Source organism: Cyprinodon tularosa, unplaced genomic scaffold (genome assembly GCF_016077235.1).
Source record: "Cyprinodon tularosa strain WSP-4 unplaced genomic scaffold, ASM1607723v1 ctg527, whole genome shotgun sequence".
In the NCBI taxonomy this organism is placed as follows: domain Eukaryota; kingdom Metazoa; phylum Chordata; class Actinopteri; order Cyprinodontiformes; family Cyprinodontidae; genus Cyprinodon; species Cyprinodon tularosa.
The window spans coordinates 251,708-395,886 of record NW_024039260.1 but is presented as its reverse complement, the minus strand read 5'-3'; the positions used below and the strand labels follow the sequence as shown (position 1 = coordinate 395,886).

The 144,179-nt window shown below is 38.4% G+C and overlaps 3 protein-coding genes and 1 long non-coding RNA gene across 8 annotated transcripts; 2 read left to right on the top strand and 2 right to left on the bottom strand.

Annotated features, from left to right (window-relative positions):
* Nucleotides 1-15,636: 15,636 nt before the first annotated feature.
* Nucleotides 15,637-43,531, top strand: LOC119795930 (interleukin-1 receptor-like 2). The gene is made up of 11 exons (XM_038304182.1): nucleotides 15,637-15,783; nucleotides 17,379-17,631; nucleotides 22,225-22,417; nucleotides 25,486-25,657; nucleotides 26,374-26,436; nucleotides 29,066-29,198; nucleotides 29,294-29,445; nucleotides 37,553-37,696; nucleotides 41,693-41,860; nucleotides 42,737-43,008; nucleotides 43,147-43,531. Exons 1-11 carry the CDS (start codon nucleotides 15,693-15,695, stop codon nucleotides 43,447-43,449), a joined length of 1,944 nt encoding a protein of 647 aa, XP_038160110.1. The 5' UTR covers nucleotides 15,637-15,692; the 3' UTR covers nucleotides 43,450-43,531.
* A 19,221-nt stretch (nucleotides 43,532-62,752) lies between these two features.
* Nucleotides 62,753-85,675, bottom strand: LOC119795929 (interleukin-1 receptor-like 2). Its single transcript, XM_038304181.1, has 12 exons — nucleotides 85,581-85,675; nucleotides 85,080-85,158; nucleotides 73,929-74,142; nucleotides 73,670-73,838; nucleotides 71,773-71,947; nucleotides 70,217-70,285; nucleotides 69,970-70,096; nucleotides 69,058-69,197; nucleotides 68,826-68,951; nucleotides 66,751-66,915; nucleotides 64,182-64,370; nucleotides 62,753-63,209 (listed from the first exon to the last, which is right to left on the bottom strand). Exons 2-12 carry the CDS (start codon nucleotides 85,147-85,149, stop codon nucleotides 63,016-63,018), a joined length of 1,638 nt encoding a protein of 545 aa, XP_038160109.1. The 5' UTR covers nucleotides 85,150-85,158; nucleotides 85,581-85,675; the 3' UTR covers nucleotides 62,753-63,015.
* A 5,767-nt stretch (nucleotides 85,676-91,442) lies between these two features.
* Nucleotides 91,443-91,866, top strand: LOC119795931. Its single transcript, XR_005282395.1, has 3 exons — nucleotides 91,443-91,538; nucleotides 91,613-91,759; nucleotides 91,830-91,866. It is a non-coding gene; the product is annotated as an uncharacterized LOC119795931 (long non-coding RNA).
* A 5,087-nt stretch (nucleotides 91,867-96,953) lies between these two features.
* Nucleotides 96,954-143,955, bottom strand: LOC119795928 (interleukin-1 receptor-like 2). Of its 5 annotated transcripts, XM_038304178.1 has the most exons (13): nucleotides 143,712-143,952; nucleotides 138,188-138,258; nucleotides 121,204-121,278; nucleotides 118,841-119,093; nucleotides 117,300-117,492; nucleotides 106,689-106,860; nucleotides 105,691-105,753; nucleotides 104,188-104,320; nucleotides 103,930-104,081; nucleotides 101,368-101,511; nucleotides 99,269-99,436; nucleotides 97,894-98,165; nucleotides 96,954-97,748 (listed from the first exon to the last, which is right to left on the bottom strand). In XM_038304178.1, exons 3-13 carry the CDS (start codon nucleotides 121,274-121,276, stop codon nucleotides 97,452-97,454), a joined length of 1,920 nt encoding a protein of 639 aa, XP_038160106.1. In that variant the 5' UTR covers nucleotides 121,277-121,278; nucleotides 138,188-138,258; nucleotides 143,712-143,952; the 3' UTR covers nucleotides 96,954-97,451. The 5 variants fall into 5 exon arrangements, with proteins under 5 accessions (XP_038160106.1, XP_038160103.1, XP_038160104.1 ...); XM_038304175.1 differs by lacking the exon at nucleotides 138,188-138,258 and having other exon boundaries at nucleotides 143,819-143,955; XM_038304176.1 differs by lacking the exon at nucleotides 138,188-138,258 and having other exon boundaries at nucleotides 143,712-143,950.
* Between the last annotated feature and the right edge of the window lie 224 nt (nucleotides 143,956-144,179).

The window sequence follows — 144,179 nt, the reverse complement described above, 5'->3', positions numbered from 1 at the left end:
AGGCTAGGCTTAAAACGTTCCTTTTTGATAAAGCTTATAGTTAGAGTGGCTCAGGTCATCCTGAGCTATCTCTATAGTTATGCTGCTATAGGCTTAGACTGCTGGAGGACATAGGGACCACTATTTCATCATTCTGCTTCATTCTATCTCTATTCTCCCACTCTGCAGAATCTGTTAGTTTAATCTCTAACGTTATGCTCTCTCTGATTTTTCTCAAAGTAGCTTCACCTCGTCTGTTCCTGTTTGGCTGTGACCCCGTCCTGGAGACAAATATCAGCTGTGCTGATGCCATCAACACCCTTTTTTTTTTTTTTTACAGATGTTCGTGATCGGCCTGTTTTTCAGTGTAGTCCTGTTTCTCTGACTGTGACTGTCTGGATGTGCTTTCTTCATCCTTTGATATGGGAGCTGGCTAGGAGCTCGTCTGCCTGTCTGTGTATTTCCAGGATGGGGCCGCCTTTTACAGTTGCTTTTTGTATCTCTGTTTCTGTCTCCTTGAACTGTCTCCTTGAACCCCAGTCGAATTTGAACCAATTTGACTGTATGATCTGGTGAACTGATGACATGTGTTGTGAATTGGCGCTATATGAATAAACTGAATTGAATTAAAATGATCCCAGATGGCTGAAACTTTTCTTTTGCCTTGAGGCTGCTCCATTATTTCTGATCATTTTGATGATGAACTGAAAAAGATCACTATTCTGTTGACAGGTACGTTTCTAAACACCGTTTTGTCAGTCAGTTAGAAACAGCTTTTGTTTCCAACACATGACTTGCTTGAAACAATATGTGCACCAACAATGTGTTTTGCTCTATGAGGTCAACGCATACCCTGTCAAGGAGTAGATTTACCGTTCAGAGTATGTTACCATGGTGACTAGCCTCAGTAAGAATGAATCCAGCTTAGTGGTACCAGAAAGTCAGGGTTAAACTGGAAGTTGTCCTGCCAACACGGTTCTGCTTAGTGGTACAAGCCTCAGGGGAGATGCTGTGGGCCTGAGATGCTAACCTTTTGATTTCCAAATAGAAATCTGCAGAAGTTACAGGTATGGTGGAGTTAAGGAAGGAGTTTCCAGCTTGTTTGTGTGTGTGTGTGTGTGTGTGTGTGTGTGTGTGTGTGTGTGTGTGTGTGTGTGTGTGTGTGTGCGTGCGTGTGTGTGTGTGTGTGTGTGTGTGTGTTTGTGCATGCACGTCTTTGTCTTTGATTAGCTACTGGTTTCAGGAAGCTTATAAAGTGGTTTTAGAATGTGGTGTATTGTGGGGATGGGGTGTTATATTGCTATGTACAAACGCTTGTTTTGTATACTGGTCTTTCTTTCACATCTAAAAAAATGTTTTAGTCTTTCAACATCAACCTGTCCAGGGACTATGGGTAGTTGGATGTCGGATTGTCTCTGTGAAACTGAGAGTATATTTTTCCATAGCCTGTTTGTGAGATAAAATGTTTTGAGTGTGCCTTTTCTCTGCCTAAATAGGGGTGATAACCCTAACCTTCTCTACTCTAGACAAGGATAAACATGTCCTTATTGTGTTTAAAGGTTCTCACATCCTCCTTCTGTTGTGATCGGAAGACAGTTGATGTCATGAAGGGAAAACAGTTGTTCTGAAATGTTTTCCTGGCTAAATTTATGTCTTTGATGAATTGAGTTGTTTTCTTCCTCTTGTTCAATAATGTGAGAAAGCTTTTTCATGCAGGGAGTGGGTTTAGTTTCATTGGAGAGAGAGAGTGTTGGAGTGTATTGAGTACAAATGTATGTGCTTAGGATGATTCAGTCAGAGTATTTATAGGCTCTCCGTCTCACTAAGGACCTTAAATAAAATTGAATAGTTTCTTGCAAGAAATGCTTCCGACTAAGTTTTCCTAACTTCACACTGGGGAAGAAAAACACACCATACCAAAATCCTATAAAATAATTGTACAACAGTGACCCAACAGCACCCACAATCCTTAGCTGTTGTTCTCTGTGACTCAAGATTCATCATACTTACCAGCCATTCAGAAATTCACAGAATAAGTATTGTGCTGGAAGTGGAGTCGATTGACTAACTCACACACCGCGCCTCTTAGGATGTGATTTATTGACGTAGACACTGATTTAAGATGACCAAATCTACTAATCACACAGGGAACTGCTGATAATGAGTGATTCGAAGAGATATGGGCTCTGACCTGATGCAAGATAACTGACTGATAACTTTACTTGAACTGTGTCATAGTATTAGATCTGTGTCATAGAACTGTTGACTTGCATTTATGTATACAATCGTAGCATTATCTTCAAGATGGATTTTGTAGATACCGGCATCCGGCTCAACTCAGACACTATTGGCATCTTAAAATAAGATGAAGACAGTAAAAAAAATGATTTTCAAGTACAAACACACACTACGAAAACAAGCAGAAGAGTACTGCAGTTCTCTTTTTGCCGCAGTTGACTGTATCATTAAAAAACTCCATCATGCCTTTAAACTTAAAGCTATGGTTGGTGATGTTGGAGAGTTAGCAAGATTTGAAAGTTGCACTCCTGCTTACCCTCCACAACTTCATGCAGAGCTTTGCCCACCCCAGCAAACTTGAACGCTCATCTCATCTCATCTCCCGGGTAACTGAACTCCTCACCCGATCTCGGAGGGTGTGCCCAGCCACCCAGTGAGGAAACTCAATTCTGCCGCTTGTATTCTCGATCTTGTTCTTTGGGTCATTACCCAGATCTAACGATCATAGGTCAGGGTAGGAACGTAGATCGATCGGTAAATCGAGAGCTTTGCCCAATGACTCAGCTCCCTCTTCACCACAGTCTGATACAGCGACCGCATCACTGCCGACTCTGCACCGAGCCGTTTATCGATCTCTGTCATCGCTCCGTTTATCGCTCCGTCAGTCCCTCATTTGTGATCATGACCCCGAGATACTTGAACTCCACTTGAGACAAAGACTCTCCACCAACCTGAAGAGGAGAGTCCACTTTTCTCCAGTGGAGGACCATGGCCTTGGATTTAGAGGTGCTGTTCCTTATAACCTGTAAGTAAACTATCCTATTATTGTACCATTCAAGGTAGCATGGTAAGTTTAATAATACTAACCACACCAGTTTTAGAATGTTATTTTTAATAATACTAACCTCAAAAGTTTTGCGAAAGCGTGTTTTGAATATTTCCAGAAATGGCAAAACCTGATGAGTGTGTATGTGGAAGAGGAGGGACAGAGATGAAGGCATCTAATTTTTTTTTTTTTTTTTTCAACTCAGACTGAATGACAGAGATTGGTCAGAGGTTTTAGAGGCTTTCATTCTGGGGCTTTTAGCCAGGCTTGCATTAGGGCAAATATGGCATTTTCAGCCCAACCAATGTTACACACCCTATTCAGGGACCTTAAAGGGGAACATAGCTTTTTTTACATTGGCCTCTTCATTTTACGTTATCACATCATGTTCCACTCACCCATATGAGTTTTGTGTCATTTGGAGCTATTCCAATATTCGGTTTTGTAATCCAAGAAATGTCTTCCTATGGACGTTACTTGGATTACGTCCATAGGACGCGGATGATGTCATACACACTCCGCTTTTTAAAAAACAAAATGCAAATATAAATAAATATAACTGCGAATGTCTGGGGGACAGTGATTCGCCTACTGTACATGTTATGAATGCTGGCGTACCATAAATGCTAAAGTTATTAACAGTTTAATTTGTGCCTTCAACTCGTTGCCCATAGGAAGACGTTAATTGGATATAACCTAACCGAATATCTTCGGAACAAAAAAAAGGGTGTTCCCCTTTAAGAACCAGCACCAAATACCCTATATAATCATTCTATAACCCCTTTAAATGCAAAATGTTTATCTATTTTTTTTTTGCTATGTTGGTATAATTACTGCTCTAAGTGAATTGCTCTGTGGCAAGTTTTAGTCTTTATATTCCAGTTAACGGTTAATTGATTACTAAATAGCTCACGATTATTTTAATAATAGATTATACAGATTAATCTGATACATTTTTTCAGCCCCACTTGCGACTTGATTTGAAACATGACAATAAAGATTTAAGTAATGACTTTGTCCCCGCTCTGGGCCATCTATTCTTATACTGGAAGTGATCCTTACAGTCTGCATTCATTCAAACTGTCACTGAGTTAAAATTTGTGAACCAACTGGACACACAGAGAAGTGCTGCTCAGGAAGCTAGAGACCAACCTATTTGATAGCAGCAGAATATATGTATTTATTGTTTTTGGTGATGTGATCTTCCAGTAGATTACCGGTATTTGTCATTCAGAAATTGGAGTCAAATATGTTTCTTCTTCAATCTGAGCTACCTGAGTTCCACTTACCAGAGCTTGATAATAACATAAAGAGTCTATTTAAATAGAATAGAACATCCCTTTATCATCCCACAATGGGGATATTTAAGGAACCTTAAAGGGCAGTTTAAGTTATAAGAATACCAAACTTACTCCAGGATTAACTGGATGTGAAAGCAATGTGTTTGCACTTTAATGATGCACATTCTGCCCCATAACCTATTCTATCAGGAACGACCTTGTGCTACTGGACTTAAATTTTTCCAGCACTGCGTCAGCGGGTAGTGAACATGTAAATTAACCAGTGGTAGAGTAGCAGGTACCAACCGTATCTTGCATGCCTGCTCTCTATTGAATCACTTTAACTTGTCTTTTTTTAATATATCATGGGTTGGTGAGTTTAACTATTTAGGTGTTTCAGTTATTTTTAATTCAATGCTCATATTTACTATGTCTCTTGATTACCTATATGAACAGAATTTATTACATTGAAGCCTAAACTTGACTGGACCTGATTTGCTTTTTAATAACTGACACCTCCTGACTCCTCTTGGTCTGTACCTGATTTGATACAGACCAACAAACAAACAAATATTTAAGGGAAATTGCAAGTGCTGGGTGCTTTAGAAACTCACTGTGACGCACTCATTGAAACCGCTCTAACTGACTAGTACTACACTGTGGTGCTTACTCACAGCTTTCACATCCAGTGGTTAATACGAAACCACACTAATAATAAGTTTTTACTTAAGATAAGCGGAAAATGCAGATGCATGAGCTAAACGACAGACATTTTTTTTTTTATTTAGTGAACTCAGTAGGTATTCAGTACACAGAGAATAGCTGCTTTTTCCATCACTAAAATGCCAATAAGAGACTTAGCGGTTTCTGATAAAGGACTAGTTCTCTATTCTTGCTGATGGAATTTAGAACAAGTCCAACAGGCAATGTTTGCAAGCTAATAAAGGAAGACAGCCGATCTTTATTGAAAGTTGCTCTGGACTTACATTGCAACCAGGTGCCTTGTCACAGCTTTACATGTATACAGCATTTATGGCTTGAGATTGAGGTCATGAATAAGACACAGCTGTAGTAGAACCTCAAATGCCCCAGAAAGTTTGACCCATGATATTTGGAACTTAAATTTAAGTAAGTCAAGCAAACCAATCTCAAATGACTTGGACAGCAGCATGTATGGAGACCAAAAAAGCCTAAGATTTTGCTATTTGTATATCCATCCATCCATCCATCCATCCATCCATCCATCCATCCATCCATCCATCCATCCATCCATCCATCCATCCATCCATCCATCCATCATGCTTTATCCCTGTTGGGGTCGCGAGGGATGCTGGTGCCTATCTGCAGCCATCTACAGGTGAGACGCAGGGTACACCCTAACCTAATCCTAAGACAAACCTAAAGCTGGGTGTACACTGTGCGTTTTTTCGTGACACGCAGCTACTGCTCACATTGTATAATTAACCGTAGGGTTTAGTCGCACAGTGTGAGCTCATAGCTCATGATTTATGTTCGGCCCGACGCTCTGTTGCGATATACCTGCTCACACTGTACGACTAATAAGCACGTCGGACTCAGCTCCGCAGTGAGATGGGGCTGCGCTGACCTGTCTATCCAGAAGCCAAACAAATAGAAGGGGAATATTAAGCTCACTGGAGTGAAATGCGCTGCCTTGGCAATTTGTGCAATTTTGTGCCGAAAGCCCTGAAAAGAAAAGGCGGCAACGTATTTGGACGAAGACATGGCTGAGCAAACGTTGCTACTACGGTCTGTCAATTTTACAGACAAAACTCTATTTCACTCATTGTTTACATTTGAGAGGAGGAAAAAAAAGAAAAATCCTTGTTTGCATATGCGCACTGAGCCATTTGCCTATGACAAAGAAACAAACATGTTTGATTTTCTCCCAACCTCAGAATTCCTGATCGGGAGGTGGTCGTGAGAGGCTGTTTGCCCCTCGTAACCTCCTGTAAACTACACGACTCACGATGCACGATCAGGCTGAAAGTCGGGCCGATCAACTGGAAAATCGCCCTGAAAATCGCACAGTGTACGCCCGGCTTTAGGAAAACAAGCCTGTTAACCTAACAGTCATGTTTTTGGACTGTGGGAGGGAGCCAGGGTACCCAGAGAGAACCCATACATGCTCAGGGAGAACATACAAACTCCATGCAAAAAGAATGAAGAAAAACCCCAGGCTGGGAATCGAACCCAGAAAATTCTTGCTGCAAGGCAGCTGTGCTACCCACTGCTCCACTGAGCATTAGATCTATTATATTGAAGAATAGAAATAATTTATTGATGTATCTTTAATTATACTTTTTTATTTATATAGAAGATAAAACATTTCATTTTGGATATATATAAAAATAATGTTCATTTTGATATCATACAGTAAAAATGTAGGTATTTTATTATTATTTTTATATTTGTGTCAGTGTTAGATTTTGAAAAGAAGGGATAGGTAGAGTGCGTTTAAATATTTCATCATTGCTTTTGCAAAAATTAAAACCACTTTTTTTTTCAGCATAGAAGATTTGTGGTAAAGGAAGAAGTTCCCTCTGTTGTTTCTAGTTTCTAGTTTTTCATCAGTCTGACAGAAAGTGACTGCATGCAGGTTTTTTTTTTTTTTTTTGCTCTGGCTCCCCACATAAACTGCCATCCTTCCTGTGTCTCTCCCTGCCTTATGTCTTGCTAGTTCTGAGGTAAGTCAATGCAATTTTCATATTCCTCATCAACTGCTACTACAGATTTGTATTTTTTTATAAGACATGTTGAATTCTATAGCTTATGTTTTATTTGTAGAAATATAAGGTCAAATGAATACAATGTTCAGGACTACATGTGAATTCTTACATAGATGTACCGTCAGTGAGAAAAGAGGCTCCCTCCTTTCTCTGGTCATTAATGGAGGAAGTATAATCAGAGAAACCTGCTCCCAAGCAATGTGGAGGGTATATATAGCCTTTAAAAGCATGAGAAGTAAGATATTATACAACACTTTAAAATAAACCTAAGATGACTGTCTGTTGAATTAGTTTGTTATTCTGTGATATCAGATTTTTTGTGCCTGTTTTTTTTTTGTCATTTATTTCTCTTGTCAATGCTAGTAAATGACTAGTGGTCTCTACCTATTTAGTGTGTTTGTAAGTTAGGGTATTCTAAAACAATTTAAACTAAGTTTAATCATACACGCATTTATATACACACCAATAAAGGTGTTTGCTTAATTACCAGTACTTTGTGTACTTTTGTACTTTCCAATTTTTATTTTGTTATAAATTGAGTTTGCTTTTCAGTCAAGGGGGTAATTTCTTAAATTGTGCTGCAGTTTTTTAAAGTGGTGTAATAAATCAAGCAGCCAAAAATATCACAGAGCATCTCATAAACCAAACCGGATAAATATCTTTACCACTTTCTGCACTAATACCTGCTTTCACTTCACACGAAAAAAACTATATTCTAAGGACAGCCAACTGTTGCATAATATTTTATCATGGCATTTACTCTTAGAGAAAGCTTTCCAGGTCTTACATTTTCTTTTTTTGTTAGAAACATTTACATTGAAAATGTACCATCTTATCATATCCCCAAGTTATCAACAGCTCACCAATCACTGCTTTGAATCTGCACCAACACTATGATGTCGGACTTTTGTAAACAGGAAGCCAAACCAAATGTGAAAACGATCGTTGGGTGTCAAGCAGGTCACCACAAAAAAACCCACAGGTGTCTAAATGAAAGGGGGACATTTGAAACAACCATGCATGTTTTCAAGCTGAAACTAAACTGTGACCCCTCCAGAAATTGTGAAATTCAACAAGTTAATTGTAATACTAAATATTGGAAATATTATCATACATCGCCCCCCACTCATGTACACACATAGACATACACCTTTAAATATATATGTATACACACACACACACACACACACACACACACACACACACACACACACACACACACACACACACACACACACACACACATATATATATATATATATATATATATATATATATATATATATATATATATATATATATATATATATATATATATATATATATATATATACACTATATTGCCAAAAGTATTTGCTCACCTGCCTTGACTCACATATGAGCTTAAGTGACATCACGTTCCTAATCCATAGGGTTCAATATGACGTCGGTCCACCCTTTGCAGCTAGAACAGCTTCAACTCTTCTGGGAAGGCTGTCCACAAGGTTTAGGAGTGTGTTTATGGGAATTTTTGACCATTCTTCCAGAAGCGCATTTGTGAGGTCGCACACTGATGTTGGACGAGAAGGCCTGGCTCTCAGTCTCCGCTCTAATTCATCCCAAAGGTGTTCTATCGGGTTGAGGTCAGGACTCTGTGCAGGCCAGTCAAGTTCATCCACACCAGACTCTGTCATCCATGTCTTTATGGACCTTGCTTTGTGCACTGGTGCACAGTCATGTTGGAAGAGGAAGGGGCCAGCTCCAAACTGTTCCCACAAAGTTGGGAGCATGGAATTGTCCAAAATGTCTTGGTATGCTGAAGCATTCAGAGTTCCTTTCACTGGAACTAAGGGGCCAAGCCCAGCTCCTGAAAAACAACCCCACACCATAATCCCCCCTCCAACAAACTTTACACTTGGCACAATGCAGTCAGACAAGTACCGTTCTCCTGGCAACCGCCAAACCCAGACCCGTCCATCAGATTGCCAGATGGAGAAGCGCGATTCGTCACTCCAGAGAACGCGTCTCCACTGCTCTAGAGTCCAGTGGCGGCGTGCTTTACACCACCGCATCCGACGCTTTGCATTGCACTTGGTGATGTATGGCTTGGATGCAGCTGCTCGACCATGGAAACCCATTCCATGAAGCTCTCTGCGCACTGTTCTTGAGCTAATCTGAAGGCCACATGAAGTTTGGAGGTCTGTAGTGATTGACTCTGCAGAAAGTTGGCGACCTCTTCGCACTATGCGCGTCAGCATCCGCTGACCCCGCTCCGTCAGTTTACGTGGCCTACCACTTCGTGGCTGAGTTGCTGTCGTTCCCAAACACTTCCATTTTCTTATAATACAGCTGACAGTTGACTGTGGAATATTTAGGAGCGAGGAAATTTCACGACTGGATTTGTTGCACAGGTGGCATCCTATCACAGTTCCACGCTGGAATTCACTGAGCTCCTGAGAGCGACCCATTCTTTCACAAATGTTTGTAAAAACAGTCTGCATGCCTAGGTGCTTGAATTTATACACCTGTGGCCATGGAAGTGATTGGAACACCTGATTCCAATAATTTGGATGGGTGAGCAAATACTTTTGGCAATATAGTGTATATATGGCTATGCTAGCCTATTGTTTGATAGAAGCCAAACTTAAAGTAAGCCTTGGACAATTTCAAGTCTATTAAAACCTTTACTTTGAAATGTTTTTGCACCACTATGGACTTTTTAACCATTGCATTGAAATAAAATTTACTGATAATTTGTTTTTGTTTTTTTAAATTATTAAGTTTCACTGGAGATAAGAGAATTAGAGAAATCGATGATACTTTGCTTTTACAATGGAGGGAAGACAAAGCACATTACTGGTGTTGATATATAAACCTTTCTAAGCTAAACATTTACTAAATTTAATAGCTTTTTAAAACAGTTTTGAAAAAAAAAAAATTAAAAAGATGTTACTTAAACTTCAAACCTCAAATGGATTATGTTTTTTTATGATTTGGGCTCAGAATGTGTTTCATGCAGATGCATCATTGGTGGGATCACCTTTCTTTACAATCTAAAATCTACTGGGTTAGGTTTAGTCCCTGGTCTTGGCACCTCTTATACTAGCCATCAGCCTCAACCTCCAGGACCAACTAATCTTTATTAATCCTAAATAAAGACAACAAAAGACTTACTTATTAATAACATTTAAGCAGAAGTTCCTTTATGCACAGAGGCTTTGGTCCTTTCATCACAATTCTCACAGGTTTGATTTCAAGCCTTTGTTCTGTCTCTCCCCCTGCCTGCCCATTTTCAAAAAGAACAAAAATACAGGCCACTGGAGTTTGATGAAGAAAAAAATGTATAATATAATTAATTAATTTCCACACTTCAGACACTTATAGCCTGAACTGTGAGCTTATGTCTTTCTTACCCTCACTCTGTCCATCAGCTTCGCAATGGCAATGCTAAGCTTGTATGTCTGTTAAAATAAAGAGGCCCTCAACTGGATGCAGCTTTGATTTGTATGGAAGAACATGATATCTAGTTAAAAAATATTGTCATCATAATTCTTTAAACTCAAAATCCTTTACGAACCGAACTACTGACACCTCTCTGTCTTCTAGCAACATGAACAATTCAATTCAGTTTATTTATATAGCGCCAATTCACTGCACATGTCATCTCAGGGCACTTTACAGTTCACCAGATCATACAATCAAATTGTTTCAAGGGTTTCTATCTAAGGAAAGCCAGTTGATTGCATCGACTCATTGACTCTTCAGCAAACCCTCACGCTATGCACGCGTGTAGCGACAGTAGAGAGGAAAAACTCCCTTTTAACAGGAAGAAACCTCCAGCAAAACACTGTGTTAACTGTTAGGATATCCAAGAACAGATTAGAACGGGTCTCTTTTTTTCTGGTGAAATGCTATCTCATTGACTCGATCACCAACAATTAGAGCTAAAAACAAGCATTTAGAATATTACCTGAAAATATTGTTTTCCTGTAATTTCATAAAGCAGCTCATGTGCTGCAGCTGGTAACCTGCTGTTGCCTTGCAGCAATGAAGTCGTGAGCTGGAATCCTGACCTGCTGTCTTTTTACTTAAAGCTGACATGTCTTTGTGTTCTCTCCATCTTCAGCTCCCCCCAGAGTCTGAAAACATGACTATCATGCTAACTCTAATACTGCCTTATTTAATTCAAACCGGTTCATTTGTATAGCCAGTTAACAGCAAATGTCATCCCAAGGCACTTCACAGAGACAATTTCATCAACTCATACAGTCAGATCAGTTAAGTTTTCTATCTAAGGAAAAGCAGCTGATTCCATCAACTTGTTGACCTTGCAAAATTTTTTCCTCCTGGATGAGCTTGTAGAGACAGTAAGCATTAGTTGCATTGTGTTGTTGATTCTGCAGCAATCCCTCACACAGAGCAGGCCTACTATGCAAGTGGAAAAGAAAAACTCCCTTTTAACAGGAAAAACCCTCCTCCAGAAACCGCCTCAGTGAAAGCTGCCTCCTGCCGAACAGAATATAGAAGCACGTGATCCATTATCACTTTTCATCTTAGAAAAAGGTCATGTAAACTAGCTCTTCTTTTTGGGTCTGTGAAGGAAACCAATCGTTAAGCAGATTAGCTTTGAGAACATTTTCATTTCAAAAGAAATGAAAGACAGCAAATACAGTTAATCACAGAAAAGGTTATTTTTTTCCCCCAGCTTTTATTGTCATTACACTGTCACAAGTACAGAGCAACAACATGAACCCATTTAACCCATCCCTTTGAGGAGCAGTGGGCTGCCACTGAGTAGTGCCAAGGGAGCAGTGTGGGATTAAGGGTCTTTGCTCAGGGAGCGAGAGTGGCTATCTGTGGGGCTCGAACTCAGAACCTTGGGATTCTAAGCTCTATGACCTAGCCACTAGGCCGCCCCTCCCCTTAAGATTTAGAAACGTGAAGACACCTTTCCAGGGTGTCCCCTCTCTCCTCTCCAATGAATGCTTGAAATGGGCTCCAGCTCCCCCCAAAGACACTGCATGGAAAAGCTGGATGGGTGGAAAAGTACATATCACTAAGCTGACATTTAATCAGAAAAATATATAGCAGCAGCTCATCTTTTTAGCCTCTAGATGACTACCTGCTGAAGTCTAAACCAATACTTATTAATTCCAGATTGGCTGATCTGAGTATTTTACAAACTGTTTCCCGGTATTGATCAAGCTCAATCAATAGAGAAGGAGAAGCCATAAAAGCTCTGGGCTTGAAATAAAATGTTGTCAGTGCTGGGCTGCACGGAGGATGGACAGTAGGAAAAAGCAGGAAAAACAGTGGTTAAGTCCACTTTTTGAAGAAGGAATTTTAGAGATGAGGGATAGACTGGGCCCCTAAATCAGGAGTGTCAGACTGGTTCCAGAAACGGCCGTTTGGCTGCAGATTTTCTTTCCAACCAAACAACAGCAGACCAGACTCCATTCATCTCATCAAGTGAGTCCAATCTGAGCATCATGACTTGATGAGATGAATGGAGTCTGGTCTGCTGTTGTTTGGTTGGAAGGAGAACCTGCAGCCACACGGCCTTTCTAGAACCAGTTTGACACCCCTGCCCTAAATGTTTCAATATTATCTGATTATCTAACGTATAAAAAAATGTGCATCAGCCAGACAGTTATATTAGGTCAAAGCAAACCAAGTGCCCCATTTAGCCTCCCACTGCTCGACTGGATCTGGTGCAGCTGAAAGCGATATATTATACCAATGCTTTGGCCACAAATAAGTATGCCGTGGAAATTGATTAGCATTTCATCATCAAATGTATTTTGTGGGCACAATTTAATGTTTCTTGCACAGATATTAGTGTTTCTCAGCCATAGAAAGGTATTTTGTTGCTGGAAATTAAGGTTTTGTGGGAACAAATTGAAATTTTGTGCACACACCATATATCTTTTTTTTTTTCCGGTTGTGTTAATAATCCGGGTCTGTACCCAAACCCCGTTCCCCTTTTTTCAGTTTTCCTGAGACCTCTCAAAGTCTGGTATTTGAAATGACCGCCGTAAATTATCGAAATCTGACCACCTAAAGGGCTGTTGCACAGATGTCAATTAACAATGCTTTTATTTATACATTGATTAGGTAAATTACTGATTCAATATCCCTAAATGAAAATAAATTATTTCATTTAAACTTTGAAAACAGTATGACAGCTCTTAATGAGCAAAAATATGTGCATTGGACGCTGGTATATATATATATATATATATATATATATATATATATATATATATATATATATATATATATATATATATATATATATATATATATATGTATATATATATTGCCCTTTTTGCAGTTTATTTCAAGTAAACTGTTCCAAATGTAGCTTCTTTTACATTCATCGTTGATTCTCAAAATGTTTCTTTTATATTCCTTATACACACAACTATGTGCTCAGAACAAAGAAGAAACCAAAGACCAACACCTGAGATTTGCATATTTTCTTGGTACATGCTAGGATTTTCCTGTTACCTCAAAAAAAAAAAAAAAAAAGACCCATCCAGTAAACCGGTGGTGGTGAATTAGCATAATATGTCAGAAATATTATACAAGTTTTTTCTGCTTTTTTAAAATTTTTATTTTTATTATTATTATTTTTTAAACTTTTTTAATGCTTAATCCCGCCTCCAGGGTGAACTTCGCCTCTGACTTTTTATGGATGAGATGGACCCCAGCTTCCACTTTTAAATCTCTTTTACTTTCAAGAGTCATTGTCACTATCTTTTTTTGGTAGGAGAAATTGTAATACAATCTCATGTCATCTCTAGAATATGAACAGGTCCCTTTCTGCAAAATACATGTATTAAATGACTGTTGCCTGGAATTTCCATGTGGTTACATCCATTTGATGAGAAAAAAAAAACAATGAGTGTAAAACAACAAAAAACTACTGCTGTCGCATTACAAGCAGAACAGCTTAGCCACAAATCCACCCACGTCTGCACACAAGGTGTTTCCATCTGTGTTACTTGATCTGTTGGCTCTTCTGAAGTTAGAGACATCAAGGGACTGTGGTTTCATTTTTTTTTTTTTTTTGCCTCTGTGTTGTAGAAGCCTTTGTTTGGATGTTTCATGACCTAATTTTGGTATTATCCTTTTAACTGCTGTTACCTTTCAATTATATCCCAACCCATAGTTATTGTAGTTAAAACATTTAATGTATATGTATCCTGTGCTATCTCTATAGTTATATAGGCTTAGACTTCTGGAGGACATAGGGCCCCCCATTTAATCATTTTGCCTCATTCTATCTCTATTCTCCCTCTCTATAGCATCTATTAGTTCAATCTCTTCTTTTTTCTCATATTAGCTTCACCTCATCTGCTCCTGTTTGGCTGTGACACCATCCTGGAGAGAAATATCAGCTGTGCTGCTGGCATTAACACCTTTTTTTTAATAGAAGTTCGAGATCGGCCTGTTTTCCAGTGTAGTCCTGTTTCTCTGACTGTGACTGGCTGGATTTGCTCTCTTCATCCTCTGACATGGGAGCTGCTTGGAGCTCGTCTGCCTGGCTGTGTATTTCATGGACGGGGCCGCCCTTTACAGCTGCTTTTTGTATCTCTGCTTCTGTCTCCTTGAACCCCAGTTGACCTCAGCAGATGGCCGCTCACACTGAGCCTGGTTCTGCTGGAGGTTTCTTCCTGTTAAAAGGGAGTTTTTCCTCTCCACTGTTGCTACAAGCATGCTTAATGTGAGGGATTGCATTTGAGTCCACGAGTCAATGCAATCAACTGGTTTTCCTTAGATAGAAAACTTTGAATCAATTTGACTGTATGATCTGGTTGAACTGTAAAGTGCCTTGAGATGACATGTGTTGTGAATTGGCGCTATAGAAATAAACTGAATTGAATTATTTTGCAATTAAATCAAGTTAATTTTTTGAGGAGATATTGAAAGAGCTACCTATTTTACTGTATCTCCCTAAAAGTGATAACATCAATTCACAAGCACTAACCAGGCTGCAAAAACTGCTCAACAAATGAAAAAGGATGTAAATAAATGACATTTTTATCCTGAGGTACTTATAGCTACCCTCATCTGGAGTTTATAAACCAATAAACAAGTTGTCTTTTGGGAAAATCGAATCTCAACATCGGAACACCACCTCTGGTAAATTTTTATTAAACTGGGTTAATAAAAAAAACCAACAGATTAATAGACATTTTTGCCTAAAGATCAATCATGCCGTATTATCTGACGGTGAAGAAGCAATGTGAAGCAAAAGGACCAAGGACCTTATAAGGGGATTACAATCATCAAGCAAAGATTATGTTTTTGTTTTTATTTATGGTGAGACAATTCTCTGTTAGACAGTTTGCTACAAAGCTCAGGGTAACCTAAATCACTCACAACCTCTTTCAAAAAGATTATATTTTATATAAATTTGAAAATGCCTTTAAAGAATTATGGGTTATGACGTGTTTGAAAGCATTACACAACATATTGTCAGGAGTCTTCTGCTTGTTTCTGCTTTCTTGCACCCTCCAGTACAAGAACACTAAGGAAAGGGGAACAGACGGCAGCAGAGAAAGGAAGTTGTCCCTACATTGCTGTTTCAATCTATCAGATTAATTCTTTTACTTATGTTTGCATCTATTTTCAGAAATGGACCTGAGTTCATTATGCAAAATCCTTCCGTTGCTCCTCTGGATTTTAGGGATCTGTGCAGGACCTGCAAAGGCTGAATTTATAAAAGGTTTGTTTTGTTTTTTAATTGTTTTGTTTTTGTTTACATATCGACCCAAAACTGAGATACTTGTGTTAGGATTATTTTCATTGATGATGTGTGAGTGTTAAACCCTAATAACACACCTGCCTGTTTTGTCAGAGCTAAAGTTTTCCCAAGGAATTGATCTAATTAAGACAGTTTTTCTTTCAGGATAAAAAAATCCTCTTCATTATGTATGTGGCAAAGATTTGGGAATGGAATGAGAGCGGTGTCTTGATCTAAGAACAAAGTGTAATATTTTGATAAGGTTGGAGCCTTACAAGCGTGTATGATGTAATGTGATAATGTGGCATACTGGAGTATTATAAAATGCTTCTTTAACTGTGATTCGAGGCCACTTGGAACCCAGTTGGTAAGCGCTACATTCTGTAACCCTAAGCAACTTCTCTGGTCTAAATAAGATTACAATTTATGTCAAAATCTGCTGTCATATCTCATGGTTGTTTAATACATTTACATTATGAAGTATTATGTAAAGGGTTTTCCCCAAATGATCTCTTCTCAGGAAATGAACTGGAGAGAGAAAGTGTAAACTTCAAGGTGTAAACGCAGAACTTTCCTTTACACCGGTGTTTACGAATAAACTTACAAGTGTAATATTTCTAAGGTTTTTGAAATGTTACTTTTTTTTTTTCTGCAGCCACTAGTCCTGTGCTAGAATTTTGCTGCCACCTTGGGGACAAAATGCAACACTAAAAACAAAAACAAGTAAATTACTGTACTAATATTTTTTTATAGTAACAATCTATGATACATTTTATTAAAACAGGGTATGTTAAAAACAACGTATGCCCTTCTCAGTAACATACAGAGAAATTTGTATAGTCTTTTGCGTATACGCTGTCCAGTATGCATGTTTCCCCTAGTATTTTGGTTATTTACGTTGATGACTGATCTTTGCGGTTGGAAGGCCTCCTTTACATGACATAATCTTTTGCTCCTTCCAAAGATTCTCATTCTCAGATTTCATTTCAGATTCTTAAATCCCTTTCTTAAAGCCATACCCGAATATATTATTATTATTTCTCTTTAATCTTCATTTTTATTTGCTGTACCTTACAATAAAATTTGCCCCTGCACTTTACCCAGCCGCTTGGGGAGCAGTGGGCTACTATTGTGCAGCACAGATGAAGCATTTTTGTTCTAAGGGTTTTGATTGAGGGCCCCAAATGGTCTCTATTGGATAAGGACCAAGGGACTTGCAGCCTTGTGAAGATGCAAGCACCCTGCTATTGGCCGACAACATCCGCAGTCAAGGCAACTGCAGCACTGCTTTCAATTGAAGGTGACAAAGGATGAATGTGGTCCCTTGCACACTAAAAATGACAAGTGTTTTTTTTTTTAGGTTTAAAATATTATTTGATGAAGTGATGAGGGACTTGTTTGAATCATCCATGAGAACTCTTTCAGGCTATTTGTTCACTTTTTACGAAGGACATTGTCCCATTTAGTTTGCAGCAGAAGAGATATATTGTTTAAATGCATCAAAATGTTTTAAATAAGAGAGACGAAAGCGGAGTAACTGAAGATATTTTCTTTTTTTAATGATTTTTTTGTTGCAGAGAACTGCACCAACTACAAGCTCCAGTTTGAAAGAGTGTTCTCTGTTCCCGGGGACGTGGCCATGCTGAACAGCACCCTGTTGTCTCCAGATGTCTTTAACTTCACCACCACCCCATTCAACATCACCTGGTTCAGCACAAAGAGCGGACAAGAAATGAGAAATGTGACCGGTCAAGTTCTGGTTCTCAGGGAAACTCTATGGTTCCTTAACACAACTATGGATGATGATGGAGAATACTTAACTGTACTGAGGTAAGATGCTAAAAGGAAAATAACTTTCGAACTTAAAAAAAAAAAAAAAAAAAACTTTAAAAAGATAACTTTTTTGCCTTTTATTCAAAAAATATATTGAAAACTGATATTCAATTCAAGGTAATTTAAAAGTAACACGGATATTAAGATATTAAAACAACTGGATCGGGTCACAATTTAAAGCTTAGAAATTCAAATGAGCTTATATGGATTTGTTGCTCCGCCCAGTGTTTCTACTTTAAAAATTGCAAACCCAAAGAAAGTGTGTTTTTAAAAAGTCCATACCTTACACACATACTGCAGTTCATTGGTACATAATGTGGTTGTTACTTTACTTGTTATCTACCGTATTTTCACGACCATAAGGTGCACCGTACTAAAAGGCGCAGTCTCAGTTATGTGTGCCATTTCTGTATTTAACACACACATAAGGCGCACCGGACTATAGGGCGCGTTTTTTATATACCGGTACATGTCCTCTTCTACCTTTAAATACCTCTACTGCATATTTAAAAATACAGCGGGAGCAAAACTGAGTATGACTGTGCTTTATTCATGTATTTATTACAAAGTATTAATCAAACCTGGCAGCTGGCCATGAGACAGACACATCGCAGATGACAGGGCGCTGTGGTCACTCCTAAATTAACTTAAAATACTGAAACCTGCCGACGGAATATGTTCGCTTTTATTACCGGTATCCTGGTGCCTGCAGTTTAAATTATTTAGATGAAAACACCTGCCAGCCGCCGCGGTGAACCCGGAGGCGACCAGGCCCAGAGGCTGCGGATGAAGGGATTTCTGCTGTCGGCGCACCGCTGGTATGTGGGGGTCTGAGCGCCTCTGACAGAAATAGATAATCTGGATGAACTGACTGCAATTATTACGTTTTCAGGTGGACTTTCTCACTTAAAAACATATTAAAACTACTTTATTCCCACTGATCACAGCAAATATAGCTGCAAGATTTAGATTATTTAGATGAAAAAACACCTGCCAGCAGCCGAGGTGAAACTGGAGGAGACCCGCCCAGAGGCTGCTGTTGAATTAAGTTTTCAGGTAGAAAAATAGAGCGGGAGCAAAACTGAGCATGATTGTGCTTTATTCAAGTATTTATTACAAAGTATTAATCAAACCCATCAAAGTCATCATCCTCTGTTTCTGAATTAAACAGCTGCGCTAAATCAGAAATGCCAATTTCCCCTTCTTCGCTGTCAGAGTCACTTTCCGTGCAGCGCGGCTCCTCAGAAATAATGCCGGCTTTTGCGAAAGCTTGAACAACAGAGCCAGCAGACACTTTAGTCCAAGCATCTACAATCCATCCGCAAACGGTGGCGTAACTTGCCCGGCGCTGCCTTCCACTTATCGTGAAACTGTGCTCTCCGTCTGTCATCCATCGCTCCCACGCCGCTCGCAGCCTTACTTTGAACGGCCGGTTCACAGCGATGTCGAGCGGTGGAAGTTCCTTTGTCAGACCCCCGAGATAACGGCAAGCACAGCGTTTATTTTTTTTCACCATGTTTTTCACATCAGCTGTGAGATGGGCACGCATGGAGTCACATATTAAAAGCGATGGTGATGCGTGGAAAAAACCACCTGGTCTCCTCACATACACCTGCCTCAGCCATGCTTTCATCATCTCCTCATCCATCCAGCCCTTTCATTTGCTTTAAAATCATATGTCATCAGAGCGATGTGTCTGTCTCGCTGTCAGCTCCCAGATCAGCTTCTCTGATTCGTTGATGCGGCGCGTCCAGCAGCAAAACTTCAATTTTTCCATCTCGAGCAGCAGCAGCGCGTTGGTGGCGCGCTCCCGACGCGCTGCGCCTGCTGCTCAAAACGCGCTGCGGGACCTTTTGCTGCGTCTATACGCTCGTCAACCGTTGACTTTGCATGTAAACTCGCTGCTTCTGCTGCACCTGCTGCGTCCGGTTCACAGCGAGCACAGCATTAATATGTTTCACCATGTTTTTCACATCAGCTGTGAGATGGGCACGCATGGAGTCAGATTAACAGCGATGGTGATGAGTGGAAAAAAACCCACCTGGTCTCCTTACATTCACCTCCCTCAGCCACTCTTTCATCATCTCCTCAATGAGGTGGTCTCAAAAGTCGCAGTTACAACACACATAGGGCGCACCGCACCAAAGGGCGCACCGCACATTTTGAGGGAAAAAAAGACGTTTATGTGCGCCTTATAGTCGTGAAAATACGGTACATGTCTTAACTAATTAATCAAGCTCTGGATTGTAATGTTCCTCATAATGTCAGATATTTTGCCCAGATTAAGTTTTTCCAGGTCGGTGGCATTACCCTGGTGTACTAATGTACCAATCTGCAGACATCTCTGTTAGAATCAGTCACAAAGCCAAAACGTTTTCCAAGGGGTGGCCAGGCAGGGACCAATATGCACTGGGGGGACACAAACTGATTAGTGCCAAACCAGTTCAGGGGGCTCCAAAATAAAGAAGTCAAACAGTAATATTTTTTTAAATAAATCACTGAGGATCAGATTTCCATGAAGTCTCATAGCATAGACAAGTAGGTCTGCAAGCTGTTGCACTGGACTTACTAATGGTTTTTAAGGTCCTTTACAACAGTTCTTAATGTTTGTCAAAATGTTGTATTGTATTTAAATTACTGGTGAGCAGAGATACATTTTTTATTCTGGATTAATCTCATTGTGACTTTAGAATTATTCTCAATTAATCTAGATTAAAATCACTCATTTGAATTCTGCCCAAGGCATTTATGATATGTGTGCTACCTCCAGAATTTAAAAGAAAAGGTTTACTTTTTTATGTTTGCAAAATCATATCATTTTGCCTTCTTACATAAGATTTTGACAAAGTTATAAATACTTTTTTTGCTCATTTTTTTTTACCGTGTTTTTGCTGAAAAAAATAGTGTCCCACTTCCAATATACTGTATGAGTATCCTACTTTAACGATATAGTGTCTCCAAAAATCTGACTTAAGAGACAACAGCGTTTGAAGATAATCTAAAATCTGTGTTTAGAATGTCTGTTGTGATGTGAAGATTCTGAGGTTTTTATGTATATATCATGACTCTAGCTCTAGAAATTAAATAGGCTAAATAAATACCACAGAAGCTACATTTCAAGTATCACACTTTACCCACATTCACCAAAGCTATCATCAAGAAGCAAACATACACCGCTCTTTTTTCTCCTCTTTCTTTCATCTTTTCTCTTTTTTCCTGTTTTTCTTTTCCTGTTCTACTTACATTGAAGTGTCCATACAATCTGCAATACTCCCCTTTTTTGGCACCAAGACAATTATTCTTATTGCCACATTGCCAGACAGGACACTGTTAAAAACTGGAGTGACCCCCTCTTGCATATTTTTTTACTCAGACACCATCCTTTCACTGATTTACATGGTCTGACCAGGAGATGATGCTTCTCTTTAGATCTTAATGTCCACAAATCATGATAGAAAGAATATTTTAGGAATAGTAGGGGACCAGTCTACTACTGTGTTGTTGTGGTAGTCATTCGTGGTGTCGTGGTAAAATAACATTTGAAATTACATAACATAGCATACCTAAAGCAGAGGAAGCTGGTTTTGACAAGGTGTACAGAAATGGAGAGGTGGTTATCATTATTGACAGATGTCCAGTTGTCCATCGTCAGTGGTGCACACGTTGCCTCAATTAACTTCTCATCTTTCACGGCTTTCTCCACGGCGTGCTGGTCATGTATTCTCCTCATGATAGTTCTCCTCGCAGGTAGTTTGTAAGATAGGTTCATCTCTTAACGCTGATAATGGCCCACCACTAATTTAAATCTACTTAAAATCTCCACAACAGAAAGAATGTTTAGAGAAACTATCAATTCAGTATGTAGTTCATTATTAAGAATTAAAAAAATGTATTCTATACAATTTTTTTTTTTTTTTTGCAACCTGAAAAAAATTGAGAAAAAAAGTGATTCAAGTGATGCAAGTGATGCATAAAAAATTATGCATCACTTTTTTTATTAGATTATTTCACAAAAAAGGTCTTTGAAGAAAAATAATATTTTTTGACCCCTTCTATGAACATAAATGATAAGATATAATAAATGATAAGATATAATGCTAGATAGAATGCTATAGAAGATAACATCACAGTTATGAAGTTTACCTCGACAAGAGTAAGGTCACACTTAAAAATACTTTCTGCTTTTGACAAAAGTTGAAAATTATAAATCTGATTAGTTTTCAAAAGACATTAATACTCTTCGGACTGGTTTAAATTATTAAGACTATTTTTCCCCACAAAATCTGTGGGGAAAAAATCAATAAAAAGTCAATAGAGAAGATCAGGTCACTTCTTCTGTGAGGATATTTTATTCTGACTGCATGCAAAAGTAAGCTAAAGAAAGAGCTGTGTTTTCTACAATGTAACACTGTGGTGTCTCACCTTTTCCAACCATTTCTCAGAAAAGGGTTGAATAGCATTAAAGAAAAAAAATGCAATGCTTCCCGAAGCATCTTTCTAACACCAGCTACTAGACTGATTGACTTTTAAAATAAGCATGTTAAAATTTTTACATGTGCTAATTACATACTGTATTGTTTTTCCTTGCAGGACTCCTTCTCAGTGCTTCATGCAGTCCACTAAACTGGTGGTAAATATGCCAGTTGCTGGAGAGTGTGGAAGGCCACAAAAAGTCGAACAAGTGCTCAACAAAGGTGTGGCAGACATCGTGAAATGCAATCTATGGGACTATCTGTATAAACTGGACAATTACGGCATCATCTACTCTGTCACTTGGTATAAGGTATGTCACCTTTTATTTTTCTTGTTGTCAAACTCAATTTGAGTTTAGAAAAGGCTTGTTTTCTCACATTTTTAAATAGTAACTAAAAAAAAACATTCTTTGCGTTAGTCAGAAAAACTTCCAGAGAATTTTAAATGTTTTTAACTTAGATGATACTGTATGATAAATCAGTCTACTGTAAATGATTTCACTACCAAAGTATACTATAAGTACAGCGTTAATCCATTTTAGTACAATGTTTAACAAAATGTGCATTACGGAACAAAAAATAACAATACAGAGAGGTTTCACAATATTACGGAAGCTGAGAGTGGTTATACTCGACTGTTTTTTTCCCTTACCTTCTCAAGATAACAACATAACTATCTCGCTATCACGAGAAAACAGTCACTGATTTCTTGAGGTAAGGAGATTATTACCTTGTATGAGTAATGAATGAGGCTGCCCAACAGTTGGATTCCCAGTCCATCCATTACTGCTGTACCAGTAGTTGTGCATTTGTGATACCGTGTGTGCACAAATAATAATTTTTTTGTTTCCTATTTCTTTTCACTCATTTTTAGGCCATGGTGGATGGTTGGATTGCATGGAATACAGTAGAAACAAATCTGACTGTTTTTTTAATGAAAATATTTAATCTGGACTCAACTTGGGCGTTAATGCATCTTATACCTGTCACAAACGTAACAGGAAAACAGGAAAACACGGACGCTAAAGGCACCCGAGGCATGGGTCTAATTGCTTATGAATCAGAAGTGGAACAGAATTACACATAGGATGCAATGAATTATACTTATAAATCCTCTCCCGCTGTTGTGGTTTTGAAGGATGTAATCAGTTTTAACACACACCAATCATCTCGTTAGGATGAGAAAGTGGCTTTCGTTTTCTTTAGATAATGAGAAAATTAACTGGTTTTCTCAAGAAAAGCACCCTGAAAAACTATCGGAGGGATATGGCCACTCTTGGCTTCCATATTATATTAGTGATTCTGAACAAAACATCTGGACATTGGTGTCGTTTCCCGCATTGTTTTATCAATGCTACCAATTGGAAGCTACGTTTTCTCCTCTCAGGAGAAAATGGCTAATATTCCAGAAAACAGTGGTGAGTAGTTTGTGGCAGGGTATCTAAAATTTTATGGGTTTTTTTATATATTGAAAATATTCCCAAAACTATTTAGTTTTCCCCAATAGATTAAGCATGATGTGATTCAGAATCACGGTGGGGAAAATTCATTTCCTGTTATGCATTGTGTGTAAACGTCTGTTTTCCATTGTGCATGAGAGATGTCTTCAACAGTCAGTTAACCTACAGGTGCTGGTCATAAAATTAGAATATCATGAAAAAGTAGATTGATTTCAGTAATTCCATTTAAAAAGTGAAACTTGTATATTATATTCATACATTACATACAAACTCATATATTTCAGATGTTTATTTTGTTTAATTTTGATGATTACAAATGACAACAAATGAAAATCTCAAATTCATCATATCAGAAAATTAGAATATTACTGAAGACCAATAAAAACAAAGGATTTATAGAAATGTTGGCCAACTGAAAAGTATGAACATGAAAAGTATGAGCATGTACAGCACTCAGTATTTAGTTGGGCCTCCTTTGGCCTGTATTACTGCAGCAATGCGGCGTGGCATGGAGTCGATCAGTCTGTGGCACTGCTCAGGTGTTATGATAGCCCAGGTTGCTCTAATAGTGGCTTTTAGCTCTTCTGAATTGTTGGGTCTGGTGTATTGCATCTTCTTCTTCACAATACCCCATAGATTTTCTATGGGGTTAAGGTCAGGAGAGTTTGCTGGCCAATTAAGAACAGGGATACCATGGTCCTTCAACCAGGTACTGGTAGCTTTGGCACTGTGTGCAGGTGCCAAGTCCTGTTGGAAAATGAACTCTGCATCTCCAAAAAGTTGGTCAGCTGCAGGAAGCATGAAGTGCTCTAAAACTTCCTGGTATGTGGCTGCGTTGACCCTGGACCTCAGAAAACACAATGGACCAACACCAGCAGATGACATGGCACCCCAAACCATCACTGACTGTGGAAACTTTACACTGGACTTCAAGCAACGTGGATGAAGTGCCTCTCTTCTTTTCCTCCAGACTCTGGGACCTTGATTTCCAAAGGAAATGCAAAATTTACTTTCATCAGAGAACATGACTTTGGACCACTCACCAGCAGTCCAGTCCTGTTTCTCTTTAGACGCTTCTGACGCTGTCTGTGGTTCAAGAGTGGCTTGACACAAGGAATGCGACAGCAGAAACCCATGTCTTTCATACGTCTGTGTGTGGTGGTTCTTGAAGCACTCACTCCAGCTGCAGTCCACTCTTTGTGAATCTCCCCCACATTTTTGAAGGGGTTTTGTTTCACAATCCTCTCCAGGGTGCGGTTATCTCTCTTGCTTGTACACTTTTTTCGACCACATCTTTTCCTTCCCTTCGCCTCTCTATTAATGTGCTTGGACACTGAGCTCTGTGAACAGCCAGCCTTTTTAGCGATGACCTTTTGTGTCTTGCCCTCCTTGTGCAAGGTGTCGATGGTCGTCTTTTGGACAACTGTCAAGTCAGCAGTCTTCCCCATGATTGTGTAGCCTATAGAACTAGACTGAAAGACCATTTAAAGGCTTTTGCAGGTGGTTTGAGTTAATTAGCTGATTAGAGTGTGGCACCAGGGGCCATCAATTTTGAACCTTTTCACAATATTCTAATTTTCTGATATGATGAATTTGAGATTTTCATTTGTTGTCATTTGTAATCATCAAAATTAAACAAAATAAACATCTGAAATATATGAGTTTGTATGTAATGTATGAATATAATATACAAGTTTCACTTTTTAAATGGAATTACTGAAATCAATCTACTTTTTCATGATATTCTAATTTTATGACCAGCACCTGTATTTGTCAGGGTCTCCGCCAAGTAAAGCTATTGCTTTAGAAATAAAATATACAAATGAGTCAAGAAAAAGGCATGAAGAATGTTGTCAGCTCTCAATGTTGAGGATCTTCTAAGTGAATGCTGAAGACTAAACTATTCTTTATCCCAACAGGGCTGTGACCCCATACTGGATGAACCCGGAAAGTACACCTCCCGGGGCAGGAATATGCTAAACATTAACAGAGTGGAAAATGAAAACAGTGGAACATATACCTGTACCCTGATGTTTACCCTTGATGGCGTAAACGTATCTGTATCAGAAACCCGTGATGTAACAGTCAAAGGTCAGATGGGATCGAAATTGTATTATTTTTTACACATAAAGGCATAAAGGATTTTCACAGCAACTTTTAAAATATCCATTGGGGTTTTCTGAATACATAAGGGAAATATGTAAAATTACAGCAGAGGTGTCAAGTAACGAAGTACAAATACAAATACTAGTTTCTACATGTAATTGAAACTAAAGAAGATTTTTAAGAAAATAATTTCCAATTTGGTTGCAATCAAGTCTTTTTTTATCTTATTGTGACAAATAGACCTCTGAGGTACTGTAAGTAATAGGTTCATAGGAATCCAAGCCAGAAGAGGTACCATAGGGAAACCCAGCAGGAGTCCAAGGACAGGTCAGGCAAACAGATCAGAATAGGAACAGGCAGGCTATGCGGTCCAAAGGCAAAAATGGGTCAGGATCAAGCAATCAGAACACAAACAGGTACACTATAGAACTCTCACCAGAGGCTTGAGTAATCTGGCACTGATGAATGGGGGCAAGCAGCTTAAATAGGCAGGTAACACGGATGAATGGTGATGAGACACTGGGTGGAGCTGGACAGGTGCATCGAATAGTAAATTAAGCCAGTCATCGGTGCCAAGACAATCAATCTCAACAGCTGAAACAACATGAAAAGATTCATTGTCTTTTGATCAAACTGAAAAAAGACCAAATAACAGAACAAAATCAATATTCCTTATACTTTGTTTTTTTTTCTACTTTTAGATGACTACTTCCTGTTTCCCCAAGTTCATGAACCAGCAAATGAAGCTATCAAGGCAGTGAAAGGTAAAACTTAAAAAAAAAAAGTAACGCTTTTTTTATTTTTCTGTAAAAAAACATTGTTGGTCTGTTTGACTTATTTATACTTACAGTATAACAGATGGAAGGTAGGTTTCTACTTCACGGATTTCACCAATTGCGGGTTCTTTTTGGAACGTAACCCCCGCGATAAACGAGGGTTCACTGTATTTAAAATGGGAATGCTCCGGATTAGCTAACTGACTTTTAGGTCGATCAAAGCCATCCCTGACAACAGCTTAGAAACGCCACTATTCATCGCGGCAGCAAGCAGCATTGTTGCATAATGTTCCAAAAAAGCCTGGGGGGTTGGGTCAAACAAAGCGGAGTAAGCTAAAACATCATTGCCTTTCATGCTTGTTGTATCAGGCATCATAGCGTCTTTTTCCAGATCAAACTGAGAATTTTACCAGCTAGATAATAATAATAATAATAATGATAATAATAATGATAATAATAAAAATAACAAAAATAGTATAACAATACGCCTAGTATTATCAGAGTAAGATATTGAGGCTGTAGAATGATAATCCCTATGGTCTAATGTAATTCCTTGGAAAGGTGGAGCGCACATCAGCTGATCTAAATAAAAGAAAGACGCCATAAAGTCAAACAGCATAATAGGCTAGTATCCATAAAATATATAAATAAGTTAAATATGTTATTGTACAATTTTTGATATCATAGGCCATCAAGTGATTAAAAAAATAGAAAAACATTTAAGGCAACAATAATAAACTCAGCCACAGCTGGGACCGATCCCTCAACCTTTTGAACTGTTGACCATTCACCCTACCCTCTACGCTAAAGCTGGGGAACAATAGTCTGCTCAGCTTGCAACACATAAAAACCCCTCCCAGTCTGCTCATTGAGCTATCTAATCCTGACCCATGGGACGCCGAAATGGACTCAGACTGCCACCTAGTGGCTATAGTAGTCACATGTTTTTCACGCAATTCGTGAAACACGAGGAGCGTGAGTAAATTGTCCATTTCCAACCAGCACCCACTGTAGGTCACAACACACATTGTCAAACCTGTAATACCAAATAGCTCATCATAAAGCGGATTCTCAGATTTATGTTACTAATGCAGCTCTTTTATCAGAGTGATGATTTTATTTTACTTATAAATATACTTTATGGTATTTTAACGTCAAATTTGTAACTTTGCTCTTTTCAAGCATTTCTCCTGAAAAAGAACTAAATAATTTTTCTCTCAAATCAATCCTGATTGAAATAGCCTGCCTTTATAACATTATTTTCCTCCATAAAATCCCAAACTTAAATAACTGCAAAGACAGCTAATGTGTGACAATATTTTGCACAAAAGACATTCTCCATTTCCAAAATCCACTAAAATTAAGCTTAAGCTGACACTATCCAAATGTAGTCTTATAGAGTATGTTGCTCAAATATTTCTAGAGCATCTCTTATAAATGCGTAAGTAAATTATGATTATTTATTTTAATATACATGAGGTAATCTCGTTAGGTTGAATACATTTTCCCCTGCTTTTAAGCACTTTGAATTTGTTATGTTGGGGTCGAGTCTCCTAACCCACATGAAGAAAGTTCTCCAGAGAGAGAAAATTCAATAGTGAGATTTATTGACAATTAATTCAAACAAAGAGTAATGGAATCCTTGGTGCGTCTTATTGATCTCAGGAGGTAACTAGGGGAGGACAGAAATGATTAGTCAGGATCCAGGAAAGTTGCTGTTTGGTGGAAATTTGGGATTAATACCTGTTCGGGGGTGTTTCAGACCGGGGGGGGGGGGGGGGGGGGGCTTGAGGGTCTAGAGGCCGGTTGGCAGGTTGAGGGCTGAGGTCAGAGGCGGCGGCGGAGGGTGGACAGGTAAGACTCCAGACAGCGAGGGTTCCATCTTGAGGGTTGGTTGATCTCCAGATAATTCAGGATCTGAGTAGCTGAAAACACAGAGACAAGGGGATTCAGAATCAGGGAACTGATCCAGGTTAAAGCAGCTCAAAGTTAGCCGGTACCGTTACTGGCAACACTCTGGCAGAGAAGTGTCAGCATCCTCCTCCATTTATACGCCTCCAAATGAGAAGATAGAGAACAGGTGTGCAGACGTCGACTCATGCCCTCAGGAGGAAGGTCTCAGGCTCCCTCTGGTGGAGAAAAGTTACCAAACCTCTGGATCCCAACAGAATTTCCTATACAGAGTAATACATATTCATAGTTACTAAACAAAAGAAACAACTACGTCAAGTGAACCCTCCGAGGCGATTAGGTAAAACTTTACCTAACACTTCCCAAAGTTTGGTTTAAGCCAATCAAAGTAATAAAAGAAATTGTCAGTAGCAACATAGTAGTACTAACATTCAGATAATCTACATCTGTGTCCTCCTATGCTGTGCTGTTTATTTTGGTTTCGGTTCTGGGCTTAGCAACTTTGTCAGAGCTATATGTCCTGCCTTAAACCTTAATACCGCATTATTGGGTGACCTGTTTTGGGATGGTCTAAAACTGTTTAAGCTGAAACGGTACAAAAACTGATTATGGTGTTTTTGCGAACGCAAAAACAATTCAGTTTGAATGCAATGTCACACCAAATATATTAAGGCTTAAATGTTCTTTATTTGTTTTCTGCTTTTAGGGTTGAACTTCAACCAGAGGTGTTTAGTATTTATACCAGGAGTTGGAATACCATTCGTTGATGTCTATTGGGTTGTCAACAATACACCCTTTTCCTACAAGTCATCTGAACGAATCTACATGTCGGAGACGCGGTTTGTAATTTTAAATTCTCTTTTGCTCTTTCAAACTACCACATTTAAAATTGTGAAACAACATTACGGAACCTCTACTTGGTTTGATTTTACAGTTTGTGGACTCAAGATGAACCAGAGGGTGTGTGGTTAGAAAGTCTGCTACTGTTCTCTGAAGTGAGGGAGGAGGATTTCTACCTCAATTATACCTGTCGAGCCCAAAGTTCCCGAGGCTCTCCTGAAGGATACTTCACTTTGTTACCAACAGGTAAAGCTATTGAGCATGAATCGTTACGCTATTACTTATATGTCCAAATGTTAGTACTATAGAGTTAGAATGTAGTACAACAAACTCACACATGTGATCCACACATGCTCAGCACAATCCAAACATGCACAGGACAAGATCCACACATGCACACAGTGATTCACAAAAATGCACACAATTTACATTTTCACAACACAAAATTTAAAAAAGTATTTTTTGATGCATACACAATTATATCTTAATTTATAAACTACCAGTAGTCTTAGAACTTTACAGCATTTGTGCGTGGATTTTTGAGACTCTTCCTGGTGTTACTAATGCGCAAATGCATATGGTTCTTATGCTGTGCTTGTGTGGATCTTGTCCTGTGCATGCATGGATCTTGTTTTGTGCACATGTGGCTCACATATATGTGTTTTTTCTATATTAGTACTCCTAAAAATTTGTTAAATGTTTTGTTCATTTATCTTTTTTGTAGACACAGTGTTTAATAACCTTCTGTCTAAATCGTTGACTTTTAAAACCCTTTTTTTATCTGAGAATGTTCTCCAAATAACAAACAAAAAACCAAAAAAATCTTTATATATTAAAAGAATTTATTCAAATTACGTAAAACTAAATTATTGATAATAAGCCCACAATACAGAGAAAGGGTCAGCTCTGGACCACAGCTCAGCGTTAGTCCTTTTAGAGTGCAGACAAAAGTGTTGCCCTTAGAAAAAGACTTCCCCCCTATTTATCCTCAAGTAACACCATGTTATGGTGTTTTCTGTATGCATCAGCCTTATCTGTGTGCAACAGAAAGCTGAACTTCAGAATCTCTAACTAGTTTCCCTACACATCTAAAAGTGCCGCTGTCAGCAGACACAACCACCAACGTTTCTAAATAAGGAAACAACAGCAGCTGTGTCAGTCATTGTATATTAACATAGAGCAAAAAGTGTTCAAAGTGGAAACGTGCTCTGGTTTAGTTTTTTAATCTACATAGAGAATTCTATACTGGAAGCCAGTTAAAGTAATGTGATTTATTTAAAGATTAACTTGCACTGTGAATTATTCTTCTGATCAATCTTGGGGGTGAATGTAATTGGAATGGTTTCATTTAGAATGAGAGATGCATTAATAACTGCAAATGATTGGGTAGAAAAGGGGGAGTTAGTTTGAATAATTCTGCATACTTCAGAATGGATCGAAGTGGGCTGTAAGGAGGGAATAACGAGGATCTGGATGGGTGAGTGGATGACGGGAATTCTAGAGGTATGAGTAACATAGAGTGAAGCAGAGTAACTTAAATTGGAGGAGCAAGAGCACCAGAAAAACAATCTAGAAATAAGTAAAAAGTTCCTTAAATTAAGTATATTTACTCTTAATTTGAGGAGGTAAATGAGATAGCTTGCCAATGGAATGAGTTTTTTTTTTCTTAAAATAAGATACTTAGATAATATGAACTTTAAATAAGACAATGCAATTGTGTTTTCTAATTTTAAGTGTAAATTGTCTTGTTCCATTGGCAAAATGTCACTTTATCCCCTCTATCAAGGAACAAATGCACTTAATTTAAGAAATAATTACTCATCTAGATTTCGATTTTTTTCCAGTGAGGGGAGGTGAGTTTGTCAACAAAACAAACACAACTTTCACATTCTTTTATTATAAATCTGATAGATAGGCTGTCTATTTGAAGTTCTGGACAGAGGCCTCTACCACAAAGCAGGATTACTGGGTTAGTGAGACAATTTCAGCCTCAAACCTGACATTTCAGTACTTTGATGCACCGTTTGTGAAGTTCAGCAGTCAAAAATTAGGAACAACTTTTATAGTTATTTAGCGTATTTTAAGAGAAGAATTAGAGGTTTATTTTTTTCCGAGTCATTTTTTCACTATTCTTTCATTTAAAGAAATCTTACTTTGTTTAATAGATATTTAGTCTGTTGAATAAATATTTAGCTAAAAACTAAATATTTAGGTTGAAAATTAAATATTAAGTTTGTTAAATAAATATTTTGCTCCAAACTAAATATAAAGCTCCAAATAAATTTATTTTTTTAACAAAGTAAATATTTAGCCAGCTTGGTGCTGGCTCTGTCATGATGGGATTCAGATTTCTAACCCACATGCAGAACACAACGGAGGCAGATGAAAAGTTTGACTGTTTATCAAAACAAACACAATGTTATTAGAGATGCTGGGAAACAGATCCGGGACTGGTCAGAAGGGGTTCTCTGTAGAGAGGGACAGTTAGGTTAGCCAGGATGCGGTAGATCTTTGTCAGAGGAATTGTGCAAGTTTGTACCTGTGACGTGATTCAGGTTTAGCACCAGAGGGATGTAACCAGGTTGGTCCAGAGGCTTGAAGTTGGCAGAGGGCTAAGCAACGGCAGGACTCGACTTCAGACTATCAGTGTTCAGGTCCAGCGTTTCTTCCGATCCTCTTCTTGAGGGCGGGCAGGCAGGTTCAGACAGTTAGATTCTTCAGATGAGCTCCTGAGAGCCGGCAGGCAGATTTCAGCAGAGAAACTCTTCCAGAGTTCCAGGGTTCAGTCAGGTTTCTTCCTAAGAAGCAGAGAAGACAAAAACTGATTAGGTTCAGGTTCTGGTTTCAGGGGATTCAGAGAATCAGACAGGCTGGTTGGCTCAGGCTTCGCTAACCATAACTGGCTTAACACTCTGGCGCTGGGGTGTAGTCCTGCCATTGCTTATATCCTGGTCTCCTGATGAGCAGATGAGAAACAGCTGGTGAAGTCAGTTCCAACTTCCGGAGACCCAGAACGCCCTCTGGAGGAGAAAGGCAGACAGAACCCAGAAACCAACAGTAGGTGGCCGCCGACTGCGCCTCAGGAACAAGCTCTGAGGTGGCCGCCGACTGCGGCTCAGGAACAATCTCAGAGGTAACCGCCGACAGCGGTTCAGGAACAATGTCAGGGGTAACCGCCGACTGCGGTTCAGGAACAATCTCAGGGGTAACCGCCGACTGCGGTTCAGGAACTGTCTCAGAGGTAACCGCCGACTGCTGTTCAGGAACAGACTCTGAGAAGGCCGCCGACTGCGGCTCAGGTACAGTCTCAGAGGTAACCTCCGACTGCGGTTCAGGAACAGGAACAGATGAGACCGCCGACTGCCGCTCCTGGACAGGAACAGAGGAGACCGCCGACCGCAGCTCCTGGACAGGAACAGAGGAGACCGCCAACCGCGGCTCCTGGACAGGAACAGAGGAGACCGCCAACCGCGGCTCCTGGACAGGAACAGAGGAGACCGCCAACCGCGGCTCCGGATCAGGAACAGAGACCACCGACTGTGGCTCCGAATCAGGAACAGAGGAGACCGCCGACTGTGGCTCCGAATCAGCAACAGAGGAGACCGACTGTGGTTCCAGAACAGGAACAGAGGAGATTGGGGGTTGGGTGGATCTCATCCCATGCATATGTCCGTTGCATGCACTCATTTAACATAGCCCTACGTAATCCTACAATAACATGATATTTACAGTTGGTTTATTGAAAATGCTTTTCAGTAAAAGTCAACAGTAATAACTCCAATAACAAATTATAATTTTTCAAAATTTATTTATTAAAAAATGCTTAACAATTCCTGTAATGAATGAATAGCACAATTAAAGAAATAATCTCTCATCTAAACATCCCTCACTTAACAATAAAAGTTAACAATAACTCTCAACTCCCAATAACAGATGATACTCAGCCTCAGTAATGAACGAAATAATGTCTGTTCTGTAGGCTATTGGAAAAAATTTATTAACAAATGAGCTAATTTGTTAGTTCCCTGTTTTGACAAAGTACTGTGTGATCGAGCTAGGACTACTTTAACCTCGTACAGCTGTTTTGTGTTTCTCGGTGTCCTGGTGGCTTTTCAGATCCCTTGCACCTCCATTGGACACAGCAGACAAATGTGCCTGCTATGCACACTGTGCACAAGGCCTCCCATTTGTCTCAACCCGGTCTGAAAGCGGGGAAACTCTTTCATAAATCGTCGGTAAACATACATTTGCGCTTTTACATGTTGTTGGCTTACTGACAGCCACGCTATCTATCTCCAGATTAAGAACAGGGCTGCCCGTACTGACGCGGTTCAGGGATTACGGCACACACAGCGTCGTGCGCAGTGCCCTAGTGCCTGTAAATTGAATGGTCCAATGAAGGTAAGTGACACTCGATAGTTAAGGAGTTAGTGCTTAGGGGGCGGTTTGGGATTCACAAAGTGACTAAACAGAAATCAGTGTCCCGTCTTAAACCGTAGGAGTTGTATAGAAATCCCCAGGCTTTTGCTCTGGTAGTTCACTTCAGCCATTCGGCAACTGAATTTGCACATTCGCTAAATATTGAGCTACCACCAAGCTAGCTAAATATTCATTTTGTTAAATACATACTTGATTTGGAGCTATATATTTTTTTAGCAAAATAAATATTTAGTTTATTTTAGCTAAATATAGATATATATATATATTTATATATATATATATATATATATATATATATATATATATATATATATATATATATACAGGTGCTGGTCATAAAATTAGAATATCATGAAAAAGTAGATTGATTTCAGTAATTCCATTTAAAAAGTGAAACTTGTATATTATATTCATACATTACATACAAACTCATATATTTCAGATGTTTATTTTGTTTAATTTTGATGATTACAAATGACAACAAATGAAAATCTCAAATTCATCATATCAGAAAATTAGAATATTGTGAAAAGGTTCAAAATTGATGGCCCCTGGTGCCACACTCTAATCAGCTAATTAACTCAAACCACCTGCAAAAGCCTTTAAATGGTCTTTCAGTCTAGTTCTATAGGCTACACAATCATGGGGAAGACTGCTGACTTGACAGTTGTCCAAAAGACGACCATCGACACCTTGCACAAGGAGGGCAAGACACAAAAGGTCATCGCTAAAGAGGCTGGCTGTTCACAGAGCTCAGTGTCCAAGCACATTAATAGAGAGGCGAAGGGAAGGAAAAGATGTGGTCGAAAAAAGTGTACAAGCAAGAGAGATAACCGCACCCTGGAGAGGATTGTGAAACAAAACCCACTCAAAAATGTGGGGGAGATTCACAAAGAGTGGACTGCAGCTGGAGTGAGTGCTTCAAGAACCACCACACACAGACGTATGAAAGACATGGGTTTCTGCTGTCGCATTCCTTGTGTCAAGCCACTCTTGAACCACAGACAGCGTCAGAAGCGTCTTGCCTGGGCTAAAGAGAAACAGGACTGGACTGCTGGTGAGTGGTCCAAAGTCATGTTCTCTGATGAAAGTAAATTTTGCATTTCCTTTGGAAATCAAGGTCCCAGAGTCTGGAGGAAAAGAAGAGAGGCACTTCATCCACGTTGCTTGAAGTCCAGTGTAAAGTTTCCACAGTCAGTGATGGTTTGGGGTGCCATGTCATCTGCTGGTGTTGGTCCATTGTGTTTTCTGAGGTCCAGGGTCAACGCAGCCACATACCAGGAAGTTTTAGAGCACTTCATGCTTCCTGCAGCTGACCAACTTTTTGGAGATGCAGATTTCATTTTCCAACAGGACTTGGCACCTGCACACAGTGCCAAAGCTACCAGTACCTGGTTGAAGGACCATGGTATCCCTGTTCTTAATTGGCCAGCAAACTCTCCTGACCTTAACCCCATAGAAAATCTATGGGGTATTGTGAAGAAGAAGATGCAATACACCAGACCCAACAATTCAGAAGAGCTAAAAGCCACTATTAGAGCAACCTGGGCTATCATAACACCTGAGCAGTGCCACAGACTGATCGACTCCATGCCACGCCGCATTGCTGCAGTAATACAGGCCAAAGGAGGCCCAACTAAATTCTGAGTGCTGTACATGCTCATACTTTTCATGTTCATACTTTTCAGTTGGCCAACATTTCTATAAATTGTAATCATCAAAATTAAACAAAATAAACATCTGAAATATATGAGTTTGTATGTAATGTATGAATATAATATACAAGTTTCACTTTTTAAATGGAATTACTGAAATCAATCTACTTTTTCATGATATTCTAATTTTATGACCAGCACCTGTATATATATAAAAAACTAAATATTCCATTTGCAAAGTAAATATTTAGCTCCAAACAAAATAACTAGTCGAAGAAGTATGATTTTTAGAAATAAGTGAATGACATAGTGAAAAAATGACTTGGAAAAAAATTAAGCCCTTATTTTTCACTTAAAATATGCTAAATAACACATTTTTGACTGCGCCCTATACGGTACCACCAAGCTTGATTCATCCTTAGTGGGGCTAATCACCATGGTAACACACTGTGAACAGCAACCCTGCTCCGGGGCGTGCTAGGTTTCAAGATTTATCTGAATCCTAGAAATCACTCCACCCAGAAGCTAATAAGCTGTTCGGGAAACAATTACGTTTCCTTTCATTGAAGAAACAATTTAATTCAGATGGGAAACTATAACTTCAAGAAAACGACATCACAATAATGGAACTTTTAAACCAAAAAGCAGTTCAAACGAAATACTGTCTCGAAAAATTTAACAGTTCAAACTTTATTCATTTATTTTTTTCCTCCTTTTTGACATCACAAGCGTTTACTATTCAGTATTTGTTCTCTCCTGTATAATGTCTGCATACACCACTGGCATTCTCTTGTTTCAACTATAATTGTTATATAAAACTATATATATATATATATATATATATATATATATATATATATATATATATATATATATATATATATATATATATATATAAGTAAATAAAAATCAGAGGTCAGGATCACTATAACAATATGAGCAATACCGGTTTTGTGGACTGGTATATATAGTACCAGATTCTACAAGAGTGTGTTGGCAGTGCGACCCGCAGCTGAACACTGCATAAAAGAGGGATTCATGCCACCACAGGTGAGATATTTACTGTATTTCTGTGAGAATTAATCTAAAATGCATTCTAAAAATCTTGCTGTTAAATACACAAGTTGGCAAATATATATATATATATATATATGCATACTTTATTGTTTGCTGTAATGTTACTATGAAAAGGAGAATTGATCGTTTTAAGCAAAGACTTTCTATGAGACTAAAACAGAAATGCTATGAAGTGTAATTTAAGAAGAAATTCTATTAACATATTTCTGTATATTTAGGGCTTTTCCCCATTTTAAAAGCAGAGAAGATTTTTACCTTTTGTCCCGCTGAGTTGTGACACAGAAATCAGGATGATTTCACTCAGACTGATCACTTCTTTTATTTAATATAATGCAGTTATGGCATCAGCTTCCAGCTTTATTGTTACCCATATCTTATTGAATTAAAAAGTCCGACTAACAAGTGAAATTAAGTTTTAGTACAGATGCAGTCTGTGTTAAATGACCCTGATGTGTAACTAACCTGCTTATTTACACAGTCAGCAATCCTTTCCCATGTCATTTGTTATCCCTTTGAATCAGCCACCTTGTTCGGCTTTTCATTGAGAATGTTTTTCCTCTTCACATTTCTGTAAGATGAGTTTTTGTTCCTCACAGAAGTAATATGGCGCTCTCCCTTCTGCACTTATGATTGTGATTAGTCTGCGACCTTGAACGCCGCCCTTTATACGCATGCTTTCACAGGTTCATGATTTGTCAAAGCTGAATGAATTTGTGTGATGATTACAAGCTTCGTGGTACCACCGATCCTGATCGCCATTGTTGTGGACTGGCTAAACTGGATAGGATGGAAGTAGTCCTGCAAGGTTGAGTTTGCTTTGTGGTACAAGCCTCTGGTATCCAATCTGTCACAGGGCAACACAGAGACTAAAAAAAAACATAAAATCATAAAAAAAGATGCACTCACACTAAGGACAATTTGGAGATGCCCATTAACCTAACAGTCATGGTTTTGGACTGTGGGAGAATAAGTACCCACAAATGCATGGGAGAACATGCCAACTCCATACAGAAAAAACCCAGGCAGGGAATCGATCACAGAACCTTTTAAGGCAACGGGGCTACAAAGTGCACCACTGTTCACCCCTCAACTAAGAACGTAAAAACTTTAATCATACCCAAAAGTTTCCTTGTTGTAAATCAAATTTAAATTGATATATGTGTTATGTCTTTTCTGCACAGAACCGAACATCATACTTCCTATTGGATTAGTTGCTGGTGGGGTGACTGTTCTCTTTATCATCACGGTCACTATCTACTACATCTTCAAAAAAGACCTTGTGCTCTTGGCCAGAAGGACGTTTTCATCCCTCTATACAAATCAAGGTAACATTTCTCATAATTACAGTTTGATCATTATGTTATGACTCAGTGTAAACTAGACATATTCAGCTTTTTTTCCCTCTAAACATTAGTTTTCGGGTGGGTACACTCAAAAAAAAAACTTGTTCCCAGAACGTAATAAAATTATGGAAATAATTTCCACCTAAATAAAATGCATTAATTTAGCGAGAAGAAATTTTGTTAAGTGAACAAAGGGTAAATATGTTGGGTCAACGTGTTGTATTTGCATTACTATTACTTAATTACCAGGGTTCAGTCCAACTAGATAAATATAGGTAAATGTAACATACTAACATAATTTTCTTAAGCCATTTAAACTTGTATGATAGGATTATTAGGTACATAATTTAATAGGGTAGTTACAACTACTTTTCAAAATAGTACAGTACATGAATTTATTGTGCTGAGCCCACAAAACAAAGTTAGGTAAGAGATTAACTTTATCATATGAAAATGAACATAAGTAATTATTCACAAAATAAATCATTTTTAACGTATACATATTCAGCTATTTAAAATGTACATGTCAGCCTATATACCCCCAGCTGGTGTCAAGTTTGGAAAAGAAAAACGAACTAAATTGGATTTGTTGAAATCACTTTACTTTAAAAATGACTACGTTGTGAAAATACAACAAACAATACAGCCTGAAACAGTGTCCAACATCATGTCTGTAGACAAACAAAAGTTGTAACTCCTGAGTTAGGAAATTGGAGCCCCCTGTCATTAGGTGTCTATATTTAGAGCTTTCAGCAAAGCCCTTTACAAAGTTATACGCAGAAAGTGGTCCTGTCAACTGAGTGCAAAGACCAATATTTGAGAACAACCAAAATACAGCATAATGCATCCATATCAAAATAGTTTTCTTTAGAAAATAACAATTTGTTTTAAAACCTTACCTTTGCATAAAGAAACATTTCAAAACATTCTATTTTGTAAACCCAAAATAGCAACAGGATGTATTAAAACACAAACACAGCTTTCAGTTCAGTAACTACTCAAATGGCTTCAAATGCCTTCCCATTAGAGTAACTCCAAACCTGTAGTTTACTCTATTGAGGGTGACTAACACGCAAGTAGAGTTTTCAGTGTTTGAGTTTTTTTTGAGAGTATGTTTCCATCAAGCTCCACGATGATCTTCTGCAAAGCTTCAAAGGTGTATCTGAGCTCTGGCGGGTAGCTGAGGTTAAGCGCATATACAAGCGCAAACAACATGACCACAGCAAGTGGCACGTTTCCGAGCCCATCCAGAACTATACCTACATCTTCCGGTCCATCACCTGGCTCTGCACCTTCCTTGCGAATGACAAATATTCCAAATGTCGTCTCCATCACTGCAGCTTCACTGCTCCCACAATCTGTGTTCTTCACAGAAAAAAGGGGGAAATAGAGGATATACATGTAAAGATATGTTATACTGGTCCCATTTTTAAACACACTAAATTACATACCATGTATTCTTTCACAAGGTTCTTGGGCTCTTCATTCAGGTACACACACAGGGCTTTGATGATTCACTCTCTTTTGACATCAATGGCGTCAGTCTGAGTATGTAGGACAATAAATTAAAGATAAAACATTTTAATCAACTGGTAGAAGATTTTACAAACAAAACTTTAAATAATACATTCTTCAAAATGTAAAAATCATTGACAATTTTTATGATATATGAACTTACAATATCCATGGGTGCATTGGTTTTATGTACCAGCAAGACATTTTATCATAGAAATATGTCAAATGTAAGCATGTGGTCCCAGGAAACAGAGCCTACCATTGCAACATCAGTGGACATTGTCACATCTGCCCAAGGTTAAAATTTTATCAGATCCTTCTTCATAAAAGTACATTACACCCCTCTCCATCTAGTTTTATTTCTCTCCATCCCTCTGAAACTTTCGCTTTAAATTTCAAGCATTAAGTTTAGAATATTGAATCGGTACAGGTTTGACAATTTCTATTTTATTCTATTATCATACCTTGGTGATGGGTATCATGATGCTCCTTATCTTTCTTCCTTGAACGTCGCCTTTCTTGCCAAACACCCTCATCAAGTTTGAAGAATGAGCATCCAGCTGGGAGAAGAACTTTGACAGCAAACTGATGGTTGTAATCCTCTTAAATTCAGCAGTTAGCTTAAACAGAAAGGGTACACAAAAGTAAATTTAACTATCATAGCATTGAAATGACCGACTAGTTTAACAATTGTCATCTACCACCAAATCCTAAATCAGCTTACAAGTTATTTCCAAGGCTAGCCCACATTTTGTTGGCTGATATAAATCACACTGTACATATTTCAATCAAAGTTAATGAGTGCTGTGCATTTATTCAAGATGGAAATAGGATGATTAATTACTAATTTAATTTATGAGGCAAACAATGCAATCACATTCCTAAAATGAAAAAGCATTTCTGAAAATACTTTTTCATTTTCAAAATTTACATTTCAAATTTATTTTTGGTATGTATTTTCTGGGGTACATTTTCAAAAAATAAATCTCAAATGTATTTTTCTTTTTTATTTTAATTAAGTAAAATGATGAGAAGCATTAAAGAAGAAATTTAAAATGCAAACAGGATGATTGATTACTAATTTCATTTATGAGTCAAACAATGCAGCCACATTCTTAAAATGAAAAAGCATTTCTGAAAATGCTTTTTCATTTGAAATATGGTAACGATTTGCTTTCCTAGCTGGGCTACAGCACAACAGTACATTTATGGTAGCACACATTTGTTCCCTCGTCAACAAAGTGAATAAAATCTGACTGTGGAAAGCTCCATAGTGCGAAGAACTACTGTGTTGATGTTAGTAGCTGGATGAGCTAATGCTACGTGGAGTTGACATAGAAACCCCGCCAAGGTGCCGAGATGCCGTGGTAGTTTCCAAACTTAGAGCTAATGACTGTTAAGTGCCGAGCTTTCTGCGGACTCCACGTGAAGCCAAGATTCGGATTGGGGGGAAATTCATCACCACTATTATTATTAATGTAGCCTATGTGACTGGAGCCTTTTAGCTGCAGCTACATTCACCAAACGCAGGCAATTATCCCCCACCAGCCATGCCTGCATCAGCTCTTAGCTCATTTTGTAAATGAATCCGCACGCGTTGTCAACCATGCCGTCGACCTCAGGATGCTAGCTTGTAAGCTTAGTTAGCTATGAGCATGGCGACAGTGTGATATATTAATGCACTCTAATAAAACGCCCAGTAACAAATAAATAATCCAAAATGCAAAAGAGGACAATAACTAACTGTCTATAACATGTCTGCTGCCGTATTGTTTTCTGTTCGATGGATGATAAAAGATTAAACTTACCTTCTTCCACACTTGAAATTTCTTTTCAAAATGTCTACTCCTTCTGCCAGCCAGAGTCGGGGACTCACTCACCTTTGACCGTGGCCTTCAAGAGAGGGGAATGTGCTCATTACTGCCACCTACTGCTTTGGAGTGTTATTGATTTGCAATCTTAACCCATTAGAATTAGGTTGTTTTAACATAAATTATTCAAGTAAATTTTAAGTTGTTGCATTTTATGCTAAATCTACATGATTTAAAACTGTTCAACCACAAAACATGATTTTATATAGTAGAAGCTACATGTTAGACATAAGATAAGGTAACAGACACCCAGTTTGCTTTTTTTGAGTGTATGAGTTTGGCTCTAGCTTCCCCCTCACCAATGTTGAATTATTTTTGGGGAAGAACACTAGGGGACTTGATTCAGAGTTGAGCTACCTTATTGATACAACCTATTCTGTAAGTCATCATCCTAAATATTGCAAAGCCAAATAGGATATTGAGGATATCTTCTTTTTAGTTAAGTCACTTTCTCAAATGGGGCCAAGTTGGGGTTGTGTGCACATATGTTTACTTTTTCCCATTTTCGGATATTTTTGTACAATTATGTTTTGATGTTTAAAGATAGCAAGATTGTTACAGTAAACATCTAACGAGAACTTTTTACCACCAGGTTTAGATGGTAAGCTGTATGATGCCTATGTGATTGGCCCCAATCTCGGTGTCTCTGGATTCAATGAAGAAGGGGAGAAGTTCGCCCTGCAAACATTGCCTGAAGTCTTGGAACAGGCCTGCGGCTACAAACTCTTCATAGCAGGCCGTGACTGCCTGCCGGGGCAGGGTATGTCTAAAGTTTTTGCTCTTTCCCTTACATGAGGGTTAACCCTAGTTCTTACATTGGTGAATGAGAAACCTAAACCTAAGGTCAGCAGATTTAATATGTCTTGACTTAACTTGCTCCAGGACCGACGTTCATTGTGTACTTCTAGTACTACGTAATAAAAAATGGCGGCAATCTGTCCCTGTATAATGGTATTGCTTTGTCCAGGTCCTCATCTGGCTGAACTGCTTAGGTTCACTTGGTTTCCATTTCACTCATTACTTCTCTGTCAGCCTTGGTTTGTTAGTTCCTGTTTTCTTGGTTTTCCATTTGTTGTCCTTTGCTGCCCTCTTGTGTCCTCTTTCCCTAGCTCTGTTTTCTGCTCTGCCCTCACCTGTTTTCAATCCCCTCGTTAGCCCTCTCTTTGTTTCTGTCCCCTTTAAAAGCCTCCCTCTTCAGTTCCTGTTTGCTGAATCCTCGTCTAAGGTCTGTCTGCGTACCTCGTCTCTCCCTGGCTCCTAGCGTTTGGTTTTCCCCTGATGTCTCCCTGGTTCTGGTTTGTCTGTTATTTCTGTTGGATTTTTGATTCCTGCCTCAGTTCCTGTAAACATTAAACCCACCTAAATTCACCTCTGCCTACTTGCCTCTGCATTTGGGTCCTTAAACCAACACCACATCCTGACATTCTCTTACTGGTTTGCGTTGTGCTTGTCTTGATTCCTTTTCACAGTTAGTTACTTCCTGCAGATTTAGCATTAAATCGTCTTACAGCTTACCTTGTAGCATGAAAAATACAGTTAGTAGGCTACTACGTGGTAAAGGTTCGTGTGAAGCATATAATTCTGTACACACTCCTTTACCCCTGGGCCATTATTTTCTATCATTTGTTTTCTACAGCCATCATGGACTCTGTGAACGAGAACCTTCAGGCCAGTCGCAGAGTTCTCCTGCTATACACTGCCACCACTTTCATGGGCAAAGGAAACACAAACAGCAGCAGTAATATTATTACAAAGATCAGTGAGGGAGGCGATGAAATCGAAAGCATGAACAATGAGAGCAGCTGCACTGTTGATGTTGATGATGGCGATAAAGACTTTTTGGACACGAGGCAGCAGCTGGAATGTGTGGCAGCCATGTACAAGGCACTTCTAGAGGGATCCATAAAGGTAAGCAGGAGACTCGTTAATGTGAAAATCAAAAGGAAATTCCAAACTAGAGCTGAATAAAAGTTAAACAGAGAGATAATTCAGAAAAGTAATTTTGTTATAATTTAGTTACTGTCTAATAAAGGTCTGTCCTTACAGGTGGTTCTGGTGGAGTTGGAGGAAATCACCCCGGATCAGTTGGCCCTCTTCCCAGAGTCAGTGCGCCATCTGAGAAAGAAGCAGGGTGCTGTGTGCTGGTGGAAGGCTCTGCAAACAAGGCAAAGATGGAGGATGTGTTCAAATTTGAGAAAGGATGAGGAAAGTGGTGAAAAGGTCTCAAAAGTCTCACCATCCCTCTCTCCTTCCTCCAGATTTTGGAAAGAAATTAGGTACCATATGCCAGTTAGAGGCAAAGGGGCTTTTTTCAAAGAGAAATCTGCCTTGTTGAACTTAGACAGGTAGATGTGAAAGATCGAGTGAAATGTTTAAAGAGCTAAAGACTTAGAAAACAGTTACAATGATAACATAAATACATTTACAACTATGCAAATTATACAATAAATTCAATTCAATTTAGTTTATTTATATAGCGCCAAATTCACAACAAATGTCATCTCAAGGCACTTTACAGTTCAACCAGATCATACAGTCAAATTGATACAAAGTTTTCTATCTAAGGAAAACCAGTTGATTGCATTGACTCATTGACTCATTGACTCAAATACAATCCCTCACACTAAGCATGCTTGTAGTGACAGTGGAGAGGAAAAACTCCCTTTTAACAGGAAGAAACCTCCAGCAGAACCAGGCTCAGTGTGAGCGGCCATCTGCCGAGGCCGACTGGGGTTCAATGAGACAGAAGCAGCGATACAAAAAGCAGCTGTAAAAGGCGGCCCCGTCCAGGAAACACACAGCCAGGCAGACGAGCTCCAAGGCAGCTCCCATGCCAGAAATAAAATAAATAAATTGGCACGTGACATTTTGCTTGTACCTGTTATACTAGAACTTAACTTTTTAATTAGTTAAGGGTTCAAAACTGTACTAAAAACAAACAAAAAAATCAGTGTAAAATAAGCAGAAGATATTATTTTCAGTTAGCAGTTTATGTGTGATGTGTGATGATCGGTGGACTATCCAAAGTTTTTCTTTAAACGTGTCCTAATGATTTTTAAATGTTGGTGTAAATTAGAAAAATGGGAAATATTATGCCAGATCACCACAAAACAAGCTGTAATCACCGCTCTCACCATAAAAACAGCACTGTCGCTATGGTAACTGCCAGACACAGCCTACAGATGCTGTTAGTGAGTCTTTCAATCATGACAGTCATTGTAAGAAGAGCATATCGAGCTACAGATGTAGGTGGAGAGCAGCTTATGGTGTTGACGAAGGTGAGAAAAACGGCATTTTCATGAGGAAATATTTCACCACAGTAAGCTACTAAGATAACAAAGGAACATCAAACCAAAGTTTATTTAACTATGCTGGTGAAGATTATCAGTCATACAGGTCATAGTAATTCCAAAAAATTAAAATTAAAAACAATGCACTGGACTCTGTTTGCAATTTGAAGACAATTCGCTTCCCATCCACGAAGCTTTTCAGTTCAAAATGTCAAGAATAGAGTTGAGTTCAAGGTTTTATACAGTAGCCCAACTTAGCCTTGTTTTTGTTTTGAAAACATACAAATTGAAACGGATGAAGGGAAGGGACTAACTCAACTGCTGGATTGTAGGTTTTTGAAAGCTGGAACCTGAATCCACCCCCTCTGTTTAAGGTTAGTTTTTCTTTCTTAACATAGATGGCTTCCTTCAGGCCCCTCTCAAACCACCTACTTTCTTTTTTCAAAATGTGAACATTCTTGTCCTCAAATGAGCGTCCTTTGTCCATGAGGTGTGGATGTACCGCACAGTCTTGTCCAGGCGAGGTAGCTCTTCTGTGTTGGGCAATGTGTCTGCAGAGAGGATGTTTGGATTCTCCAATATAAGGATCAGAGCATTCCTCATTGCAATGAACTGTATATACCACTCTGTTCATATACGGTATGGTCTGGGGGTTTTGTCCTTAGGATGCACTAGCCTCTGTCAAAGGATCTTGTTAGGTTTGAAATGTACTGGGATTTTGTGTTTGGAGAAAATCCTTTTGAGTTTTTTAGAGACTCCAGCGACATATGGTATGGCAATGTTTTTGAGTACAATCGGTATTTAACGGTGTACTGGTTGTCAGTCAATTTTCAGCAGTTGAATCAACATTCATTATGCAACTGATATGTTAACGACGTCTTTAAATGAAAATGAAAAGTATTCAGCGTTGATTTCTCAGTGTTGGCTGTTGAACCTGTTTTATATTTTGTGCCATATGCTGAAGTTCAACGCAACAAGATGGTACGGAGCAGATCGCACCGGAAACTAAGTACTGCTATGAAACAAAATAAAACATCCGGTTAATTTTTAAACTAATAAATAATTTTCTTTGATAACATGTCCCGACTTCAATAGTCACCATAATGGTCCATCAAAAAGCTTCAGAATGCCCTATTTTTTTTTCTACAACTGTTGTAATGTATATTTATTTATATTATATAATTGCTAAAATGTGCATATTTTATCTTTTTTATTTAATATTTATACTTCAACTTAATTATAGCTATTTTTACAATTTCTCACCTTTACATTGGGCTGCAAAACTAATTTAATTTCATGTTAGCGTGTTGAAAACTCCTTGAAATCTTGAAATGCATATTGCTTTCATTTCTATCATTTTAATATTTGACTGTGTTGATATTCTTAACTAAAGGGAAAACAGAATAGGGAGGAAAAGGCAGTAAAACCAAGCTCCTCTTTGGGCCAAGCAGCAAGAGAAAAAGTGAGGAGAGAGATTGAGAGAGAACAGGTTCTACAAAAGGAATATGTTTTAAAAGTAAATTGTTTATTGCATGTTATTTGACTTATGGTGTAAGATTATAATAGAAAAATGTTTAAGCACTATCATTAACATAATTATGTAATAGGGCTTGAGTGGCTATTTTAAATACTAAAGTAAATATTAATGTTGCGCCGATGCCATTTTTTGGCCCCGATACCTGGCTGTGAAGTATCGGCCGATAGCAATACCATACCGGTAACATCTGTTTGAAATTGATGAGTGTGTGTGTGTATGTATAGATTGGCCCCAATCTATATATACACAATATATAAAGAACTAAATACTACTTGGATGTAAAATAATTGCCATCATGGCTAGCTAATCAAAAGTCATAATGTTGTTGCTTTTGCTCATTAAGACTTGGAAAATTGCCAGATTTAAATAATGGAATTAAAAACATCTTTTAATCTTTGGGGTATTTTTTGGTGTCTGGGTACGGCACTGCTTGTGTCACTATATTTTGGTTGTCGAAAGCTGATGACAATTCTTAATGCGTTTTAATCTTTTTTTCGCCCTGCAAGATGTTTTCTTTTGCTGTCTTCTTCATATTATACTGTTGATTTAACTGTGCAGTAGCATGCTGCTAATTGTCAGTCTTTCTTAACAGCTGCAGAACCAAATTACCAATCTATAATTCCATGTTCTATTCTGCTCTCCTCTCTCTTTCTCTCTCTTCCTTTGTTTATATATATATATATATATATATATATATATATATATATATATATATTAGTGCTGTCAAAATTATCGCGTTATTATCGCATTAACGCGAGGCCATTTTAATGGCGATAATTTTTTTAACATGAGATTAACGCTATGTGGTTTTATGGTACAATTTTCCAAGTACATCCCGCTGCAGCCTGCGGGAAGGCGGGGCTATTTTCCCCCAGTCTATGCATTTTCCATAGGCTTCGAGAGCAGAGGTCCTCAAGGAAAAAAGACGCTCATACACTGGGTGACGCTAGTGCCTTTTCTTTAAGCCCCACCACCAACAAACAAGTTGAGTGTCTGGTAACTAGTAGCAACCTGAAATAACTGAGAAAACAGATTACTGAGGTGAAATGGAATCTGCTACGGCACTCTTGCTGTCTGTGTACGCCACAGGTCAGTATCGTGTGTGTGGGTGGCTGTGTGTGTGTTCTCATTTTGGTTAAGAGGCTGAAAAGTAACTTTCTAGAGCATAGACTACCTCCATGATGTCGGTCTATTGATTTTGATGTATTGATTGAAAAGTGTTCATTATTACCTTGGTTAATTGACATCTAATGTTAACTCTACTACATTTTATAGCAGTAGGGTAAAATGCTTGTCTTTGTTCAAAAGACTGTATTAACTGTAAAGACTGTCTTTTACATCAGCCTGTTTTCAGGGCCTTTTTTTTGGCTACATATTTGTTATTTTTTGCTACATGCCTCCCCATCTTCTTGCCATATGTTTCTATGGCATAAATCAGTGTCTGTGACCTGTTTTCATTTAAAAAAAAAAACATTGGCACAAACCTTGCCTGTATGTATTTTTTGTATGTCATCGAGAGTATTTAAAGGAATAGTACACCCAAAACATGATTAGCCTTCATTTTCTACTCACCCCCATGCTGAACAACACTCTGGAGTACTTTTTTGGTATCTCAAATGCATCTGGAGATCTGGGAGGCTTCTTGCTGTCTGCTGACATTCAAATAATGGAGGTCTATTGTGCCCGAGACAGAAAGGTCCATAAAAGTCCACAAAAAACGTGTCAATATTCCTCCATACTGCTCGTCCAATGTATTCCAAGTGTCCTGAGTGGGTAGCATCCAGAATTTACTCGAAACGAAGTCATTTAGAATGTTTTTAGAGCATAAACAGTAGTGTATAGGATTTCCTAAAAGCGCGTTCACGAGTCTACAGAAACCGCGGCAGACCAAACCAGACGAAAGTGCGCATTCAGCTCGGCAAAGAACTCATGCTCTTCCTCAACACTGAAGTCCTCAGACATTTTTCTTTCGTTGTTTCTTTCTTTGCACAGGTAAACAGCACATTTCTTCTTCTACGCTTGCATTATCGGCAGAGCAGACGCTGAATGCGCACTTTCATCTGGTTTGGTCTGCCGGCTTCCGTAGCGTCATGAACGCGCCGGCGCGCGCTTTCAGGAAATCCTATACACTACTGTTTATGCTCTAAAAACATTCTAAATGACTTCGTTTCGAGTAAATTCTGGATGCTACCCACTCAGGACACTTGGAATACATTGGACAAGCAGTATGGAGGAATATTGACACGTTTTTTGTGGACTTTTATGGACCTTTCTGTCTCGGGTACCATAGACCTCCATTATTTGAATGTCAGCAGACAGCAAGAAGCCTCCCCGATCTCCAGATGCATTTGAGATATCAATAAAGTACTCCAGAGTGTTGTTCAGCATGGGGGTGAGTAGAAAATGAAGGCTAATCATGTTTTGGGTGTACTATTCCTTTAAATGATTTTCAATCAGAAAAAAAATGTGTGATTAAAATGCGATTAATCGCGAGTTAACTTAGGCATTGATGCGATTAATCACGATTAAAAAAATGTAATCGATTGACAGCACTAATATATATATATACACATATATATATATATATATATATATATATATATATATATATATATATATATATATATATATATATATATATATATATATAGAGAGAGAGAGAGAGAGAGAGAGAGAGAGTTATATATGTATATATTTATATTATTTTTTGTGGTTATATACATATATATAAAAATGTTTGTATATCTGGAGCGTGTAACAAGTAATTTCCCTCTGGGATTATTAAAGTACTTCTGATTCTGATCTTCCCCTATTTTTTCCTATTTTTTGACTCAGCTGTTGCTGGCGTTGTTAGCTTATTGTTCAGAGTTCCTTCATTTTGGTCTTGGCAGAGTGCAAAGAGTAGGCACCTTGATACTATGGTGCTCCATTTGTGCCAAATGACCTCAATGATCTTTTCTTCACATTTGTTGCTGGTTTGAAAAATAATTATTCAAGGCTGAACTAAGCAAGGCTTGATAAATTGTTTAAAGTGGAAATGAAACGGTCAATAAAACTAACTTAATTCACAAGATTGTGTCTCACTATTATCAATAATTATATTGAATGCGCAAAACAAACTGGAAAGAAAAACCAACCATTGTTTTAGAATTTTTTAGTAAGGGTGCCACCATGCCCCAGTACTCCGAACAGGGATGTGACAGAGTTGGTCAGTGCTTTAGCTAGAAATTGAACACATTGTATATACAGGAGTATCGATACATCACAACCATAAAACACTTGAAACATGTGGTTTGCTGGAAGAGGAAGCTGAAAGGACATTGAAGCGTCTAAATCACATTGCTTATGTTTTTGAACCCATTTGCTGTGTGACTCGAGCCGTAGTAGGGAGGTTATCAAGTATTAAGTCATCAACTATGCCCCTAACTCAAAAACAAACGTCCATCACTAGAGCTTAGTTCTCCGACTTTATCCCTATTACACATCCCCATAACACACATTTTTATAACTCAAGGAGCAGCTATCAGGATGAACATATCTATGCACCACAGCAGGTCCAAACCTCCAGACAAATGACCCGTTTCTTACTGTGATACCCCGTTTCTGTATTTATATATATATATATATATATATATATATATATATATATATATATATATATATATATTTTTTTTTTTTTTTTTTTTTTTTCATTGTATGTGTGTAGAATTTACAAATTGATATGTTATTGTTTGAAGATTTTTTTATTATTAAAATAAAGTCAATTATCATATTTTTTATGTTCTTTTATTTGATGAAAATATTAAAGCATATGGCAGATATCGGTACAGATACCAAAATATTGGCATCTTGACAACCCTTTAACCGTTAAAGCCTGTTAGCTGTTAGTCACAATTATCACAAACACATTTTGGTATGAATAAACAAGATAAGAGTAATACTTAAATTCTTATTTTATCTTATTAAATCTTATTTCTAATATCCTATTTCTTTTAGAATGTGCATAATCAAAAACTAGCACTGTATAAGCAGAATCAACTGTAAAAAATATCGATAAATATTTGGGCATGTTTTTACTTGTGTAAAAAAAGTATAAAACCTGTGATTTGATGCTATTTATATATTTTGGTAGTGAGTATTTATGGTTATTGAGTTTTTATTCATGGAAATGTTTTAAAGAGGTATAGAATGCTCATATAGGATATTTGGTGCTGGTCCCTAAGGTCTCTGTATAGAGTTTGTATCATTGGTTGGGCTGAAAATGGCATATTTGCTGTTCTATGAGCCCTAATGCAAGCCTTATTAAAAGCCCTTAGAATGAAATGACAGGTTTTCTTCCTGTTAGAGTGATAATTATAAAATTATTGTGTGGACATATGAAACATTGAAAGAAAGAAGATCCTACATTTCTATCCTGTGATTCAACCAGAAGGGTCATAAACTTTTATGACCTCCTGTAGGTCATGAGGCAGAATCACACGGTTGTGTGACTTCCATCCAGCCAGTTGGTCAATTCACACTCTTATTACCTGCATCCTCCCAGATAATCATTACTGGGTCTTCTGTTTTAGGCCCGCCTTATGATGTTGTAAACTCTTAATAAAAGGCTTTGCCATGAAGGGATCTGTGTGAGAAGGTGCTGGTTTTCCGAGCCAGCAGCTTCTCTCCGCTCTGCAGACACTGACGTCACAAAACCCTGTCTCTGTGTTGATCATTTCCTTTTAATCTTTTAAACTCACATTTCTCTGGATTAAAACCCAACATTTTTGGTGCCGAAACCCGGGAGTCAAGATCCAATTGTCCAGGAACGTGCGGGACCAAGGCCAAGAAACTGTCGACAGCCGTCCACCCTTTGCCGGACGCCAATAGGTTGGTCCAGCCCTGCCCTGGACATCCTGGTGACGACTCAAGCTGAGGACTGATCTGCACAGAAAGGGTACGCCTAAAGCTTTTGATCAAAAGTTGGTCTGGGACCATGTGAAAGCTATAACTAGTTGTAGTCGCTAGAATATTTGACAAACAGGGTTTGTTGTGAGAGATCTGGGATCAGTATTCTGTGCATTTGAGTCTGAGACTCTGTGTTGTTCTCGAGATAGTAAGGTTTGCAGCTGCAGCAGGGATATTTGACGAAGCCAAGTTTTGTTTACAGATCTGGGATCTGGGTATCCGGTGCGTGCAAGGGCCTGAAGCTGGAGACTCCAAAGTGTACACGATCAATGTTTTTTTTTGTCTATTTTGGTTAAAATAAAAAAAATATCCTAGGCCTTAGAATAGGTGTGTGTGACTGTGTCAGAAAACAATCAAACCTTTCAGGTTCTGTTGTTTCATATTAAAACAGCAGGGGTTAATACAGTACAACTCTTGTGGATGCAGAGGCAAGAATTTCTCACCTGAAAAGGTAGAAGCAGAAATTACCACAACCGTGTTTGGGTGCTGTCCTGCTGAATAAACATCCAGTGCGTAGAATACCCTAGGTGTTTGTACTGGACTAAATTCTTTCAAATGGGAAAAGGTCTAAATAAATTAGAGATAATTTAGAATCTACGATTAGAAGTTGTAGAAGTGCAGGATCCAACAAAAAAATAAATAATAATTACAATAATAATCACTTGAATATATAGTTTGGAAAAAATATGGGTTTGAGGGACGCCTCTATTCCAAGATAAAATAAGAGTATAGAGAAGATCATAAAGGGGATGTAAAATTTGTGTCAGATTGATCCAAGTAATTTAAAATACTTGTAGGAGTGGAAGTTAGAGTATGATACATGCACAAAGCAGATACGATGGAGAAATGTTATGTGCCGGTTAAAAACAAGCACTAGTGAAAAAATAGATAAATAAAGAATAAATAAATAAATAAATAGATAGTTAAATAAATAGATAAGCTCAAAATGGCGAGGTGTAGGTATGATACATGCACAAAATAAATGATGAAAACCTAAATAAATAGATCTAATGTTGTGTTTGTCCGGTTTTAATATTATGTGTTTCTATGTTTGTGGGTCTTTTAAGTTGTTTGTGTGTCCAAAAAATAATGAAACACAGTTTAGAGGAAGACAACTTAAATCTGCATAAGCGCACAGGGGGGATGTCACTGGGGCGATGACTGCAGCATTGTTCTAATTGACAGCCTTCCTAATACATCTGCAGGGTCTCCAAAACTATAATTTCGGAACCAAAATTAAAAAATTAATAACCCACAAGAAAATAATTTTAGTCATTCAAGCTACATACAGGGAATAAAAAAAAAAAAAAAAAAAAAAAAAAATTTAGAGGGATTAAATAAGTGGATTGTGCAAGCTAAAACATAGAAACAGCTATGAAGCAAAGTTTGGACCATAATTGGGCTTAAGGGAGGGGCCGGTGGTCACAAGGGAAAAACAAGGGGTCACGTAGAAAACACAATAGGTGCTACATCTGTGATAAGGAGGGCCACTTTGCTCGAGAATGTCCAGACCCCCACAGAGTGACCCTCCCTGTCACCAATATTGTGACCAGCACTAACGCCAGGAGTCATGTGCACCAGCAGAAATTGCAGTTAATTGTGGGCAAAGTGGAGGTCTTGGACCTACAGCAAATTTTCCTTTCTTTTCTAAAAACACATCAGAAAAACCATACTGGCATTTAAACATTCAAGGGGAAGTTCTTCATCTGAGTGTGAATAGGTGTTTGAGCAAATGGGGGAGCCATTAAAATAGTAGATGTGTATGAAGCATGGGGGATATCAATGCATTCAAGGCAAAAACATTAATGGTTTTAACAATTATTAGACAAGTAGTTAGACTTATATGCAATATAAGTAAAATTTGCATTCAAGATAATGTAGGACTAAAACCATTGCAAGGTTCTATGTTTTTTAATATCACCAACTCACCACATTAATTTCTTAGGATGGGAATTGATGGGAAAATTAAGCAATTTTTCCCAAACAGGAGGGCATGAAGGCCGAATGTGTGGAACATGTAAATAGTGTTTCAACAAAATCTACTTGTGTCTATATTCACTATGCTAGAAGCACATTGTCAGATCCGCTGGATGAAAGTCTGTTAGTTGAACAGTAGAAAACTTTGAATTTGTGCAAAACAGTTTCTGAAACAAGACATTACTATAATGGCTACACAAATTATGTACATAGATGGGGGTTCTTAGACGCAGTTACTGCACCACACAAACAAGGCTGGTTTTATAGCCCTAACACAGAACTATGGAAACAGCCTTATAAAATTCTGTTCAATACAGAAGCTTGGGTCCAAGATTTAGCATCAGATAAAAGTACTCAGCATTCTTTGCTATCACAATTTGATGAAAATGATTTCAAAGATATTCCAAATGCATTGTGGTATACAAGAAGAATTGATGCAAGACTGTTGACAACTATAGATTTAGCTGAAATAGTTCCTAATACAGGCCAAGGATAAAACAATATCTGCTAGAATGTGAAGCAAAGGTAAGTATAAACTAGTTATACAAATTTTAGTAGGTGCAGAAATAAGTTTGTTGTTTGGGCCATGTTATTTCGGAGGAGGGTGAAAAGCTAGAAGGGTATCTTTTTGGAGGTGTGCAATGACTGCAGGGATTAGATTCCACATTACGAAAAAAAAGAAAAAAAAAGAAACTCAGCTTTTCTTACGTTTTTTTTTATTTTTATGAGACACTAATAGCTATGTCAGAGAAGCAGACAGTGGTTCACAGTGCAGAATGTGGAACTTTTCTCAGCAACTGTCTTAGCATTGTATACTTATCAAAAGCCGTGCATCCAAACAGCTGGTGGTTAAGCAAGTTATATGACCTTTGTTACATTCTCATGGTGATACGCTCATACCTGTAGTGTCTTACTTTTAAGGGTTAAAGAGGACCCGTGTAAACAACAGTTCCCCCATATTCTTATTCTTTAGTTGGATATATTTATATATATATATATATATATATATATATATATATATATATATATATATATATATATATATATATATATATATATATATATATATATATATATTTATATATATATATATATAACTGTAATTTGAGCATCTAGCAAAAGCAATTTCCCTCTGGAATTATTCTGATTCTGACAAAAACCAGCAGCTATTTTGATCCATGAAATTATCATGTCTCAAACAGGGGGGAGTTATGATGAATTGTCAGGGGGCTCTAAACCTTGGATCCAATATTCAGACAGACAGAGCTGGAAGAGTTTAACAGACTTTATTTAGTAAGCAGCGTGAAAACGGCGCGTCAGCAGGGGCGGACTTCACGGATCCTCTGTGGAAACAGAAACTCAGGTCAGTGACTAAGAATGGATGGCTGGTGGCAGTTAAGAGCTAAAGTCACTGACCTGGTTCAAAGTTCAGTCCGATCACAGAAGGAGAGGAGGAATCCGTGAAGGGGAAAGGTCCTCCGCCGCAGGCGGGAGCGGCCCCCGAAGCGCAGTGAGGAGAGCGGCGCTGAAGCCAAACGGCGCCGAGGAGCAGGTGTTGCCAGAAAGGGAGATCCAAGCCGAAGTCGAAACAGAACTAAGTTCGTTTACCAGGAGATCTGAGAGCCGATGAGGTACCGATGAGGGAGTCCAAGCCGTGGTCAGGAAAACAGTCCAGGTTCGGTAAGCCAGTAGCATCCAATACACAGTCCAGAGCCGATCAGACTAAATGAGCAGACAGGGGCGAAGCAAAACTCGGGATCCACAAGACAGAAACAGGTCACCAAACAGAATAATCAGAAAAGTAGTTCGAACACTAGAGTTACTCTCACTAGAACAGCTAGAATAATCTGGCACTGGAAGCTTGAAACCAAACCGTATATATAGGGGCTGGAACCAGTTGGAAGGGATAAGAAATGATGAGAACAGGCAGAGCTAAACAGGTGGGTGGAATAAGCAATCAAGCCACCAGTGCCAGGACCATGACATGAATATGGTATAGTTACACACACAAGTGTGTAACTACTACTGCTTTTAAAATTTTTGCATGTCTCACATGTTGTGAATACAATTCACAAGCAAATCAGAAAACTAAGTGAATTCTGAAACTGTTCAAATACAGAACTGTTCAAAGAACATGTAATCTGCCTAGAGCTCCTTTTTGTTTCCCCACAGGAAGGCCTGAAGCCTGGAGACCGAGAGCTGATTAAAATCATCAAAGGGAAGAGTTGGGAAGCTCCGAGGTGGGAAGGACCCTACATAGAGCAACTAACAACCCCCACCACTGTGAAGATCCAGGAGAGAAACACTTGGATCCACCAGAGTCATTGTAAACTGATTAAAAAATTTTCCTCAGCAAAAAAGCCCAGTTACTTTCACAGGGACCCCACGACTAAGGTATAGATCTGTGGTGAAGTCCAGCTTCAAAGGGGTTTGGTTTTTTTAGGACCAATCGTCTCAACGCTGGTGAAGAAACCAACCTAACCCAGTCTTTTAGAGTCCGGTTATTGGGTGTTTCCTTGGACGGACTGGCGAAGATCTGAAAAACCAAAGTGGTTTTGCTCCCCGGTGATGACTTTTTGACCGGTATTCCTAGGAACTCAAACTGACTGTCTGAAACAAAGGAAGAGCAGGATGATTTTTGATGGATCCACAGCAAATCATCCTACAGTTCCAAAATGTGGTGGCAGCATTCCAAGCGCGTTGCTGAAGATTTAAACAAAACAGACTGTTATGTTTGTACTCATATTCCTACTCCTATGAATACAATATGAATTGAAAGATGCTGATGTTTTTATGTATAAGAGGAGGGAAATGTTAGAGTGATAATTATAAAATTATTGTGTGGAAATATGAAACATTGAAAGAAAGAAGATCCTACATTTCTATCCTGTGTTTCAACCAGAAGGGTCATAAACTTTTATGACCTCCTGTAGGTCATGAGGCAGAATCACACGGTTGTGTGACTTCCATCCAGCTAGTTGGTCAATTCACACTATCTTATTACCTGCATCCTCCCAGATAATCATTACTGGGTCTTCTGTTTTAGGCCCGCCTTATGATGTTGTAAACTCTTAATAAAAGGCTTTGCCATGAAGGGATCTGTGTGAGAAGGTGCTGGTTTTCCGAGCCAGCAGCTTCTCTCCGCTCTGCAGACGCTGACGTCACAAAACCCTGTCTCTGTGTTGATTATTTCCTTTTAATCTTTTAAACTCACATTTCTCTGGATTAAAACCCAACACTTCCTTTTTTGGTATGATCATGAATATTTAGATAAGCTGTGCGCCGTTCGGAAGCACGGGGCGATGGCCTACGTCGCGACGACAGGGCGACAGTGGCGTTGGATGTAGGAATTTGCCCTGATATTGAAGGGTTGACGGTTTAAGCCCTGACTCTGACTTTCAGTGTCGTTGTGTCCTTGGGCAAGACACTTCACCTGGATTGTCTACTGATGGTGGTCAGAGGGCCCGGTGGCGCCAGTGTACGGCAGCCCCGCTTCTGTCAGTGAGCCCCAGGGCAGCTGTGGCTACAATGTAGCTTGCCACCATCAGTGTGTGAGTGTGTGCATGAATGGGTGAATGTAGTGTAAAGTGCTTTGGTCAAGTCTCCTGACTTAAATAAAAGGCGCTATATAAGTACATGCCATTTACCATTTTTACCATCTGATTGGTTGGTTTACAACGAGCGAAGCTGCTGAGCAAAGATGCATCATAGCAACAAGCACTCACTCACTGAAACATTGAAATTGTTAATATGGTAGGGTGACCAGATGATCTCTTTTTCCTGGACATGTCCTGCTTTTCATACCCAAAAATTCTTGGGGGGAATTTCAAAATCTTCCGGGTTTTTGGTCGATTACAGTGCAGTATAATTGAGCAGTGTTGGGCAAGCTACTTGTCCAGTGTAGTGAGCTAAGCTATCAGCTACTCAACAATAAATTAAGCTTCACTACACAAAAGCTACCACCTAAAGAATTATAGCAAGCTAAGTTACACTAATGTGTTAAAAGTAGCTTAACTACATCAGAAGCTACTTAACGTTTTACCAACCTAATGTCAATTCAAAATGAGTCTGACACACTAGTTAAAATATTTATTAAAGATCAGCCAATGACATATCACAGTGTAAACATTGCTTTATGATCAGCATATTAAAATAAAAACTAAAGTAATTACTAGTAGACAAACTAGTAAACAATCTGCTGTTATTAGAACCAAATTAAAGGTACTGTGTAGTGTTCTACACACCGAGACATGGCTATGAGTTTGCATTCAATGGACATCTCTAGGGAAAAAAAAAACCTACAAAAGACCTCAATTAAACAGTTGATTCAAGTAACAAACAAAACTGTTTACAAAAGCAGGTGAAAAAATAAAGAAGCTATTTAAGAGATACATATATATATATGTCTCACCATTTAATTTAATTTCTACTTACATATTTATTCATTGTATTTTTGGAGGCAATTAATTGAATGCTTATTTATTTATTTATTGAGCATTTATTTATTTATGTATTTATTTTATATACGGTATAGCTGTTCCTCCATAAAAAATCTTATCTGGGCAAAGCCTAAAAACAGATTTATGTAAACATCCTGTCAGGTAAACTAGGCCATGAAAACACAATATGGAAGTTTCACTACTGCTCTCTAATTAGAGTATCTTAGTGGCACATAGATATGGGAGAATTATCCTGCCATAATGCAAGAGCACATCATTTCAATTTGAGAAAAGAATTTCATCTTCTTGCTCTCAAAACTTATAATGCTCACACTCAAAACATGCGCTCTCTCTCAAATATTTTCTCTTCTCTCTTTGTTTCTTCTCTCAGATTTAATCCTTCTTGCACAGATATTTTCTCCTCTCACTTGCCTCCTTCTCTTCGCGCACAAACCGCGCTCTGTTACGCTCGCAAACCCGTAGGCTCTGCTTGCGGATTTGTTTTGCTCTCTCAGACTGCAGTTGGATCGTTGCCTAGCAACCTTTCCAGCCAATAGAACGACAGCCTCGGAAAGGGTGCGCTTGTTTAACCCTACTGAGTGTGCCTGTGCTACTACGCCACTTATAAGAGCGTCAGCTGAAACTGCTATTTACAGTAGCTTGTGGCTGATTGTTGTTTCAAAATAGAAAACCTGGTTTCATTTCTTAGTTTTGCCCTGGATTTTGTGGCGTTTGTGGACGCTACGTCGCTACTTGATCAAAACAATAACGTCGCTACAGGAAAGTTACTTGATAAATAAAGCAGCGACGCTACGGTCAAGCTACTGGAAAATGTAGTTAAACTAATAGCTTCGCTAGATGTAGCGGCGCTACTGCCCATCACTGTAATTGAGCTGTGAGCTCCGGGACTGGTCCTGGAACCCCGGTGGACAGGGGCAGAAGCCAGCGGGGGAAGCAGCAACCAAACCTGACCCAGTGATGGTAGCCTGTGCACAAGCCCCCACCTCCTCCTCCGGCGGAAGACGGGCTACTCATGGCTCTCTGCTGAGGTCCGGTCCAGTCAGCGACCCAGCAGTCGACACTTCATGCCCGCCCCCCTGGGCATGACAAAAGTCCAGGCCAATACCAAATAAGGCAACATTCCCGAGTTTACGTCAACTCTGTGTTTCGTCTGATTTCGCCTGTTTTATGGTGGAAGTATAGAATTGTGAGATTTGCAGATAAAGGAGGTGTCGATGGGATTTGAACTTCTCTGTACGTCCATGTCACCCACTGAACTATCGTTATTCATCTATGACAATGGAAACTCTGTTTTGCATTCTATGACCCCTTTTAAATGTAGATATAGTAGTTCTGTAAAAGTATAAACATGCTTCCACAAAAGTTCATTAAACCCCTTGATGTCTGAATTTATATACAAGTATATATGATTTTAAAATGCGTTTTACTCTTTTTCAAGTAGTTGCCAAAATAAAGTGTTGTGTTGTGTTAAGATTTGTATTACTTATCCATCCATCCATATCCATTTCTGTCACGCTTTATCCCTGCTGGGGTGCCTATCTCCAGCTGTCTACGTGTGAGAGGCGGGGTACACCCTGGACAGGTCGCCAGTCTGTCCAAGGGCAACACAGAGACAAACAATACAAACAATCTTTCATGCACACACTCACACCTGAGGAGAATTCATACAAACCAATTAAACTAACAGTCATGTTTTTGGACTGTGGGAGGAAGCCGGGGTACCAGGAGAGAACCCAAGCATGCACAGGGAGAACATGCAAACTCCATGCAGAAAGACTATATCATTATATTTTTGTGATTCAGCTATTTATGAAAAAAATAGTGCACACCCTATTTTGTAATGCCTTGTCCTAACTGGCGAAAGTAACTAAAAAGTAATCAGTAACTCATTATTTTACAAAGATAGTCATATTGTAAAGAAACTTTTACTTTCTAAAAAAGGTAACATGAAATATATTACATTTAGGAAGAAACTTTCCTAACACTGTTATAGACTGTCATACAGCTTTTAAATTACAGAGATGTGTGTCAGAAATGTGTCCTTCAGATTTTCTTTAGTTGTAAAGTTGTTTATGGAAAAAATTACTTTATTTCAGCAGAAAGATATTATCCACATGTCCAGAAAAAAAGTCCTGATCTGGAGGTAGGAGTTTCCGATTATCCCTGGGATTGTTGAGGTGTTAGGTTTTATGCTGTCTAATTCGGAATGACTACCAAACCAGGTATGGAGCGACTGAACTGGCAAATGGGTTTTTCTGACATTTTAAGCACAGATTCCAATATATCTATGCAGTGTGGGGACTACAATGAAACTAATATCTATTGCGACAGTATGCTGCTGAGGCTGCTCAAAGATGTCATTAGCATACAGAACAGTAGTAAGTTCTTCAGCATCCAGCCTTTGTGCATCAACTGTCATGGCTGCTAGGCTACAGAGCGTAAACTGAGTGAGGGGCGGTGATAGTAGAATAAGGCTAGACTCTATAGCCAAACTCTTCCAACCTCCTTATTTTCATGGCCTTCGAAGGACCAAACACAACCCAAGTCTCTCAGCATGTTCTTGGCCATGCCTTGGGTCTCTGCCTTGTTGGACATTAATGGTCAGATACACTGAAAAGAATTGGAGCACTATTTACTCAGCAAACTAGGTAACCTTTTCCACATAGAAATTCTTTGTAAATGTTAATAAAATAGAAGTTTGCTTAGTAAGAAGAAATTATTTCACAAACTAAATTAGATTTTACCAATAATTTCTCCAAACAAATAAAGATGTAACATATCTGTGAAGTTTCTCAGTCATCCAGGTCATGGTCAAGCTTGACAAGTTCAGTTTAGGCAACTGGACGTTAAGTTTTTTAGAAGACAGAAGAGGCTTCTTCAGTTATAACTAGCGGTGGGGTGCACTGAGATTAATCAACTGTAGGTTTAACAATCTGTAACTGTGGTTATCCCATATGGGCTTTTTTAAAAACCAACAAGAAGAGTTCTGCTGAAAGGGAAGAAAAAAGAAGAAGGTACATCATCATTCCATATGTTGCTGGAGTCTCTGAAAAAGGAAGATTTCAACCAGCACTGGATCCATGTGCACTTCAAACCTGGCAACACCCTGAGACAAACACTGGTTCACCCCAAAGATAAGACACCCAGAAACAAGGCCAACGACCTGGTTTATGCCTTTCAGTGTAGTGAGGAGTGCAAAGACCTGAACATTGAAGATACCAAGCAACCGCTACAAAAGTGCATGGCTCAACACAGGAGGGCCAACTCCTCAGGACAGGACTCAGCTGTTCTCTAACACCTGAAGGATGAAGGACACTTGTTTGAGGACAACAATGTCCACATTCTTGGCAAGGAAGAAAGATGGTTTGAGAGAGGGATTAAGGAAGCCATCTTTGTTAACCTGGAAAAAACATCTCTCAACAGAGGAAGTGGTCTTAGACATAACCTTTCACCTACAGTACTTAAAAAGCACTTTTAGGAAATAAACCCAGAAGATTCACCACTGACTCACACTTTAATGAGGCATGAGGCTGAAACCACTCTGACGAAGGTGTTAACGACCCAGCAGCCCATCACCCCACAGCTGACCTCCATGGCCAATCCAGTAGGAGGGATCAGTGCCATCTTTTGTTCACCCTGGTTCTTTGTTATACCTACAGTATATTAATCTCAGTGCTCCCAACCACTAATTAGAACTGAGGAACCTCTTGGATGAGAGGCAAAATTTCCTCTAGAAAATTTCAAGTACAGTTGCCTAAACTGAACTTGTCAAGCTTAACTAAAGATGTGCTTTTCTTTTGTTAGTAAATTTTACACCACTAATGTTTTATTCAATTCTAAAACTTAAGGCGAAAGTAATGATTTGTCTTTGCTTTATTTTTAATTAATAATTAAGTCAATTTCTAATTACTAATTTCGTTATTTTTCATTTTCATTATATACAATTCATTCAATAGAACTCATTGAAATAAAAAAAAAATTCTGGTCAGATTCAGTCAGTAACTGCATATTTGCTGATTAAGACAAAGAAGTAAAAATTTGTCCATCCATCTTCTCACGCTTCTCGGAGTCATGGTGGGGCAAAAGCCTAACAACAGCAGTCTATTGTTTATTCTAGAGAAGCCAATTAAAGTATCAGTAATTTTTTAGACTCTGAGAGGAAGCCAGAGTACTCCATGCAGAAAGATCCTGAACTAAAGACACTTAAGAGCACTTTGCAGTAAAGTTTACATAAACAACTTGGTAATATTTACAGGACCAAAAGGTCCCTTTTTCAGTGTATCTCCAGACTGTTATACACATTCTATGGTTATATTGCAAAATGAATGAAGCAGAGTCTAATACAATTCTGTTTATGTATTTTGTCAGATTTAATGCATAAGTATGATAACCTGATAATGGGTTATATTTTAATGATATGGTAATCATTTGGAAAATCATTGAGGTAAATAACCTTTAGTGCCGTGCATAAGAAAGGTTACCCTGAATACATGAAATTATTAAGGAAAAAACTGAGAAAAATATGTTCTTAATAAGACAGGAGGTACCACAACAATCATGACTCATGGACATTTGTAGACATAACCCAACTTAAATCAAGTAGGTTTTTTTTATTGCATATTAAAAAATAAGCAGGCTAAAAATAAAACAAAAAAAGTAAGCTAAAAAACAAACAAGATTTACTCCTTGCGCTTTCGACTCAGTACTCCCCTGTCCTTCACAGGCAGTCCTTTGACGAAAAAAAACAAACAGTTTTGTGCTTACTGTAAAACTGTAAAACCACTTTTATTTTATTTTATTTTTATTTTTTTTTCACTGTCCTGTCTGGAAATGTGGCAATAAGAATAATTGTCTTGATTTTTACTTTTCAACACATTTTACTTTCACAAGTGGAGCAGTACGGCTATCGCCATGGTGTTCCGCTTAATTTATGCATATAAATAGCTTTATTATAATTCGTGCAGGTAGTATTTCAGATAATATGGACACTGCAATGTAAGTAGAACAGGAAAGGAAAAACAGGAAAATTAAGGTTTTTTCGCATATATACAACTTAAATCAAAGTTATGTGGCCAGAGTTGGCGATCAGCTTAAGTCTCACAAATTAGCGGTACTGTATAGCTTTTTTACATAACTGAAGCATCCCAAATGTCTTGCTGTTTTTCCTTTGTCTGCTATAAAATCCTTACCAAAGACAAAGTAACAGCACATCTTTATCTATCTTTAGCAAAAACACATTTTACATCATGCTACGTACCCTTAAAAGGCTAAAAGAAATTTGTTAAATTTATTTATTTTTTGCTCTGTAATTATATTTTCCGCTAAGAGAAAACTAATGAAATATAATCAAAGCAAAAAGTTGACAATTAAGATAGTGTAACTGCTTTTGGTTTGTAAATAAACCTAAACATTCACTAAAAAAAAAAAAAATAAATACCATTGATAAAAAAAATAATCTTAAATAAAATACACTTGGTAAAATAATTAATTTGCCTTATCATCCCCCCATCTGTAAACTGCAAATTTCATTCAAGTAGGTCTGACTTTATAAAAGTATATTTTTAAAGAAATCATCCAGCTTCTGATGAATGACAGTTCAAACATCCATTCTCCATGTGAGGACAACAAAATCATCCCAGAGTAAAAATGGATGGATGCCATCCGTAAACTTCCTGGATAAACTCCGTACTGTATTTTCACCACATTAAGCAGTACTCTGAAGTCTTCTTCCAGGCACAGCTGGCATGTGATACCTTAGGTTCTTCCAGAAGTTGCTTCTCAAGTATAATTGAGCTATTTTGTTTGTTTTGACGAATGCATTTTTCCATTCCAGAGCTCCTTGTTTCCTTTTAATATAGCGTAGTGACTCTGGTAGTTGACTGTAGTCCACAGGACCATCTGGTAAAGAGAACAGAAGGGAGACTGTCTGGTGAACTATACATTAAAATATAGACTTTAAAACACATTTGAAAACTTATTTTTTTCCTACTGATGTAGATTTTATCTGCAAATAGAAGGCTGGGAAAAGCTCATTTAATTATACTTGCTATTCTATGGTTAAAAAAGACACCTTGTCATCTAGAACAGGAGTCTTCAACATTTTCCAGTCCAAAGATCCCCAAACTGATGGCGAGATGGAGCGGGGACCCCCTAATTATGTATATTGTATGAAATTGTGTTATATGAAACTGGTCCTATAGTTACTCTATTACACATTGAGTAATTTATTGAAAGTAATTCCTCCCTGGGAAAATCAAAGTATTACTGATTCTCATTCCTGGTTGATGGGACAGGTGTTTTGAATGAAACTGTGTCCAGCTTGAAAGAGCTCCTGCGTGTCGCTGAATGTGTGCATTGATGACTGAAAGACATCTTCTGCCTCCATTTGGGCCTTTTGGGCATTAAAAAAAAAAAAGTCTAATAAACCAAAACTTTTGCAAACCCCCATGCAGTACCTCCGTGGACCCCCTAAGGTTCGCTGACCCCCTGTTAAAGACCTTGTGAACCCATTTGGGCATCTTGTCTTACCCTGAGTTCTCGTCTCAGTCAAAAGTGTTGATGACTGTCCAAAAGTGGAACGTATAAAAACTATTTTACTTAATCTTTTATTTGTGCGTTTAATTCTGAGGCATTTTATGTTTTCTTTCACAAATAAAAAAAAAACACATAAATATTTTGCCTGGAAGTTAGTAATGGATCAAAATAAAATCATATTATAAACCTGTATTTATAAAACTGGAGCTTTAACAGGCCGTTTTTTACTTGATCTAATTCAAATGTTGAGCATGTATAAATTGCAAGTATATATTGCAGAAAAAATGTAAATTAATGAGAATATATGCACTTAGTTTTAGAAAAACCAGTACTTACCCACTTCCACCAGAATTATTTTGGGACCGTTTTCCATCAGAGCATCGTGTAGGCCAACTTTCTGCTCATACAAGATATGCTTTTGGTTGTTGCCAAAGTGAACCGGTTCCTGCGATTTGCCACAAGATGACAAGATGATAATCATTCTGCGACACTGATGCACAGCAGCTGTTATAACACCATGGACCGCTGTAAGACATTCAAGATGAGAAACCGGGAAGTCACAACAATTGATAAACTTATGCTTATTATGGTTGTCAGTTGTTTTTAAGTCTGTTATATGATTGCAAAAAGTTTGAAAGTCTTGTGACTAGGAATCCCAAGCAAACATCCAGGTATATCCTACATTTTTAACTCCTATTTGTCCCAGCTATTTATACCCTTCGTGTGACTCAAGCCACATTGATGTACAGTACTTTGCAAAAAAACATTCATCCAACTTTAATAATTTCACCTGTTTTCATTTAAAAACAACAAACTTCAATATATTTTATTGGGATTGTATCTGATGGAAAAAAAACAAAGTAGCACAGTGTTGTTACGGTTCATGAAAATGTATCTTTGGTAATGTCTCTTCCAGCTTCCAACACCTACTGATAACAACTTAGCAAATTCGTTAAACAGAGTTAGGTCAGTCGACAGGATTGAGAACTTCTGTGAGCAGCAAACTGCCATATATGCCTTAATTATTCTTTTTCTGGACTTTGATAGGAGCCTCCTAACACCTGAATGTGCTTTTCCTGGCTTGACTTTTTTAGTTTATTTCCTGCTGGCAGCTGAACCTCTGCCCAGGCCTCAAGTCATTTACTGCTTTAATCAGTTTTTATTTCCAGCAACATCTAGCATTAAGTTTCCTCCAGCTTTAGATAAACTCTCACCATTTGTTTTTCATCTACAAGGCTTTTTGACAAGGGTAATGCCATCTGCTTGTTTTGAGTCCCCCGTTTCTTATGAATTGTTGACAATGGCTTATTTCAGGTCTGTCTTCTATAAAGGCTATACTTTTTGCAGTGATTGATAATAGCAAACGTAGAATGTGGCTGTGTTTTGACATAATATTTAAATGTTCAAAGGGTATGAGCAAAGTTTTTTAGGAGACCATATTTTACAAATAAGTTCAAACAATTTTATTTATCCCCTCTCAAAAAAGGGCTATTCAATTTGCTGGTCAACAGGGCATGTGAACGGAGCGCCGCGCCGCACAATTCCTGCTCCTCACTCAGGAGGATGTTCACTCATTCGCTCTGCCGCTCAAAGTTGCGCCAGGACGCTCAGGTCAAACTCCGCTCCGCGCTCACCTTAATTTTTCCTGCCACTCCAGCGAAATCGCTCCACGCTCGCTCAAATTTTCAGAAGGCATTTTCTGACATTTTTCCTTCATGTGATTATGCCAGGGCACCAGGAAACAGGGTGTTTGAATTAATGATATGATGGATACATGTGTAATGGAGCCTAGGTGGAAGTTCAACTAAAGAAACTTATTGCTCACCTATATCCACCTGCGTTACAGCCAATCAGCTTTGAACCACACCTCCACGAAAGCAAATCGGCATCCAAAGTTCATCTTAAAAGGCCTCCAATCGCACTGGTCTGCTCCTGTGCGCAAGCGATGGATGCGTTGTGTGACTTCATTCAGATGACCCCGTGTCAACCCACCTGCAGCCCCTCCTCCACCTTCGTAGCTAAAGCTTCATCAGAGTGTCATTCCTCTCGGACTCTTAGTACATTCCATGTCTCTTTTTAACCAGAAGACCGCCATGTTGAGCCTGGTTCTGCCAGAGGTTTCTTCCCAACGGGGAGTTTTTCCTCTCCACTGTCACTTCATGCTTGCTCATCATGGGCAGGTTCTCTCAACCTGTGTTATCCAAACTGGACTTCCATCTTCCAGGTCCCTGAGTGGAGCTCTAGTATCAGCTCACGTAGTCCACCGGATCTCCCCATAAAGCTCAGCAGACCGTCTCGCTAAACAGCCCTATTCTTTGCTCCTGTTCATGCATATCTATCAAAATTAAGCGCTATGTTTCCAGTCAGGTCTGAGCGCCAAAGACAAAGTAATTAATCATTACATTTCTCCTAATTGTCTTTTCTTTTCGTGTGAGTTTTTCAGATTGAATTGTCTTATCTAACTGGCTGTTAAATTATCGAACTGTTTCCCAGCTGTAAACATAACACCTCGATCCATTCATGTTGCCCCGCGTTTCCTATTTAATTATTAATATAAAAAAAATCACACATAAATCAAATAAATGTTATTTGCAGATTTTATAACCCAAACTTTATTTGACGTTGTGTGCGCATGGCAGCGAACTGGGGCGGAGCGAAATCCTCTCTTCGGCCTTTGAATTGCAAACCGCTCTGCGCTCCACCATATTTCTTTTGCTCCGCTCCACGCTCTGCTCACATGCTCTGCTGGTCAACAATGTTCTTAATGTTCTTCCTGTATTTATATTATTATATTTGAATTCCAGGAAAAATATAACATAAGTATTTTTATATTACCTGTTTCCATATTTGTTTGTGCTCAGTGGTCTTATAACGTAATGTAATGGAATGTTTTTGTGTTCCTGACCTTCTCCAGGGCAATCGTCTCGTCCTCTGATGTACAGGTTGTAGCCATGTTTTTGCTCCAGCTCTTCTGGCAGGATCTGCAGGGCAAAGCAAGCTGCACTGTCTAAACTCAGCATGGCGGGTTGGCTAACGCTTACGTAGGCATCGTAAAGTTTCCCATCTGGAACTGTTAGAAAACAGAGTGAGAGTAATTGAAGATCATACTTGCAATTCTCGATCAATTTCGAACCAGATACTTGCACAAAATGTATGAAAAGACACAAAAATCACCTTACTGTTTCACACAAATACAGACTAAATATTTCCTTTTTTTTTTTATAAAGAAGTTTACATTCATACATTTTTGGTGTTGGCAGAATTTCTCTGTGAACTTTAATCTGATTTGGATTAGAGGCTTTGGTTTTTAGTCTAATCAACTTCCCAAAATAGTTTGCTGAAATAAAGGCCCATTGCTCCGGACAAAAATGCTGTGACCAAGTCATATTTGTTGTTCTACCCACAAATGTTCAACAGTACTCTACACATAGCTCATAGATGGCTGATTTGGCTTTATTGTGAAACAACTTTGTATTAATTAGGCTGTATAGTCATTGTCTTTGTCCATTTCAAAAATCTATTTGTGTCCAACATTTGTGCCAAACCCATTTGGGCAAACATGGGTGATCTCTTGGTATATTGGTTAAATAATTTTTCACAATGCTCTTTCCTTATTATGCAGTGTATTTTTGTATATAAGGCTATGATTCAAAGAACACCTTAAGTGTTTAATTCCTCCTGCCACCGGTGAGCAGTCACGGATTTCTGTTTTTGTTTTTTCATGTGTTGCTGGATATTCTGGAGTGTAAAGAGTAATGCAGAGTTACTGTTCTGTTTTTTGGGGTCTCTTATTTTTGTCTCGTCCCGTGGCATCTCTTCAGTTGATCCAGCATCACATCCGTGTTTGTCTGGGGGTGAATTATTGTGATACTCCCAGTATTAAAGTGAATGACAAGAAACTGTTCCAACACGGACTTCATAATAAAGTGCACAGCTAGTGAAGCCTGTTGCAAGAAAGATCACCTCTTACTCTTCATTTCTGTGTCCTGACCAACACCCATCTTGTTTGTTGCATATTCCATATGGATTAGCACCCAACTTAATTCTCCCTAATAATTTTGCTGATGTAATCACAGCAATACATCCCCACAACATGAATTATTCACTGTACTTTGTGAACACATAACTACAAGCTTTAAAAGCAGATTGCAGGTTAGAGTCTTAATTAAGCAGGGTTTAGAAAAATTTGTTGTAAAATCTTTGTAAACACTTTAATCCTAAATAAACTTCTCAAAAATGATCCATTACAAAACACTTAATTTATATTCTGTCAAAAATCTAACCTAAAATTTGGTCTCTAATTTTTTATTTTTTTTTATCAACCACAAATCATGCATCTGAGAAATGCACTTTTTGTTACTCAGGATTTTTATGTTGCTTTCTGTTAGTGTTGCGCCAATGCCATTTTTTGGCCCCGATACCGATACCCGATACTTGGCTGTGCAGTATTGGCCGATATCGATACCATCTGTTTGAAATTGATGTGTGTGTATACATGAAGAACTGCATACTACTTGGATGTAAAATAATTGCCATCATGGCTTTGTCAAGCTGCTGCCTACCTTTGTGAAGCAGGAAAAAGACTAATACAAAGAGAATCCAGTAGAACTTTTTATTGTCTACCTGGAATGAATGACAATAGTTGAATAAACTTTTGACTATCAAAATGGTATCGGTGCCCTATTTGTTGGTACTTGGCGAAACCGATACCACCATTTTAGTGCAGTATCGGGCCCCGCCCGATACTGGTATCGTTGCAACACTACTTTCTGTGTAATTACTTATTGTGCTTGAGATGTATTTAGTGTGTTTTGTTCATATTTATAAGTGTGTGTGTGTGTGTGTGTGTGTGTGTGTGTGTGTGTGTGTGTGTGTGTGTGTGTGTGTGTGTGTGTGTGTGTGTGTGTGTGTGTGTGTGTGTGTGTGTGTGTGTGTGTGTGTGTGTGTAGATCCTGATGATGTGTCTAAGAATTTGCTCACCTTTTTTGCAAAAGTGTGTATTAAGTTTCCTGTAGGCCAAAATCAGATCGACTTTACAGATGAAAAAGAAAACAGTCAAAAGCAGGAGGGTAATAGGAGCAGCAAGCCATCTCTCAGCGGAGGAAGCTAGACAGACAAATAGAAACAGTAACTCAAGAGGCTTTAGAAGGGTTTACTTTAGACATTTTACCAAGAAATTGCATTCAGTATAGCAGATATTTTAAGCAATTACCTTCTTGTAGGCAGACCTCACCAAGTTTCTCTTCAGCCGGGCTTACAATGTGGCAAATAATGGGGACATTTAGCAACTCATGTTGGACTGTAGAGATGGACAGGATGGACTGCCTATACACCTTGCCTCTCTCATGAATACTGTTAAACAAAAATTAAAATCAATCGATCATTCATTCAAAACATTTTTTTTTACTTTTGTTTTTCCATTCATTTTATACTGGTGAGTCAAAATGGGAAAGAGTTTGTCTAAATATAAAGAAATTAAGCATGCTTTGCAAGACAAGTCTTTTGTTTTTTTTTATCCTTGTGTGGTGGCTTTGATCCACCTCTATTGTGTACATGGCAATTAATCCTCTGAGGAGAAAACTCAACGAAGAGGATCCCGAGGTGGGGAATATAAAAACTATTAGTTAAATTGATAAGAAATTAGGTCAGACTGTGAGCACTCGGAACTCTTCTAAGAATTTGTCTAAGAAAGGTAAATAAATCTTCATCAGTGTAGACAAAGAGTCTGCATAGCCTTGTATGAGACGTTATTTGGCCATTATTGTATCATTGGAGTTACACTTGTGAAAATGCCTACATGCCTACAAAATGCCTTTAGTATCTATAAACGGTGACACTAATTATGTAGAATTTTTTGACATGTCTCACAAATTAGTTAAAATTATATTTAAATTGAGATTAAATCCACAGGCCAATATGTTGCACAGCCATGCAGGAGTGTTGTTTACTTAAAATGTCTTATATTTCTTTGCCTTTGATCCAAAAGATATGCAGCAGTTTGGTAAGGATATGACCACAAAGACACTGTAAAACAATGATTAATGTAGTGTCACCTGCTTTTACATCAGAATACATTGCTGCCAAAAGACTCACAACAACGACAGGATAAAATGCAGAGACTCACAATTTCCCTGTTTCGTTTATCCCACTGTAGTCAGTAGCGTAAGCATCATTAATGGTCCAGAACATAACAATCTCTTGATCCTCAATGAAGCCGACATAGGCTAAACACTGCAGCTCTGCCCTATCACCTGGGTGTCAAGTAAATTGGAAACCAAGCAGGAGTTGAATGACAAAGTTTAAATTTAATCGTTATACATCAGTATTCATTATCGTTGTTGTACAGATATTCACTCATATTATTTACTTACCAACTTGTACTATGACCACATCTTTTTGGGGCTTCACAACATAGAGTTCTGGAAAGACCTCTGGAGTACCTAAACAAAACATGATAAATTTAATACAGTAGATAACCAACTTCATAACTATTCCCCCTTTAGTGTCACTTATATTTTATATACAATTTTATGTAAAACTCCACTAAAGAAATCAATCTGTTGGAGATAAAAAAAAAAAAAATAGTTTAAAGCATCTTTCGAGTTAGGTTTAAAAGTGAAATCATCTATGGTCATCTAACTAACATAAAAATAACATTTTATCAAAGAATGAAAAGGATCTCATGATTTAGAAAAGGTTATCATTCCTAAAAAAAAAAGGAAACTGGGTTCCTGAAGGAAAAAAAGTAAACTGGTAAAGGTGCATGAAGGAGCTGTTGCAAAGTCTCTCTTGTGTGTTCTACAAGGAATAATGTCTGTCACTTGTATCTTATTAACCATTTTTCCGCACTAAGGAATAATGTTTAATGACAGCATATAATGTATGCTGGAGAAGATTCTCAGTCATCCAATTCAAAGACATTCCGAAAAAAGTAAAAAAAAAAAAAAAAAGCAATCCACTGGACTTTGTTTCCACATTTAAAGACGTTTCGCTTCCCAGGAAGCTTTTTCACTTCAAAATGTCAGAAATAGTGTTGAGTTCGAGCTAAAGTTCAGTGGATCGTTTTCTTAACTTATTAGGAATGACAGAATGTAACCACAACAGCAAACCTTTTAGGTTATCCTTTCATTGGAAGTGAAGGTTTGGTCAGATTGGAACGAATAAATGAAATTCTAAAAATCTGTTAATTTAGACAAGAAAGACTATAAATCAAAATGTTAAGGTGCTAGTCATGAGTAAAAAAAAAAGAGGGTTTTCCTTTATCAGCACCACTTTGATGCAAATTAAACACCTAAATCAATTAAGAATTCTTTCTGCTTAAGTTGATCTAAGGTTTGAAAACATTTACAATTAAAGCTGAAAGTAAATCTCAAAGGTAAATGGAGAAGAGCTTGGAGCAAAAATCACTTCTTATGGTCTAAATACATGGGAGGTAAGGAAGAATGGACCATGGAGTATATTGCCCATCTCCACTTATTCCTGAACTTCAGCCAACTCCTTTTTTTCCTGGCTTACATTACTGGACAAACTGATTAATCCAGGTGTATCTGGCTAATGTTGTCATGGTTACTGAGGCCTGGATTAATCAGTTTGTCCAGTAATGAAAGACAGGAAACCAAGCAGTTTAAGTGCCTACATGCATGTACGTACTTCAACTCTTACTTTATTTAACTAATTTTAACCTTCAGTCTCAGGTAAAGTTTTTCCTCTTCCCCTCCCCAAAAGTTGGAGTAACTTTAATGTTACTCCAACTTTTCTATTTTTACATTCTCTTAAAATATTTTGTTGCTCTTGAGTATAGACTGATAAAAGTATGTCACATTATGTCAAATTGAAGGCAAAAGAGGCTTGTTAAGATTATAATTTTTTAAAAGACAAGAAATATCAACTCTAACTGCTGTTGGTACACATTTAAGATTTGCCTTACCATTTGTGACAGTTAGCTGGATGCTGCGTGCTGAAGTGTAGTTCCAACCATCTACTGTAATGTCAATGAGACAGGTGTATTTTCCTGCATCTTTTTCTGAAACCGCTGGCAGCCTCATAAAAACTTTAACTCTCTGATAGATATAATCCTCACCCAGATCCAATGGGTGACAGTCCTGTATGCATGCAAACATATTACGGTCACTTTTTGCAGTATAATACAAATATAAATGTATAAAAGCAGTGTAATGACAAAGTCAAAATTTGCTTTTGTATTTTGTGTCACAATTTACAATGAAAATTAGTTTAAATGCAACAATGGTAGAAATGCTTTCTTATAAATTACCTTCTTTGAAAAGCAGTAATCTGTTGCATAATGCAGGTAAATTCCTGACATACCAACACACTTAAACTAAAAATAAAAACTACTTCTGATGATAAAGGAAAAATATCCCAAACAAATGCTTAGTGAGTAAAAAAAAAGTATTTGGAAATGTGATATTTTTTGTGAGGCAAAACCTTAACATGGTGTAATTATACATATTAGGCTATAGCTAAATCTATAATCATTGTATATTGTGGGGGGGGGACATTTTTGATTTTAATATCCTAGCCACAACAAGACTGTATTGCCAACCCAGCAGAATCAATAATTTCTTGCAAATGAAGGTAGGCTTAAACATTTCAACAGACAAAATATCATGGTCTGTTTTAAAGAACTTCCTAAATAGTAGAACATTTTCTAAGGAAAACCCCTGGATGCTCTTAATGCAAAAATGACATCCGCAGTGGATGGTGTGGCGGTGGAACTGTGTGAGGCATGGGATAACTTTGCTGCGAGTAAGATAATAACAAAAAAGAGCTGAATACAGATCAAGAAAGAAAGAAAACCTGAAAGTCGCACCAAAAGTCTTGAGATTTGGGTGCAGGTTCCCTTCTGCAGGGCACCAAAACCCATCATACAGCCTGAGCTTTGCTACCAGCCATTGGTCACACCCTCGGGCTCCTTTAGAATTGATTTAGATTGTTTTTTTTTGTGTGTGAATATATTTAATATTATGATGGAAACAAAATTTAAATAATCTGTTATATTTGTTGCACACATTTGTCACTCTACTGTATGGGCCTGATCGTCAGAAGGTGTGCACATATAAAAAACAAGAGCAGAATGCATAATGAAGGCGCAAAGGGATTTGCGTTTGCAAATTCAGCACACAGGATGTGCAAAGCTTTTCTTCCATGAGGGCCTTCATTGATATGCAGCTCATTTTCTGGTGTGGGGGACTGAACATGTGAATTATGCCAAGTTCTCCAAATGAAGCAGTTATGTTTTATCAAATAATAATGATCCCCATTGACTAAGAGCATGTTGGGTAAATCAGTTGTTAAGAGTAAAAAATTCCAGCTCTTTAGATCTTAATCTGCTGTAATATCCGCAACTGCTTGTAAAACAAGCAATCTGCTGATTTGAATGTGGTGAAACCAAACTGTTTTGAATATCTTAACATTTGCAGCAATCTTTGTAGATCCCTGTAACATGCCAACTTATTACACATGCTAAAAAAGAAGTTGCGTGTACAATTTAATTTCTTAATTGGAATCTATGAAGAGCATACCCTGTTTGCTTTGGCAGATGCTTTCAATTAGATCCCAACAATAGGGGGCAGTGTTGCACCATAGAAGACAAAAACTATAGAGCAAAGTTCTGGCTTTAACTACTGTATATTTAGTCTGAAGTTCTGCTGACACCCTAATGATCTGTTTAATTCCAAATCCATTTTTTTTTTACCATTGATAACTGCATCGCATTGCTAGACCTATTATCAATATTGAAAAGATGCAAAGTTGGGTTAGTTGATTACAATAATTTTTTTCTAAGTATGAATGCAGCAGAATACCTTCATCCAACGTATTTTCCTTTTCAGATTCATTGTGAAGATCTCGTCCTGTTTGCACTCAAGACGTTCAGCTTTTCCAATGGTTACCGAAATGTCCTCATTTGGATCAGGGCAACCTTCTCTAGACACTAAAACTTTAAATATTCTTTTTGATGATCTTGTTTCATTCCTACAGAAAAGGAAATTAACAGTGAAAAGACTGCATTGTAGAAGTATTATTTATAAAAGTGTAGAATAAAAGAAAAAATTTGTTTTATACCTTTTCTCACAGATGTAGCTTCCAGTATGATTCATCTCCACAGGTCGAAACCACAGCAATCCATCTCTGACCTCTACTCCAGTTGGAAGCCCCTCATTGCCGCTATCTCCTCTGCTCCATATTATCTGTGATGGCGGAGCATCAGCAGACTGGCATCTCAGCAGAAACAAGTGACCAGCACTCACATGGTAGGTGTCTGCTCCTCCTTGGTGGTCTAAAACAACAGTATGTTTTTTATTTTTGCTGTAAGTACAAATGTCATAAATTATATGCCAATTTGGACACAAACAGCTTTCCACATGCTATATGAGTAGAAAAAAAAAATCTAAAAAGAAAAGAATTGCAAGTTATTGCTTGTTTTCTGCTTTTTTTCCATTTACTTTTAGAACAAAAATTACTTGTTTTTCAATTTTTCATTTTGGCTAAAAAAGAAAATAAAGATTTCTCATTTCAAGCTTTGGCATTGGTAGAGAGGTTTTGTTTTTAATCAGTAAAAACCGCATATTTAACTCCGCCTTCCAAACTACAAAGGTATGACCCTGGCAATTAGCTTTCCAAAGGCTATTTAGGAAAGATATTCCATTTATTGCAAAGATCTATTACATATAATAGAAGAAATTTTAAAAAAAAAAGTGTGTAAAGTGTATGTAATTTTGAAAGTGATTCAAAATCACAGCCTTAGAAATAAATAGTTCCCATCAGTAACTGAATTTTATTACAAATAGATTGATATTTAATGAGGTAAAGGCAAATACAATTTGCTTAATTATATTTATTTACAGTCCCAGTCAAGTCAGTTCAATTCCTTTTAATTTTATATATTTTATATTAGTCATTTATTTATTAACATAAGATGTTACACCATCCTGCAGAGAAAAATATCTTCCCATCAACACCTTTGATCACAGATTTTAGAATTGGGGCTGTTTTTTAGTGTGTAGTCCTGTTTCTCTCCTAGACATATTGGCCTTATACTTTGGCTAACTGTATCTGCTCTTTTCCATCCCCTTGACATGAAAACTGACTCAGAGCTCATCTGCTTAACTATTTCTTTCCTAGACAGAGCCAGATATGAAGCTAGTTTACATGTACTTTTTCTAGTATAGAAAGCATTAATAGATCAGTGCCCCTTTATTACTCTTGTATGTAACCTTAAGTCTGGTTACTTCCTGCTTAAATGGAGTTTTTCCTCTCTAACGTTGCTGAATATCTTTGTTGCCACATGCTTATGCGTGAGGGCTGTGTCTTGTACAGTCAATGACTCAATGCAATCAACTGGTTTTACTTTCATAGAAAACTTTTTACCAATCTGATTGTATTGTCTCTGTAAAGTGTATTGAGATGATGTGTGTTGTAAATTTGGTCTATATATAAAAAAAAAGTCTGGAGTTGAATTGAATTGAATTGTGTTCTCTTGGCCACAAGGTGGCATTATTGCATTGTCACTGTGAGATGGGCATTCAGTCACAGCACTCTCTATATAATTGGATGGCTGAATTTGTTTGAATAAAAAAAAAATACAGATTCATGGGTTAAACAAACTATTCATTATCTTAATAATTTAACATTTTTGTAGACGTCATCGCCCGTGCAGTAATTTGTTCCTACATTTTCCTTTCACGTTTTTTTAGGAGCAGCATTCTTTTGGTGGCAATTTCAGAAGGTGCCTTTTATTCATTTTTTTCTTATTATTTATTTATGCTTTATTATTAATTAGTATTATTTCTAAATACATAATCAATATAATTACAAATTTTTTTGGTGCCTTTTAAGCAACACTCCAGAAGACTCTCCACGTACTTCAGTAAATGTAGAGCTGTTTGTCCAAGACTTTCCACAACTCAGCAATGTGGAATGTTTCTTTCTAAACAGTACAATCGTGTATTTTCTTGTTACAGTCAGAACAGAATACTACCCCTTCACATGACACTGACACAAATAACTACTCTTGTACTCATTCCTAAGAATATTTTTATGAGAGGTCTGTTTTGGACCATCAGAGTATGTTTGAGTATGCAGAGAGAAACTATGCATGCACAAGGGGGAACTAGCTAATTCTATTCTGAAAAACGCCTGGCCTCAATTTAAACCCAGGGCCTTCTTTCTTTCTGCAAGGCAGCTTTGCTGCCAACTGTGCCAGTGTGCACCCTAAAAAATAACCGCTGACATAAAACCACTTCAGACTTGCTCAAACAAAGAAAGTATGCAAAGACATGATCGGAAACTCAGAAGAACACCATCAAACAAGTAAAACCTTACCATGACAGAAAAAAAACCCTTAACAACCAACCCACAATGTGCAAACATATCAAATAACAAACACAACAGAAAAAATGTCTTATTAATCAGTGAATACTGTAGAATTGTGACAATAAGGAACAGTAAATCGAGAGCTTTGCCTTTTCGCTCAGCAAAGTCTTCAACACAATAGAAAGGTGCAGCGTCTGCATTAAAGTTGCAGCTGCAATGATCAGTCTCCCCCTCCATGAACAGGATCTCCCCTTTGCTCATAAACAGGACCTCCACTTCAGGCAGCAACTCTCCTATAACTTAACAGAGACCAACCTCCTTATTCCAGTTGAGAACCATTGCATTGGACTCGGAGGAGCTGATCTTTATCAGTAACAGGATAGTCACATCTAACTGGAGATCACTATGAACACAGTACAATAGGCTTTTATCTGCAATGTACGGTACTGTACTAAAGTAACTGTTCCTTTTGTCTGATGCAGGAAAGATAAAACCTCTATATATCCTTGTTGAATGGCCAAGCTTTTGTGATGTTAAAAAAAGAGATGCCTTAAAGTCCTTCCACTATAATAATTAATTTAACATGTACTGTATCGGGTACAAAACCGACTGAAAAGAAATTGCATGAAAAAAATCTGAAGAATAAATATGCTGCAACGAGCCACTCATAAACTACTTCCTTTAGGATCACTTTTTAATTAAAGTTTAACACTCTTTTTGAGCCATCATCACAAACCCTTCAGGTCTCCATGTAAATACTTGAATTGAGATAACACTTTAGACTTAGCCTTAGACAGATTTATTTTGTCTAAGTCTAAGAAAATTTTCTAAGAAATTTTGTTTCAAACAGCTCTAGAAAATTTCATTTTTTAAAGGGCAGCCTTGAAAACAGTAATAAATATATAAAAAAATAGTAATATAAACATTTAAGCATTTGACACCTGTCTTACTGATATAAAGAGCTTATATTTGACCCATTCACACTTATACACACATTGATATATAATGTCCAGATCGCTACACAACTTTGTGCCTGACCAGGTGGTTTAGCTGTTCTGGGAAGAAGCATTGGGAAGCATAAACAGCCTTTATTAGATAATATGATAGGAGTTACTGTCATTATAATTTTGTCATTTATATTTAAAAGGGGCCCAAATTACACACAATACGAAAAAAAGGGTTTTCTGCAAGGCAAACCAAAATTATAGCCGATTTAAGACTGAAAAAAGTGAACATAGTGGTGATAGATGGGAAATTCTAAGAAATAAAACAAGACTTGGAAAACAGCAAATATCTGTTGTTTTTGCCCTAAATTTAGAACTGAATAGACTTTGCTGCACAATATTGAATTATTGTTAGATCCTATGCTAACCGAGGTGTGAGTGCATCAAGACAAATCCTAGTGTCATTGGCATTTAAACAGAAGTTAGTGTCTCTATAGGTCTTGATCAAAGTTATTAATAAGTTTATTAAATAATAAAAGCTCCAGAATCGATCCCTGGGAAACACCAAAACAATATGCTTCAGCTTGGACAGAATTCTCTTGTCTAAGAAGATCAAAACAGACAGTTCTGAAACTGTAATATATTCGTTTAGGTTTTGTGCACACTCATATAGCGTTTTAATTACAGTTTGTTTTTTTTTTTCCACTTTACACTTTCACTTTCAGTGGCTGTTTGAGTCGTTGTTTTTCAGTTATACTGTACAGTGTTATCCACCAACTCTAACCACCTAAAAATTACTTATCTAGGTCAACTTTTTTTTTCCTGTCTTTTATCTTATTCTGAAAATCTTATATTTCAACAGCAGTGTTTTGAGTTTCATATCATTTTATCTGTATTAATCTACAGTGAATATCGGAAGCAAATTGTACCAGAGCTTATTCACGAGGAGAACTCTGTGGTTTTTATCTCCAGGATGTCAGATGTGTGCGTGCTTCCTTATAGCAAACCGTTTCCTAAGTATGTATCAACAGTTTACAGGTCTATTCAACAAGTTAGAGTCCTGTCGAGTAGTTTATTCATTTCAGTTTTTAAATTCAGCGGGAGAATCACATTATGTACTTTAAATACACCCAAACAGTGTTTACAGGTCTTTCATTCTGTTGATCATGATGGCTTTTGGCTTAAAGCGAATCAAAACATAAAATATATATTATTACATTTTCTTTATTATCACATTTAACCAATAAAAACATAAATGTAGCCTTAAATTTTCTTACATACCAGTATCATCAGAATATATATTCTAATTTATTAACTATAATTTTATGGGCATAACAGCTAGGGATGGGAATCGAAAACCGGTTCCTGTTCAGAACCGGTTCCGTATTTTTCGATTCCATGGCATCGTTTGGCAGCTCGCTGAATGATTCTTTTTTCGATTCCCGCAGCACCAGAGCCGAGAGCGCCGGCTCTGGGGAGCACGACTTACGTCACGTTTTTTACGTAAGTTACGCAACTTACGCAAGTTACGCAAGTTGGAAGAACTATTCGAGGAGGAAGACAACGTGCTGCGGTCACTTTGTGAATCAAAGCCCCGTCTTTCCTTAGCCCAGAGGGTAGATCAGGAAATCCAGCTCTATAAAAGCTTGCCCTCCATCCCCTGCAGGGATAGCGCCACACTGTGGTGGTGGAACAAGCAAGATACGCTGCCCTTGCTATCTGGACTGGCTGAAAACTACCTCTGTGTGCAGGCTTCCTCCACCCCATCTGAGAGGGTGTTCTCCACGGCTGGAGACACCATAAGCGCTGAAAGATCCCGTATCCTTCCAGAAAAAGCAGATATGCTCATCTTTCTGCAAAAGAACTGTTAATTTTCCCTACTACTGTTTTATAATTAGTATTTTTTGTTATTTAAAATAGGTTATTATCCCATCATTTGTTATTAGACATTGTTGGTTATTAAGTTTGTTCTTGTATTCATTTTTCATTTAAACACAGATGTTACTCCAGTTTCACATTTCCTGTGGACATCTTGATCTTTTTGAGTTTGTAAGATTGTGCAATAGTTAAGTAAACAAAGTTGATTCTGATAATCAAACTGTTTGTTCTCCTTTTTCCCCCAAATTGGAATCGAAAAAAGAATCGATTAAGAATCGAATCGTTTCATAGAATCGAAAAGGGAATCGGAATCGTGAAAATCTTTTCAATTCCCAACCCTAATAACAGCTCAGCTTAAACTTGTATCTAATGATGTAATCTACTGTGTGATTTATTTTTTATTATCGAAACAGATAACATTTTTTCAGTCTTAAATCTGCTATAATTTTGGTTTGCCTTGCAGAATTTTTTTTTTTTTGTATAGTGTGTAATTTGGGGTCTATTAAATTTAACTGACCAATTCATAATGACAGTAACTCCTATCATATTATCTAATAAAGGCTGTTTATGCTTCCTAGTGCTTCTTCCCAGAAGAGCACACCTCAGGCCTACAGATATGTCTATTGTCTGTATTTGTAGAATAAGTAAGATAAAGTATTTACAAACAAATAAGTTTGTAAATTCTTTGTGTTTGTTTGCATATACCAATAAAAATAACTTTATTTCTATACAGTATTCTTTGTTTTTTCCTCCCGCCCCTGTCTTTGTAAACTCACACAAATAGGAAATTTACAAGAAAAGGGAATGATGGTATTGCTGATAGATCCTCAGGTTGTGAGAAGTGATTTTCAGAAAAATGTATTTGATATAAATGTTAATTATGTATATAAACAGTAGTAGTAATGTATATAATATTAGTACAACATTCTTATTTTTATGAATATTATTGAAATAATATTTTTGCTGGTAGTGAGAATTGATTGTTTCTGCTCTGAAGCAGTCATTTAGAACCAGTTACGTGGCACTTCAGGTCCAAATAGATCTGCTAGCAATAGGTAGTCTTAAACACAACTTAATCTGTTAAGAAATAGGATTAGTTTTCCTGATTCCAAATTGTTTCAAAATGGTTCAGACTTATGCTAGGCCTCACAGCTCTATGGGTGTATAAAAAGATGTTTTCTAACTACAGGGAAAAAACCTTTCAGTCTCCCTGGGAAAGCCTATGCTGGGTTGATGGCAAAGAGCCTCTGGATGATTGTCAAACCTCAGCTTCAAGAGGAGCAGTGTGGTTTTTGTTCCGGCAACTCTGGAACAGCTCTACAAACTCATCAGTGTGCTCGAGAGTTCATGGGACCTTTATAAACCAGTCCACATTTGATATTTGTACCAGATACATTCAACTGTGTCCCAAATGGTGTCCTCACAGGGGCGCCTTAGGAATAAAGCGACACAGTCCCTTTATTAGCTGTCGTTCGGCACAAGCCAAGTAGGAGTCAGAATAATCTGGTTTAAAACCTTTATGGACATGATTTCTAGTTGCAGCCAAGAGCCAGAGGAGGTCCAGTTTGGGGACCAGCATGTTTCTGCAGCTTTTATTGATTTTGTGGTTGTACAATTTACGCTTGGGCAACTTGCAACTAAGTGACAAGCAAATGGAATTAAGAACAGATTCTTCCAAGTCTGAAGTCTCGACTGGAAAAGGTGACTCGTCCTCTTGAGGTTAGAGTGTTCTTTCCTAAAGTAGAGGAGTTCAAATATATTGGGATTTTGCTTATTGATAAAGAGAAAATGAAGCAGCAGATGGAAAGATGGGTCACTGTCATTTCCACTGCAATGCTGAAGCTACACCCATCTGTTATGGTGAAGAGAAAACTGAGTCAAAAGGCAAAGCTCTCTATTTACCCGTAGGTCTATGTTCCTACCTTCACCTGTGGTCATGAAATCTAGATTGTTAGTCATCAAATCTGCCACAGCCCTACATGTTCTAGATTCGATTCTGACACTTTAATCGGCAGGCTGATTATATGCCCTTAGAGTACCAGCGAGAATGTAGAACTTTCACCCCTGACTAAGCATACATGAAGTGTGTCAGAAAAGAGACTTGTAGCAAAGGTCAGTACTTGAACCCTTGTTCACTGTGTTAAGGAAAAGCCTCGATACATGACTGCATCCTCTACCTCTCCACCGCACACCACAACCAACTACAGATACTATCAGTGTATTGCTTTTCTCAGCACAGACCTCAGATACTGATCAGGTGTTAGGTAGCATGAGAATGTAAAGCATGTGCACTGACTAGATAAACTCATAATATTATTAGCTACTGATCTCTTAAAGCTACAGCGTGTAACTTTTAGCGACATCTAGCGGTCAGACTGCAGCAACATGAACATATCCCCCCCACCGCTTCTCCCCCCCCAACAGTACGGCGAGCATTACGGGACAAAATGTCTTCCACGACGTCCGCATCACCTACCTTCTCAAGTGATGAGGTTTGTTTACATAGATAATTTTACAGATAGTATTTCATTAGTCTGTGTAGGGTATAGATTTCATGTAGACTTAAGATAATAAATATACCCGTTATTTTTTCTACATTGTTGTGACGTTTTGGCGATCTCGCAATCGCTACTTTGTTGGCTCTGCGCTGCCGTAGCGCAAAGATGTCTGCCTCCATGGCTGCGAGACCTGCTCCTTTGTAATTATAAATAACGGATTCTAAGGCAACGCAAATATTAAGGTTAAGAGGCTGAGCTCGTAGATGATGATAAATAACATAGTTATGTATAATATATTACATTTCTGACTGTATATCCCTGTAATTATTACACACTGTAGCTTTAAAATCAAAGGCTACTCCCTGGATTTTTATAAATTGTCTGATTACGCTGCTTCAATAAAGGATAAACGAATTAGCTTTTTACATATTTCTTCTAGAGCTGCAAAGAAACTTTTACCCGACTAATATTTTTCTTTAATTAAGTTTACATTTTAATTATTTTCATGTTTCCTATTTCATACACCTTTATCTGTTACTAAATTTGAATATTTATAGTCTTTTAATATGCTGGATCATGTTTTGTTATCTTTTCTTTGATTGAGCTGGACATCTTACTTTTTTAATTCTAACTTTGCTATATTGAGACCATTTTTAAAAAAAGGACTTGTTTCAAGAAAATTCTTTTTGAGGAGAAGAACGGTTTGAAGTCACGCCATGCGTTCCTGTGTAATGATTTTTCATGCTGTGCTGACGTCTTTCGGGCTTCCTGTAGTACACAAAAGGGAAAGTTTTCAAGCCTGCATCCTTTTTACCCACTAGAGGAGGCAGAATGAGATAACTTTTTGATGCAGCCAATATTCTTTTGTGTAAAGAATGAGATAGATGAGAAAGAAATCAATGTAAACCAGATACGATAATCATATCAAGATTCAGCTCTGATACTGTATGTTTATACATGGACAGGAAGGCTTCATTTCCTGCAGAGTAAAAGATCTGCTATAGCTGCAGCAAGTGTGTGGGTGGATGGGGGGCAACTGATGTTAGAATGTAAGAAATTACTTGACACCTGTGGAAATAACACATCGAAACTGACATGGTTTTAAATACGTGCAGGCTGCCATAGTTGACACAAAACGAAATAAATTATTTGCAAGCGTAAGAAGCCTTCTCTGTGACTCCACATTAGGAGTGCTCCAATTTGACACCATTTTGTGAATCATCATTATTACACCACAAAAACTACAGAAAACAGTAAATTGATGTCAACGTTGCTCCGGTAACCTTTGATGTAATTCAATGGATTAATGGATCGATTCATTGTACCAGCATTTTCAAAGGTTTTTGATATAGAAATTATCAATTTAAATTATCTCAATAACATATAGAATAATTCAGTTGTATTACTGCTTTTTTTTATCCTATCCTTAAAATACTATCATCATAAGTTCCACACAAGAAAAAAGAGCTATAGTGAGTTTTCAGTAAGTGCTGTGCTGCATTGTATGATTTTGAAGAAGAGAAGATCAAATGTAGACAAAGCATTTAAAAAGTACTATAATACAGTAGCCTTTAAAGTTAAGCCACATTATGGGCTGCATATCTGTCACCAACCTCAGTGTCAACCACTGTGTTACAGGCACCTTGTACCATTGACAGAAAATGAAAGAAAGCAGAATGAAAAAAAACGGTCTCTTTGGTTGCTGCTCACAGATGTCACAGTGTCACTTTGGGCAAAATACCACATAAACCAGACCAAAAAGCCAACATATTCTCACTCTTAACTCGTCACATATTGACGTTTGGTCAAAGTCCCCTGTATGTAACATACTGACGCGCAGGTGGTACTGCTCACGTCAACATATTTTCACTCTCAACTATTCACATATCAATGCTTTGTCAATTGTATAAACAATAGTGGATAATACATTTTAATTATGTGTACACTTGCGCATTCTGTAATGATGATAGATAGGTGCTGAAAGAATATCTGCAATGTAATTCCCCCATTGCCTTTTGTTTGTTTCTGTTTTCAGAAAAAGATTTAAAATTTGGGAACTTCCATATTGTTGCAAAGAAGAGTTACGGTGATTTTGAAAAGTTTACACACCCCAGTTAAAAAGCTCAAGGTAAAATCCTTTCCCACTCTTTCACATTTAATGTGGGATTAATCCCATTCCATCTAAATATAATAAAAAATAGCCTGATTGCATTAATGTGCGCACCGTTAAAATAAACACCTGATGAAGCAAATAGTGATTAATTTTCAGCATGTGAATCCACTTCTCATATGACAGTATTTACTCTCTCTGTATTGCAGAACCTATGAAAAAATATTATGAATTCAACCTGAATGACTCCAGAAAGCTTATTATTTTAGACTTTAAATATGCTATTCATTCTCCTCTTATACCTGTGAGCCTTTGACCTTTTGGGTGATTTTTACTGACTTCATAGTAATTCTTAACATCAAATCCCTTTTCTTCGGCATTCTAGATACTTAATGTTTTTGTGGTAAAATTTCACTTCATTTATAACTTTTAAACTTGTATAACTTTATAAAAAAGTTAAATCAAGGAAACTAAAACCCAGAGCATGATGCTGCGACCACTGTGTTTCAATGTGATATTATATGTGTCACACCTCTTTAAACGGTGACCCAAATGTTGCTTTTTGTTACATTAGAGCATAAGTACTTCACCAACAAGGATTTCAAAGTTTTTTACCAGGTCTAGATCTATTTCATAATAAATTATTTGGTTTTTATTGTTTTGTTTTTGTTTTTTTCTCCAGCCATTGTCTTTATTCCAGACTTGTAGAAAATACATGGACTGTTGCCAGATCAGAACACAACCAGTTCTTAGTAGATATTTTCACTGTTTTTCTTTTTAGCATTGCCGTCACCTTCTTTACAGCCCTATTCACTAGTTTGTGAGTATACATTACTTACATCTACTTTGTCAGTTAACCATGCAGGTCAATGTTCTTAGTTTTACTGATTCACTTTGAACCCAAATTGTTAAGAATTACTTTTAGGATTTCACTGTTTGTATGATTGTAAAATCATTATCTCTGCATTCCTCAGATTGTGTAAACATGATAAAGATTTATTTGCGATCATGCTTCTCAGCTATTTATATTTTTTAAAAGCCTTTTAATTTATCATGTCAAAAAACGAATGTCAATATGCCAATACAGTAGATTTCTAAACTACCCATTTGATATATTTTTTTGTCTTAATTAAAGCCTCTGCTGGGAGATTAGCATTGCAAGTCCTTGTAATTTGATGTTAATATTGTCTTATTAGCACTTGTAGTTTCAGGTTATTATTTAAAAAATACTTTCCTATTAAAGTCTCTATAATCTAATTTAAAAACAACAAGAACTTTAAAAAAAAAAGTTTTTTTAACCACCAGTGAAACCGAAATTGGGCAAATTTTAAAGAGTCAGCACATCCTTGGATCTAACAACTGTGTGACTTGTCGTTACTCTTTGGTAGAAATATAGACACAGTCTGGCTCCACAACTCACTCCTATTGTCAGTGTGGATAATCTTCTAACAATGTGGTGATTAGTACTCACTGTGATCCACAGCCGATCCCAGGTACAGGAGTCCAGATAGGAGGCAGAACCACAAGCCTCCCGCTGCCATTGCACTTGCCTGTGAGATGTTAGCAGGTTAGATTCATTAAAGTCCTTCGTGTCTCGTTTGACATGGCTCATTTTCTAAAAAAAAAAACTCCAACTCTGAACTTGGATATAGTGCATCTTAACACATTTCCTGACGAGGTAATCTAAACAGCCACAGTTTCTGTAGGGAAGTAAGAGATTTTGTCTGTGCAGGTCACAAAAGGAAGTCAGGCTGTAGCACTCCCTGTAAAGTCCAAGGAAGTTCCACATACCGACTTTGATTTGGAAAAACATATTTAAAAAACCCACTTTAGATCATTCAAAATAAGAAATAGTGACAAAATAAGTTCTATGGAAACATAAAAAGCAGATGTGACAAAAGATATGTCGAAGGTTCTGTTATCCTATTGTGGTATTCTGAGCTGAGTAGCAAACAAGGAAAGAGTTTCTCACCTTTTAAGTTCAGACTTACAAATCTGAGTGAAGACACTTTGAGGTCTTCCCGGACACTTCCTTTCACTTGAACTGTTTCTCAAACCACGGGCTGCTGGGTTTTCTAAGCTGCTGCATTTGGTGCTTGTTTGAAACACCCCACATGAAATTTCCACTCAGCATAAAAAGTACCACTTACTCTTTCGTACAGGTAAAGCAGGATGATTCACTGCCAGTTAACCAGGTTTTGGTTGTATGCATATGTAAATGTAGGTCACCTGACCTCAAAAGCTTCTGACATGAATTTAAAATCTATATGTTGTAACAACTCAAACCTGAAAACCAAGGCCAGAAGAGCTATTCTCTATCAAGAATAGTCTTACTTAAAAAGTTAAAAGTAGATGAAAGCAAAAAGTTAGGTTTTTAAAGGACTATCTGGGACTATCCTAAAAATAATCATCTTTTTGATTGGCAGGTCTCCTCAACATTAGATTCCCCCCATGCTAATTTGATCATTTCTCACTTACCTATTTTGTTTTTGCTCTTTATAAATATATATATATATATATATATATATATATATATATATATATATATATATATATATATATATATATATATATATATATATATATATATATATATATATATATATATATATATATATATATATATATATATATATATATATGCAATACTTTTAATCCAGCTTTAATATCAGAATTAGCTTTTTCTGTGGAAATTGCTTAGACTTTTTTTCATAACCTTCTGTCCCCTTCTCACCCTCTCAAGTACTTTCGGAACAACCTTCGGCTTCCTTTTTTCATTTTCATAACCGTCTTTTTTATCTTCTATCTCCCCATCACTACAAGGTGGAAAGACCAAAAACAAGTACAATAGATACAGGGTAATATTAACCTGCCCTTTGCCCAATATGCAAATACAGAAACTACCTGATGTTAGTTGGGTTATATCCATGATGGTTCAGGAGGACATATGCATTGTGAGGTACCAGCTGTCTTACTGTAAATCAGGTCTAATCTGTTGGTTTTTCACTGTACAATCCCATGCATGCAGAGCAACTCTTTTTTTTGCAAGGCACTCATAAGATTTCTACTTCCTTTATTGTAATAAATCAGATAATAAAAAAATCGTTATGCTTCTGTCCCAATCCGATACTGATACACAGACTGAGCTTATTGGCTGATATCTGATACAATCCAATACTACTGTTGAATTAATTAACCATGTACTTTTTCATATGAGTAAAGGCATTATGCTTGACATAAACAGTGTTAAAAAGGTAACAGATTTACACAGATATGAGTTGCTGTGTGTTCTGTACACAATTAGGTATTGACAGGATCGAATGGCTGGACAGGCCTCATTCATCTGACATCGGATTCAGCTAATTAGCCAATATAATGTACAGTAGGAGCCGATATCCAATTCGCATATCGGATCAGTGCAGCTCTTTCATTTATACTAGGAATGAAAATGATAACATTACAATCCACTTTTATATTTGAACTTTTCGAGCCCTCTGGAATTTTATGATTGAATGTTTATTTCACAGGACAGCCTTTTTTTTTCTTGATTAGTGTCAGGAACTCAGAGGTTTGGACCCAGAATTCAGACAAGGCAGACAGTGAGACTTTAAAGGAGTTTATTGAACAAGCTGTGTGCGGCTGCTCATCAGCTGGCGCGGGTTCACTGGATACGCTGGCAAAGTTCAGTCTGAGTTCAGAAGGAGGAGTGAAGTCCGGAGGAGCTGAGTTCGGCAGCGGGAAACTGAGCCTGAACCAGAGATCCAGAAGGGAAGAGGAGCAGTGACCAGCAGCAGCCAGAGCACACAGAGAAAGCGAGGGATCCAGGAGGGATAAGCCAAGCCGTGGTCAGAAGGTCGGCAACAGGTAGAATCCAGAGAAACAGAACAGGCAAAACAGAGCAGAGTAGAAATCTCAGAAGTCCGGGGGGAGGAAACAGGTCAATATCAGGCAGAACAAACACTTACAGAGAAACGCTACAACTAGACACGCTGGAAGCTTGAATAATCTGGCAACATGGGCTGGGAACTGGTGGCATAAATAGGAGAAGAAACAGGTGGATCTGATAAGAGATAAATAGGATGGGGAGGAGCAAAGCAGATAAAAAGAAAAAGAGTAAAACCCAGCCTATGATGCCAAGATCATGACAGTTAGCTTTTTCTTGCCTTTTTTATATCCCAAGAAGTGAATAAAATCATCTACAGTAAACACTCAGCACTGCCAAAAACATTTCCTCAACTTTCAAAATTATTTAATTTACAGATGTTTTAGGTTCTAGGTACCATTAAGTACAATGCAAATGGTCGGACAGAGTGGTGTTATGCTACATCACAGCCCAGTTCTAAATCAGGCCTTTGTCTGCTATGTCGATGAAAAAAAAAACTTTTGGACAATTTAATCTCCAGAGTTTAAAGTAAAGGTTTTGGGTTATATCCTGTACACTTGTCAAAACAACGTTTACAAACACATTGATGATTAAAGTTTGTATGAAAAAAATTTCTGGCCTGCAAGAAATCCGGACCTCAACTCCCGGTTGTTGTTTTTTCTTTAACCCAGTTTACACGAATTGCTGGTAACTTGTGTGTCTTCTGTTTTCATCACTCTGAAAGACCAAAGACACGTAGGGGAATTATGTAGGAAACTGCACTACACCACAAGTCCAGTGGGTGGCAGTAATAAGAAACCAGATACATCACAGCTGTTCCTTCCTTTTCTTCAACATAATGGCCGTTTCTAAATGCACAAGAACGTGAGTATGGACTCATGTCCTCACCAAGTATGTTCTTGAGAAGAACACAGGAAAGTGTGGACTTGGGGAGAACGGGAGCATGCAGCATAAATATGGGTAAATTGAAAAAAGCTCACAAGCTCGGCTTGTCTGGAGCTGCATTTCATCTCCTATTATTAATAGTCTCCAGATAATAATAAATTCTTACCTTTTTCATTACTGGGGGAATAATAATTAACGCAGTCAGATAAACACAAATCAAATTAACATTTTGCCAAATAAAACAAAAATTTGATATCACAGCCACAATGGCTATGCCAAGAAAGGGCTGCTGCTGACGGGGAGCTGCTGCTGCCGCAGTGCATGCTGGGACATACTTGTCCGAGAACGGACAAGTCTACCCTAATGCATACTCGGTAAAGAGGGAGGGGCGAGAACAACATCCGGGGACTTTGTCCATTCTGTCTTGTGTTCTTTGAATTGGAACAGGAGTAGGGCTGAGGCTGATGATATTTCACAGGCACCAGAATGCACAAGTACACATATTGACAAACAGTCCATGTCTTTCAGCAAGCATCCATGACTGTGTGAGAGTGTGTCTATGCAGTTGTAAAAATGGGGACTGAACTATTGGTCCACTTTTTTATTTAATTAAATTATTAAGGACTTTCAATCTCTGGAGCCATAGTCCATTTTGCTAGCAACAGAACTGCATGGGTCAGGTTTAGCAAATTTGGGGCCCTAGGCGAAGACAGGCATGGGGCCCTCTGAATTGAGAGGACAACGTATAAAACAGACGCATAATACAGATACAGATGATACATGGCTATTTATCTAAATTACCTAATAATTTCTGATCATTTGTATCAAATACAAACGGAATTTTAATCTTAATTTTAAAATGTCTCCTCTTCAATAACAAGTGAAGTTAGACACTGTCGTCAAACAGTGTCTAACTTCACTTGTTAATATGATAAAGCAGTCCGGAGCGTCCAAGACTAGGCTACACATAATACAAATTAGCCAGTGAGCTTTCTCAGTCTGGGTCACTGCGGCGAGCCACTTTTAGATACAGCAGGCAAACCTGTGGCAAGCCGGGTGATGGGAAAGAAGGAGAAGACGATGAGAGAAAGAGAGCAGAGAAAGTGTGGACTGTTGGAAGAACTGCGGTGAACTGGTGAAAGAAAAGTTAAACAGTGTTCTCAAAAATGAGCCTGCACATTTTTGAGTATGTTTGGGTCAACCTACTGCTATGAAGCAGGATTCTCCACCATGAACAGAATCAAAAATAAATATGGATCCAGGCTCAAAATGAGTATCTTAATATGTGCTTGAGAATGGCTTTGTCTCCATTCAAACCCAGTTTAAAGCCTTGCAGGGCAGCCTAAAACCCACTGCTCTCATTTAGCCATAAAAAAGGAAGTTCCACACATTTAAAAAGTCAATGCACTAGATGTTTATCTCCACCCATCCGATGGACACTCCCAACAGGTGTCAAAGTTATACCTGCGTACCACTAGGGTAGCTACTTTTCAACTTTCTTGCCCCTTTTTTGATCTTCTCGTCGCTTTGCACCGTCTGTTTTCAAATGGTTTGCTGCCTTCATGTGTGTAGCACCTTTCTACACACATGCAGCAAATGGATTGATCCAATGTAGTGGACACTAAAGGGGGGGCCTTGACACACACTTAATATTATAAGCATTCTGATGGAATTTTAGCAAAAGGAATTTTATCAAAAACATAATAAATGTGCACAAATAAGTAATAGCTGTATTAACCATACATGTAAAAGGAGGTTTATGAGCACCCACTACCTGGGGCCATAGGCAACTTCCAAGTTTTGCCGAATGGTAAATCAGCCTTTGCTGGTAAGCTTCTAATAACACCTGGTAACTGAGCAAATTGTCAGTTCTAATAATTTAACTTAAGACCAATACCTGGTTTTATCCTTTATTAGAAGGACATCTTCCAGTTCCAGTTAATAATACAGGTATATAAACTAAGTGCTGGTCAATTGCAAAACAAATATTTCAAACGGCCTGTTTTGAAGCAATTTGGTCCTGAAGGTAGTGATTGCAGCACTTTCATGTGGGCGGGTCTAAGAATACCCGCAAAAGAGAAAGAAGCAGGGATGGGACAGTTACTTGGTCTACAATGCACCATGGAGGGCAGGATGACATGCCACTGTAGGAATGTCTTGGAAAGTTTGTAAGATGGGTAGAGTTGTAGTCTTTGGAGAGTCCTCAGCAAAAGCCAAACTGTGCACTCCAGTGATTATGCTAAATATTAGCGTTGCATCGATGTCATTTTTTAGCTCCGATACTGAAACCTGGCTGTGCAGTATCGGCCGATACCGATACCATCTGTTTGAAATGGATGTGTGTGTGTGTATATATGAGGAACTGCATACTACTTGGATGTAAAATAATTGCCATCATGGCTTTGTCAAGCTACTGCCTACCTTTGTGAAGCAGGAAAAAGTCTAATACCAAGTGAGCCCAGTAGAACTTTTTATGGCCTACCTGGAATGGGTGACAAGGGTTGAATAAACTTTTGGCTCTCAAAATGGTATCGGTGCCCTTTTTGTTGGTACTCACCGATACCGATACCACCATTTTAGTGCTGGATCGAGGCCCCGCCCGATACTGGTATCGGTGCAATACTACTAAATACCAGCAAGGACAAGGTTTTCAATGTCCATAATTAATATCATGGTTTTTGGCAAATCACCAAAAACACACACCGTTAAATGTAGCCTGCCTGAATTATATCCCAGTTTAATTTCTTGCTGGGGGTCAAGGTTTGTCAGGATTCAGCCATTCTTTCTGGGCAAAGTGAGACAGTTCTGAGCTTGGAAAGAACAGACATCTCTGATAACACTGAAGGCTATTGGCAATAAAGCAATATCCTGATAAATCAAACATATTTAAGTTAGCAGTTTTCTCATTAAAAAATAATTTACATTTTTTTTGTCACAAGAAGTGTATTATATTAAACTTTCACACTTTTGGCCGTTATACTTTGCCTTTAATTTGACAATCCACCTCATAGATACACTGTTATGCTGCAGGTCTGGTGTCTGTGTCTCTCTCTTCTCTGCAGGGTGTGATGGGCAGGTGCAGCTCATCTCGGTTAATTTTGGAGCCTACTTAAGGAGCTGGGACCAGGAGGAGGGCGTCAGTTCTTTCTCGCTACCAGCGTGGTATATGACCGACCAGCTTCCTAGATTTGTGTTCAAACCTGATCTAATCCTGTGTCTCTGTTTTTCCCTCCTAGCCACCAACCCAGCCAGTTTGCCGCAGCCCTCCTCCAGGAGCCCACCTGCCTGTCCACCCTCCTACAAACCATCACCTGAGGAGTGCAGAGTCAGTTGCCCCTGGACCCTGGACACATCCTTCCTAGCTCAAGACAACCTCAAGCCCCGTGAGTTCAGCATCCTCCGCCTTCCCTCCACCTCAGACCAGTTGTTCACCATCACCCATCTTTTTCCTAGGCTGTACCAGGAAGATCCTGCCAGACTCCATTTTCTGTTCCCTGTTTCAATAAACATTTTCTTAAACTGATCTAACTGTCTCCGTGGTTGCCCTGATTCAGAGTCGTTCTTCTCACATCATGACAGAAAGAACTGACCATTCTGACTCTGGGGAGCAACTACGGAGCGCGGTTTCACACCAAGGTCTATTGTTAGGACAGCATGAGATCCTTTTACAATCCATGAATCAGCAACAGACGCAATTAATCCAGGCGATGAGTGTACTAACCCATGAGTTCCAAGATCTTAGAGGCCAACTAAATATGGTTCAGCCTACCTCCGCTCCCCCGCCTGTAGTCCAGCCGCCCGCTGATCCTGTTGCTCCCGTGTCGCTGACAGTTCCCTGCGTCGGGGTGTCCGCTCCCACTCCTGAGCCTTTTTCGGGTGATTTAAATAAATCCAGGGGTTTCTTGTTGCAGTGCTCCTTGGTTTTCTGTCGCTCTCCTCAGTCGTTTCCTGATGACGCGGGGAGGATTTCATATATTGTGGGTCTCCTTCGCGATAGAGCCCTGAGTTGGGCGGAATCATTTATCGATGAGACCAGCATACTTGACCTTAGTTACGCTGACTTCCTCACCCAGTTCAAAAGAACCTTTTCCTCCTCGTTAAGTGAGGAGGAGGCAGCGAAGAGGCTGTGGGCGTTGAAACAGGGAAGTCGATCGGTGGCCGATTACGCGGTTGATTTCCGAACCCTGGCTGCGCCGTCGGGTTGGAATGCTCTCGCTCTTAAAGCGGCGTTTCTAAATGGTCTTTCTGAGAGACTTAAAGACGAACTCGCAAGTCGGGACAAGCCCCAAAGCCTGGAGGATGTAATCGAACTAGCGGTACGGGTAGACGATCGGCTCCGGGAGAGAGCTCGAGAGAGGCGGAGTCAGGCTCCACCTCAGGTGCTGCAGCTCGCAGCTCCTGCTGAGATTACGTCATCTAGACCTCGTCCAGTTCCCTCAGCATGCCAATCAGCAGAAGAACCGATGCAACTAGGAAACACCAAACTAACTCCTGAGGAGAGGGACAGACGTATGAGAGCTAAACAGTGCCTTTACTGCGGTGCTTACGGGCACTTCCGGTTAACCTGCCCTGTTCGCCCAAAAGATTTTGCCCGCCAGTAGTCCAGGGGATCCTGGCGGGCGCCTGTTCAGAAAACCCCCCTCTTCAGTTAACTTTACAATCTGTGATTTGCTTCCAGGAATCAGAACATCCAGTTGCTGCCCTTGTTGATTCAGGTTCTGAGCAGAGCCTAATTGACCCAGCTTTAGTTAAGAAATTGCACATTCCAGTTCGTTTACTAACCTCCCCTATCTCAGTTGCAGCACTGGATGGCAGCCCCTTAGCCACTATTACTCATCAGACTATTCCCCTAAAATTTATTGTTTCTGGCAATCATCATGAAAACATTTCTTTTTTTATTTTTCCCACCAGATTTTCACCTGTAGTTTTAGGTTACCCTTGGCTGACCGCTCATGATCCGCACATAAATTGGAAGGAGTCTCGGGTTGAGACATGGAGTTCCAGTTGCCTGGCTTCATGCCTCCACTCTGCTCTTCCTCGTTCCTCTGTTGATCCTGTCTCCTCCGAGGTTCCCCCTGATCTGTCTCTTGTTCCTTCCGAGTACCTAGACCTCCAGCGTGTTTTTAGCAAAGACTTAGCCTTGAGTCTCCCGCCTCATCGTCCCTACGATTGCCCCATTGACCTCCTTCCTGGGGCTCCCCTGCCGTCTGCTCGTCTTTATAAGTTGTCCCGTTCTGAACAGGATGCCATGGAAAAATACGTTGCAGAATCACTCAAAGCGGGTATAATACGCCCTTCATCCTCCCCGGTTGGGGCAGGATCTTTCTTTGTTGCTAAAAAGGATAAGTCACTACGTCCCTGTATAGATTATCGGGGCCTCAACCAGATAACAGTTAAGAACAAATATTCGTTACCCCTGTTGGCCTCAGCTTTTGAGACAGTTAGGGGCGCCACTGTCTTCACCAAACTCGACCTTCGCAATGCCTACCATCTGGTCCGTATCCGTGAGGGGGATGAGTGGAAGACAGCCTTTAAGACTCCACTCGGCCACTTTGAGTACCTGGTCATGCCGTTCGGCCTTACCAATGCCCCAGCCATATTCCAAGCCCTTATTAATGATGTTCTCAGAGACTTCATCAACCACTTTGTTTTTGTTTATCTTGATGACATCCTTATTTTCTCTAAAGAACTCAGCCAACACCAGCAGCATGTTCGCCAGGTCCTCCAAAGACTCATGGAGAACCGCCTGTTTGTCAAGGCTGAGAAATGCGAGTTCCACCGAAAGTCCATCAGTTTCCTTGGTTTCATCTTCGAGGGTGGACAGGTGAAGACCGACCCAGCTAAGATCAAGGCTGTGGAGGACTGGCCTACACCTAGGTCCCGGAAGGACATCCAACGCTTCCTGGGGTTTGCTAACTTTTACCGTGTCTTTATTAAGAACTTCAGTGTTATTGCCTCACCCCTTTCTGCACTCACCTCCACCAAACAGACTTTTTCCTGGACACCTGCTGCAGAAAAGGCCTTCCAATTCCTCAAGGGGAGGTTCTCTCAGGCCCCTATCCTCACATATCCCGACCCAAAGGCTCAGTTCACTCTGGAGGTTGACGCCTCGGACTCCGGAGCTGGGGCCGTTTTGTCACAAATGTCTACCTCTGATGGAAAGCTTCACCCTTGTGCCTTTTTTTCTAGGCGTTTTTCCCCTGCTGAGAGAAACTATGATGTGGGAGACCGTGAACTTCTAGCTATAAAGCTGGCTCTGGAGGAGTGGCGTCACTGGCTGGAGGGAACAGAGTTACCCATCATAATCTGGACAGATCATAAGAATCTTTCATACATCCAATCCGCAAAACGACTCAACCCCCGCCAAAGCCGCTGGGCATTGTTCTTCTCACGCTTCCATTTCACTATTACCTACCGCCCAGGTTCCAAGAACGTCAAGCCTGACGCACTATCCCGACAGTTCTCCACCACCTCAAAGTCCATGGATCCTGAACCCATCATTCCCACGTCCTGTGTCGTTGGTGCCCTCACCTGGGAACTGGAGAGAAGGGTCAGACGGGCACAGGAGATCGAGCCAGACCCTGGAGGTGGTCCTCCCCGACGATTGTATGTACCATCTGCTGTACGCTCCCTAGTGCTCCGCTGGGGACACTCCTCCAAGTTCTCTGGCCACCCGGGCTCCAGCCGCACCATCGCTCTTCTCAGACGATACTTCTGGTGGCCGTCTCTAAACAAGGACGTGTCAGAGTTTGTCTCGGCATGCTCCATCTGCGCCCGCAACAAGGGGTCCTGCAGACCGCCTGCTGGTCTCCTCCAACCTCTGCCAACACCCAGTCGTCCTTGGTCTCACATCGCTCTGGATTTCATCACCGGGCTCCCCCCGTCCAGCCACAAAACTGTCATCCTCTCCATCATCGATAGGTTCTCCAAGGCTTGCCACCTGGTTGCTCTCACCAAACTTCCCTCTGCTCTCCAGACTGCCGGGTTATTGGTCAACCATGTGTTCAAACTCAATGGTCTCCCAGTTGAAATCATCTCTGACCGTGGCCCACAATTCATTTCCCAGGTCTGGCGTGACTTCTGCCAATGCTTAGGGTCTAAGGTTTCTCTCTCTTCTGGTTTTCATCCCCAGTCCAATGGGCAGTGTGAGAGACTCAACCAGGAGGTTGAGAACACCCTTCGCTGCCTCTGCTCCCACAATCCCACCACCTGGAGTCGGCATCTCCCCTGGGTTGAATACTGCCACAATTCGCATATATCAGCTGCCACTGGATTGTCCCCTTTCGAGGCATCCCTAGGATACCATCCCTCTCTTCTCCCCTCTTCATTCCCAGATTCAGCTCTTCCATCCGTCAGGTCACACCTCAATCGATGCCGTAAAGTTTGGGATCAGACTAAGGCCGCCCTGGAGCGCACGTCTGCCCAAAACAAGAGGTACGCTGATCGCAAGCGCCTATCGGCACCTACTTACACCCCTGGGCAGGAGGTGTGGCTATCTTCCAAAGACTTCCCTTTAAAGGCTTTGTCGAAGAAGCTGGGTCCTAAGTTTCTTGGCCCTTTCAAGATCGACCGCATTATCAGTCCCATAGCAGTCAGACTCAAGCTCCCAACTCATCTCCGTGTTCACCCTACCTTCCATGTTTCCCAGATTAAACCTGTATTTTCCAGTCCATTGTCCCCTCCTTCCAGGCCCCCTCCACCCGCCCGGATTATTGATGGTCATCCCGCCTTCACAGTGGACCGTATTGTGGCGTCCAGGCCGCGTGGTCGCGGTCTCCAGTACCTGGTGGACTGGGCTGGTTACGGGCCGGAAGAACGTTCCTGGGTTCCGCGCTCCTTCATTTTGGACCCGGACCTCATCTCTGCCTTTGAGGCATCATCTTCCGGACGGCCGCCAGGGGGCGTCCGTTAGAGGGGGGGTGCTGTCATGCTGCAGGTCTGGTGTCTGTGTCTCTCTCTTCTCTGCAGGGTGTGATGGGCAGGTGCAGCTCATCTCGGTTAATTTTGGAGCCTACTTAAGGAGCTGGGACCAGGAGGAGGGCGTCAGTTCTTTCTCGCTACCAGCGTGGTATATGACCGACCAGCTTCCTAGATTTGTGTTCAAACCTGATCTAATCCTGTGTCTCTGTTTTTCCCTCCTAGCCACCAACCCAGCCAGTTTGCCGCAGCCCTCCTCCAGGAGCCCACCTGCCTGTCCACCCTCCTACAAACCATCACCTGAGGAGTGCAGAGTCAGTTGCCCCTGGACACATCCTTCCTAGCTCAAGACAACCTCAAGCCCCGTGAGTTCAGCATCCTCCGCCTTCCCTCCACCTCAGACCAGTTGTTCACCATCACCCATCTTTTTCCTAGGCTGTACCAGGAAGATCCTGCCAGACTCCATTTTCTGTTCCCTGTTTCAATAAACATTTTCTTAAACTGATCTAACTGTCTCCGTGGTTGCCCTGATTCAGAGTCGTTCTTCTCACATCATGACATACACTGCATTTTGCGGGAGCTTGGAAGAAATATCATATTGCAGAATCGAACTTTGCGCACTTTATTCACAAACAACCACAGAAATGAAAATCCAAGGCATACATTTTTGATGAAGCTCTCTTTTTATTTATAAGCTTTATAACAGTGTATAACACTGATAAATATACAATGTTCAGTGGAGTTTTTAGCCAATAATTTTACCATTACAGAAATATCTTTGATATCACCTGAAACCAAAAGAGCGTAAAATCACAGCGTTCATAATCTTTTTACAACCGTAAAAACACAACCAAATATTTACAAATACTTTAAACCTTTTTGCATTTCTATTTACATTTCTAATATACACCAGCGCTTGGAGAATCCATAGAGCACCCGTTTTCAGCAAACTTTGGACAGATAAACTGCTTCACTGAAGAAAGCAGCCTCTGATTTTTCTTCACAGCTTTTTTGTTTTGTTAAAGCACAAGTTACACAGCAAAAAATCCTTAACTGATCAGAAATGTTCAAGTTGCAAAATAAGAGCGCAAATAGGACACTACATTACTTTTTCATTGTACCTGTTCATTACCTGTTTCACTCATTCAAATCTAACTGTCATAAGTTTAACAAGGCAGTTTTTTCTGGATAAACAACCCTTTTGCCTCTAACTGGCATGTGATACCTAATTTCTTTCCAAAATCTAGAGGTAGGAGAGAGGGATGGTGAGACTTTTGAGACCTTTTCACCACTTTCCTCATCCTTTCTCAAATTTGAACACATCCTCCATCTTTGCCTTGTCTGCAGAGCCTTCCACCAGCACACAGCACCCTGCTTCTTCCTCAGATGGCGCACTGACTCTGGGAAGAGGGCCAACTGAGCCGGGGTGATTTCCTCCAACTCCACCAGAACCACCTGTAAGGACAGACCTTTATTAGACAGTAACTAAATCATAACAAAATTACTTTTCTCAATTATCTCTCTTTTTAACTTTTATTCAGCTCTAGTTTTTAATTTCTATGACCCTTGTGTTTTTTGCATTAACAAGTCTCCTGCTTACCTTTATGGATCCCTCTAGAAGTGCCTTGTACATGGCTACCACACATTCCAGCTGCTGCCTCGAATCCAAAAAGACTTTATCTCCATCATCAACATCCACATCGCAGCTGCTCTCATTGGTCGTGCTTTCGATCTCATCGCCTCCCTCACTGATCTTTGTAATGTTATTGTTGTTGCTGCTGCTGCTTGTGTTTCTTTTGAAAGTGGAGGCAGTGTATAGCAGGAGAACTCGGCGACTGGCCTGAAGGTTCTCGTCCACAGAGTCCATGATGGCTGCAGGAAGACGGAAATGTGTGTTAAAAAAAAAAAAAACGCCTCATTTGAACCACACCCCTTGTACATTAGCTGTATTTTTGTCTGCTGTAAGCTGAACCTATTTCCATCCTAATGCCTTCTACAACCTAATTCCAATAAAACAATCCACTGGACTTTGTTTCGAAGTTTGAAGACGTTTTGCTTGGAAGCATTTTCAACTCAGAATGTCTAGAAATAGTGTTGAGTTCGAGCCTTTTTGTTGTTTTCTTTTGGAATGACTATAACCTTGATGACTGAGAACCTTCACCAGCTCCTGCAACCTCAAATGTATTTATATTTACTTCATCTCTGCCTGTTATTTAGCTCCATCTATGTTCAATACACTCTGATCCGCTTCCGTGTCACTGCTATACATTATCACTTTATCAACACCAAAAAAAATGTTTTGCTTGTAGACCACAAAGTTTAATTGTGGTCCCATATTTACCCTCTTTCCTTATATTTGCCATATCATGTAAAAGTTATGATTGCATGTTTTCTGAAGACAAAAATATAAACAGTAAAGAAGTATGTGCATGGTGAAAAGGGGAGTTAATGCTTAGTTTACATAAAGTAACAAACCTAGATAAAAATTCAGACAGCAAAAGTGCGGATATTGTATAAGAATTAAACCTTAATCCTGCCTTAAGACTGCTGTCTTCCTTTTTGTCTGTCTGATGTCTGTTTGAAACAAAACCTTTACAGAGAAGAACTACATTCCTACAGAGGTAATACACTGGAAAAAAATCAAAATCTAGACGAGTCATTTTTTTCTTAAAATAGGTGCATTTGCTCTTGGATTAAAGTAGTAAAAGAGACATCTTGCCAATGGAACAAGGCAATTTACACTTAGAATAAGAAAACAGAATAGCATTGTTTAATTTCAAGTGCATATTATCTAATTATCTTATTTATCAGAGTAAAAATACTCATTCCGTTGGCAAACTATCTCATTTACCTACTCAAATTAAGGAGAAGTACACTTAATTTAAGACATTTTTACTTATTTCTAGATCGTTTTTCCAGTGGACACATGTGGTAAATTAGCAAACAAAGGTAACTTAAGCAGATGGGTGGCTTACCCTGCCCAGGCAGGCAGTCACGGCCTGCTATGAAGAGTTTGTAGCCGCAGGCCTGTTCCAACACCTCAGGCAGTATTTGCAGGGCAAACTTTTCCACTTCCTCATTGAATCCGAGGGCACCAGGATTGGGGCATGCCACATAGGCGTCATACAGCTTGCCATCTAGATCTGAGAGAGAAAAGTTCTTATTAAAGTAACTATATACTACACACAAGCTTGCTTATTTCCAACCTAAAACAAAAGCATAGAAAACAATGGTTTGAGAAAGTAAAAGTAAAAAATAAACCCAACATGCATACATACAAACACACCTGAGGGCAATTTACAAAGACTGCCTAACCTACTATAGCACACACAGATCCTCCCAATAGAATCTATGCATGCATGAGAAGGACGTAAATTCTCCATATGGAAAAAGCCTAAGATGGCAAATAAACCCATTACTACTAAGCAACAGCGTCTGCAGCGGTTCCATTAAGTAGTCCACAGCGATATCACAGTTAGTTTATTTATGTTAAAATTGCAAATTCAATAAGGTGAAACAGATATTGAGCAAAATAATAAAAAAGGTGAAAAGTTTGCTATTTATTACTTTACTGACCATTCAAATGCTAATGATCCTCAAAATATAGCTATAATAATAATGATAGAATAATAGTGTGAGTGGAAATACTAAAACTTTGTATGTAAATCAAATTAATATAAAGAAATGACCCAACCTTGTGCTACTCAGATTATGATCCCCCAATTTGTAGGAATATATCTACTTTATCTTAATTTAGCCATTTTTGGATTAGTGCCCAGTGAGCCACATGTAAGAAACCTCACCAACCTGCTGTTCATGTATTCAATGCCACCATTTGTACATTTTTAAATGCAATGCTATATGTTTTTGTTGGGGGTATTTTTGCTTCGCTAGGGATATGTTAATAGAAGATATTTCACTTTTGTTCAACAGATTTACTGCTTGTTATAATGTGTACCTTGTTGTCCAAAGTAAAGTAGAGTTAATGAAGCTTCATCCTTACTCACATATCTATTCAAGTGGAGGAAAAACCTACCAGTATCTCCAGAACTAGAGGTGCTGGGGGATCTGAAGCACCCACTGCATAAATACATCAATTGTGTTGATGTAAATTGTTCACATGTTTTATTTTTGTGCTGCATTTTCTTTTTATAAAGTTGCTTTGGTTGTAATAAACCGTTTAAGACCAAAATCTCTACTTTTCCATTATGTCTGAGAGACTTTCTCTATATACAAAAAAAAGAAACTAACCTTTACTTAGAGTAAAATTTCACTGAGGTGCTCTTTAATTGTAAAACCATTTTACACCAGTAACCTTACTTGTATTGAAGTAAAGCTTTTTATCAAAATAACTGTATTTTTACTTGAGTATATTATTTTTATACTCTACCCCATCATTAGCTATTTTTTGTCCTTTTCATTAAAGGTAAGCATTCTAGAAAATTTGTGCCAGCAATTCCTCATTACAGACACCCAATACATTTACACTTTGGTTATGAATCACTAATGTACATGCTATTGAATTTGCATGTTTTTATGCATGGAAACCTTTCGAAGTTAAGGTTACCAGAGTTTTTCCTGAAGCTAACTCATAACCATGACAATTAACTGTCAGTAAAAAAAAAAAAAAAAAAGTTTGTTTTGTATTGAGTCATTTTTGCATCCAGTAGATATGCACGTTGGAAGGAATCTGTGGTTTACTGACATTCTGCAGGCGGTTAAATACCCGCTTAACTCCCCCCCCCCCCCCCCCCCCCACACACACACACACACACCCTCCCATATTGAATGAGAGGGTGATGACATTTCAACTGAAAAAGCGCAGCGCCCTGTGGTTAGGTTGCTTCCTCTGTTTTGTGTCCTACTGTATAAATGTGATGATTTGTGACATACAATTGAAGATTCTATGGCTGTACTAATGTGTGGGAATATACTGTAGCTACTGCATGTCTTTCCTTCAATATGGAAGCTGTCAATCCTTTGTTTCAATTTTTTCCCAACGCTTTTTCTGTTTCCCAGTTTCATAATATTCACAATATATATTTTTAGTTATACAACTAATGCAAAATTTTACCTTTATTTGCATAGACGACAGGACACGCCCTCCTGAACCAAAGTACAATGTCTATTTTGAAGGCGTAGTAGACAGCGACAGTGATGATAAAGAGAACAGTCACACCACCAGCAACTAATCCAATGGGAAGTATGATGTTTGGATCTGGGCAAATGAAACATAGCACAAATCAAGTTTAAAATGATTTTCATAAAGCATCAGGCATTTTTATTAAATATAGCTTGCTTTCTAAAATACATTTAAACATTTCAACAGTGTTTATATTAAGAATATTTGTACGTCCACATACCGGTAAAAAAAAAAAAAACTAAAGGATCTTCGTTTTTCTAATTAAAAAAGTAGTGACAGTGAATGCTGTGAGGCTAAAAATGAGTTTTCATACATTAATAAACATCTTTATTTTACTTATTTAATGCCTTCAGAGCTAAGAATCTAACTGGATGTAGCTATATAGTAACAATGAGGATAAATACACTCATGTGGATTTTTTGATTGTTATAACCAATGGATGTTTGAGTCACCAGACCGGGTGACAGTGCTAAAGAGGGGGGAGTCCATCAACAGTTCAAAAGCAAACACCAGTTTAACTCAAGCTGTGTAATTGGATTTTTGTATTTAGAGATGTTCAGGGTTGAATGAAGATAATTAAGTCCTTCTATTATCATTGAGACCTTTTTCTATTTGGTCTAAGGTGGTGGCATTAGTTTTAGCTTTGCCCTCTACCTAATCACTCATCAGATCCACCTGCACCGGTTTCCTATTTAAGCTGCCTGTTTTCTAGCCATCGGTGCCAGATTATTCTTGAGCCTTTGGTGTTGAGAGTTCTCTAGCATTACTATAGTGTTCTGGTTGCCTGATCTTGATCTGTTCCTGTATTTGTACGTTTGAGCCTGCCTGCCCCTGTCTGATTAGTTTGTCTGCCTGTCTTCGGACTCCTGTCAGATTCTTTTGCGGACTTAACCTGGATCTGCATCTTGACTTCGCCCTGTGGATTGTCTTGTCTTCCTTCGTCAGCTCAGATCTAATGTCCTGTCAGCTCTGCAGCCTTCTGGGCTTCCTCGTCTGGAACTCTCTGGCAGCATCTGTTTAGTTGATCGGCTGGAACCAACGTCATTCTCTGGGCACGGACTAAACTGTCAAACCAGGTTAGTGACTCGCGTGTTCATAATCATCCTCTGTCAGATTATCGCAGTCACTAACCTGGTCACTAACCTGGGTTTCTCTCCAAGACATCCAAGTCATTGTTTGAATAAATGCTTTTTAATGAATCCACTATCCGTCTTGCCTGAGTTCTGGGTCCTAGCTTGCTATTGCTGTGTAGAAAAATGTGGCTAATTTGTTCTCAACAGCAAAAACAGTGTCTTTTTTTAACTGTCCTGTTACTCTCTGTAACTTAGAGCAGGGGTTTTCCAGGCCAAGGACCCAAAGTGATGGCGAGATGGAGCGAGGACCAACTAATTATATATATTGTATGCAATTGCATCCAATTGTGTTTTATCAAACTAGTCCTATAGTCACTCTATTACAGATGGTGTAATGTAACGAAAGTAACTTCACCCTGGGATTAATAAAGTATTTCTGAATCTAATTCCTCGTAGATGGGACAGGTGTTGTGAATGAAACGTTGCCCAGCTTGAAAGAGCTCCTCTGTGTCGCTGAATGTAGCATTGATGACTGAAAGACATCTTCTGTCTACATTAATTTGTTTACTACAGTGTGTTAAACTCACGTTGATGTTTATTTAAAGACATTTCAATTAATGGAAAAAATTGCAGGGGGGAATATAAAAAAAAGTCTAATGAACCAAAAAGTTTGTGACCCCCATGCAGTACCTCCGTGGACCCTCTAGGGGTCACAGACCCCCTGTTGTAGACCTCCGACTTAGAAGATGTACAGTTTAAAACTTAGATTTCTGAACAAGTACATGAAAAGCTTTTGACAGAGAAACAAATATTGTTGGAAATAACAGATCTTATCTTGATTTAGGTTGTAGTTATCAGAATTTGTAATTGTTGTTGATAGAGGTTTATGTTGAAGGCAACATGGCTCTTTGCCCAGGGTTCTACTGTACTTGGTGACAGCAAGTCACTCAGCTGTGAGAGAGAACATTTTCTACTTCCTATTTTCATTTATGTCAGTTAAGAGTAAGAATTAGTTTGTATTCTAAATGATGTAAGCATTGTAAGAAAACTTCTGTATATATAACATGAGTGGGTATTGATGCTGAGATTGTTATCTGATTCAAGATTTCTTTTCAGCCTACACTAGGCTTTCACACTTTTTTTTTAATGCCTGAGTTGCATTTTATTGTCTTACGTTCAAAATCTAAAACACCTGACATGATCAAATTTTAAACACATAGTCTGAGCAGATTCTTAAAAAAACAGAGCTGGAGAGTTATTTAATATTTGCAAGGTTTTAAAAAAAAAACAAAGGCAAAAGTAAATGCTATTTCAACAGTGAGTCGACATAAATTAAAGAAAAAAGTATCTAACAAACTTTAATAGTAACATTTGGGAACATAGAAGTTATGACATAACAGTTCATGCTCAATAGCTTTACCTGTTGACAACAAAGTGAAGTATCCTTCAGGAAAGCCTCGGGAACTGTAGGCTCGACAGGTATAATTGAGGTGGAAATCTTCCTCCCTCAGTTCAGAGAACAGGAGCAGCCTTTCTAACCACACACCCTTTGGTTCATCTTGAGTCCACAAACTGTTGAAGTCAAATCAAGCAATGGCCTTAGAAGGTTGTTTAATTATGTTCCACAATTTTAAATGTGATAGTTTGAAAGAGCAGAAGACAATTTAAAGTTACAAACCGCTTCTCCGACATGTGGATTCGTTCAGATGGCTTGTTGGGAATGAACGTATAGTTGACAAACCAAAAGACATCAACGAATGGCATTCCAACACCTGGTATAAATACTAAACACCTCTGTGTGAGGTTCGACCCTAAAAGCAGAAAATAAATTATGAATATTTAAGCCTGAATATATTTTTTTAGCCTAACCATTATCCATCCATCCCTTTTCAATCACACTTATGCCTGCTGGGATCATGAGGGGTGCTGGTGCCTATCTCCAGCTGTCAATGGGTGAGAGGCGGGGTATACCCTAGACAGGTCTGCAGTCTATGGCAGGGCAACACTAGCCTTGTGAGACCATCCTGATCTCACGAGCTTTCAAGGTTTCACTCGCAGATCAGTCTGGAGACTCTCCGTTAAAGAAAATTTGGAGCCGTTCATCAAACGAACGTCCAATCAGCGTTGGCTTGAAGTGTGACGCAATGAGAAGCGCGACAGTTCAGTCTAAAGAACATGGCGGCTTCAGCCGATGAAACCAGCGTTAGTGTGGCTATCGAGCAAGTTTTATCGGAATTACACAGTATTTCTTCACTGAAAGAAGAGCAAAACACTGCTCTGGAGGCTTTTCTCAGAGGAAAATATGTTTTTGCTCTTCTCCTGACTGATTTCGGCAAGAGTTTGATCTATCAATTGGCTCCTCTTCTACGTCGCTCTGTTAGTACCTCATATGCTTCGTTGATCTGATTGGTTTATTTGGCCCGTCTATCACCAACATAGGCCAATCAGCTAACCAGTATTTTCGCCCCTTCCCAAAATTATTTCAACGGAAGGTTTCCAGATGGATATGCGGATCAAATCCATCTGGCGGAGTCAGGCTAGGGCAACACAGAGACTTACAAAAACATACAACCATTCATGCACACACTCACATCTATGGAGAATTCAGAGAAGTCAGTTAACCTAACAGTCATGTTTTTGGACTGTGGGAGGAAACCAGAGTACCTGGAGAGAACCCACACATGCACAGGGAGAACATGGAAACATGTATACCTTGGTTAGTAAATTCATACTATACATTGGTAGTGGGATTATTTTGTTTCATACTGAGGAAAACATTTATTTAATTAATTATAAGACATGCTCTAGAAATGTTTGAGGACCTAAGAATACTACATGAACAGTCACACCTAAATCTTTATTTACAGTAAACTATTTTATTTAAACAAATGTATTTTAGATATTATAGTTTGGGATATTTGGTACAAAACATTGCCGCTATAAAGGCAGATTATTTCAAGCAGGGTTTTGTTGAAACAAATGTTTTGTATTTTTTTGCTTTGTTCGGGACAAATTGAGCTGCAGAGGAAACCAATTAATGAAAATCGGCCGAAAATTGTTCCAAGTCCGAGCTTGGGCCCTAGGTTGCATACTGCTCCCTCACCATAGCTCCCTCCCTGCTACTAGCATGGCTTTAATATTCTTACTGATTTCAGATATTCAGATTGAGCTAAAGTCTCACCTTTTACAGCCTTGACGATTTTGTTTCCTGGTTCATGAATTTCTGGTAACAGAAAGTAGGAATCTAAAAACACATGAAAAAAAGAACAAACAAGTTTGATGTTGCTGTAGCTGGCTTTTTAGGGATCAAAGTAAATAAAGATCTGCCATTGCAATTTTTTAGTAATTTCATGTTACTTAAGCATAAAACTATAATTCTCCGCAAACATAAAATCGTATTGAGAAAAAGACAATATGTTTGTTTGTAATGAAATGCTGACAATCAGATAATGAAATTTAAATAGCATTATATCTAAAACTCAACCAAAACAAATGTTTGCAGCATTATAAAAGCTTCGTCGTGTCATCCAAGAATGTCAGCATTTCTTTCCAATAGATGATCATGGTGATAGTTATAGACCATATTTACACAAGTTTTCCATTGTGTAAAAAATTACAGGCTGCATGACAGTCACACTAAAGGGTGTGGATGCTAAAAATGTGTAAAACATAAATCAACCTTTTTTTTTTATGAGCAATTATACATCCATATCAAAGGGCCTCAATGTTTTCAGCTTAGACAGGGTCTCCCACCCTCACAGTCCTTCTTGTTCCCGGTGCCCCTAGTCCTACCACAGTTCTTCCTTCCACTCAATTTTCTGTTAATATCCCTGGGTACAGAACTCTGTGAACAACCAACTTCTTTATCAATGATCTTTTCTGGCTTATTCTCCTTGTATAGGGGATCTTCTGGTCATTTGTCAAACACATGCTTAGAATATATAATAAATATATATAATAAATGTTGTCCTTTTACTCAATACTCATATTTTTAAATGCACCTATATGTCTATATTATGTCCTCACTGGTTATGATCTTTCCATCTAACTAATATCTGTACATGGATTTTAATTTTTTTTCACCTTTGCATTAAAATAAAGTGAATATTTCAAAAGTAGGCTGTAAAAATGATCTGTGCTGCTAAGTAAAAATAAAGTGCATTATCCATGTCATCTGACCTCTGACCGTTACTTCAATGGTTTCCGATACAGATCCATTCACGCCATCAAGGGTAAACATCAGAGTACAGGTATATGTGCCACCGTTTTCATTTTCCACTCTGTCTATGGTTAGTTTGTTCCTGTCCCGGAAGGTATGCCTTCCTGGTTCATCCAGTATGGGGTCACAGCCCTGTTGGGATAAAGAAGAAGAACATTTTAGTTTTCTGTACTTACTTTGAAGACTACGGAAGAGGATTAGGGCCACTGAAAAAAAAAAAAAGTTAGCTGATTTTTTTTATTTTATTTCAGTATATTATGGGAAAAAAGTCAGAATTCTGAGAAAAAAGTCAGAATTCTGAGATTAAAGTCAGACTTCTGAGAAAAAAGTCAGAATTCTGAGATTAAAGTCAGAATTCTTAGATTAAAGTCAGAATTCTGAGATTAAAGTCAGACTTCTGAGAAAAAAGTCAGAATTCTGAGATTAAAGTCAGAATTCTGAGAAAAAAGTCAAATTTCTGAGATCAAAGTGAGAATTCTGAGAAAAAAGTCAGAATTCTGAGATCAAAGTCAGAATTCTGAGAAAAAAGTCAAAATTCTGAGATTAAAGTCAGAATTCTGAGAAAAAAGTCAAATTTCTGAGATTAAAGTCAGAATTCTGAGAAAAAAGTCAGCATTCTGACTTTAATCTCAGAATTCTGAGAAAAAAGTCAAAATTCTGAGATTAAAGTCAGAATTCTGAGAAAAAAGTCAAGATTCTGAGATTAAAGTCAGAATTCTGAGAAAAAAAGTCAAATTTCTGAGATCAAAGTCAGAATTCTGAGAAAAAAGTCAGAATTCTGAGATTAAAGTCAAAATTCTGAGAAAAAAAGTCAGAATTCTGAGATCAAAGTCAGAATTCTGAGAAAAAAGTCAGCATTCTGACTTTAATCTCAGAATTCTGAGAAAAAAGTCAAAATTCTGAGATTAAAGTCAGAATTCTGAGAAAAAAGTCAAAATTCTGAGATTAAAGTCAGAATTCTGAGAAAAAAGTCAAATTTCTGAGATTAAAGTCAGAATTCTGAGAAAAAAGTCAAAATTCTGAGATTAAAGTCAGAATTCTGAGAAAAAAGTCAAATTTCTGAGATTAAAGTCAGAATTCTGAGAAAAAAGTCAAATTTCTGAGATTAAAGTCAGAATTCTGAGAAAAAAGTCAAAATTCTGAGATTAAAGTCAGAATTCTGAGAAAAAAGTCAAATTTCTGAGATCAAAGTCAGAATTTTGAGAAAAAAGTCAGAATTCTGAGAAAAAAGTCAGCATTCTGACTTTTTTCCCATGTTAAACTGAAATAAAATTTAAAAATCAGTTAACTTCTTTTTTTCAGTGGCCCTAATCCTCTTCCGTAGAAGAACCCCAATAAGAAGAGCCAATAATCAAATTACCTTACCATTTAAAAAATGTCATTATCATCATTATTTTAGAGGGAATATGTTCTCATGCCATTTTATCGACTAAGTTCTTCACTTAATTGTGAAGAAATAGTTCAGACAGTGTTAAAGAAAAATGATTATTTTTAGACTTTAATACAGTTAATCTTATGGCATGTGTAAAAGGTATGTTGTATACTCTCCTTTTCTCATATTTCTTATTTTGAACAAGTTTGTGAAGATAACCTTTCCTTGAACCAGATTACTAAATTTAAGTTTGTTCCTGAAAATTTATGGTGAGGCCCCCCGCATTACACAAGCTGTCTGTGAGAGCTTATCTTGTGTTTTATGACTTTAGGAATTCTAGATGCCAGGACAAGCTTTGTTAAAACAAAGAAGCAAATGACCCCAGATGTTTGCAGTAAATAAGGGGAAGCCCTAGCAGTGTCAGAGATGGCGTTTGGTTGGAGGACCGAGGGCCAGCCCCTTTTTGAATGGATTAGATACAAGAGGATAAAGCTTTCTAAATAGAAGAAAAAGATCAGATTTGCCCTTGCAACTCTCCAAAGATGTCTCTGTACTCTTTGCTTTCTTTCCTCCTATGTCAGGTAATGGAATGTATGTCTCTGTTGTTCTGCAGTTTCTGGTGTAGGTTTGTGCATTGTCTTATTTCTAAAGTGTATGCATTGTCTTATATTGGATTAAACTCTGTAGTTCTGTGACGTCAACACGCAATGTTGGTTTTATTACCAAACGCAGCTCGCCGAGTGGACCTGGGGAAGGGAAGAATCAGAAGCCAATCTTTTTCCAAAGTTAACTATGTTAGAATATTTTCTTCCTTTACAATTGGGGGCTCGTGCCGGTTCTGGAGTCTCGGCGCGCGGCTGTTTGGTCCTGATTGATCCGTTTCGGCCCGACGCTTCGGTGTGGTAAGACAGTATTTGATTATTTTTCAGTTGTCTGAAGCGCCGTGTGGTCGGACCGGGGCTGATTTGCTGTGTGCGGCCTCACAGAATTCAGAAGCTGCAGAGGTAGATAGGATCGCTCCTAGGAGAGTCGCTTGTTTAAGGATTTGAATAAATACACATTACAGGGAACTGTGGCTAGTTCAAACAGAGCCTTTACGTTAACTCTGACTTAAGCTGGGTTTTTTAAAAGAAGGTTTTATTGATTGATTAATTAATTAATTAATTGATTAATTAATAAAGATTAATTTATTCTTTAGCCCTGAGGAACAATGCCTGTGCCTCTAAAAAAGAATTTCGGGTGTCTGTGTATTAATTAGCAGGGGCTTGTATCAGCCCGGAGATTTCGACTCATCTCCAGTGGACTTATAATTATTTGGGTTAATTGGATCGAGTTGTATCACTCATGGAAAAGGACTAATAGCAGGTTAATTGGACCGAGTTGTATCACTCGTGGAAAATAAAGGACTAATAGCAGGTTGGATCACCTTTCTTTGGCACCCTTAAGCGGGTTGCTTATAGTATAAAGGACTAAAATAAATTATTTGATTTAATACGGGTTCAATCGCTCTCCCCAGCTGAAAAAGAAAAAACCTTTTGTCACTGGGCGGATTGAGTGATCGAATAAACTAAATTGAGGCTTATTTTCGCCTCGAGCTTGACCCAGCTCTGAAGTGTAGGACTGAGAAGTTGAAATGAGAATAAAAGGGATTTGTAAAATTGAAATTGGACAATTAAAAGATGCGTCATACATTCTTTTAGCCGGCTCCTGACGTTTTCTTTTCTTTTTTTTCTGTCTTTTCTTGACTGAACTACAACGTTGTCTGTGTTTCTGTGTTTTGTATGTTTCTTTGTGTTTGTGGCTGTGTGTCTGTCTTCCCCCGTTATACTGTAGCCTATGTCCCACCACGCGCTGCTGTCTATTCGTCTGTCTGTGTCTGAATTGTGCTGAGATTGTGCGGAAGTGATTTGTGTTTCAAGATTGTGTTCTGAAATATTGTTAAATATTTTTGCTGGATGTTGTATTACTAACTTTCTGTTAAAATGTGCTTCTGTGGGACAGCGGTGTCTCCGTTTTGGATGCAAGTTTTGTTTCACAGCGGGGGGACTGATTGACCCCCCTTATTTGCATTTTGGGAGTGCTTCAGTTCTGTGCTATTTCCAGCTCACGCTTTCAGGATTCTTGGATTTTGATGTGAATTGCTTTAGGACTGTGTTTTGTGTTGAAATGAAAAGTACAAAATAACAGATTTACAGATGTTTTTACTTTCTCAGCGGGTGAAATGTGCTGCAGCAGTTCCAGGCTTGAGCACTGGAATGATCCAATTGTTTATTATAATACTGTAACATTGACAATCACTTAAATTTCTAGGTTTCCTGACACAGGAGGGAACACCCTCACTGATTGGAACAGGAGAACATATGGATGTTTTTCTGCTTAACAGTGTTTTCTACACTGTTAATGTGGGACATGTTGAAACACTAATGAATGACTTTGTTTCTTGTAGGACGATCTTCGTGTGCAGCCCATTTCGCATATTACATGACCACATGAACGGTTTTTGGGTTTTCCTACAGGGGGTCTAGGTAGCCATTTAATAACAGTGGGCTATCATGAAATACGGTTGTGTGTATAATTTGGAGTTTTTAAAAAGGTTCACTCAAAACTGAACAATATTAGAACTATTGGATAATAATGTCTTTTTATTATTTTTTTCAACCATGGTGTTATAATATTTGTGTTTAAGACTTTTACAGGATGAATTTTGGTTTGAAATCTGGGGTAACATCCTGCATCTTTCTTACAATGGGGTGTTGATGAGTGCTTGAGTGTGAATGAGAGTGAATGTGTAGGCTGATGGCCTTTGATGGGTTTTAGGATGCTCTATGTAAATATGACCTCAGTTTAGTGTGTAGCTGTGTGATATTTTTCTTATTTTAAACTATTTAGGTACACTGAAGGTTTTGTTTCATAAATATGTTTTTATTACTGCTTTAAGGGACAATTTTAAGGTAATGACGATTTCATATTTTGGTGTCACAATCTGGTTGAAGCTGAATCATCTGCTTGTGCAGTGAAATTAATATGAAACGAGAATTCAGCCTTGGCTTAAAGCAGATAGATGTAGTTATTAGGAAATTGTGTTATCCACTTTGACTAACAACACTAACAAACTAACCTAAATTCTAACTAAATAAACTTGGTTTATATTTCATATGGGTGACTGATTGGACATGTTGAAATTTTAGCATAATGGGGGTAAGTTCTTCCATTTTTGTTTTTTCCACCTCTAAATTGTTTTTCTTTTGGAAATAAGAAAACACAGGGGGATGTTATAAAGATAAGACATTACAGATGGAACTTTGAAATTTACATAATCTCAGTCTAGTTTGAATACTAGATGGAAGATTTGGAGAAATGGTGGAACATCTTATGATATTTTGGTTTTTCAGCTAATTATTATATAAAAGTGACATAGATTCCAAATTGTTTTCAAAATGGTAATTTTATTATATCAACAGGGGGAGAAGCAGAAGTAGACCCTAATTCCTGGTAAATTTTTGGATATGGTTAATGGTAAATTAATTAATCAATAATTTTGATTTTTTTCGATTCAACAATAGTGAATTATGGATTTCTTTAATGTAGAGTCATATGGCCTTCCTGCTTTACTACAATATGGTGTATGTGATATAGAAGCTTCTACTAAATTAGATTTGATCATCTCAAATTGAACGGTTTCAATTAACATCTATGCCATGTCTATTTACATTTAAAATTGTTGATAGATTTCTGAATCACTGCTGACTTTGATTATATACAGTTGGGTGTAAATTGTTAATTTTGAGGAAAATTTTGGTTAAAACTGCTATGAAATTCAGATAAAATGTAAAGGATTTCTGAAATTTTGAAATAGGACTTTGTCTTGAAGCGTGGGACAACGATAAGGATGTTTGGTATTTAGTAGAACAATATGCAATTCATAATTATTTGACCAAGGGCAATTCCATCACAACTTTTATAAGTATCAGTACTTGGACATTCTAGAGTTTGTTCTAATTCTTTAATGAGTTTGTGAGGTTGTGATTTTAGAATTTGTAGTTGATATTTGGCACAAGCAGAGTGAATGTCATCGAGGTATTGACGTTTATTGATTTTGAACAGTAAGTGTCATTATTTTCTTAATTCTGGCACATCCGATCGTGGACTATTTTAACAAATTTCTATCTATTCTTTTTGCAGTTCAGGATTTGGGGCAGTTGGCCGTTTGTGCTATAACAACAACAAATCTAGCGCCACACGGGAGGAGGCATCACAAGATAAATTTTATTTATAGTAGTGAAAGTAACAAAATGTGGCAAATATAAGTTTTGCTTTTTAATTACTTTGTATTATTTTTTCTCTGGCAGTTCTCCTTCCTTCTGACTTGATGGCGATCTTGGGGGAAGGGTCTTTTGAGCTCAGAGATCATGGGAAGATGTATTTGAAGGGATCTTCTTGATTACCGCATCAGGCCGCTGTTGTTGCTGAACAAAGATGATGCTGAACTGTGCCCATCTTCTGCTGGACTGCTGTATGAAAGCCAAACGCTGTTGAGCGATTACGAAGGTCAGTGAAGGCGAACTGTTACCTGGCAACAGATGTCTCCTTTGACTGTTGCTTTTCATGCCTGGCTGAAAACAAAAGGGACTCAGGCGTTATCTGTGGGAGTCTTCTATGGCTGGGAATCAGCAGTGAGTCGGGACCACAAAGATCATAGACAAACCCGGACGGGGGCTTCAGTAGATGACTGGTCTGCTGGTTTCTATGTCCTGCTCTGTCGACCACGAAAGGCTGACCAAAGTTCATTAAAGCGGGACTGTATCCAGATGTTTCTGCACTGCTGGAATGACTGCTTCTCTAGACACGTTCTGATTCAGCAGATACAGAATTGGGGCATGGCAAGTCGCTCAGCGGTGGTCCTGTTGTGTGTTCTCATGTTTGATCCTGGATTCTCACCTCTGATCATGTGACCTGGGCGCCAAAGCCCACTCCTGGGGTTCCCTTCAGTCTGCAGGTTGGAAAAGAATTGGGTGCCAACAATACTTGGTAGTGGTGAATAAGTTTTTTAATTTTTGTAGTGTGTGATGCCATTGTTCTCTTCTTATTTTAGATATAGCACTGAGGCGCCCTGTTTTCTTCACGTCCTGCAGCCCTGCAGTGTAATTCTAGGTGTTGAGGACAACCCCATCTCCTGGGGTCAGAGGTTTTACGATGCAGTTAGGGGTTGGTGTGCACCAACTGTTACGACACTGCATTCCTCCATGATTCACTCTGTTTGTCTCACAAAATGCTAGTGTGTCTTTTTCCCTTCCTGCCTGAAAAGAATGGGCAGGGACTAACTATTGCAATTACATTTTTTTTAACTATAGCTGAATTGCATTGTGTGTTACGCTTCATCTACTAAGGAAGATGATCTAAATTTTTATTTGCATAGTACAGTGGCTACCATTCAGTAAAACTAAATTTAAATTTAAATGGAATTTGAAATTAAGGTGTTAAAGTGGATTGGGTGTCTATAGACTGACTTACTGAGCAAATGACACCAAGTTCTGTGTTGATTTCATAAATTTAATCAAACATTAAATTCTTTGCTTGAGGTGTGCAGATTGTAACAGCATCTGGGACACCGTGTTTGAATTGCATCCAACTGTGTTACATGAGGCTAAAGTTAGTGGTGATACCGGATTTCATCTCAATGAGTTGTGTAGGATTTTTATTGTATTCTATGACAGAACATTTGTTCTGTTATAGAAACAGGGGGACATGAATGGAATTGATCTGATAAGCAAATTTTTAGTTTGGATCTCTCTTTACTTTTCGGAAAAAGAGGTTATTGAAGTTAAATCAAAATACATTAAATGTTTTACGGTGTATTAGCAGCATTAAAGATGAGCTAACTATTTGGATATGAAATAAGTAAAATTTATAAATTGAATATACTAAACAAAATATTGACTATCAAATAATTTACATAAAATAGTGTTCTTAAACTAAGGAAGGTGATTGTTGGATTGTTGCATCTCTATTCATATGTTTTAAAATAAGTTGTTTAACTAAGACATCCAGGAAGGTCTAAACTAAAGATTTACATCATTTAATAAATTTAGCTGTGTTGAATCTCTCACCAAAACTGAAAAGGCATTGATAATTGATAAACAATATAAAAAGGGTAATACATTATTCAATTAAATATTTTATAAATAGGTTTTCAAAAGAATAAATGGATCAAAGGTAAAAATGATTGAAATTTTTGGGATTTAAAATATGATTGGAATAAAGTAGGTCATTTTTGATATTTAGTGACTCATGTAAAGCAGGCTGATCATTCTTTAAGGTTTTAAAAAATAGAAAATATGATGATTGAAATTAAATTGGTCTAAATTGGAAATTTACAAATTAACAGTTATGGAACTGCTTCTAAAATACAGTTAAGTTTTGGGTTTAACATGATAGGAAACTTTCATTTCTCATGTAGGCCTTATATAAAAAGAGGGTCAAAGGATTGATAAAATACAACTCCAAAGTAGCAGATTTATAATACAAAAGGAAGACAGTGAAGCTGTCATAAAGTGTAGGATCAATCATTAACCAATCAACAGGGTTCTCTCCATATGAGCTCCAGACAGGACGGATGTTTCCAGGACCTGCTACCCGCATTCCAGGATGGAAAGGTAAGCTTGCACATTTATCTCATAAAGATTTCTTCAATGAGTTACAGGTCCTGGCAGCAGAATTTACAAAATACCAGACGTCACAGGAACGTCCAGGCTCGGGATCAGTTCGGGGAATCGACTGGGTGCGCCTGATAGTCATCAAAAGAAAGTGGTCTGAACCTCGCTTCGCCAGACCATACCGAGTCGAGGAGAGTACATCTCAGGCTGTCCGTCTACAAGAGAGAAGGAGACACGTGGTTCCATTGGAGTCAGTGCACATCAGCTGAGGAGCCACGGCGCACGCTGCAGGGCACACAGGAGAATCTACAGTCTCAACCTGCGGTCGAGGAGTGTCTGAGGGCCATCACAGCGCGGAGGAGGATCTGCATTTCCGGGCAGAAGTCTGCCAAAACCACTTCATTTTCCTGAATTACAAGGCTTAAAAGGCCCGGGCAGGCACAATAATCCTGTTCCGGTGTCCTTCCATTGAGAAAAGGAGATTGCACCCTCTCCTTAAACTCACTGTTAAATTGGCATAATACTCCAATTTTCAGTGAGCAACGGACACTCAGGTGGAAAACCTGAGGTTTACAACCGAGGAGGAACACGTGAAGGATCCAGCTACAAGATCATCATTAACTTATCTTCTCTTTATTGCGTGTTTTCGTTTTTTGCGAACTCTTCAAGAACATTCGTTTCTTTTTGCGCGTATTTTTGGATCGTTTCCTGACGAAGAATTCATATTCATTTTTGAAAGACTATCGAAGGAGCATAGAGACGAACTCTAACTTCTTATTATTGAATTGTGAAAAAAAAAAAAAAAAAAAAACTATTTTGTAATTTTTATGTGTTTATGCTATTTTGTAATTTTTATGTGTTTATGATGTATTTCTTGATGTTGTTATTGTTTTTTATTGACAAATTGTAGTTTTTGTGGTGAATATTGTCTTTTAAGTCTGCTGAGCATTTTTTAGTAATTTTGAGATATCTTACTTTTATTTTTTATTTTTTATTTCATATTCTGGGCTGATATTCCTATTGTGTGTTTGCTTCTCTTTCAGATAACTGAGTTTTATGATTTTTCATATTTGATAAGTGAAATGTATTTTTAGTTTAGTTTTTACTGGTTAAAATTTTGTGGTTCATCAGGTGAGTATTAAATTGTTGGACAGCGCAAGATACATTTGATAAGTTTAGATTATGGAGTTCAGCTTTAGACACATGGCCTGGCAGGGGACCTAGGAGGTGTTGTTTAAAAAGGGGACTGTTATAAAATTGGGCTAATGTTTTAGTTTTTTAGTATACTAAATAATTTTTTGGTTCCTCTATTAGAAGGCTTAATCATTTTATTTGTGAGGTCTGTATGTCTCAGACCTCAAAACGGGGACTGTTAAAGAAAAATGATTATTTTTAGACTTTAATACAGTTAATCTTATGGCATGTGTAAAAGGTATGTTGTATACTCTCCTTTTCTCATATTTCTTATTTTGAACAAGTTTGTGAAGATAACCTTTCCTTGAACCAGATTACTAAATTTAAGTTTGTTCCTGAAAATTTATGGTGAGGCCCCCCGCATTCCACAAGCTGTCTGTGAGAGCTTATCTTGTGTTTTATGACTTTAGGAATTCTAGATGCCAGGACAAGCTTTCCGCCTTTTCTTGTTAAAACAAAGAAGCAAATGACCCCAGATGTTTGCAGTAAATAAGGGGAAGCCCTAGCAGTGTCAGAGATGGCGTTTGGTTGGAGGACCGAGGGCCAGACCCTTTTTGAATGGATTAGATACAAGAGGATAAAGCTTTCTAAATAGAAGAAAAAGATCAGATTTGCCCTTGCAACTCTCCAAAGATGTCTCTGTACTCTTTGCTTTCTTTCATCCTATGTCAGGTAATGGAATGTATGTCTCTGTTGTTCTGCAGTTTCTGGTGTAGGTTTGTGCATTGTCTTATTTCTAAAGTGTATGCATTGTCTTATATTGGATTAAACTCTGTAATTCTGTGACGTCAACACGCAATGTTGGTTTTATTACCAAACGCAGCTCGCCGAGTGGACCTGGGGAAGGGAAGAATCAGAAGCCAATCTTTTTCCAAAGTTAACTATGTTAGAATATTTTCTTCCTTTACAACAGCCTAGAACATCAAACCAGATCTATACACACAATCTGTTTTTCTCAATATCTGACTTAAAATCATAATAAACATTTTGTTCATTTGCCATTTGCGGAAAAAAAAAAAACAATGTGATGGGAAAAAGGTAGACCACTGTGTCTACCCTTGACTGCAGGTAAAACATTTACTACTTAAGACCTCTGAACAGAATCCACCAACAGAAACTATAAGCTGAGCTTCTATGTAACACATAGGATGAGGAATATGTACTGGACTTGTCTTTTTGCTGCATAAACATATAACTCCTCTATTTAGTGAGCGTTAAAGTTAAAAATAAGCATTTTATAAATCATGTCCTGCAGATATTTTAGAAGATAGAAAACAAGTTATTCCTGCTGACTTTTTTTTAGCCCCTCTCCATCTGGCCAATAAGGAAATAAAAAATGATTTTATACATACTTTATACCAAGTGACAGAGGAGCTGATGCCATAGCTGTCCAGTTTATCCATATAGTCCCTTAGTGGGCAGTGCAAGGTGTCAGACAGATCTTTTGTGAGTACTTGATAAGCTTTCAGTGGCCTTCCACACTCTCCATCGATTGGCATATTTACCACCAGCTTGGTGGACTGCATGTAGCACTGAGCGGGAGTTCTGCAAGGAAAAACAATCCAGGAGGATGTGAAATTTAACCTATGCCATCAGTACATTTAAAATGTATTTCTTTATGTCAACTACAGTACTATGGAGGCCCAGTTCTACTATATCTAAATAAATAAATGCTCAAAAAATTCATAAGCATGCAATTAATACAATAAACAAATAAATGTAGGTTGAAATGAAATTATACAGCTAGACATAAATGTATATATCTATTTTAGTTAGCTTCTTTATTTATTCGCCTTTGTAATAATTACCTTATTTTTTTATTGTCCGCTAAATTTTTTACTTTATTTATTAATCTTTAATATTTATATATGTGCATGTTATAATATTTTTGTCTGTTTTATTTTTCCTTTGTATTTTTTACCCTATTTATTTCTTCAACGCTGTTTATTTCTGTCTGTCGTTTTTAAATTTCCATATACATTTCTGCCTCATAATGCAAATCATTCTACTTGCTATTTATTTTCTCTTTGAGACATGCCAGGTTTACAGTACGTAATAATGTACAGAGTGACTGAAATCTTAGAGGGGATGTAAACAGAATGACATGCTTATCTCAAAAGTAGATCAGACAAACAGCTGTGGTTAGAAAGAAGGTGAGGGAGGCATTGCTTTTTTTTTTTTGTTCCACATCCCGTCTAAGCCTCTTCTGATAAATTCGGGGGAAAAGTGACAAACCACAATGTAACATTGTAGAACACAAAACCCCTTTTTGCAACAGTCAGGATAAAAAAATGTCCACAAAAATCAGGACGCTTCTTTTTTAATGTAGCCACAAATATTATTGTTGAAAACAAAAAAAAGAAAGAAAAAAAGAAAAACAGTCACAAACATAACCTATTTGTCTGTTTCATTTAAAGTTGACTTGAATCTTGTTGAGGTAAAACTTTATAACAACCATGATGTCTTTTGTTCAGATTTTAATTTTTGAGAAGGATTAACTGTGTTAATACAAACTCATCCCTGCATGTCTATGGCAGAGGTCAACAACTTCTACATTTCCTAAGATACTTTTTTTTTTAAATAAGCCCAAAAAAAAGATTTATTTTTTGTTCAGCATCTCGTTTTTCTTTTTTTACTTTCTAGACAAAAAATTTTATTTTTATGATATTGTTGCATAAAATATTGTGAAAAATCCTCGTAAATAACATTAAAATCCTGAACATAATTAGTGAGTTAAGAAGTGCAGATTAAACATAACACCACCTTGTAATCTAATAAACTGTTGTAATTTAAAGAGTTATCAAGAACAAACAGTATTACTTTAATCAACTCTTAAGTAGAAAGACTGGTCCTCATTGGTACAGTAACAGATATTCTAATCAGCACATCTTACCTCAGTACAGTTACGTAATCTCCATCATCATCCATAGTGGTGTTAAGGAACCATAGAGTCTCCCTAGTTACCAGAACTTGACCGGTCACATTTCTCATTTCTTGTCCGCTCTTTGTGCTGAACCAGGTAATGTTGAACGGGGTGGTGGTAAAGTTAAAGACATCTGGAGACAACAGGGTGCTGTTCAGCATGGCCACGTCCCCGGGAACAGAGAACACTCTTTCAAACTGGAGCTCATAGTTTGTGCATTTCTCTGCAACACAAAATCATTAAACGATTACAGTGATATCTCCAGTTGCCCAGTGCTCAGCTCTTAATCCTTTGCATTATCACAGTACATTCAATGCAGTTTACTTATCCAATCAGCAAGAACCTCATACTCTTATAAAATTATAAACCTTTATAAAGAGATATAAATGTTTTTGGGACTATTGCTCATATATATATATATATATATATATATATATATATATATATATATATATATATATATATATATATATATATATTTTTTTTTTTTTTTTTTTTTTTTTTTTTTTTGCTGGATTACAATAAGTTGCTCATCACTCAGTTCATGACTATAATTTTAAATCCTCAGTAAAAAAAAAAAAACATGTTATTTTTAGTAGTGTTGCACAGATACGATACCAGTATCGGACGGGGCCTCGATACTGCACTAAAATGGTGATATCCAAGTAGTATGCAGTTTTTCATACATACACACACACATCAATGTCAAACAGATGGTATGGGTATTGGCCATAACTGCACAGCCAGGTATCGGGTATAACAGTATCAGGGCCAATAAATGAAATTGGTGCAACACTAATTTTTAGTCTGCAAGAGAGCATATTCAACCTTTATTTCATCTTCATTTGAACGAAAAAACGCAGTTGCTTTATGGGGTGTTCTCCCAAAGGAGGACATTTGCTAGGCTGCAAGTTCCCCTTGTCCTTATCCGAAAGTTTTCTGCTTGAGGCGTTTGAAAAGTGGTAGGCGCTTTACAAACACAGCCTGCCGCAGGCGAGGGGAGGAGTAAAGAGAAAGAGGCAAATTCCCTTGTGATGTACCACTAAAGAGGAAGGGACCACTAAAGATGAATAATATTACTAATAGTGCAATCATTGTTATCATCAGGTGTGGATTCTAAGCATATGCTCCAGTCAGAGTCAGAGATGGGACGTAATGAAGTACAAATACTTCGTTACTGTATTCAAGTAGATTTTTCTGATATTTTTACTTTACTTTACTATTTATTTTTATGGCGACTTTTTACTTCTACTCCTTACATTTTTACACAAATATCTGTATTTTCTACTCCTTACATTTTAAAAATTGGCTCGTTACTTTAGTTTTGAATCATTTCAATGGAGTTACCGTTATTATTTTTCACGTCATCAATACCAAATTCAATCTAATTGGATGGGAATCTACGTTGCATTTGACGCACCACTACAAGATGAATCGACAGATTCGGCGGTATTCATTGGCGGCAAATCATTGCATCATGGCGGTGACGTTAGCATAGTAGTATGGACGACGAGATGATTGAAAATGAACACAACGGAGATCTAGTCCTTTTGGCAGACATCCATTTAAAATGTAGGCAACGGCATGAAAAAAGTGGTTTCTACTTTTACTTTTATACTTTAAGTAAATTTACAAGCCTGTACTTTGTTACTTTTACTTGAGTAAAGAAGTTTAATAAGTACTTCCACTTTTACCAGAGTATTTTTTAACACAAGTATCTGTACTTTTACTCAAGTACGGAAAGTGAGTACTTTTGCCATCTCTGGTCAGAGTCCCAACTCAAAGCTCACAGTATCAGGTATTAGATAGTAAAATATTACGTAGGTGATAGGGAGATTATCCAACCTGAAAAATCTACCATGAAAATATAATCCTCTAAATATCAGGGGAAACATGCAAAACACTGGTAAGCAAATATTAAAAGGGTTAAAGTGCTGTGACGCTAATAATTAAAGCTCTGAATATTATTAAGAAAGGCATAAATCATTTTGCACATGCCACAATGAAAGTTACAGGGATTCTCTTTAAATCAAATACAGATTTATACATTAAATGTTTCTGAGTGGCATGTTGCTTTTCTGTCCACAAGAGGGCAGTGCAATTCCAGCACAAGCTTAGTTGACTAATCAAAAAATGCAAATGGTATATTTGTAAGCTTATATCTAACATTGTTAGACTGTATGATCTGGTTGAACTGTAAAGTGCCTTGAGATGACATGTGTTGTGAATTTGGCGCTATATAAATAAACTGAATTGAAACTGAATTGAATTAGAGACCAGCACCTTGGTTGTGTATGTTTAAAATATTTATATAAAGGTAAAATAAAACAAACCTTTCATGATAAACTCAGCCTGTGCCAGTCCTGCCCCGATCTCTAAAATCCAGAGGAATAACAGAAGGCCCATTGCTGAAAATAGAAGGAAAAATATAAATAATTAGATCAAATGAACTGAAGCAACAATCTAAGGACCATATGTCAGCTATTGTCATGTTATATAAACATAAAGTGCAATTCTTTTCTAACAGATCTCGCTTTCTCTCTCTGCTCTTTCCTTCCATGTGTTCCCACTTTCCTTATCTCCTTTCCCTTCTATTCCTCAACCACAGATGATTAGTATCCTCCTGGTACTGGAAATGTAGTTGCAGAAATCTCTGATAAAATGCTGAGTAATGCTTTCAAACCAGAAACAAGTCATGATACGGGATAACTATAAGAATTTGATGACGCATGTAAACCCAAATGGAAAAAAGAAACCTCAATCTGTGGGTGTATAAATGTTAATCATTTGCTAGTCTGAGCCACTGTAAACATAAATTGCCAGTTTTTCTTGTGAAGTTTTAAAAAAATATATTAGATGTTACTTATGTTTTTAAGCTCAAATCTCTTTCTCTGTTGTTTAAAAACCTGAGAGCTTTTTAAACTCTGATGCTGAAGTCAGACTGTGAAGATCAAAAACAACGGTCCTCCTTGGTTGGTTTAATTTTTAATTTTTTTCTTCTATTAGCTAAAAAATACAGATTTTTTAATATTAGCACAAGCATATGTAAGATAAGTAAATAATGTTAGCAGTTTTTCAAATCTTACTTGTTATGCAAAATACTTATAATCTTATAAAAATATTTGCTAATCTAATGTGTGTGAATTTAAACTGTAATTCGGGTTTGAGAGCTTCATGGCACTGAAGGAGGTCTAAAACCTGAAGAAAACTCTTTCTTCATGTTTTATGCAGGTTATAGAGCTCTTCAAAGCACTGAAAGAGGATTAGTGATAATCGACTTGCGTCTCTGCTTTTCATATTAGATCTCAATGCTTCATTTTCTCCAATTAATCAAAATATTCTCTCAGAAATTGCTGGTGAAGATTCTCAATCATCCAGGTCTCAATTATTCCAAAAGAAGGAAATAAAAAACAATCCACTGGACTTTGTTTCCAAGTTTGAAGATGTTTCGCTGTATGGCGCGAAGAAAGGCCTCTATATTAAGAATGAAAAACCAGCCTTAAACAGAGGGGGTGGACTCAGGTTCAGCTTTCAGAAACCTGCAATGCAGCAATTTAGTCAACCCCTTCCCACTATCATTGCAGCCCCACCCCCTGTACAGGAGAGCGGAGGACCTTGCCTATTCAGCCAGGCCAACGATTCCCCTTAACAACCCCCCTTTCACACACTTAGACGGGTATGGGGCATTACAGGCTAACAAAGGAAGCCAAACAACCCCCATTCCAAAGGAGTGGACCCCTTCGTCCGTTTCTATTTGCATATTTTCTAAACAAAAACAAGGTTTTGAATAAAGCCTCAAACTCAATGCTATTCCTGACATTTTTAATTGAAAAAACTTCTTGGATAGGAAGCGAAACATCTTCAAACTTGGAAACAAAGTCCTGTGGATTGTTTTTAATTGTCTTTTTAGGAATCTCTTAGAAATTAAACTTGCAAAATGAATTCAGGAAACAGGAATAGAGCCGTTTCATTGTATTTGTAGGGGTGTGGATCTGCAGACCTCAACTGAGGATTTTGTCAGACAGTGGAAGGAAAACCCTGAGAATCTTCTCAACCCAGCCATCCTACTTTCCCTGTTGAAAGCAAAGACTGGTTGCTCAGAGTCTGACTTGTGTATCACCCAGGCTAACATCACTGAAGAGGTCAATAACTTCCATCTGCCAAGGTAATGAGATCTTCCCCATGTGTGTCCAGTCTCTAGTTGTTTTGGGTCTGGGATTGCTGACATGCCTCTTTAACTTCACATGCTGACTGGGGAATATACCTTAGGACTGGCAAACTGGGGTGGTAGTTCATGTTCACAAGAAGGGTGACGACAGAGTGTGTTTCAACTAGGGGATTACACTCCTCAGCTTCCCTGGGAAGGCTTGTGCCAGGATACCTTTACTAGGGGCCACCTGGTCTTTGTACAAGCAAAGCAAGAGTCTTGTCTGTGTCGCTGGCTTGAAGTCAGAGCTGTTCCCTCTGCATTTTTGACTCAAGAAAAGCTGCCCCTCTGTCCCCTCATGTTGAGAACGGACATGGGCAGGATTTCTAGGCACAGCTAAAGACTGGAGGGGTCTGATTCTGGGATCAGTGGATTTCATCATTGCTTTTCACATATGGGAGGGTAATGCTGCTTCTCTCTAGCCTAGACTTACAACATGCATTGGGCCTGTTCACATCCGGGGCCGAAGCTGGCATGAAAATCACCTCTTCCAAGTCCGAGACCATACTTCTGGACCAGAAAAGGGAGCTTGGCCTCATCAGACTGTAGGGGAGTTCCTAGAGGGGGATTAAGTGTACCCCTCACAAGGAACATTAATACTTTTGAAGAAATACTTTTGTGTTTGTGGTTGTCTGCAGTTTCATGATAATTGATGGTTAAAAGTTTATTTAGGTTTGCAGTTAAAATCATGACTGAGCCTCCAGTTTGTATGTGGATTTTCATAATTCGTTTAAAGCAAATTTCTTATCTCACCTTGTGGGATGCACTCAAAGCATACATGCGTGGACAAATTATCTCTTACACCGCTCGTATGAGGAGTGATTCAAAAAGGGAATGTAACGAGCTTATCCGCCAAATAGGAATTTGTGACAAGCAATATGCCCAGAATAAGTGTCCAAACCCATACAAGAAAAGGGTGGAGTTGAAAACTAGATTTGACCTGCTCACCACCCACCATGTTGAACGGCTGCTCTTGAGAAATAAAACCATGTTCTATACCTATGGAGACAAGTCGGACAAATTATTAGCCAACCTAGTTAAGGGCTTTAGGGCAAAGCAGGCTATCTCTAAAATACAGTCAGATTCCGGTCAAATCATATCTGATCCGTTTGAAATCAATTCTTCCTTCAAAGAATTTTACACCAAATTGTACTCTTCTGAGGCGCATGTGGATTCCAGTCTAATTTTTGGTTTTCTTAACGGTCTTGATATTCCTACAGTTTCAGCAGAATCTAGAAAGAGATTGGAGGAGCCCATATCGCAGGCAGAAATAACAGCGGCCATTAAATCAATGCAGTCAAACAAGTGTCCTGGCCCAGATGACTTCCCAACTGAAATTTTTTAAAAATTCTCCACATTACTCTCACAGGTACTTTGTTCTGTCTTCTTAGAGTTGTGTAAATTGTGTCAGTTACCTTAGTCTTTTACTGAGGCCTGTATCACACTCATTGCAAAGAAAGACAAAGATCCGACTAACTGCGCATCATATAGACCCATCTCACTTTTAAACACGGACGCTAAGATCCTAGCAAAGGTCCTCGCTCATAGGCTAGACAGTATTCTTCCTACTATTATTTCTACCGATCAGACTGGCTTCATCGAAAGTAGGCAGGGATATTTTAACATTAGGTGGCTTTTTGACATTCTTTACTCTGCTCATGAAGATAGGCCTGAATGTGTGATTACAATCGACGCAGAAAAAGCATTTGATCGTGTCGAATGGCCTTACTTATTTGCTGTGCTGGACAGATTTGGTTTTGGCCCTGCCTTTAGCTTATGGATTAAGTTGCTTTACTCCCAGCCTACTGCAATGATTCGTTCTAATTCCCAAATATCAAGTCCTTTTAAACTGTATCCTGGTACCCGCCAGGGTTGCCCCCTGAGTCCCATGCTTTTCAATTTGGCTATAGAACCCCTTGCTATAGCACTTCGCAGTTGCAACGATATATCTGGTATCTGGAGGGGAGGTGTGGAGCACAGGGTCTCCCTCTACGCGGATGATCTTCTGCTGTACATATCTAATCCAACTGACTCGCTCCCTTCTGCCCTGGCGCTGCTCAGTCATTTTGGTAGTCTCTCAGGCTATAAGCTGAACATCAGTAAGAGTGAGCTCTTCCCTGTTAATGAGGCAGCACGAGCCTTAGATCTCACTAATCTCACTTTTAAATTGGAATATAACAAATTCACTTCTCGGAGTCACAGTTACCAAAAAGTATAAGGATTTATTCAAAGAAAATTTTGCTGTTTTACTAAATTAAATTAAACGGTTACTATTACAGTGGTCACCCTTGTCAATGTCTTTGGTTGGACGTGAAAATTCTATTAAAATGGTCATACTACCCAAACTCTTATACCTTTTCCAAACCTTACCAATTTTTATTCCTGGCTCATTTTTTCAGCAGTTGGATTCTGCCATATCCTCATATATATGGCAGGGCAAGCCCCCTCGTCTGTTTCTATTACTGGGCGTCCAACTTGAGATGTCTTGTACATTGGTCCTTTTACTGTGACCATTCTGATTGTCTTGACTGGGTTGCGTTAGAGCTCTGCCCACACAATGACTTCTCTCCTCTGGCTGTTGTTGGCTCTGCTTTGCCTTTACGTTCTGTTGCATCATCTAACAATCCAGTGGTTAGACACTCATTGAGGATTTGGGCTCAGTTCAGGAGACATTTTGTCCTTGGCAGTTTCTCAGTCTGGAGTCCTATTGCCACAAATCACTTTTTAAGCCGTCTATTTTAGATTTAGGCTTCCAGCGATGGCACCAAAATGGAATCATTTGTTTTAGAGACCTACTGATAGGTAATACCATGGCCTCATTTGCACAGTTGAAAGATAAATATCCCCTTTTAAATTCTGATTTCTTTCACTATCTTCAGATACGACACCCAAATTCTGCCCAAATTCTCAACTACCATAGAGACAGAAACCATTGATGAAATTTTGTCGCTAAATCCATCAAAGAAAGGTCTAATTTCTAAATTGTACAACATTCTGCTGGAAATGCTAAATGCTAAATCCAAGATGGCTTGGGAAGAAGACATAGGTCTCCCCATATCTGATGACACCTGGTCTTCTGCTCTTGGGCTGGTCAACTCATCTTTATTTTGTGCTCGGCACCGGTTGATCCAGTTTAAGGTGGTACATCGGGCCCATATTTCTAAGGCTAAGCTGTCATCTATGTACCCTACAGACAGCCCGCTGTGCATCAGATGTAATCTTACGGAGGCCTCTCTTTACCATATGTTCTTCTCATGTCCTCAATTAAGCAACTGCTGGAAGGCAGTCTTCAATACATTATCTTGCACATTTAACACCAAATTGGAACAAAATCCAGTTGCAACCCTATTTGGGGTCCTTGAGGGTGGAGCTGTTTCAAGTGCTACTAGAAAATATTCTATAGCCGTTGCTTTACTTTTGGCACGTCATGCAATTTTACTCAGATGGAAAGATGCATCCCCACCATCTCATTCCCAGTGGCTGCAAGATATTATGTCTTGTCTCAAACTCGAAAATATCAGGTACTCACTTAAACAGTCTCTTGATACATTTGAAAATTTGTGGGGCTATTTCTTGAAAGCATTTCCAGCTCTTTAATTGCTCAGACAAGCTAAACTGCACTGATTCCACCTTAGGCGGGTCCTGAATGTTGTGGAGTGATTACAGTATATAGTTTTGGCAGTGACGGGTTGGGTGATAGGGAAGGGATTATTTTGTTTGTTTTATTGTATTATATCTTTGTGCTTCACTACTTGAATTGTTTTATTGTAGTTGTCATGCTACTTTCTCTATTTGTGAAGTTTATATTTCTTTTACTTTAACAAACTTTTGTATGAGCAACTTGTTCAACTGGCTTCTATAAGCCTACCTTGCAACATCTTATAACTTTGCTCTGTTTTTTGTTTATATAAAACTCAATAAAAATATCTTGAGTAAAAAAAAAAAGCAGATTTCCACCTGTTTTGTGCTTCTGGTATGTAGCAGCAACAGATTTTTCCCTTATGAGAGTGAGGCCTGTGCTTATATCTGGTCTGTGAGTGTCGTAATATCTTAAATATTTTTTTAGATGAATCACACCCTGTCTGAGGCATCTTTCTTTAGCCGATCTTACTCATAGAACTAGCTTCACTGTGTCCAGCTTATTATTGTTTGCCAAAAGGTAAGGGATAGATTGTATCTACAGATAACATTACTAGGAAGTAGGAAAAAAAAAACATTTGGACATTTCTTAGCATAGAGCTGCGTAATCACGGGTTGAATGGCCAATCTGCACATTGCATATGAACCCATATATTTACAGGTTCAGCATATGTAGATAAACATACATTGGGCTGAGTGTGCTGGTCTTAGTTCACATCGCTGCACTGAAAGTATTGAGAGTACCATTTACTTAGTTTTACCACATAGAAGTTATTTCTTTCACTCAATAAAACCTACCGTAAGTTGATTTTACTTACTAAGACGAGTTGATTTAACAAACAAACTCAAGTAAATTTTACTACCAAACATATCTTATCAACAAAATATTAACTTTTGTTTTTTCAAGTAAATTTTACACAGAGAAGCATACAACCATGCACACACAAGGAAAATCTAGAGAAGCCAATTAACTTAAAAGTAATGTTTTTGGACTATGGGAGGAAGTCAGAGTACCCAGGGACAACCCATGTATGCACGGGGAGAGCATGCAAACTCCATACAAACTGCACCACTTTGCAGCCCTCAAGTAAACAGTGTATATTATTTCTGACCTAATCATGGTCAGGCAAGGAAAAAAGCACCGAGTTTACTATCCAATGTTTTGTCAACAATAACGATGAGGAAATTATTTCTCTGAGGCAACTTTTTTTCATGACGATAACGAACAATGACGAGCTAAACATGGATCTTAGATAACAAAAACATGATGACTCATGGGTCTGAGTTTTCATCCACGAGATGAAAAATAAATAAATAAAAAGCAACAGGCAACCAATTTTCAAACTGGGGATGAGACTATCAGGTGGAGACAAAAGCTATAGTACTTGATGAAGCAAGATGTAGAAGGAATCATAAAGGAAGAGATGGAGGATGACCCCAGCAAACTTTTGGCAAAAGCCGGTTTTTATGCCACATTCACTTCAGCGTTCCCAGCATGCCTTGTCGCTTTGACATCACAACATAGATGATAAAAAACAAGCTAAATCCCCCCTTGGGTCTCATTTGCAGGCGCTGCTCATATAAAGAAGACTTTCCTACCTCAGCTGGAGTGTTATGTGTTGTGAAAAAATCAGTAAGAACCATGATATCCTGCATGTTCACTAGCAGAGCTGCATGACTATCACATCATGATGCCTCATCAAAGAAGAGGCTTGTTTTTATGCTTGGAATCTGTGTGAACAGATCTTTTGCAGAGTTTGAGGTATGAGTTACTCCAGATTTTAGCCACCAACTTTGTTCCTGAGTAATGAGGAAAGATCTAATAGGATCATCAAATGCAACCGACTATATATCTTTTCCTCATTGGACAAAAAAAGGAGAGATAGTTGTGAACTTTTCAGTGTCCTTGAAATAGAGTCTATCTTCAAAAAACAGCCTAGCAGTCATGTCTTTAGGGTGGTGAGAAAAGCTGGAGTATCCAGAAGGAACCCAGAGAAAACATGCAAATTCCTCATAGAAAGACACCAGACCAGGGTTAACACCCAGCAGGTTATTGCTGCAAGGCATCAGCAGTTTACTGTTTTTGTTTTACAAGTTGCAGCATGGGGTCCATTTCTCTTTTAAGCAGGAAAAGAAAACATTCAAATGGTCAGAGTTAGTACTGTAAATAATAGCATTTCACAAGGTTAAAGAAAACCTGGTATGTTCTGTTCCGGGATTACCTGGGATGGCCCTGTAAATACTCATCCCACGTTGTAGCATCGTTAGATGAAACACAAGCTGAGGCAGAACAGGCGTGGGAAGAGCTCAACCAGTTCAGCAGGTCAGGGTCATCAATATATTTTTAGACGGGTTAATGGGAGGGAGCATGGAGATAAATTACTCACAATGAAGAGAAGATTGTTTGGTTTATAACTTTTTCCTTTTTGCTAAAGAGAAGTAAACAGTGTCAGTAAAGTTGGTTAAGTAAAGCATTGCATTAAAACATAATAGTATTTTTAAACTGAATCTCAGATTTTCACTTTAATCCCCCAAATCAAAGCAGAAGTTTAATATTGCCATTGTGCAGCTAGTGGGAAGATTAAGACTAAGAAAGATAAGATATTATTAATCTGTGTGCTTTTCATCCTTGTTAAGGAGATCCAGCCGGGGCTGCCTGGAACTCTGGAAAATTCATTAGTATTTTTATTGACACAATAACTTCCAGCAGTCTAATTATGATCCGGGTAAACTTCCCTACTCATTATAAATCACACTTATTTATCCTCCAGAGCAGCAATGCATGTGGAGAAAATTAAACAACATCGTTGCTGCTAGGCAATGAGAACTCACTAACTGAACAAATTTGTGCAATGTTTGATTTCATGGAGACGAACCCATGAAAAGGTGTTCATTTCTGTTTGCCTTCAGTCAAGTGTTAGAGGATGAGCTGTTCTGCAGATCTGCTTAGCCAAGCGAACTTTGTCCATCTGTTTGTGAGACAGCAGTTTCAACACAGGCTGAAAAGTGTACAAAGGTCCAAGGTCCTGATAACACGTGACGTCAAAGAGTTTACAGTCAACTCTTTTATTTTAACAAGTTTACAAATGAAATTAATGAATGAGTTTGGTGCTAATTATCCTGTAACAGATATTTGGTTAAGTTGGTACAACACAGCTCTGAATATTTCTAAAAAGTCAAGAGCCAAATGGTAGCAGACATAAGTTAGCAGAGACAGATTTCGATCTAAGTCGCTCTTTAAAAATGAATGTTACGGGATGTGCAGGTGGCGCAGTGGTTAGTGTACACGACCCATGTACAGAGGCCTTAGTCCTTGACGTTGCTGACCTGTGTTCAAATTCGACATGTGGTCCTTTGCTGCATGTCTCTTTTTTCTGTCTCATTTCCCCCTTTCCCATCAGCCTACTGTCCTAAGAGCAAGCCACTCGTGCTAAAAAACTCCAAAAAAAGTGAATATTACTAGAGGCATTGCTTTTTGGGTGCTTTTATCTGTGTTACATGGCCCAGGGTCTTTCTGCATTGAGTTTGCATGTTCTTCCTTTGCATACGTAGGTTCTCTTAGTGTACGCTGGATTCCTCCCACAGTCTGAAGACATGACTGTTAGGTTAACTGGCTTCTCTAGATTCTCCTTAGGTGTGAGTGTGTGTGTGAATAGTTGTTTGTCTCTGTGTTGCCCTGTTACAGACTGGCGACCTGTCCAGGGTGTACCCCGCCTCTCATCCATAGCCTGCTGGAGATAGGCACCAGCACCCCTCACGACCCCAGCTGGGATAAAGCGCAATAGAAATGGAGGGATGGATGGAGGTCCCCCTTACTTTGCCGTCTGAACCTAAAGGATTCATTTTTAATTTCTATAAGTGAGCCTCTGTTTAAATGTTTTAAACAGATTACATTTTACGTGTGGTTGCTAACCTTGTAATTGTTCTTATTCGGAATAAATCATAATTAGCTATAGTCCTGTAATGCAAAGCTGATGGTGAACTGTACAAACCTGAAGCATAAGTTAGTCAACTTTTCTTGAAATAAATATGGGCAGGTAAGACAATTCACCAATAGAATAATATTATGTTTGAAATAAGAAAAAAAACCATAACACTTTTTTTCTTATTTCAAGAGCATAATGTCTATAAATAATAATTCCATTAGTATATTATCCTATTTGCTTGCTCAGATTTAGGGGTAAATAATACACTCGTTTTAGGAAAGTTCTACTTCTTTTAGTTTTAAAACAACAGCACTTTCATAACATAGTTTATAGAAAGTATAATTGACGGACATTTACGCTGTTGTTGCATTGGCATTGCATGGTTAATAAAGATGAAGCTGATTGTTATTTACATTTTATAAGTATCTCAAAGTGGATCTTCCTGTGTGAAACATGTACTGAGCCCAGGACTTGGAAAACATAAGTTTTTTTTGGAGTGCCTATCTGAGAGAACGTTAAAGTGGTATAAAAAGGACAAATCTTATCAGTTTAAGTAAAAGCTTTTCCAATCATTTTTAAATTGCTTTGCCTCTAACTCTTACTGGAAATGCTTTACTTTTTCCATTCTACAGTTTCACACAGGAATGTGAGTAACGTCCTGCCTCTTTCCTCTGTTTCACATGCAAATAATCAACAGTGTCTCTGAACATAACTACTGTTTCCAAGGAAAACCTGATGGTGCATTTTCTAATTAATAACATCTGAATTTAGATGAAGGTTTAAAAGTTCACAGTGTTTGCAAAAGCATTTAGAATTAAGGTTCTGATGGAATTGTAATTTTCCAGATTTGTAAAAGTTCACTTTTGCATAAGTTAAAGTTAGCATCGGAAATAGCACAACCCTGACACTGTTTTTGGGTGAGGCTTAAATATGCCAATTTAGTGACAAGCCATTAAATAACTGGAATGATGGAGAAAAGCTAAACTAAGCAGAAATCTATTATTCTTTAAGGAAAGAGGATGTGATTTCAAATGACAATAGGGAATTGAAACCTCAATCCTTAGTTCATTCACCGATACAAGTTCAGACTGGGACTGTTGGATGACACACACCCTTAATGAGGGCAGAACTCGTACTACAGATCTATTCATAAACGGTCTCTTTGTAATCCCTAACCATTGATCTCATTAACTGAAAATATCAGACATGCTTGTAGATTCCTTTAAATGTAGGTGAGTTTTCTGCTACTCCACCTGCTTTGCAGATTCCCAAAAAGAAAGGATGCATTGTTTTAGAAAGAATAAAAGGCAGATTTATTTATCTGCTTTGTTCTACTTTTATATTTTTTATGTGTAGCAACTAGTTAAGGCCAAATAAAAAAAATTTAAATGGAAAACCTTTTTTATACATAGAATTCAACCATTCCTTGTTTAGTGCAAATTCAAGTGTAGGTTTTATTACGCCTCAATGCTATAAGGTGTAAATCTCAACCTGGGACTATTTTAGTATATCTCCCCTCTACTCTATTTTCTTCCCTATTTTAAGCCGATTCCTAGTCAATAGCGCCAAAAAGGCTTGAATATAAAAAAAAAAACAAAAACAAAAGAATAGGCCCATCTTTGAATCGGAGGATTGAAAAACCCTGGTAAAATTTCATTTACATTTAGTTACATTTCAATAACAGATGAAGATCTGTAACTTTTGGTGAACAAATCAGATCAGGAAGGGTTTTCTCTCTACCATTGGTTTTCAGCATGAATATCCTAATGCTCGTTCAGACCGCACATGCAAGAGGCAGCAGAAGCAGCTAGTTTACATGCAAAGTCAATGGTTGATGAAGCAAAAGGTCCTGCAGCGCATCTGAGCAATTTAAGAAGCGCCTTACAAGCTTCTGAGCATCTGACGTATGGGATGCGCGGGACACGTTAATAAAGCAGCAGCTTCTGGAGTTTGACAAATGTAACTTTTGTTACTGGACGCACCACATCAACCAATCAGAGAGGCTGATCTCGGAGCTGGCAAGGAGACGGACACAGCACTGCTGATGCAGATAACTATGATCACTCCTCAGAAATAGTTTATTAATGCCTAAAGTAACTTAAAAAGTAGAAACCTTCGGGTAAAATATGTTAAACTGTATTGTTCTGGTGCCTGCAGTTTGGATTACATACAAGAAAAATGCCTTCCATCCGCCGCGAACATTAGCGGAAAACCGCAGAGGAGGTTGACTGGACTAGAGGCAGGGACAGAGCACCGCCAGTGTATCGGGGTCTGAGCGGCTCCGACGACGAAATACAGTAGCAGCCATTCAAAATGGCCTTTCCCAGTCAAACGCCAGCTGAATTGCAGCCCACTCCCCTGCAATTCCAAGCAAAATCCCCTCTATGAACCCAACATATTTTCTACTCCGACTCCATCCTATCATTGAATTACAGGGTCTGACCAGGAGATGACGGTTCTCTTTTTAATGTCCACAAATCATGACAGAAAAAACATTTCTGTACAAAGATTGATGGTTAAAAAGGAATTTTGGGGGAACAGCAAAGGACCAGCCAAGGGCCCATCAAGGAAAGTGGAGAAATTATGAATAGCTACTACTGTAATACTTGAAGGCAGGATCATAATCTTGATGAACTGACTACACAGATGAAGTTTTCAGGTGGACTTTCGCACATTAAAACATATTAAAACTACTTCTTACCCACTTATAACAGCAAATACAGGAAAGCTGTTCTCTGCCATTGAACACATGAGAGGCAGAAGCGGCCAATGCATCTAGACACACTTTACTGGACGTGCTTCAGGAGCAGCAAAGCTGCTCTTGACACACGTCTGACCTTGATGTGTACAAGCATCAACGCAACTGAAGTGTCTGAACGTAGCATTAGACTGACGACCCATCCAGGTCATAACCTCAGTTTCTCCAAATGCCTACAGTGTCACTTTCGCTATGATACGTATATGTAAGATTTCCAAGGGGTTAAAGGTACACTATGCAACCGGTGTTGATTTTCCAGTGAGGCTCCCCCCAGAGGGCGAAAGTAAAAGTGCACTGTCGTAAATATGCTCAGCTGTTCTCCTGGTTTCTCCGTCAAGCCAGGCGCGGTTGTTTTGAGCTTAGCAGACAGGCGAACGCAACGAATGACTAATGCTGCGTTCACACCGCAGCTGGCGCGACAGAAGCAGCGAGTTTACATGCAAAGTCAATGGTTGACGCGCGTCAAGGCGCAGCAAAAGGTCCCGCGGCGCGTTTTGAGCAGCAGGCGCAGCGCGTCTGAGACGCTGAAGCAGTGCGCGTTTAATCATCTGACGCAGGGAGAGAGACACAGCGCTGATGATCAGAGGCTATGATCTCTCCTCTTAAACAGTTTATTGACGCCTAAATTAACTTAAAATGCAGAAATCTGCCGGCAGAATATGCAGTTTGGATTATTTAGATGAAAAACACCTACCAGTTGCCGCGGTGAACCGCGAGGAGGCGACCCGGCCAGAGGCTGCTGATTAAGGGATTCCTTCTGTCGGCGCACCGCTGGTATGTGGGGGTCTGAGCGGCTCCGACAGAAAAAATATTGAAGGCAGGATAATAATCTGAATGAACTGACTGCACTGATTACGTTTTCAGGTGTATTTTCTCATTTAAACACATATTAAAACTACTTTATTCCAAATGATCACAGCAAGGCAGAGAAAGGATAGTGAAGCTCCGCCCAACGCGCGTCAGACACACTTTTGCACCGTGCAGCCAGAGCAGCAAAGCTCCTTCAGCCGCGCGTCAGAACTAACTGGTACAAGCAGCAAAAATGAAGCAGCAGACGCGATTTTGCTGCTTTTGCTGCGTGAACGTAGCATAACTGCACAAAGATCGCCACTGTGCTAGCAACGAGAATGCTTTTAACTGGGGGCGTGTAGCAGTTCTCGCCGTAAAGCAAGACTGACTCTCACGAGACTTCTGAGCCTGTGGGTGCGGGTCGGTGCTCCTGCAATTGCAAGTGCAGTATTTCCCCCACAGACCACCAGGGCGGCTGAGAATACCTTTGTTCAACCTGAAATGACTCATTTAATCATCCAAAACGTTATGGAACACATTAATTAACTGAAAAATGTTGCATAGTGTCCCTTTAAGTTTATAAGTCTTTGACACTTTTCACCCTCATCCAATCAAGGATCAAGTATCCATCCAGATCATTCAGTAGGTAAAGCCAGGAGGCACACAGGTTAGGTCTCCATGCCATTGCATAGCAAATACAGTATTTTAGAGATTACCCAGCCATTTATGCACTCATTCAGGGCTGAATGGAGTTTTTAGCTTGGCCAAATTACCAACAATAACCACAAGAAAAAGTAATACAAATAAAAATTTTTGGTTTTGTTTTTTAGATTTTAATTTTATATGCCCTCTTCTTACTGCTGCAGGACCACAATATAAACACTTTTGCAGTTGTTGAATAGGATGCCCTGCTCTGGTTTCTATGTTTGGGATGCCAACAAACACACACTATGGTCTTGAAATATATGCAGGGAGGACCATGTGTTGACTCCCTATGACTTCCATTGATTATCAGTCAGTTTCAAGTCTTTCTATGCCCTAACCATGAAAATTACGCTATTATGTAACCATGACCTGTGTATACCACACCTTAACCTTAAGTCTTACAGCAAAATAGCTTGTGACGACCGGCCAAAATGGGTTAAAAGTACTCCAAAGGTTAAAAACTAGTTTTCAGTCTTACACTAAAACAGGAGCACCCATTCAAATGTATACACACAAAAAACAATCTAGATTGAAAAGACAGCCACATTTAATCACAGGAGAGTTTGACAGGTTTGAAAGAAATACTTTTTTTGTCTCTTCCTCTGTATTTGAGCGAGGTGCCGTGTATGTTAATATACAGGTGCTGGTCATAAAATTAGAATATCATGAAAAAGTAGATTGATTTCAGTAATTCCATTTAAAAAGTGAAACTTGTATATTATATTCATACATTACATACAAACTCATATATTTCAGATGTTTATTTTGTTTAATTTTGATGATTACAAATGACAACAAATGAAAATCTCAAATTCATCATATCAGAAAATTAGAATATTACTGAAGACCAATAAAAACAAAGGATTTATAGAAATGTTGGCCAACTGAAAAGTATGAACATGAAAAGTATGAGCATGTACAGCACTCAGTATTTAGTTGGGCCTCCTTTGGCCTGTATTACTGCAGCAATGCGGCGTGGCATGGAGTCGATCAGTCTGTGGCACTGCTCAGGTGTTATGATAGCCCAGGTTGCTCTAATAGTGGCTTTTAGCTCTTCTGAATTGTTGGGTCTGGTGTATTGCATCTTCTTCTTCACAATACCCCATAGATTTTCTATGGGGTTAAGGTCAGGAGAGTTTGCTGGCCAATTAAGAACAGGGATACCATGGTCCTTCAACCAGGTACTGGTAGCTTTGGCACTGTGTGCAGGTGCCAAGTCCTGTTGGAAAATGAAATCTGCATCTCCAAAAAGTTGGTCAGCTACAGGAAGCATGAAGTGCTCTAAAACTTCCTGGTATGTGGCTGCGTTGACCCTGGACCTCAGAAAACACAATGGACCAACACCAGCAGATGACATGGCACCCCAAACCATCACTGACTGTGGAAACTTTACACTGGACTTCAAGCAACGTGGATGAAGTGCCTCTCTTCTTTTCCTCCAGACTCTGGGACCTTGATTTCCAAAGGAAATGCAAAATTTACTTTCATCAGAGAACATGACTTTGGACCACTCACCAGCAGTCCAGTCCTGTTTCTCTTTAGACGCTTCTGACGCTGTCTGTGGTTCAAGAGTGGCTTGACACAAGGAATGCGACAGCAGAAACCCATGTCTTTCATACGTCTGTGTGTGGTGGTTCTTGAAGCACTCACTCCAGCTGCAGTCCACTCTTTGTGAATCTCCCCCACATTTTTGAAGGGGTTTTGTTTCACAATCCTCTCCAGGGTGCGGTTATCTCTCTTGCTTGTACACTTTTTTCGACCACATCTTTTCCTTCCCTTCGCCTCTCTATTAATGTGCTTGGACACTGAGCTCTGTGAACAGCCAGCCTCTTTAGCGATGACCTTTTGTGTCTTGCCCTCCTTGTGCAAGGTGTCGATGGTCATCTTTTGGACAACTGTCAAGTCAGCAGTCTTCCCCATGATTGTGTAGCCTATAGAACTAGACTGAAAGACCATTTAAAGGCTTTTGCAGGTGGTTTGAGTTAATTAGCTGATTAGAGTGTGGCACCAGGGGCCATCAATTTTGAACCTTTTCACAATATTCTAATTTTCTGATATGATGAATTTGAGATTTTCATTTGTTGTCATTTGTAATCATCAAAATTAAACAAAATAAACATCTGAAATATATGAGTTTGTATGTAATGTATGAATATAATATACAAGTTTCCCTTTTTAAATGGAATTACTGAAATCAATCTACTTTTTCATGATATTCTAATTTTATGACCAGCACCTGTATGTTATATTTAGGAGGTTTGCCTCCTTAAGAAGATCTTTGATTTGTCTCTTACTTGCAGGGAGACAGTCTAAAAATAAGCATAATTGTTTCTGATTTTGTCCCGCTTTCCTCTGCCTTGCATGAAGTCAGCTGTGGTTTACTGGGGACCTTCTCTGCATCTAAGGAGCTGTCTCACATTTGGGTTTCCTTCCTGTGTCTAAATTCTTTAGCTGCTAAAGTTCAGAATCACACTTTGTCTTTGTTAGAGAACATGGTCCACACTGCATCTTTTTTTTTTTTTTTTTTAGCAGAGTCTTAGTAAAGATCTTTAAAGCAAAGATGTAGAGTTGGGGCAGTAGATGCTGAGCTACTGTACTAATCACCTTGGGGACATGATATGGTAACAAGGTACATTTTCAATGTAAAGGATTTTAGCAAAAAAATGACCTCAGTTCAATGTTTAGTCCTAAGTGAAACCCAGCAGTGGTCTGCTAAATAACCAGCAGTGTTGATTTCTGCATAAGGCTCTGAACCATCTGCCAACCAAAGGCACTGCTTTCCGTTAATGTTTGCAATTAAGCACAGAACTACTGCAGAAATAAACAACAAAGAGCAAACAGGCTCAATACATCCCACATCTCACAAAGAATCCAAAACAAATCTAAGGCAAACACAGGTTTGTTTTAGTGTTGCGTAATGGCTTGCTATAAACGCTTTAAAGAGGCATATAATCTCTACAAGAGCAGGTTATTCTTACAAGAGCAAGTTTCTCCATCGGTGACAGGTGAAAGGAAGGTAGTTTTTTTTGTGGTTGAACTTAGAAACAACACTCAGCCCTTAACATTGAAGAAATATCAGGTTAAATGAACACAAACAGAACTACACAGGTGATATTTGGCAGGTCAGCTACTATAAGTTAAAAACATTTAAATCAAATCTGTACAAGAAGATTATAATAAATATGCAAAGTGCATTGACTCACCTAAGAACAAGCAACACGCAAGGCAGGGAGAAACACAGGAAGGATAAGAAAGTTTACACGGGACGCCACAGCAAAAAGAGGAAACCTAACCTCTGACCCATGCGTGCCGAGTGGAGTCTCCACCGTGCAGCTCAGCCAATTACTCATCAGCCGGGTCCCACCTCCATGGATGAAACAACACAGAGAGGGAAGAGTGTGTTTGGATTGTAGCTGGACACACTGTTCACCTTCCTCTGCATTTCAGCACATTGATAAAATCACAGTAAAGCCCATGCTTTACTGAATCACCGTCCATAAGCTTTACTAAAAATAGCTTATGTGAAAAATTTCAGCAAAAAATAACATTATACTGAACATATTTGTTCAGTTACCTGCAGTTACTGCAGTTACAGATAATAACCTTCTTATAAACTCTACAGTTATAAAAAAAAATTAACAGCAGACTTTTCATAATCTTTATTTCGTATTGGCTTAATACAGTTTTAAAAGCAAAGGTCGTCACATAGGGCCTTGGGAACAAATTGCAAACCCCTATATACACTGTTTACCAAAACAGATGGTAATCTTAATTTCACTCATCCAGTCCTTCTAAAGAGAATGCATGTGCAGTCACTGGCTGGCAGAACCGCAGAAAACAGAAGAAAAGTCTTGAGTGGAAAAGTTTAATCTCTGTAAAATCTTTGCAGAAAACATGGATCCGATTTGAGAAAGCAAAGAAAACAGACATTTACTCACCACCAAAACATAGTTTTGTCATTAGGAAGATGACACAACCTGAGGTTGAGTCAGAAACACACCACAGTTTATGCTATGGCAACAGAAAGTAGCTGTAGCATTCAGTTACCCAACCCTCAAGGTAACAACAGGGAGGTCAGCTCACAGCCTCTCCAGATGTCATTCTCTAACTAGTATAATATGAATTAATATTCCGTTTATTCATGACAAATGGTATTGTAATTCTCATTCTGTGTGTAACGGTATTTTCGAAAAAGTCAACATAAAGTGCAGTCATTAAATGTATCAGCTTCCGAGTATCACATCTGTTCTAAGGATCTAATTATAACACTAACTAGCAAGAAAGCACAAACCCTGACAACAACAGCTTAGTTTCTTAATTGGTTTTTATCATGGAAACAATAGTTAATTTGCATGATTTGAAAAAAAAAAAAAAAAAAAAAAGGTTTCTCCAGGACAATATTCATAGCAGACATAGAGCCGTAGACATCCAAAGGTCTCACATGAGAGGCAGGAAGGAGCCCCCCATTAAAATGTCTAAAAGCATTGGTTTGCAACTGCATGTTCTTCTCTTTTAAAGTTAAAACAGACAAAAGACATATCTTTAGTCACATTTACTGAACAACTGCCTTTTCTATTTCCAGGCTACAAAGAGGCAATCAATTAAGACTTAAGGGGTACACATGTTGTACTTCATATGGGGCCCACCTAGATATCGTTGTGTCGTTTCGCCATTGCCAGGTGCTATATCACAGATGTCACCAGTCTAGTCTCAGTTCATCATGTCCAACAGTCATAACCTGATTCATATAGTTTATGAGTCAGTAAATCATGGTCATTTCCAATACAGCACTAGTTGATGGTTCACCAGAGGTGGGAGCAAATCATTACTACTAATTACAAGTACAGTAAGTCTCATATCAAATCTCCAGTTAAGACTACACTGGAAAAAATCTAAATCTAGATAAGTATTTTTTTTCTTTAAAATAAGTGCATTTGTTCATTTGAGAAGGTAAAAGGGAGAGTTTGCCAATGGAACAAGACGATTTACATTAAAAAAAGGAAACACAATTACGCTGTCTTATTTCAAGTGCATTTTATCTGAATATCTTATTTTAAGAGTAAAAATACTAATTGGCAAACTATCTAATTTACCTACTCAAATTAAGGGTAAATACACTTAATTTAAGACATTTTTAGTTATTTCTAGATCGTTTTTCCAGTGTGTATCAAGCATCAGTCAAGTTCATGTCCGAAGCTTTAAATTGAAAGTAAGTCACCATGAGCTGTCTCCGAAAAATTAAGGACATAAGGTAACAATGTGATTAGTATTTTATTACTTCTTTTGTGTTTAAGTATTTAAATGAGATATGGGATGGAAAGTACTTAGACAAACTGAAACTCTTTACCTAAAAAAATAGTAACATAATCATTATGAGCATATCGACTGAACAAGGAATTTTAATGACCTTTCACCCATGTCCAAAGCCTTCCCACTATTTAAAAAAATTTAATTGGTGAAAGGGTTTCCCAGCTCCACTGTAAGATGCTACAGGAGATACTTCATGCCTACAGCCGTCAGTATGTAGAACAAATGTAGGGTATAGAGGATAATTTTATTTCCGGCTGGATCATCTCAATAAGTGGTCCTCTTAATTGTCAATCATTCTGGTGATATGTTTACGTAAGGCCGTCCTACGTGCTCGTCTTGTTAGCTATCTTTTTTTGCGCATGTGCATTTTCAGGCGTATATCTGTGGTGAGCTGCAGTTTCAAACAGTTATTGGAGCCTTTCTCACCACGGTTCTTTAAAAATGGAAGAGGGTAGTAAAAGCAAAAGTGTCGAAAAAGGGTATGAGAAGAAAAGAAAGACATCAAAAGAGGCAGACATATCCCAGAATGCTTTGCGCGGAGAGCTCTCTGTGCAAAGCATTATGGGACTTGCTGTCACAGCGGCCTGCTGTCGTAGGCTGTTGCTACCCGACAGTGGTGCCTAATAACAAAGATGGCGCAGGCGGAGAAATGGGCTCTTGCATGCTCTCGCACACGTTTAATAATTAAAAATTTTCAAAAAATGAAGTTAAAAAATTCTTGAAAATCCTCCACTATACACCCCTGTAATACTGTAGCAAACCAGTTGGTATGACAACATTTAATGTCCTTTTTGAATTAAAAAGATAATTTAGATTTGAGTTAAACTGAGTAGAATTATATCACATTCAACAAAAAAAGAATGTGTTTTTTCTGTCTTCAAATTCAGGTCATTACTGTCTTATGTTATGTTATAGCAAAAACTATTTTTGCTGAAAAAAACAATCTAAAGAAATGATAAACTCTATTATCGTTGCATATATGAACCATCCACCCATCTTCTACCAAAAAAGCCTTTCAAGGCTGCACTTTAAAAAATGAAATTGTATTCACTCGTGTATACAAAATGACAACTAAATCTGTCTAAGTCTTAAGTCTAAGTCTTCTCTTTCAGGGTCATGGGAGGCTGGCTTCATTTTCCAGCATTCTAAGGGCAAACGGAGGGTAGACCCTGGAAAGGATGCTAGACCTTTGCAGAACAATACATACTGTAGACATAATACAAAGTAAAATATGCTGTTTCAAGAATGTTTCACAATATTTCCGAGCCTCTTTGATTTTTTTCCACGATTACCCATTGTTTAACTCCATCTATTTTTTTATTAACTCTGTCAAATTTTTTTCCCCCTTTTTTAAGAAAGACACTGCGGTGTCATTATGGTGGCACCACCATGATTCACTATTCAGCAACTTGTTGTGACGCAGAAGCTCTGTTTTCTCCAACCTCCACTGCCTGCACTTCTCCAGCCAGCCTGACTGAACACACCTGCCCTCGATCATCTCTGTTTTTAAGCAGTCTGTACCAGACATGGGCAATGTGGAGTCAACAAGTCATCTCCATGTCATGTATTTGTTCTACCCAGCCACTGAAGCAGGTGAGTCCAATCTTCACCGTGAATTAACCTGTGCAGATTGGACTCACCTGGTTAATTGGCTGGGTAGATTAAATACATGACATGAAGATGACTTGTTGACTCCACATTGCCCATGTCTGGTCTGTACCCTCCCTTTCATCGTCTTTGTTTTTCCCCCAAGCTTTCTCATATCTAGTAATTTATGGACCGTTTTTGTACTTTGAATCCACCTCAGCCCGGTGTTTTTGGTTACCTCTACACTCCTGATTGATTCTCCATGTACCAACCTTTGGACTGAACAGGCGTTTTGTTTTGTTTCGTTTTTTTTCTGTTGAAACTGTCTGAGTTGAGTTGTCATTTGAGTCCTGCTGGCTCAGTTTCCTCTCATACTTTTGTGTACACCAGTATGTGTAATATTAGTCACCTTTTCAGGTGACTACCACCTGAATCTCATCAAGAGAATAACACATATTTCCAAAGCAAAACAAAAGGGGGCATTTTTAAGGATGTAAATGATAATTCAAACGGTTCCTTTTTTACATTCCTTTTTCAGTTCAATAAAATAATCCTTATGCTTTTATAGCTCGGGTGCTCCACTATGTATCCACAATATAGAAAGTTATAAATAAAAAGAGCCCTTCAACAACAAAGTGTGTCTAAACTTTGACTGGTAGAGCACAACATCAAAACAAACAAGGTGGGGAAAATGTTGAAATATGAAGACAGAATAATATGCAGAAAAATAAACTTTAGAGAGTGAAAAACTCTGATTTAAGACTGAACAGCTACATCTTTAGCTTGTCAAAAAACACTGAACATAATAACCAAATTAAAAGAAGTAGTGTGAGATAGATAGATAGATAGATAGATAGATAGATAGATAGATAGATAGATAGATAGATAGATAGATAGATAGATAGATAGATAGATAGATAGATAGATAGATAGATAGATAGATAGATAGATAGATAGATAGATAGATAGATAGATAGATAGATAGATAGATAGATAGATAACAACTGCTAGGAGTATCAACAGATTTTCCATCTGACTTGAGGATTTCTGCAGATCCTCCAAAGTCACCTGGCATCTCTAGGCTGTTCTCTTTGTTCGGCCTGTCCATTTGGGTGGACTCTAATGTCATAGTAGATTTGCATTTGTACCTTTCTTTTTCATATCATGGATAGGAGAAGATTTTCAAAGTTTGGTATAATTCCATATGCAAATCCTACTTTACCTTGTCTTCATGATTCTGTTTGCTCTAACACACCCCCGAGATTCACAAAACAGATTTATTGCAAGTTTAAAATAAAAGCTGTTGTCTTTTTACACTTATTAGGTGATTTATTTCATTTAGAGGTATCAAAATGAATGGGGTAAATGCCAATACACTTCACATTCGTAGGTTTTTTTTTATTAGTGCTTTAAAACCTTATCTTTCCCCCTTAGGTTTAAAATTTGTTATATCTTGCTTTGCATTAGTTTGTTCTGGTAAAACACAAATATTTGTGGTTATGATTTGGAACTCATTAATTGGTAAAAGAAGTTTACAAATGTCTATACGCTTAATTTTAGAGATTAAAGGTACATTTCTCAAACCACATGGCCTGGTGCTGGAGTTGGAGACCTTTCTTACTGAGCTTCTTTTGAAAATATTTTAATCCTTCTCCTTAGGTAATTATCCGCACTTTTGAGTTGAACTTTGTTTGGCTTGAAGAAAATAAAAGTAAAATATAGTGGGGCTGGTTTGGTGTTTTCTGACCAAAGGGAAATCTCACCATAGATTTACATCTAACAGTAGTCAGCACTGAGCAGCAAACAGATGCTAACCTTATAAGGACATCCCACATGGTACTGCTGGTGCTTATATCCAGTCAAAATCTTCCACAGTTCATGCTTGTTTTTATTCTGTGTTGGTTAAAGCTAAGAACTCACCAGTCTGGTATTATGTTAGTTCCTCTGTAAAGGTACTCGCCTCCTTAGGTTCCATAAAAAGCCACTAAAAACATCTTTTGGTGGGAAAAAAAAATAAATAAGTTTACCCGTGCTCTTCCCAGTTCTTACTTCCTCTTCTGTTGAGACTGAAGCATATGTTGCAATATCCATTTCAGGAATCTTTTGAAAGCCAGCAGATGTACTAACATGTTGAGTAAGAGCTGGGAGGGGAGCAGCCTGCTTTTTTATGCTGTTCATGCTTTACAACATACTCAGCTCTTAGGCAGCAGATATCTGACTTTTTTTTCCAAACACCACAGTTGCAGTCATGTGACTGTACTGAAATGAACAATCGGATCTGTTTTCCACCTTGTTCTGTCAGACAAACTGTTCCAGTTGTTCTGAACCCAGTTTGCACTGACTCTGTCCTCTGACTTAAATTCCTCTGGTTTGTGTTAAAGCGGAGTG

Bases quoted from the DNA above. Each gene is read 5' to 3' on its own strand.
- LOC119795930 (XM_038304182.1), top strand. From the start codon at position 15,693: ATGGACCTGAGTTCATTATGCAAAATCCTTCCGTTGCTCCTCTGGATT. The intron at 29,199-29,293 runs GTTTGTAATTTT...TTGATTTTACAG, and splicing joins ATCTACATGTCGGAGACGCG to TTTGTGGACTCAAGATGAAC. The intron at 29,446-37,552 runs GTAAAGCTATTG...TTTTCTGCACAG, and splicing joins CTTCACTTTGTTACCAACAG to AACCGAACATCATACTTCCT.
- LOC119795929 (XM_038304181.1), bottom strand. From the start codon at position 85,149: ATGGCAGCGGGAGGCTTGTGGTTCTGCCTCCTATCTGGACTCCTGTAC. The intron at 66,916-68,825 runs GTGAGCAAATTC...GTTTTCTAACAG, and splicing joins TACACACTTTTGCAAAAAAG to TTCCAGATGGGAAACTTTAC. The intron at 64,371-66,750 runs GTCAGGAACACA...AATGTCTTACAG, and splicing joins AGACGATTGCCCTGGAGAAG to CGGTCCATGGTGTTATAACA.
- LOC119795928 (XM_038304175.1), bottom strand. From the start codon at position 143,882: ATGGATATTGCAACATATGCTTCAGTCTCAACAGAAGAGGAAGTAAGA. The intron at 104,082-104,187 runs GTTTGTAACTTT...TGACTTCAACAG, and splicing joins ATCCACATGTCGGAGAAGCG to TTTGTGGACTCAAGATGAAC. The intron at 101,512-103,929 runs GTAAAGCTATTG...TCATTTGCCCAG, and splicing joins CTTCACTTTGTTGTCAACAG to ATCCAAACATCATACTTCCC.